General features: G+C 39.2%; 6 protein-coding genes across 7 annotated transcripts; 2 read left to right on the top strand and 4 right to left on the bottom strand.

The window, feature by feature from the left end:
* Positions 1 to 18,034: 18,034 nt before the first annotated feature.
* Positions 18,035 to 22,920, bottom strand: arrdc2 (arrestin domain containing 2). Its single transcript, XM_079244808.1, has 7 exons — positions 22,529 to 22,920; positions 21,008 to 21,225; positions 20,811 to 20,913; positions 20,456 to 20,712; positions 20,182 to 20,344; positions 19,705 to 19,865; positions 18,035 to 19,474 (listed from the first exon to the last, which is right to left on the bottom strand). The coding sequence occupies exons 1-7, from the start codon at positions 22,800 to 22,802 to the stop codon at positions 19,421 to 19,423; spliced, it is 1,230 nt and encodes a 409-aa protein (XP_079100934.1). The 5' UTR covers positions 22,803 to 22,920; the 3' UTR covers positions 18,035 to 19,420.
* Positions 22,921 to 31,757: 8,837 nt separating this feature from the next.
* Positions 31,758 to 33,580, top strand: uba52 (ubiquitin A-52 residue ribosomal protein fusion product 1). Its single transcript, XM_079244888.1, has 5 exons — positions 31,758 to 31,801; positions 32,269 to 32,380; positions 32,880 to 32,966; positions 33,200 to 33,302; positions 33,427 to 33,580. The coding sequence occupies exons 2-5, from the start codon at positions 32,278 to 32,280 to the stop codon at positions 33,518 to 33,520; spliced, it is 387 nt and encodes a 128-aa protein (XP_079101014.1). The 5' UTR covers positions 31,758 to 31,801; positions 32,269 to 32,277; the 3' UTR covers positions 33,521 to 33,580.
* Positions 33,581 to 34,171: 591 nt separating this feature from the next.
* LOC306759762 (homer protein homolog 3-like) lies at positions 34,172 to 91,819 on the bottom strand. 2 transcript variants are annotated; one of them, XM_079245488.1, is made up of 10 exons: positions 91,472 to 91,819; positions 89,127 to 89,172; positions 68,510 to 68,666; positions 66,992 to 67,123; positions 65,852 to 65,959; positions 54,685 to 54,821; positions 48,627 to 48,783; positions 40,665 to 40,775; positions 39,344 to 39,424; positions 34,172 to 37,552 (listed from the first exon to the last, which is right to left on the bottom strand). In XM_079245488.1, the coding sequence occupies exons 2-10, from the start codon at positions 89,147 to 89,149 to the stop codon at positions 37,367 to 37,369; spliced, it is 1,092 nt and encodes a 363-aa protein (XP_079101614.1). In that variant the 5' UTR covers positions 89,150 to 89,172; positions 91,472 to 91,819; the 3' UTR covers positions 34,172 to 37,366. The 2 variants fall into 2 exon arrangements, with proteins under 2 accessions (XP_079101614.1, XP_079101615.1); XM_079245489.1 differs by lacking the exon at positions 89,127 to 89,172.
* Positions 91,820 to 99,821: 8,002 nt separating this feature from the next.
* Positions 99,822 to 106,933, top strand: ddx49 (DEAD (Asp-Glu-Ala-Asp) box polypeptide 49). Its single transcript, XM_079245333.1, has 13 exons — positions 99,822 to 100,050; positions 100,337 to 100,460; positions 101,213 to 101,298; positions 101,559 to 101,680; positions 103,042 to 103,229; positions 103,669 to 103,809; positions 104,085 to 104,160; positions 104,427 to 104,503; positions 104,594 to 104,691; positions 104,775 to 104,849; positions 105,937 to 106,025; positions 106,181 to 106,252; positions 106,752 to 106,933. Exons 1-13 carry the CDS (start codon positions 99,936 to 99,938, stop codon positions 106,926 to 106,928), a joined length of 1,440 nt encoding a protein of 479 aa, XP_079101459.1. The 5' UTR covers positions 99,822 to 99,935; the 3' UTR covers positions 106,929 to 106,933.
* Positions 106,934 to 107,021: 88 nt separating this feature from the next.
* Positions 107,022 to 123,090, bottom strand: LOC306759747 (regulator of nonsense transcripts 1-like). Its single transcript, XM_079245472.1, has 24 exons — positions 122,749 to 123,090; positions 122,253 to 122,395; positions 121,555 to 121,644; positions 121,036 to 121,203; positions 119,946 to 120,126; positions 119,641 to 119,802; positions 118,532 to 118,616; positions 118,201 to 118,299; positions 117,230 to 117,338; positions 116,903 to 117,062; positions 116,383 to 116,501; positions 116,098 to 116,262; positions 115,528 to 115,642; positions 114,662 to 114,805; positions 113,504 to 113,717; positions 113,262 to 113,379; positions 112,750 to 112,906; positions 112,416 to 112,558; positions 111,973 to 112,147; positions 111,311 to 111,392; positions 111,067 to 111,231; positions 110,614 to 110,822; positions 110,291 to 110,413; positions 107,022 to 109,719 (listed from the first exon to the last, which is right to left on the bottom strand). The coding sequence occupies exons 1-23, from the start codon at positions 122,917 to 122,919 to the stop codon at positions 110,294 to 110,296; spliced, it is 3,294 nt and encodes a 1,097-aa protein (XP_079101598.1). The 5' UTR covers positions 122,920 to 123,090; the 3' UTR covers positions 107,022 to 109,719; positions 110,291 to 110,293.
* Positions 123,091 to 124,829: 1,739 nt separating this feature from the next.
* Positions 124,830 to 133,503, bottom strand: LOC306760019 (pyroglutamyl-peptidase 1-like). Its single transcript, XM_079245773.1, has 5 exons — positions 133,370 to 133,503; positions 131,588 to 131,640; positions 130,432 to 130,548; positions 129,769 to 130,001; positions 124,830 to 127,551 (listed from the first exon to the last, which is right to left on the bottom strand). The coding sequence occupies exons 1-5, from the start codon at positions 133,401 to 133,403 to the stop codon at positions 127,356 to 127,358; spliced, it is 633 nt and encodes a 210-aa protein (XP_079101899.1). The 5' UTR covers positions 133,404 to 133,503; the 3' UTR covers positions 124,830 to 127,355.
* Positions 133,504 to 134,998: the final 1,495 nt, after the last annotated feature.

The raw sequence follows: 134,998 nt of genomic DNA, 5'->3' as shown, positions 1-134,998 counted from the left end.
CAACTTTATTAATTTTATGAAATGTGTATTACATACAAATGTAACCCAAGTTCTTTACAATAAAACATGACTTAGACTCACAAGCATTTATAAAAGCAATAAAAGCAACAACTTTCAGATTAAAAAATCTGATAATGAACAATTTAAAAGAACTTAAAAGGCATCTTAAGAGTCTTTCAAAAAGTTCTCATTTTAAATTTGTCCCAAAAACATACTGAATCAGCAGTTTCAATGTGTTTTGATGTTATGATAACATGCCATATTTCTATCACGTAAATCAAAATATTACTGCATCATTTTCTTTTCTTGTTTATCAGGCAAACTGAGCAATTACCATGTATGTCTTTTTTTTTTTATAAATTAAAAACATAAAGAACATAAAGGGGTGAAGTGTTTTCAGTGAGTTGTTCAGGCAAAATGACATTACACTAATCAAGCCTCAATGTGACAAATGCAGAGACCAGATTTTAGATGTTTGTTATGGGAAAGGCTAATCTTAAAATTAGATTCTTCATAGAAAAGAAACCCGTGTAATATGTGAATTAAACAACTATCCCAGCAAAAAATGACTCCAAGGTTCCTTACAGAGGCAAGTCTCCAAGGTTATTAGGAACAAAAACAACCTCAGTATGGTCTAAATTCAAAGTGGAAAATTAAAAGGTCATCCAGACATTAAAATCTGCAAAACAAGCCTGTAACTGATTATTTTCCTCAGATTTTTATAATAAGAAGTTGTGATGTCAAATGCAATACTAAGGTCCAACAGGACTAAAACAGACAAGAACATTGACAGAGACAACAAGAAGGTCATTCTTAACTCTAACTAATGAAGCAAATATGAAAAAATTGATGGATGATATTAGTAATAAAATGAAAGTTAGATATGGGTCTGTAGAACACTGGGATCAAATGTGACCTTTTGGGGAGGAGTTGAACGACAATTAAAGACCTATAGTGCAAAGATAATAAAGATTCATCCAAATAATCAGTGTAAAAAAATGTAGTAAAGCACACTAAAAGTAGTTTGTTAGCTGATCTTCATTGCAGGTTCATCTATGTGATGATTTCTTAAACAATCCCTAGCATCATGCTGATTACTGACCTACTAAGTTATAACAAAAATTCCAAGATGAGCTTTGTTTCTCCACCAATCAAACAGTTTAACCATTTTTTTTCAATCAACTGCTGCTTTTGTTCTGCTTTGTTCTGCTCAGCGCTTGTTTACTACAGTAAGAACAGTTGAAACCTTAATGTTTTAACCATCCACAACACATTTTCAACCCCTGCTGGGAATAAACTTCGCTCCATCAGATCAGATCTCTCCGAACAAAGAAACTCTCATGGCAGTGCAATAAGAGGTCCTGCACAGAGGGAGTCAAATTACTCTCACGATAACATTTTGTTTTCACATGCTTAGCTGACACCCTTATCCCAAGTTTTTTTGGATGCGTGCAGGAGTGCACGTCCTGTTGCAACTCAGCATAACAGGAAACAAGACCTACTGACGACAGTGAGCTGTCAGCACTAACGTGAGAAGAAGACTCTAGGAAAAGATATAAAACAGCACTAGAGGAAGTAGAACACATAGTGGCCTTTAATATAAACTTCCTATGAGTTCACATCAACTCATTGTACAGTAAGTGTACATGTGTGGCCATCAGAAATGTTCCTTTCCTTTGTTCAAAGAAATCAGTCAGATTTTATAAGTGTGAAAAACATCCTATGCAGTGTTAATATAAATCTAATGTGAGTTGTTTTTAAAATGAATTATTTACCAGTATTAGTCGTCAAGACTTGACATTTAGGATTTCAATTTCACTGCTCTTGATATCTGTTTTTGCACAAAATCTCATGTAACATTTGACATTTTACTCCTGACTGTCAGGAAACCTGCAAGTCTGATATCACAAATATTTTGTCATATCACATTTGGCAAATTTCACTGCTGATGGTGATCACTTTAGAAACATGCAGAGGTGTCATGGCTAAAAATCATAAAGATTAGATAAAGATCCTGTCTTTCCTGTCTTGTCCTCCTTTATAGGATTTTCCAATTTTGCTTCTGTGCATTAGGAAAATTAATTATAAGAACTTGAGTTTGATTGATTAGAAATATCTCATCTGTTGTATTGCCACAGTCTTTTCTTTTCCAGCTCTTAGCTGAGCTTGTGTGAGTAGAGTCGTTCCCACATAACGTTGTGCTGTGGTCTACCGGAGGCTAAAATACAGTAAGAACTCAATAAAATACTTTTATGATTTTTGGCTGTCCAGAGTATAACCATGTTCCTATAGTCTGCCGTGTGCTGTCCTGATAAGCCTGTGGCAAAGGAGTTTTTAGATTTTATTGACTTTGTGTCTGAACCTAAACATGAACACAAACATATTCTTGATCTGGTTTTATCACATGAACTCCCAGTTCTTAAATTAGACATTTGTGACGCAGTGTTTTCTGATCATATGCCTGTATCATTTGAGGTCACTCTTTGCTGTAAAACAGACAAACTGTTGCTCCATAAAAATCCAGGAACGGTGAAACTATTCTAGTCTACAGTAATTTAGCAGACACTTTTATCCAAAGCGACTTACACACACACTCATATCCCGATAGGCACATTTAGGGTCAACTTGGGGGTTTTAGTGTCTTGCCCAGGGACACTTTGGCACATAGTCAGGGGAAGCCTGGAATCGATCTCCCAACTTTCCAGTTGGAAGACGACTGCTAAATCTCAACTCCTGGTTAAATGACAGGACTTGTACTGCCAAACTGAAGTGTCACAACGCAAAGCATGAGTGGAAAAAGGACAAGCTGCAGACATCATTCCAGATGTTAAGAGACAGCTGGCGCCATTGACATTATTGTGTCCTACTGTCACAATCCTTGTGTTCTGTTTAAAGCAGGCATGTCCAGCTGCAGTCCTGAAGGCTACAGTCCTGCAGGTTTTAGATGTTTTTCTGAACCATCATACCTGATTCTAATTAAATGAGTCTCCACAACAGCTTATTAAATTCTGTTCAATCAAATGTGTTCCAACCAGAATCATCCAAAATCTCCAGGACAGCCGACTTTGGTTTAAAACTATTAACTCTTGTCTTACTGCTCCACACAATGTTTGTACGGAGATCTCACGTGCTGCCTGTCAGGATTTTCTTTACTCTTTTACTGATAAAGTTAATTCTTCAGGTGTTTTAATTTCAATTAAATTCAGCTTTACTTGTATAGCGCCACTTCACAACAATGTTGTCACAGGGCACTTTACATACACGAATCAACATACACATTATTTCGAGCCAATCCATACATGTCCTATAATAGAAACCAACTGATTGCATCGAGTCATGACTTCGATCCAATCCCCCATCCTGAGCATGCACGCGGTGATAGTGGGAAGGAAAAAACTCCCCTTTAACAGGTAGAAAACCTCCGGCAGAACCCGGCTCAGGGAGGGCAGCCATCTGCCTCGACTTGTTGGGGTGGAGACACAGGAAAGACAGATAAACATGTACAATTGCACTTATTCAGGAAGCCCTGCGGAAAAAAGGAGAAATAAGTTAGAGATGGCAATATTGGCATATATTTATACATTAATACATTGGAGAAATAGAGCGAGGTACTTCTCAGTGCATAAGGTAACATCCCCTACATAAGTAATGGTTGGCTATACTACCCATAACTATAAGAGCAACGGGCATAACCTGGATAGTTGGGTCCCATACATGCAGACTCCAACTCAGGAGATGCTCATATCCTAACTATAAGAATCATGGAAAAGGAAGGTTTTCAGCTCGATCGTAATTGTGTGGAGGGAGTCTGCCTCCCGAACCCAAAGTGGGAGCTGGTTCCAGAAGAGAGGAGCCTGACAGCTAAAGGCTCTTCCTCCCATAGTACTCTTTGAGACTCTAGGAACCGCCAGTAAACCTGCGATCTGAGAGTGAGGTGCTCTATTTGGAATATATGGAACTTTAAGATCTTTTATGTACGATGGAGCTTGGTCATGGAGAGCTTTATATGTGAGGAGAAGAATTTTAAACTTTATCCTGGATTTAACAGGGAGCCTGTGTAGAGAGGCTAAAACTGGTGAAATATGATCTCTCCTGCTAGTCCTCATCAGAACCCTCGCTGCAGCATTTTGGATCAGCTGGAGACTTTTCAGGGCATATTTGGGACAACCCATAAATAAGGAATTGCAGTAAACCAGTCTGGAAGTAACAAAGGCATGGATTAATTTTTCTGCATCTTTCTGAGACAAGATGCTCCAATTTTTGCAATATTACGCAGGTGGAAGAAGGCGGTTCTAGAAACCTGTTTTAAATGTGAGCTAAAAGACAAGTCCTGGTCAATAATGACTCCAAGATTTCTCACAGTGGTACTGGAGGCCAGATTAATGCCATCCAGATTAATTACATAACTGGATCATTTTGTTCTAAGTTTTTCAGGCCCAAAGATAACGATCTCTGCCTTGTATAAGTTTTGAAGGAGAAAATTCAGAGTCATCCAGGTCTTGATGTCTGCAAGACATCTTTGTAATCTAAAAAACTAAGATTGGTTTCATTTGGCTTCATGGAAAGGTAGATCTGAGTGTCATCTCATTTCACCTCCTGCATGTAATCTTTCAGTCCCTTTCTCCTGCTCTGCTGACTTAGGACAGTTTGTCTTTTCTATGGAAGACTGTTGGGCTTTTAAAGCTCTCAGGTTCTCCTTATGATGCTTCATCTTCATCATCATCTTCAGCCGCTTTTCCGGGGTCGGGTCCCGGGGGCAGCAGCCTAAGCAGGGAAGCCCAGACTTCCCTCTCCCCAGCCACATTTGCCAACTCTGCGGGGGGGATCCCGAGGCGTTCCCAGGCCAGCCGAGAGATATAATCCCTCCAGCGTGTCCTGGGTCTTCCCCGGGGTCTCCTCCCAGAAGGACGTGCCTGGAACACCTCACCAGGGAGGCGTCCAGGAGGCATCCTGACCAGTAGCCACCTCAACTGGTTCCTCTCGATGCGGAGGAGCAGCGGCTCTACTCTGAGCCCCTCCCGGATGACCGAGCTCCTCACCCTATCTCTAAGGGAGAGCCCAGCCACCCTGCGGAGGAAACCCATGTCAGCCGCCTGTATACGAGATCTCGTTCTTTCGGTCACGACCCACAGCTCATGACCATAGGTGAGGGTAGGAACGTAGATCGACTGGTAAAGAAGAAGGCCAAGAAGGCCTGATAGGACTCCTTCTTCAGCTTGACGGCATCCCTCACTGCTGGTGTCCACCAACAAGTCCTGGGATTACCGCCACGACAGGCACCAACGACCTTACAGCCACAGCTCCGGCTGGCCGCCTCAGCAATAGAGGCACGGAACACAGCCCATTCGGACTCAATGTCCCCCGCCTCACTCGGGACATGTTCGAATCTCTGCTGAAGGTGGGAGTTGAAGCTCACTCTGACAGGGGACTCAGTCAGACGTTCCCAGCAGACCCTCACAACACGTTTGGGCCTGCCAGCTCTGACCAGCTTCCTCCCCCACCATCTGAGCCAACTCACCACCAGGTGGTGATCAGTTGACAGCTCCGCCCCCCTCTTCACCCGAGTGTCCAAGGCATGTGGCCGCAGGTCCGGCAATACGACTACAAAATCGATCATCGAACTGCGGCCCAGGGAATCCTGATGCCAGGTGTACATATGGACACTCTTATGTTGGAACATGGTGTTCGTTATGGACAATCCATGACGAGCACAGAAGTCCAATAACAAAACACCATTTGGGTTCAGAGGGGGGGGACCATGCCTCCCAATCACTCCCCTCCAGGTCTCGCTGTCATTGCCCACGTGAGCATTGGAGTCCCCCAGCAGAACAATGGAGTCCCCAGAAGGAGCACCCTCCAGCACTCCCTCCAAGGACTCCAGAAAGGGTGGGTAATCTGAACTGCTGTTCGGCGCATAAGCACAGACAACAGTCAGGACCCGTCCCCCCACCCGGAGGCGGAGGGAAACTACCCTTTCATCCACCGGGGTAAACCCCAAAGTGCAGGCACCAAGCTGGGGGCTGATGAGAATGCCCACACCTGCTCGGCGCCTCTCACCATGAGCAACTCCAGAGTGGAAGAAAGTCCAGCCCCTTTCGAGGGTACTGGTTCCAGAGCCCAAGCCATGCGTCGAGGTGAGTCCAACTATATCTAGCCGGAACCGCTCAACCTCGCACACAAGCTCAGACTCCTTCCTTACCAGAGAGGTGACGTTCCACGTCCCTAGAGCCAGCTTCTGCAGCCGGGGATCGGACCGCCAGGGTCCCTGCCTCTTGCTGCCGCCCAGCTCACATTGCACCCGACCCCTACGGCTCCTCCCACAGATGGTGAGCCCACGGGAGGTGGGGCCCATGTAACCCTTTCGGGCTGAGCCCGACCGGGCCCCATGGGCGAAGGCCCGGCCACCAGACGCTCGCTCTCGTACCCCACCTCCAGGCCTGGCTCCAGAGGGGGGTCCCGGTAACCCGCGTCCGGGCAAGGGAACATTCATGCCCAGGTTGGTCGTCATCATAGAGGTCTATGAGCTGTGCTTGGTCTGGTCCCTCCCCTAGACACCTGTTTGGCATGGGTGACCCTACCAGGGGCATAAAGCCCCCGACAACATAGCTGCTAGGATCTTCGGGACGCACAAACCCCTCCACCACGATAAGGTGACGGCTCAGGGAGGGGCCTTATGATGCTGTCCCACTTTAACTTTTAAAGGAGCTTTTTCCCATTGTAGGCCTGTTTGCTCTTGCAGTTATTAGTAGCAACCTGGTCCAATTTATAGTCCCAAAATAAATATGCCACAGTACAACTTCTGATTAGAAAACCTGGTTTCAATCCTACAGTTCTTGCCAGCTTAGGACACATTTCTTAACTGCCTTGCTTTTAAAAAATCCTAGATAAGATAGCACACACTCACCCATTGCATTTTTTTTAAGTATACTACCTGAACTGGTTTTAAAACCCTGCACAGCACAAATCAGCTCTTTTAATACTTTTAGCTAATGACTCATTTAGGATTAACTAAGTTTTGACACAGTGGACCAAAGCAATTTTAATGACTGGTTTAGATTAGTAGATTTATTTCAGACAGGTAAAAAAAAAACTATACAATCATATATATGTCTCCATATATAAATACATACACCTATCTACATATACATACTTACATAGACATTTAACAATACCCATGAACTAAGTCTACAAATCCAAAAAGAGGTAGGAAGAAGTATTACTTATTAATTCCAACCGCTTCTCCAATGATTAATGATTACCCTTAACAATCATCCTGTTTCCCTATCCCAGTGTTTTCAATAGAGCATATACGCATACAGACACATACACAACAGTGAAACAGTGGGGAGGCACCAGGAGGTGAGCTCTGGAGTGGTTCAGATCTCACCTGGCAGACAGAAATTTTCCAAATCTGCTCAACTCATGTGGGGTCCCACAAGGTTCAGTTTTGGACCCCATCTCTTCTTCCCCCATGTCCTCCCACTCAGTTCTACTTTTAGGAAATTTGACATTTCTTTTTCTGTTTTGCTGATGACTGTGAGATGTAAAGTATGCGCCCCTGAAGAAAAGTGATCCATACTCTAATGTCTCTTTAAGACATTAAAACCTGGATGGCTTTTAAATTCTTGATTTTCAATGAGAAAAAGATGAAGGTGATTATTTAAAATGGGACTGCTGGGACACCTGTGGACCTAAGTCTACTGGCCTGATACGTCATGCTAACCATCACAATCCTGGTGGTAAAAATAGACGATGATTCACAGTTTTACAGTCAGGGACTAACTTTAAGGCTACACACTAGGCGACATGTGTGAAAACATGCACAGAGGGAGGTCAGAGAAATTCAAATATATCTTGTGTGTGTGAGCCACAATCAATCATGAAGGTCAAGTTGCACATCATCAGTTGAATCAGGGTCCTATGTTTGCAGACTCTCAGCTACTCTGGAGAGTCCCCAAGACAAAGAGGAAACTTAGAGGGGACTGTGCCTTTACTGGTTTTGCCTTTAAGCTGCGGAACAACCTGCCACTACACGTAAGACAAACCTGTTGCTGTTTGACTTCAAGTCTCTTCCAAAAGCCCATCTCATATTTTTGGCCTTTGACATCTCTCAAGACTTTGATTTTATTCATTTATCTATTTATTTTACTGTGGATGTTTTTGCACTTTTCTGTTTCTTTTGACTATATTTCGTCTTATCTTTTTTTTTTTTTTAAGTGCTAACAAATAAAGCTGGGGAGGATTGTATTGGATTGTGTCCTCCAGTGTGGATATAATGGCCAAAAGAAAGTAGAACTGAAAAAAATACTACATAAGTCAAGACATATCTCATCTCCTACTTTATTAAGTTCACCTTGGTGGTGGGTTGACCCCCTTTTTTCTTTCAGAACTGTCTTAATTCTTCATGGCATGGATTCAACAAGATGTTGAAAGCATAACTGAGATGTTGGTCCGTGTAGACATGCATGATGATCGGCTGCAGATCCCAAAGTTGCTCTTTCTCAGAGGTGTATAAAGTGGAAGTAAAAGTAAAGTGAAGTAAAGTAAAGAAATCCTGCCATGTTTTGGATCTGCCTGTGCATTTAGAACAGGTGTTTTCACTAACAGGCTCATCTATTTTGCAGTGGAGCTAGTTCACCTTGTTTGGTGACTGGTTGGAACAGCTGTTGGACACGTCGAACTTTGTGGCACCTTGATTATACATTCAATCATTCATTTTCCGAACCGCTTAATCCAATTAAGGGTTGCGGGCAAGCTGGAGCCTAATCCAGCCTTTGGGCGAAAGGCAGGGTACACCCTGGACAGCTCGCCAGTCCATCGCAGGGCCACACAGGGAAAAAGCAACTCATGCTCACACTCATTCCTATGGGCAATTTAGAGAAACTAATTAACCGGACAGTGGGAGGCGTCTGGAGTACCCGGAGAGAACCTACGCATACATGCAAACTCCACACAGAAAGGCCACTGTCCAAACCTTGCCCCAGCCGAGGATCTAACCAGCGACCTTCTTGCTGTGAAGAAGGTGGCACAGTGCTAACCACTATGCCGCCGTGCACCCCCCTGGATTATACACCTCTGCTCTTTTACTCTACCATCTGAATGTCCCAGCTGAGATCAAGACTGATCAGACAAGGTGATGTCTGTCCAATCTTCAGCAAGCCATCTTACCATCTTACCATCTAAACTAAATGAATTTAATTGTCACCACGTGATTAACTGGATAACTATTTGTGTTCTCAAACAACTGAACAGGTGTATAACAAGTAAGTGTAGGGTTGGTTTCTATTTCAGAGGTTTCCTTTCACTTTTAAAAGAATAGCTTTAGTATCTATTTTGATGCATATCTTAGACTATATCAGTTTCATGTGTGTGTGTCTGGCTCATGATCTTCTTTTGTTCTATTCTACACAATCCTACAAAGTGGCATCGTCTGGCAAACATTCAGGTGTGTTTTCTTTTTAACATATAATTATTATATTCTTACACTGTATTTTTAAAAAAAAAAAAAAAAAAAGCTCACAATGAATATAATATTAAGAAAAATCAGGTTTATAAGCGACAACAGTGCACAGCAGCAGCTAGCGTTCTTGTTTTTTTCCATTTTATTCAATTTGAACACACTCACGCTGTCATTATGATATGAAAGCTGATTTAATTTAATAATCTTCAATTCACATGCCTGAGATGGCACAGCAAGCGGGTGGTGTGTTAAACAAACCCCTTCCCTCCTCCTTGAAGGGAGGCCAGCTTGCTACAGGAGTGTAAATTAGATTAAGTGCTGTGCAGAGCGTTTCAGCTGCTGTTTAATATCAGAAGATTGAACTGTTTACTCTGATAGGATTAGAAATACTGTCCAGCCAAAAGTCCTTATCTGTTAGCCTCCTTTTCAAGGCATGCAGGAACACAAACAATGACTGAAAGTTGGAGAAAAGAAAAAATAAGAATTGTGAGTATTAACTTAAATGTGTAGTTTTAAAGTGTGTAATGCCGGAGAAGAAACTGCAAAACAGTCATTCCCATTGGAGGCCTGAGATTGTGTAATGTCTCCTCCTCCTCTGTCTATACATTTCATCATTATCCAGGATATCTGAGCTATAGAACACCCCCTTTCTCTTCATAAATGGCATTTACATCAGACTTGTTTTGCTTTCGTTGAACATCGTGTTCTTTTGGCTGCGGAAAGCGAGACGATTGGGCAATGCATTCAGTCAAAACTTACTTGTCTCATCAGCTTACCCCCACCATTGTTTTCCTCCTCTGCAGCTCTGAGAGAGCAACACTATGTGCTAATCTTGTGCTCACTCCAAGAAAAATACATTCCTGAGCACTACTTTCATGTTTGTCACATTATGGAGGAGAAAGTTTCTCCTTGTAAATCTGGCTGGAAGCCAGGTCTCCCAACCAAACAGCTCAACTCGTGCACTGCTGCGTATATGCAGGCATATGCATAACTTGCATATGCCTGCATATACGCACATAACACAGAGGGAATACATTTACACCATATGACTAATACTGGTTTCAACCTGAGCTGACTGACTTCGCACTTGACTTTCATGTGCACTCAGAGGTACACACAACTTAGGCCAGACCAATGATGCAGAGTTTTACTTTTTTTCTGTATTGTAAATTGAAATCCTCTATATTTGTCACTGTCCAGTAAAAGTGTAAACATGTTCTTTTGATAAATACATTCTGACATGGCTTAAAACCATGGAGCTATTCTTAGCTCTAACTAATACTTATTCTAAAGGCAAAGCAAGTCTGTTTGTATAGCACAATTAAATGACAGGGTGATTTACAGAGACACTAAATCATCAGAAAATAAGAATAATTTCAAATTAAACACAGAAAAGAGTAAAGAAAAAGAAAGAATATCAGATAAAAACTGTTTTAAAAACATGATCAAGTTAAAAAGAGAGCTTGAAATAAATAAACAGTTTTCTCAGAACATTGTGATGCATTTGTGGCAACTTAACATAATTTAAATCTGATGAGGCGCAGGCCTGAAGCAGAGTTCATGTTTACATGTATCCGTTCTACCTTTTGACTACTAAGAACCAAAGTGTATTAATGGATCCCCTCAAGTGGCACTCTGCAAAGCTGTAAATCACTTTCAAGACAATCTAAAATAAATTGTGTGGCTCACTTGGTGTATGATCATAAACGATGGAACAATACCTGCTTCAAATGTTTTATTTATTGAATTCAGAGATTTTAGTTTGTTATATCATTATATTTTTCTATGTTTTATCACATCCAGTTTTATGGCCCTTTGGGACATGGAAGACTGATTCATTTTTCAGATTTCACATCACACATTTTGGACTCCGTGTGGAGCCTCCATTGTATTCAAGAAGATTCACCAAACAAAGAGCATCGCACAGCGCTGAAGCAAAGAGAGATAGATCATAAGCACCACAAAGTAGATTTCAGGGAACTCCGGGTTACAGCTGGAGGCGGAGCGGACATAAACAAAGCTGCTCTTATTGCATGTTGTTTGAGGATGCTGTTTGTTCATGCATGGCGGTTTTTCAATTCCAGAATATTTTGGGGAGCTGCTTGTTGTGCAGCTCTCTGCTGTCTGCACTGTGACCCCTCTGAAGTTACACTGCTTTCCATGAAGCATTAAAAGGGGAGGGGACAGCAAACTGATATGCCTTCTTCCCTTTCGAGTCAACAGGACGCTGATCCGAACCAGCACTGACATCCTGACATGCATGTCAAACAAAGTGGTATATTGGACCCAGCAGTAAGATTTATACAGCGTATTGATATGCCATTGATTACAGATAGTTACAAATGGTAAAATGAGTTTTCAAGTAGGAGGAAATGTGACACTCCAACAAGTTTATTTTTGTTTCCTGAAAAATAAGTTATTCAAGTACATTTGTAATTAAAGTCGTTATATAAGATATCTATAGTTTTATTTATAGTTTGTTCTGATTTTGTCTTTTTTCTACAGCTGGATTCCTAATAACCGATCCTGACTCGCCCTGGTCAGAGAGACAGGTGGTAAATCTCTATGTTCTATAGTGTTTTTTTTCTTTTTTTGCCAGGAAGACTTTTAAGTTTTACTTGTGGATAATTGCAGTGATTTCCACTTAACTACATCTGTTTTAATGCAGTGCTGCCTTCAAGGCATGAAAATGACAGTGATTTAATATTTTTGTCTTGTCACCTGCAAACACATATTTCTCTGAATGATCAGAGCTCATGGATATTACACGTGGACATAATGTGTTGTTTATGATTAAAATCTTTCTTTCTTTTTTTTTTTTTTTTTTTAGCAATTTATCATTTGCCCATTTTGCCCAAATACTTTATTAAATTTTTTTATTTCAGCATTTTACAACCTTTTAAGTCTTTTGATGTCCAATCTCAGCTTTTTCAAAACATTCTCCATTAAATTAAAATGACCATGTTAACAATGAAACAATACATAAAGGAAAAATGGACACATTAATAAAATTCAGGTTTCTTACTTTGAACACTTAGTCCCCTTACTGTTTCAGTTGAATACAGGGTTTAAAACATTTACAAATAACTGCATTGTTTTTAATTTACACTTATACAAGGGGCACAGTGGATGCAATTGTTCACTGAGATCTTCTGTACCAATATCATTGTGTTTCCAGACTGTATTACAGTGGTAGATAAAAACAAAAAATATGAACACCACCAACAGGATCAAACCTTGGGTTTCCATATCTTGATAATTCTGAGTGTGGCGAGTGAAGAGAGGACGACAAGACAACACCAGCTAGGGGTGACTCCCTAGCAATTGGCCAACATGGCCACAAGTTTGAGAAAAGCCCGGACAGTGATTGTGGGTTTCACAATAAAAGCAAAGTTTATTTAATACAACAAATGGTTAAAAGTTAAATTTAAAAAACCATCTATAAAACCCTGTGAATCCACAGCCTGGGGATGAGCACAGGGGTGGGCCTGCAGAAGAGAGCAACCTGCCAACTGAAATAAACATGCAGAACAGCAAAACAAAATAAATCAAAATCAAATATGAAAACTTAAACCATACAAAATGTTGAAGGCAGGTTGATGAGTCCCAACCGTGCCCAACAACACCCAGATATGGGAGGGCCGAAATGGTTTGTCTTCAGAAACCACAGCCGCTAGGAGAGGTCTCTCCTCAGGGTGAAGCGGGTCCACACCAATGGTTGTTGTGAGCCAGACAAGATAGCAGTGTCCAAGGAACCTGGAGCAATGGCATGTGGTGCACACCTCCCCAGTATGCCTAAAGAGAAGGTTGTTTACTTTCCGTATTGAGCAAAACCCTGTGGACATGTAGATATCCTACCTGGAAGGCAAGTGCAGCCTACCCACAGAGAGATTTATGGCCAACTGATGCTGGAGAAGTAGATGGTTCAGCTCACCCGGCAGCCACAGCTGGCAAACTCCCACGCTACAGGAAATCACGGTGAGTAACCCAGAGACAAAATTGCGAACAGTCATGAACAGATTTACTTACAATTTGTCAATGGGTAGAACTGACCACGCTCGCTGCTATGCTGCAGCAGGGTAGAACCAGGAGACAGACTGAAGAGCTGCACACCTGCCCATCTATAAGGCCCCCTTATAGGCTTGCACCTGAGCAGTGCAGATTGGTGTGGGAAGGGGAAGCCTTCCTCACCACATGAGTAACAGTTTTATCTTGTGCTAATTATTACTAACCGGACTTGGCATATTATAGTCAAGAAAACTGGACTATTAATTCCTGAAAGAACAAAAACCCGCCCACCATGCAAGACAGACGACTAGCCAGAAGTTAGCTCTAAAGTCAGCTCATGCTTCTTCATAGATGAATCTCCAAACCAAAACTCCCCTGACAACTTCATTTACTCTTCCTCTCATCATAACAGATTTCATAATTTAAAATTGTCCTCAAGGGGAAAAAAGAGAAAAACTGGCTCTGTTTCCTCCCACTCAAGTGCCAGGAACTGGAGCTGAAGCACCTTGGGCTTGTTTTGGTTTGTCTGCCATCGTTCTCTCTCTACTATCTGTTTGGGAAAAGCCTGAAAAAAATATTTCCAATCTGCAAAGAAAGAAAAATCTAGAGTACTCAGTTCCTCTTTGCAACCTTGATGGCTGGATTTTGCTCAGACATGCGCCAGTTGCTTACTTTTTGCATTCGGTTTTATCTAAGCCTCTGGAAAAACAGTTAACATCGACGCCAAATATGTCCTGATAAGACTGAATGATGCTGTTTCAACATACAACAGATACAAAAACGACTCGAAACAGTTTCAAGAAGGCCTGAAAGAGGAAGTTTGTTATCAGGAGTCCTTGGTCTGCCATGGTTTGCCACACATGTGACATAGAACAATTTCAATTCTAAGCACTATAAAGTGCATGACAGGAATATTTTAAATAAATGAACGTGTATGACTGAAAAAGTGGCAAAACAGTTAATTTAACATAAATGAAACAACAAAAAAGCAATATGTGAGCCAAAGTAATTAATAAACTACAGTGTAATTGTCACAACAGTGTTGTCAAGAGAGCGGTCTAGAACCATGGGAAGCCTTTCCACAAAACAGTAAGTCCAAAGCCACAAAGAAACTATAGCCAACATGTGAAAAATGACTCTGGAAGGCTACAAAAATGATCTAAATGTTAAAAATTTAATCTTTCTCATCATCTAAAGCAAGTTCTTGTGATAAATGGGTTCATTCATATCTATTTTTACAGATGATGGTTCCACAATAAACACTATGGCTGTGACGATATGTTTTTGTCCCGATTCGATCCGATTCCGATTTTTTGGGTGACGATTCGATTTAAATTGCGATTCTCAAAATTCTTCAATATTGATGATTTTTGTAAATTTAAAACTTTTTTTTTAAATTTTATTTTATTTTTTTTATTAAACTTCTTTTTGCTCATAATTTTCGTGATTTCAATTAGGAAGAAACAACACAGTAGCCAGATCATCATTCTGCTGCTATAATGCCCAAGAAGACAAGTAAACAGTTCAATAAAAACAAAGAAAATGACAAAAAAATTTATAGTGGATTAATTTTATTTATTTAAAAGAAAAATAAATTTTAACAAAAAAAAAAAAAAAAAAAAAATCGATTTTAAAATTGTGAAGAAAAAAATCCTGATTTCCGATTTTTTGATTCGATTTTCCCACCCCTAATAAACAGTATTATCTCTCCAGAGTAAGAAGACTTTTGTAACTGGATCTAGACTATGGAGGATGGGTGTACAGTATATGGATTAATGGATCTTTACAAAGGATTGAACTGATGTACCTTAAATTCATTTTTGATCATACAACATTTCCTTATTCTTCTATCTTCCTCTGATATTTGTTTTACACACAAGGACAAAAGTCAGTTGCTGGATAAGATGAGATAAGACTTTATTGATCCCTCAATGGGGAAGTGTACATACCACAGCGACAGGAATGAAAAGGGCATTTCCAGAGAAAAACAAGGATTGGACACACCCAAACAAGACACAATAACAAAAGCAGCAATAATAACTGTGCATATTCTAAGATATAGGAAGAAAGCATACAGCTGTGTTTAATGGCCAACAAGACCAATTTCCCTTCTGTTCTGTAATGATATCCTATCAGTATTATTAATGGAAACATAACAGTACAACAAATGGGGCTTATTGGGCTGCTGTACCAGTTGGAGAGGGCATGTTAGTACTCTACTGTGCTCCTACACAAGGTGGCAAGGCTGTAGGTGGAGAAAAAGGCTTGTTAGGGAGTTTTCAGGTAAAACCGTCTCTTATGGGATATTTCACCTGTGGTGTTTGATCAGAGAAGGCCCTGTTTCATGTTTACTCTCAGGAATGTGATTTTCTCTCCTCATTCCATTGAATTTTACAGCTTTTACTTTTTGAAGGTTAATTTTTTTTTTTTTTGCCTGATTGCTTTTTGAAAGATGCTTACTGTTGTCCAAAATATTTCTGTAAGGTATGTGGAACCAAAGAAAGATCATGTTTCTCTCCTGAAACTGAAACTGAAGGCCCTTCCTTGATTTATGTCATCTTTAGCCTCAGATAAATTGCTTTTAAACATGCCTCACCAAACACATCCACTGGTTTGTTTATCTACCACTTGCATTGTTAACTGTTGCTACATAGAAATTAGAAATGTAATTAGTGGTTGAATGTGATTTGGAGTGTACGTGTAATCGACTCGGTTACAAGATGTCCAGGACTTTTTGTCAAGGAAAATCTTTGTTTCCATTTGACTTTGTTAACCAACATTAACCCAATTTGGAGCTGAACAAAGGAATGAGAGGAAATGATTGGTGGTCAAAGGCTGTTTTGTCAAGTCCTTTTCCCCAATGAATGAGCACGAGGGGAAGTCACAAACAGCATGAACAGATGTGCCTCACTGACCAAATTACTTCTCAAACTTTCCCAGATTTGAGCCACTTTATGCAAATGCTGAATCAAAACAATCACATGCTTAGACTGACAACAACAAAAAAAAATCATTGCTTGAATTTCTCCTGTACTTACTTTTGAAGGCATTTATTAAATTATTTTTCTGTTTAATATTTTGCTTCTTAAAAGTACAAGATTAAAACTATGTAATTCTTTTAGTCAAAAAACAGCTTTAGAGTTTTAACTTAGACAAAAGTGTTGACCAGATCAGGCCAGGGAAGCAGGCGTTCCTAGAGATTTGTTGTGCGTGTCTGCCTTAAATGTTTGGGCACAATTTGAGCCTTGCAAGTTATAATTTCAGTTTCCTACCAAAACAGATGTGACATCTAACCCGCTTGTTTGAACATCCTGACAACATGCTTTTGTGTCATTTCAATGTAATCTTAACATTAAAATATTGTCATTGTAGCACTGAAGATGCTCAGCAGGATAAATTTCAATCAGTGCATATGGAGTACTTTGTGGTTTAATTGGTGAAAGTTTTTTTTTTCCTTTTAAAAAGAATGAAAGCACTACAGATTTGGATGATGCTACTTTGGGTTATAATAAATGTAACTCAGTAAAACGTCTGACACAAAGACAGACTAATAAAGAAAAAATAGAAACTTCATGTGTGAGTACTTTTAGGAAGTAAATAAAAGGAGATAAAAGAGTACATTTTAAAACAGCATATGTCTGTGGTGAAAGAATTAATAATTTAATCTTTATCTTAATCTTGTCTAAAATCCTTGGAAGTAAAATAAATCATCCAAAACTTAAAATCTGTTCCTGGAAAGCAACAGCTACATGAGGAACCAATACACTTTTAATAATCCAATCAGATGAATAATTGGATGAATAGATTTTAGTTCAAAGTGTATTATATTAGGAAAAATAAAACAAAAGCAAAACAACAAAAAAATGCATGAAAAACAAGTAAATTGTATTGTATTTAGAAGAGATGGTAGGAAAAGGTAGAAAAGAAGACATGTTTGTTTTTGCAATTATCTGCAATGTGCTGCTCCACCACTTGTTTTCATTAAGATGCAACTGTTTCGCGTTGCATTTAAATGTAAATAGCAGAATATAGATAGAAATTAAACAAAAATGCAGTTTACATTGTTCTGAAAGAACCACAGTTGAACCTTTTCCCATTCTCTCCAGCGTCCATGTTGCGCTGAGCGGCTTTCTCCCTCCTTCCGCTTGGTTTAAATCTTAATTTCCTCTGCAGTGTTTATAGCTTTCTCTGACACTTTGCATACTATATTTCACCAAGTTGCTTGTTTGTTCCCATGTGTTTACATGTGGGAAAAATAACTGAGATAGTTGTTGAATATTCATGTAAACAAAGTACAAACTGTGCAGGAGGTTGCTGGATGAAATCCAAGTATTAGCTGAATGTTGTTTCCAAGGAACAACATTGCACAAGACTTAGTCAAGGACAAAACTTTGATCTGTATTAATAATTTCCATCCACTTGTTGCAGCTTGTTTCTCTAGAAAACCCTACCATGTTGAACAAGATGTGCCAGGCCACAGTACTAATCATAGTTCTTCTATTATTTGTCTCATCAGTGCGCCGTTTACAGACCTGTCAAGAATTAAAGATACGCTGAAGACAAACGTCGATTTAATCTTTTTATTAGGAAAAACAATTACAAAACTTTGGCATGATTCACAATAAACAACTGCATTGGTAAAAAAATATGTTTCTTATTCATCTTAATCTTCAGTGTGCGCCACTGAACTTGCACAGCTGACCCTGAACTGATGCTCCTGACAGTTTTTTTTTTTTTTTTGGAAGCTGAGGAGAAAAAAAATCCTCAAGTCAGTCATTTGGAATGTTCTTCATCATTGCATTTCAGTGGCAACTCCAGCTTAAGGCTCAACATCACGGCACAGAGGCTTCTGGATCCCATCAAGAGTTTTAGTCCACATGGCTCAGAGGTCTCCATCTTCTCCTCTTCCTCTTGTTTAGCAGCTGGGACAGCCCCTCTGCAAAGCCCCGTGCAGCTTTCTGAAGCCAGCCGCTGCATCCTATTTTATCACTCGGCCAAACTGAACTACCACAGCTCTACTAACACTTCAGTGCTTAAAGACGTGCACTGCGTTTGGAATTCAACCACTTACAATGCGACCGTTTTTGTTCTAAGATCTTTCAGTATACATTCAGCTGTATCCAGCTCTCCGAGAGGGCAGCGCCCTCCAACTCTCATGCAATCTTCTACTGCAGATTATTAAGGCATACATTTTTTTTTTTTTCCCTTTGACATATTTTTACCTGCATGCATAAAATACATCAACATCTCCTTATCTGACATGTCTGCTCCAACGTCACACTTTTACATACAGTATGTGCTTAACAGTAGAATTCATCACAGGCATACTGCTGTTGAGTCAAACTATGCATAGCAAGTTGGGTGGTTAACATCGACCCTGATGCCAAGCATGGGCAAGTTATAAACTGAGGAAGATAATTGCACTTCTCTTGTAACGCCACTCAAAGAGGACAATGTGCTTCAAAACAAGTCAACGTATCAAAAACACTTCTTTTCATTTGAACATTTGACTACCAGCTACAACACCGACTGATAAATAGCAAGTGATCTTAACTGCAACCCCTCCTCAATGTGTCCCAAAACTCCTTAAGTCTCAAAAATTCTCTTATCGTGAGGGAATCGTCGACTGGGGGGGCATTTTGTGGCTCACTTCTCTGGGAGTCAAAAATCACTTGTGGAGAACAGGAACTGATGCAGAGAAGTTGCTTTCCTTTCAGAAGAACCCGAAAACGTCCGCTTTCACTGGACCGAAAACAAAGTGGCAGCTGCTCTGCAAACATTCAGTTCCTGTGAGCTCCGTCTCCTGAACTCTCCGTGGCGCAGCACTCCCATCTCCACCACGCAGGCCGGGAATAGGTGCTCTTCACCAGGGAGGCATAATCCGGGAGAAGACAAATCTTTTAGATTTGTTTCAATCGTTAAGTTGCATGTCGCTCAAGCAGGGCTCATGGTTCAACATGTCATGCAGCGAGGCCTCATGTTAGTAGGCTGAGGGTTGGGATCAATCTGTAGGCAGAGAAAGACAAAAAAAAAAAATTAAGTATGAGTAAACAGGAAATGCAGTCAATCTCTGAGTTATTCAGCCTACACCTCCAGATTTTGCTATATGTTGTTGCTGTTATACAACTCAGTAGAGATCATTTACATGTAAAAACAGAAAATTCATGTTGGTATGCTTCTGTCAGTCAAACTAAGCAGCAATTGAGGTGCGTCCCATTTGCAGTGCAGTGACTCACCTCGCTGTACACCGGCGGAGGTCGGAAACGGAACTCCTGGACAAACGCCATGAGGGGTCGCTCCAGGATCCCACTCAGGTCTTCAGCCGGCTGCTGGACCACAGCGTTGTTGCGCTGCTCGGCCTCCTCCTCCGTCACCACAGAGCTGTAATCTGGAGGAGCTGCGGGGAGAGAGGCACAGTAAATCTACTGGTCTGACTCAAAAGAACAGAACAGATCCAAACATGAAGCAGCTGACTCACTGCTGGAGTTCAAAACTCTTCAAACCCACATAACTTGTGCCTTTCGGACAAATACTGATCTGATCCAACGTTTATCTCAGCTGAATCTAAACTTAGTTTTAACACTCTTGCTGTCTCAGTGTGAAGAATTAGTCTACTTGGAAACTATTATGGAGGATGTTCCAGTCTTAAAACACTCCTACAGTACGTACAATCAGTCACTTCAAATATCTTTCAGTCAGTGTAGGACACTTACGCTCAGGCTGCTCTGGGATGGCCATGCGCAGCCACTCCAGGTTGACGCTGTACTGGCTGCTGACACTGGACGTCCGGCTGCCGAAGGGATGGAGAGGGATGGTGCCAATGACTAGTGGCAGCTCCAGACACAGCTTGGACGTCCCAGGAACATCAACACAAACCTGAAGAAGGAAAAAAAAAAAAAGAAAGGGATATTTAGTTCCATCTGTACAAAGTGCATCCCTAAAAAGAATGAACAGTAAATAAAGCCGGCGGCTGCTGGCTAAGCTCACCTTGAGTGTGTACTCCACTTTGATGATGCGACACTGCAGGATGGACGGACCAACAGGCGGGATCTTGATGGCGCGGCCATGCCAGGTCTCGCGGCATTTGGCGCTCACGATGTCGCCACACAACGTGGCCACCACCGAGCGCTTCTGCTTCATGGTGCCCCGGGCGATGAACGTCTGTGTCTGAGTGATGAAAGCTTTGGGCACAATTGATCTGGAGGTGGAGTTGTCAAATTCCGCAAACACAGGGATCACTTCGCCTGCAGAAAAGATAAAAACAAGAGAGTGTGGTCAGACATGCAGACTCTTCTCACCAAGCTAAATACTGCTTGTGGAAGAGTCAAAGTAAGACTCTTACCTGGTGTGTAGCCTTTGCGGTCAATCTTTGCAGTGACAGACACTTGTCCGAAGTTGCGGTACCACGCACGCGCCATCTTATCCTTTGTGCCAGCTTGTGGTGCCTAAAAACACCAAATAAAAACAAATTAAAATATACCAATCTTAGTCAAATGTTGTGTTAGCACAATCATTTAATTTAAGAGATGAGCTGCTCACCAGTAGGGTTGGAGTGTTGATGTCGATGGGCTCAATAACTGTAAACTCTTTCTTGATCTTCCTGACAGTGGTCCACGGCCTGTGTAGCTTCACCTTGACCCAGTAACGAATGCTGCCATGTTTCCCCTCAAACGACGTGACCAGTGTCTCTTCTGGAAGTTGGAAGCTGAATGCAAACTCATGCCTGCCAGCAGGAAGGACGGTCACTTCACCATTATCTGAACCAGAGAGGGAGAGAGAAAAAAAAAAACAAGTCATGTAAGTTGCAAGTATTAATATTCCATTTGGTTAATTCTTATCTAATTTTATCTTTTAAATGATGAGGAATATTTTACAATTGATTCCTAATCTGCCCTTTTCTGGTGGTATTGTGGTTATATGGAAGATGAACATTGAGTTTTTAAAAAACAACTGCGCAATCAGGAGTCACGCCACATTAAACAGTGACTTAATACACCTTAAGAGGAAAGAATTCCTGACAAAACTGAGGTATCAATGCCATAACCTCAAGTATTCTTTAGAATTCTCAATAAATAAGACATGCTTTGTTTAACTCTTGCTGAAATCTCTCTGTGTTTCTCTGCAATCACATGGTTTCTGTTTTTGCTCAGAGAGGAGGCACCTCCTCCATTGTGCTGACTGGGAACATGTTTTCCTCGAGCTATATTATACAGCCCTTCTCAACCGCTCTGTTTTTTTCACTCTTGCTGAACAGGTCCAGGAACACGTGTTTGCATTTAGCAGGCTCCATTTGTTTAGAGTTCATTTTGTTAGCCGATTGCTTCTTTTGAACAATTCTGGAAAGAACATAACGTTTTTGAGCTTATCTGCAAAAAGACAAAACTAAGCAGGGTAGGAAAAAACAACATAAAATTGACAAAGCCCCGGCTGTGCGTTTCCTGCCTGCCCTTTAAACCAAAACAGCTTTGTGCCCAGTGAATGAAGGCAGAAACCTGAGGCTCCCCCACTGCAGAGAAAAACAAGCCAGGATCTGCTCTGAATGGGGGAGAAGTCTGGTGTCAGTGCCTACTCCTTCAACAGATGTTTTCACAATGAGAAGACAGCTGCTTGAGTGTTTTTTATTCTCCTATTAAAAGTTAAAACAAATCCTGCTATTGCAACTTAAAGAAGCTTTTCAATGCACCTTCAAAATGACTTAAATTTTAGCCTTTTGTTGAATTCAGAAAGTTTTACATTATTGTTATTTGTGACAAAAAATGTTCTTTCAACATCAAATAAGATTTTAAAATAAACAACTGGGCACTTTTAAAAGCAGAAAAACCAACTCGGCTTCATCAGTTCTTTCCACAAAAACATCCTCTCATCAGCCATTTATCTTGCACACCATGCCCCGTCTGCAGACAAACAACTGGCTCAGTGTTCCCAGACAAATGAACCACTTGCATTCTAGTTTCAAGGCTTGCCATTTGGTCAATGAGAGAGTTAAACTTTTGCAGCTTTGGCTGAAGTTTAAAGTCAGCTGCACCCTCTTGCATCACTGCGGCTGCACAGCGGACTGACCTGCCTGCAGCAGCACCTCTCTGCGGTTCAGGTACTCCACTTCGTCGCTGTAGTTCTGGGTGTACGCGGTGCTGGAGCCGGCGGACCGGGACTCGGTCCAGTGCACTTTGGCAAATCCCTCGGCGTGAAGTTTCAAGGAATCCACGCGAGTCTCCCCGGACAGCTCCAGCACTACCCGTCCGGACACAACGTCCCCGCTGCTGTAAACAGGAGGACAGTCCATCTCCGGGGAGTCGAAGACGATGTCAAACTTTTTCAACTTGTCGAAAATCATGTTTTAGCTAATTATGCAATGCTTCAAGAGCGAAAGAGCGTCTCTTTTCAATTTGACCCGCAGAGTGTCTGAATGTTCTGGTCTCTGGTATCTCTACGCTGCGGCGGTGTGTCTTTAACATGTGGAAAGCTCTAAGTGTCGAGCATTGTCAGCCAGCAGTCCTATTTGGAGGTTGAGAAAGTGGGCGTGGCCTTTGAATTTATTACGTAAGGCCTCAGGAGAGAGTTGAAGGCTGAGCGATGCTGCGTTCACGGACGCTTCCCTGGCAGTGCACTCTGCAGGAGTGAAGTTGTAAACAAGATCTACTTTAATTCAAGTTGTAAACAACTTTAATGACTGGATGACTGACCAAAGCACTGATTAGCGATGTTTGGAGAAAAAAAAAGATTTAGTTATTCTCATCTTAAAAACTTAAAAAATAAAAACATAGAAATTATTGAAACTCGCATATAAGAAGAAAGTTAGACCACTTCAATGTCGAAGTTACAGCCTCAGACATGTCCGGACAAATGCTCAGATCATGACATGAAGTCTTTAGTGAAAATAAGCCAGCATGAAAAAGAAAAAAAACAAAACAAAACACCTGCACGTGTGATAATCACACTTATGCTTGCACATTACATTCCCACTTCCTCAGCTTTGTCTACCAGTTTATTTAGCTTTAAAATATGCTTCTCCTTTTTTTTTTTTTTTTTAAACTGTTGTAATGTCCCTGTTAAGCATTTTGAATCACCCTGTTGTTGAATTGCGGTATATAAATAAACTTGCTTTGCTGTTGCTCACTTTAATGGAAAACTCAAAACTCCTGTTTCCAGACCAAGCCCTGAAGGCAGCACAATAAACACGCAGACTGGGTGTGGAGGCAGCAGAGGAAAGCAGGGCCTGGTGATGATTGATGGTTACAGGTTCTTAGAAGAAAACAGGCTTACTGAGCATGCCTCAGTCTGGCAAAGCTCAGAGAAAATGTTTCACTGCGGACCAAAGCTGTTTACACCACAGCTTCCATGTCACTTTGAACATACTGGTACATATTTCCAGCTCCCTTACACACAAAAACACTCAGCTAAGCACAAAGGTATTCCAACAAATCCCCTTATGAAACTGCCATTTGACATTCCAGAGTAAAGCAAATAGAAAAGCAAAGAGATATTGTTGAAAAAGTGCAGGTTTATTGGACAAGAAAAAAAAACTCTGCAGCACCTAGTTTACAGCATGACTTATATAAGCAATGCAGACTTACTTTAAATGCAATTAAAATATTTCCAAACAAAGTTATTACTCAGTAAAAACTGTTGTTGTAGTCAACAGACTGACTATCTTTAAAATTCTAAGCTCATCTCTAAACTCCATACAATGCAAAAGCTTTCGGACAAAAATCAAGGCTGCTCTGTGAAAAACAAAGTTGTTTACTCCTTTGTTCCCTCGGATGGGAACTCAGCACTCCATCGCCACCAACTGGCCAACTACACTAACTGGTGAAGGCTGGGAAACACAAACGGCATCCTCACACAATCTGCATTAAGGTAGTTTTTATAAACAAGGAAAAATAGTAAAGATTTAGGTCAGTGATCCTTTTATAACACGGCAAAAGGGTTCTGCCAAATAAATTTCCCAAAACATTCAATCCCAGCGGTTAAAGTGGTTGAAAATGACAGTACCAAGCACACAGCACCATTTTTTATTCAATAAATTCAGTGAAACATTTCTAATATTGGAGATCTTTAACTCAGTAGCTACCAGCCATTGGTATATATTTGGCAGCCAGTGTGTTAAGAATATGCAAGGTAGGTAAACGGCTTTGAAATCATTCTGATACAAATACCACTACGCCATCTGCTGGTTGCAATAAACAGCAGCTTAGGTCTCCAGTACCAGAACTTCCTGGTACAACACTGATAAGAAGTTATCTTAAAAGAACATGCCAGATAATCACCCCCAGACTCCGTATGATTGCTCCAACTGTAGCTAAATACACGACTGGAAACTAAACTAAAGGTACAACAACAGTTCCTCTTAGTTTAGCAAAGAGCTGCTGGCTCTATAGTCTTGTAAAGCAATTACTATGGGATGGGTTGGAAAATGATTTTGGAGGGAATACTATTTTTCTTAAAGGGTTTACATATGAAATGAAATTAAATGAAAAATACTTTATTAATCCCCAAAAGGGAAATTCAATATTGTAGTATATAATTAACTTATCTTAAGACACATTTAAACCTAACTCCTTAGTTTTCATCTGATAATACATTTTTAGGGGTGACTGAAAATTGCATCTTTCAACTGTAAAGTGAAAAAAAACAAACATAATAAGAATTTAAAAGAAAATGTGCAGAAGCTAGAAAGAAGCACAACAATGCAAAATGTATGGAGTGCAGCAGCTGCATGGTGAGAGGCCAAGCAGTGGCACATGTTTTCCTTGTTGCCATGGTGACACAGGGTGCATTTTTAAAATCACCCCTCGCAACCCTTTCCTCCTCCTTCCATTTGCCATCCATTCTCCACTTTCATTCACCGCTGTCTGATGCTTGCTTGTCCAGCAGTTGATACATGTATATGTGAAAACAAGTATTTTCACTCGGCCTTGCTGATAGCAGATAACCAACAGAAACAATACAAGAGTAATTTACAACTAGCATCTCCCAACAGCAGCACAGCATTTCTACCAGAACATGTACCAACCTCACTAAAAGCTTACAACAAATAGTGTCCTTAAGAATACTTTTTAATACATTTGCCATTGCATCACATCAAAAATATGATTTTATAGCAAGTGTTCCGCTGTGAAGTGCATTAAAACCATGTAATGAACTGATCAGAGTTCTTTAATTTGCTTATACCATCGTCCCCATATAGTAAACATTTTGTAACAAATGATTTTTTTTTTTTTTTTTTTAAACAATACCTGCTTAATGTGCAAAAGAAATGGGAAGTATTTTATGTTGGCCTTAATGTACTTTTTATGCTAAACAACCACTAAAGAAGCAACAGCGCGTTTCTCACATTCACCTGTCAAACGCAGCTGATCTGAACAGCTGATCAAGTGTTGCTATGGTGGTGCCCATTATGGAGTAATATAACGGAGAAGTTGCTGAACTACGGGTGTGTATATACAAAAATAATGCACACCAGTTGGCATTTGAATTATCACACATCTTTATAATACCCAAAAGTCCGCTGACTTTTTGGCACTTGGACATTAGAATATCTTGAATATATCCAAAAATATTTTGGATTTATTGAATTCTTTTACATTTTCATTTATAAGAGTCTAAACTGTGGAGAAATCATATATCTTTTATATTGTATTCACAGTTTAAATTAATTAAATCCTTTACAGCAGAGCATGTGATTTTAGAATAATAAATATTTTATGGCACATAAAAACTTATTTCCTGTAAATGGCCACATTTAAATATGTTATATAGGATCATTCAGATTTAACACATATAGAATTAAATGCTAATAAAAAATAGATTGAAACAGTACACACAGTTATTAGATGAAAATATCCAAGAAGAATAAGGGAGAGAACTACCAGCATAGAAATTTTCTTGGAAAAAAAATCTCTGACTGCAGAATAATTATTCTCTTAAAGTGTATAACCACCTATTTGCTGTTCTTCCAAAACACAATACAAAATATGCAGGGCTGATGTTGACAGAAATAAAAAAAATAACTAAATGTTCTCTTTTTATGTGTCAGCTTAAGCTTTCAGTCACATCGGGTGTAAGCAGGTTCCCCATCAGGACTACACTAAAAACTGTTATTATTGTTATCATTATTATTATTATTATTATTATTATTATTATAAACAGGATGCTGCCACTTGAAGATTGATTCAGATGCTAAGTGGTTGATTTTGAGTAACTGTAATTAACACCAAAATTTGTCTACTTCTCTTTAATATCTTCCTTTTTAATATAAAAAATAAAGTTTTTGTGTGACTGTTAAAAAATATTAACCAGTTCTTGCAACTCAAAATAAGATTTTCAATATTTTAAAGTCCATGATGAATAAATGAACTAATGGATAATCACTAATTCAAATATTAGCCTTTTAGGAGACCCTACTTCTTCTAAGATGATTTGTCAAACCAACTACAAAACAGCTGATGAAACATTAACTACCGTCTACAGTTTATTTACTCATCTACCATCACCTATATTCTACATTGCTCTGATTTTAAGTTGTCTGGCCAGTGCCCCGTGGAGGAATTTCTCTTTTTTGTACTCGATAAACCAGTTTGTGGTTTCTGGACTCTGCACTAATGGATTTGTGTTTAATGTCAAAGATTATGTTATCTGGCTGGTGTATCTGGACTCTCTCCCAGGTTTCCATGCAACACATTTTGGCTCAAGTGGCTACATTTTGCATACTGCAGAGACAACAAAGTGGCGCCAGCTTGGCACACAACAGAGTAGATCAGCAGTTTTGCACCTCATTTTTTAGAGATGCGAGAACATGTTTTCATGCATCAGCTGCATCCTGAAATAAAACTACTGTACTATAATTATATATCTCAAGTAAAGCTCTGCGGATTACACAGCAATACTCCACAAACACAGTGGGAAATAAAGAAATATCAAGAAAGCCAATGGTCTGGACATTTCTTGTACATTTCTTTCTAAATACAACGTGGAAGTTATTTAAAATTTATCTAAGACAAAATAAAAATGCACCTCTGTGATTCTTACAGTGCAATGCGTGTCTTCTTTCTATTCACAACTCACCTCGAATCAAATGTTGTCTCTTCCTGAAGTAGGTGAGTTTGGAAGTGTAGTCATTATAAACAGAGTTCATTCCACGGTTTTCCAGCCAGTGCGCAGTTGCCACCCCCCTCCCTTGCACCTTCATGGAGTGCACTCTGGTGTCCCTGCGGAGCTCCAGGACCACCTGGCCGGCCACCACCTCCCCACTGATGAATGCTGCATCAGCGGGACCATCCAGCTCCAGGCTGAAAGACTTAATGGAGCTCAGCGTCATTCCTGCATGTGGAGACAAAGAAATGGCATATTTTGAACAGGTTTGAGAGGTAAACTTTGCAAAGATAAACACAGTTTAAGAGTGGTATGTCAAGAGTGTGTAGAGATCTAATGCTGCTTTTTAAAAAACACCAAAGGACGAATAATACGTCTTCTGAACATTTATTTACTTTTCAATAAACACAAACTATTCTAATATTAACATTTTATTTAATACAATGTTGAAGTAAATATAGCTAGTTTGTTTTTTTGTTGTTGTTGTTTTCTTGGAATGTTTTCATGTACAGGGTGGGGTTGGGTGGAGCTACTAGGGGTATCTGTCCAGTCACTATCTACAGCCGTCTAGACTGTTTTAGACACTTTTTTCAAAGTCCTTATTAATCATGTAAAAATAATCCTCTTTATGCTGTTTAACACAACTGAATAAGGTTTATTATAGGAACAGCAGAGCTGCACATGAAATACTCATTCAGCTGCAGTTTAATGAACTATAATGTAATTCTCTGTTTAAGATTTTTACGCAAATTCATTGAATTTGGTGAATATTGGTTTTATTTTTATAACTGGAAAATAAAACTAATAAAGGAGCTTATTTTCAAAGAGTAAAACACATAGTCTAAGTGATTTAACCAGGGACAAGAGCTTTGTTTACATTAGCTCTCCTGATGGTTTCCGTGGATCTTTCAGCAGAATTTGGTCCCTGTGTGCCAAAATGAACGTGGACGTGTCTCAGCCAATCACGGTGTGAAATCACAGCTACCTTTTAATTAGTGACGCTCGCGAGGCTTTGAGCTGTTTGATTAAAAAATAAAATGTCCCAACTCACCGACAGGACGAGGGCTACGTGATGGTCGCGACGTTTCCACGCAGGGACTTTTCGCTGTCCTCTCTTCAAGCGTGTGTTCAATGGCAGCCTGCTCCTTATGAAGTGGACCAGGTTTCACCGCCCAGAGAAAACACTCACAGTCTGGTTTAAACCAATGAAAGCGAGCGCATGCTCGTCATGCCCGCCCACTTAGTCACGGAGGAGGGAGACCGCGTGGAAAGGGCTGACTGTAGATCACGCAACTTGAAAACAGTTCATACCCACGCTTTGGTGTATCACGCTTCAGTCGCTTTTGTATTTTTTTAATGTAAAGAAGAGATTAAAAAAAAAAAAAAAAGTGTGAACATGACTCGACTGAAGCTTTGCTGTGCTGGAAAACTGTGAATAATTCTTATTTCATTGAGGTTTTTCCACAGTTTTGGTATTTTTTAATAAGTAAAAATAAGTACAACACATTTGTTGTGTAAAAAGGTTTCACAAGAATATCGGGGGAAAAAAATTATAAGAAAGCATTTTATTTGTTAATCTTATTGGGCTATTTGCTTCTACACATAGCAGTTACATAGATCTGACCATCATGGAGTCTGTTTAAGGTTTAGATGCACAACACTTAGGATAAAACAGCCAAACTGTGCTTAATAAAATTGGATGTTTTCATGGAGCCCTGGTGGGATATCTTGTTTGGATAAAGGTCATCCGTGTTCTGCTGGAGCATGCCCTTCTCCTGTTTCCTCTTTACTATGGATGAAATTGTGTATAATTAAGCCTATGAAGACAATGATTGAACATGTTTGCTGGACTTGTCTTGCTTCTGGAAGCAATGGACTATTTTGTGCTTGTGTTGTGTTTTTCTTTTACCCCAGAGATTGAACTTTGTGTTTAGACCTTGGACCCTTGGTTTATTGTCCAGCTCTCATTCTAGCCAATACCTAGACTGCTGCCTTTTCACCAGGTTTTCTTTGACACCACATTTAGTTACATATATGCTTGCCTGTTTGCCAACTTTAAAAGAAATGTATTCCTTTATTCAAACTTATCAAGGACAACCTGCATTATTGTCATAACATGGGGGCTTTATGCAGTGTTGTGAGCAGTCATGCTTGAAGGAGGGAATGAAAAATGTTTCTGCAAAACAGACACTGAGCAGTTAGCATTGACAGTGTAAACAGGGTGAAATTTGATCAGTAGGGGATATGAATCATTGTCCAAAACACATAACAGTTAGCAATCAGCTTTGACCATCACAGGGGAAGTAGGTCAGTAAAATTCAGTTACTTTGCCCACCTAAATATGGCACGTGAAGCTAAAGGTTTATGTTACCTAACTGCTAGATCCAGTTACACTCTGCTTCAACATTTCACACTGCTCTGTACCAGGAAAAAAGTTGATTTTTCAGCCCTAGAAGATTATGAGAATTCCTCTTCAGTTTGTTGAGGCAAGGGAACGAGTGCATAGAGCTGAATATATCATTTGAATTGTAAGAATGAATAGTTTCTATAATGCTGAGAGATCAGTGTTAGAAGTTCAGCAGTGAATTAAAGTCATGGATTACTTCCTTGACATGGATTTCAAAGATCTCAGACTTAACACCTTTTGTCATGATGGATAACCAGCCTTGAGAAATCTTTGCATGAGATTGAAAATGTGTGCATGGTGGAGCAGTTATGTTAAGATGCTATTTGAGCACAACTGTAGTATGAATGTGTTATCCAGTCCTGCTCAACCATTATGATCAAAAGTTTTGTTGCAAATGATTATGGTATAGTTTATTTCATGGTACGTGTCTCTAAAAGTCAAGTGTTATTTGATTGTTTTATGCAAAACCACAAATTCATAAAATTTCAGAGCATTTCAAATGCAGCATATAGCTTATTGATACATGCTTATGGTTTTATATATATATATATATATATATATATATATATATATATATATATATATATATATATATATATATATATATATATATGTACATATATATATATACATACATATATATATATATACATATATATATATATACATATATATACATATATATATATATACATATATATATACATATACATATATATATACATATACATATATATATATATATACACATATATATATATATATATATATATATATATACATATATATATATATATATACATATATATATACATATACATATATATATACATACATATATATATATATGCATATATACATATATATATATATACATATATATATACATATATATATATATACACATATATATATATATATATATATATATATATATATATATATATATATATACATATATATATATATGTATATATATATATATATATATACATACATATATATATATATATATATATATATATATATATATATATATATATATATATATATATATATATGTATATATATAAATATATATATATGTATATATATGTATATATATATATATGTATATATATGTATGTATATATATATATATATATGTATATATATGTATATATATATATGTATATGTATATATATATATATATATATATATATATATATATATATATATATATATATATATATATATATATATATATATATATATAATCAATGCTCACCTTTATATAATTCTGTCATTCTTTGCTAGAATATTCCACTGTTAAATTACATTATATTGTAGCATGCATAACTTAGTATTACTTCTTTAATTTATTGATTAATTCATAAACGATGTACTCACCCACTCCAATCCAGAGCGTGGTACTTCAATTATGTGGGAAAAAACAGTTCCGTCATACAACAGCAGGTGTCAGTCACATTTTAGATGACTCAGTTGTTTGAAGGCTTTCAAACATGTAGCTCAACTTTTCCATAGTTGCAATATTGGGTTGACAACATTGACTGATAAACGAATTTATCTTTATTAGTGAATAGTTGAAAAGTAGATCAAACAAATAGGAGTAAATATCCATTACCGGATTGACGACACTGTTCTTTTCTTTTACTTGACTGTTGTTTCAGTTTGCTTATTATGTCCAATGAAATATTTAAATAAATACAATTTTACTGTATATCCATATTGAAACAAAACGTTTTATTGTGATGGAGCTTACCAAACAGGAAGTGACGTACTTTAGCGGAAGCTTTTTCCGGTCTCTTTTCGTTGAGGCTCCGCGATCGGCCGGGTGTGTACACGTTTTATCCCGAATATATTCAGCTAACTTTTGCCCCCTTGTTCCAGTTGATTAATAATAATTTTAAACACGGCATCCGTTTTGAACCCAGTTACTCACTTTGAAAGGTTATGGTAAAGTTAGGAAGAGTAAAAAGCGATATTTGTTCGTTAGTTTCAATAAAGTCGCGGGCATGTGGCAAGGCCCCGCAACGAGTCCTGCTATGCTAACAGCTAATGCATAATTTCTTACCTACCTCCAATCACAGTTTAAGTACTGCGGTATAAATAATTCTAAGTATTATAATAAAGTTAATATAGTTTGTATCAAACACGGGTACATGTTTCTATTTATGTATGTTCGACCTGAAGTCCTGTCATTTGTCTTGAAGTGAACAAGCTAGCTAGCTACACTTCGCGGTATGGAGACAACTTACTTTTTCTTGTTCCAGGAGATAACTTATTTTTTTATTGTTCCAGCCTGCAAGTATGCAGATCTTTGTGAAGACTTTGACGGGGAAAACCATCACCCTTGAGGTTGAGCCCAGTGACACTATTGAAAATGTCAAAGCAAAGATTCAAGACAAGGAAGGTAAGGCAGCGTTGATGATTGCTTTATATTTTAATCTCCCTTTGGGATCAATTAAAGTAATTTTCATTTAATTTTATTTTGGGTTTGTTGACAGATAGTTGTCTTCTGAAAATTAATCTGTTTGAACCCTGGCAGATTCTAATACAGCACGCTTTTAAATCACAAACATAGACCTAATTGCAGAACAAATAAATAAAACTATTTAAATACTCAACTTTAGTGTGATTTGATTTAACTCTGCCAGGTGTTTTTCTAACTTCAGTTGGTTGGCTTGAACTAAAAGGAGATTGGATTTCTGGTCCATGAAGCAGTTTTGCTTTATTAGCAGTGCTGTTAGAAACAAAACTGAAAATTGAGTCGTGTTAAATGGCCGTCACAACATAAATGTTTAGCTTAAATAACTGGCACCTTTATTGGCCATAATGGTTAGTGATTATTTATTTTATTTGAGTTGGAGAGGATGAAATGCATGTTGGGTTATAACTGTTTTGTTTTGCAGGAATTCCTCCTGATCAGCAGCGTCTGATCTTCGCTGGAAAGCAGCTGGAGGATGGACGTACACTGTCAGACTACAACATTCAGAAAGGTAGGTGCTCAATTACACAAAATGCATATAACAAAACGGCAGCAGTAAACCATCTAAATTGATTTTGAATTTTGTTTTAAGAGAAAAACAATACATTGTGGTCTGAAGCCTTTACAGCAATTTTGGGCCGTTACCTATATTTTATGTGCTAATGCACTGTTTGCCTAATGTCAGCATTATCATACATTTGACATGCTTAGCAGTATAAAGGCTAATATTTACCTGTACACCAGAGTCAACCCTCCATCTGGTTCTTCGTCTGCGTGGTGGAATCATCGAGCCTTCTCTTAGACAGCTGGCCCAGAAATACAACTGCGACAAGATGATCTGCCGCAAGTAAGTCCAACCCTGACCTTAACCATGGCTGGTTATTTTTCCAATAATCTAGCCAGTATGTGACAGATAAGACTTCTTTAGATTAGCTAAAACTGGTTATTTTCAACACTGCTTTGTTCTTCAGGTGCTATGCCCGTCTGCACCCTCGTGCTGTTAACTGTCGCAAGAAGAAGTGCGGACACACCAACAACCTTCGCCCTAAGAAGAAGCTGAAGTAAACATATTGGTTAAATTGGCATGGTTTGCCATTTTGTGTTAAAATAAATATAAGAAAATGATGCTGCCTGTGTGGTTCTTTTTATTCAGTTGCAGGAGAAAGTTGTGAATGTTTTCAGAGTCATGCAGCTACCATACAAAGTAATAATACTAAGAAGAAGCTACTTATGTGATTAACTCCCAATACTGCCAGCTAAATGTAAACAATTTAAGAGAAAAATTACTGATAATAGTCTGGAAATGTGTTTATATTAAAATCAAAAGGCTTACTTGTGGAATTGTTCAGTAAAACTTGATCTTGGTTGGAAGCTGATGTGCTACTTGATCATTTTGCTGCTTAGTGCAGGTATAGTATTTCATTTCTAGCCAAGGTTTTGTCAGACAATGGAAAACCGTCATTTATAAAAAAAAAAATTGTTGCAAACTTTGAGGAAATCTGGTGGTGGCTGCATGCAGATGAGTGAAGTATGGTTTTATCAATAGTGTCGGCAACAGTGTTCACTATGCTGACAAGTAATTTTATCAGATGACTAACGTCAAGGCTTTCTCAGATGAGCTGAAATGAAAGGGTGAAAATTTCAGGGAAAACAGTCTTTCATCACAACTTACAACTGACTTTGCATGACACAATTTTAATGTTTAAATCAGTTCAATACAAATATAAGGAAATAATGTCACATAGTCAAATCCCATACCAGTACTTCCCCTCGGATTCAGAAACTTGTGCCAGGCAAAACTTGAAAAGAGACAACCTGAAATAACCAAGCGTTCTGAGGTATTTGGAGTTGTACTTAAAGGTCAAATGTTTTCAATAACAGAAATTAAATTGATCATTTGATGGACATCATGATCAGTATCCATTGTTAATTTTTTTTTTTTTTTTTTTTACCAGCGATCAAAGGAGGAATCCACCAGATAGTTCAGAAAATTGTGAGGAAAATGTCTTTACTGTTTAAGATTTTCTACACTTCCAAGATCATGTAACAAAAATGGAGTTGAAAAGTTTTTTTTCTGCTCTTAGGTGTGATTACTTCATTTGTAGCTACAAAATTACACTGCAAATTCTACTTTCTATTATGAAAGTAAAATACTTTTGTGCTTTACAACAAATCGATTGATCCTGAAAGTTAATGGACCCCCTTTCATTCTCAGCATATATAGGAACAACTCAAAATGTCTTTGCAGTGTTATTTTGCAGTTGTCGAGCACTGGCTGCTGTGAGGTGCCTCTGACATCAGTTGACAGGCTTGTGGAGAGAAACTGATAGTCTCTCTACATGATACAGAATAAATGGTAGAAACCGGTTATCTGTTGACATGGCAAAAACACCAACCAAACAGACTTTGCCGAGGTCTCATTCTCCCCAAGTGACCCATTTAATCTATTAACAGATGACTAAGCTTGAAATGTTACTAATTCAGCAATACTTGCATGAAGCAGCTGATTGAGGAACTCCCAGATAAAAGTCAGAACTTCTCAAAGTGGTTAAATGTCTGGTGTTAATGTGATCCCCAACATCATAATGCATCCTGACTGTTCTGAGATCATAAGAGCTGCTGAGGCGATTATTCTGATTATAATTGAGATTTAAAACAAGCCAGCCCTAAACTATAAGCCAAATAATACACACACTATCAGCAGAACATGTTATAAGGCAATAAATGCACGTTTATGTAATAATAGGTGCTACTACATTATATTGCAGTTTATTACATAAACAGATTTCACATCGACATGTTATGATTCTGGCAGTCACTGCATCATCAGCTGCAAAGAACTGCACCTTATTTGTACCTATATTATGTCATATGAAGAAATCAATAACTCATCCAGGGCTGAGAAGCAAAGATCAATAGATTTTGTGCATCTGAGGTTCACATCTAACTCCGACAGACAAGTCAGGTAAGTACCGATCTACTACAACTACTGCAGTTGTGCTGCTAAACTCAAGCAGTCTGAGGCGCTGCACACACACACACACATCCATACAGCTTCACATTACTTGGCAGGTATGGAGTTTCTGCAGAGCTCATGCAGTGCTCTCATAGTGATCTATGCTCTGCAGCTCTACCGAGCTTCTGTCTAGGACTACTTTTATCATTATAGTGTTTAGCAACAGAGAAAAAGTAAATAAAGTCAAGCTGGATATTCTCGTGAACACTGACAAATGTAAACAAAATCTAATTTGGCACAAACATGATCAAGTGCAATCACAGGCTCAGCTCTACATCATGGAGGGGAAGCAGCTTCTCAGACATATCAGGACTTTATCCTGATATGCTGAGTGTTTTTTTTTTTTTTTGTCTTTTTCTTTTCTTTTCTTTTTTTTTTTTGCTGACTTCCCATCCTGTTTGAGATCAAACCGTTGATGAATGTGAATAATAGAATAAGTGGTGAGGAAGGGGCAATCCTTATAAAACATGGAGAGAAACCGTTTTATGCTGGCGATCCTCAGTAGACGAAGCATGAGCAGGTTGTTGCATCTCTGAGTTTGCTGATGTTCTGGCAGGTCTGATTTCAGTCCCTGCTGATGATGGCGAACCAGAGCTGACTTTTCTCAGGGTGATTTAATGCGTCCTCACCCCGATCACACTCTTGCAGGGTGCATTTCCACAGTGGCTTGTTATTGTTAAAGCAGATGTTTTACATATATATGTGGACTTTTTTAAAAATTCTTGCAAGCAATAAATAACATGGAAAAAAAGATCTATTCATAATTTATTTAAGGACTTTTGACTTTCATTTGAATTTAAACAAGATTAATGCCTTAAATAAACCGTAAAAAGGATTTACTGAGCAGCATCTTTGAAACATATCTTGAACTCAGATAAAGCCTTTTCTGGATTTATTTCTTGCTTTTTATAACAAGGATTTCACTATCTGCCCATCCAACCCAACCCTGACACTTGATTATTTCATAGTTCAACTTGAACACTTGTTTAAGAAAGAGAAGAAGTTAACGCACAAAGATATTTTTTGCTCGGCAGAAAAAAATGTTTTAAAAACTACTAAAATTCATTAAATGCCTCTTGTAAGTTGGCACCTGCACACCATCGCAACCTTATTTTGAAGTCTAAACGTCTTGTTGCAAGATGTTAGGGAAAAATTAGCTATGACTTTAGCATCAACTCATTTCTTGTGGGACATGACAATGATAACTGTGGCAGCAGCTTCTGCTTGCTGAAACCCACCAGAGGCCTCTTTCATAAAACTGACCTTTGATTACGTTATTGTAAATATGACTTAAGCATAAACTGACATCTAGGTTTTTATTTATGAAAGCTGTTCTCCATTAGATTTACAAACCACTGGTTAGTAACTTACAAGTGATTTTTTTTTTTATAGCAAATTAGTAACTTTTACAAACTTGACGAGTAGAATGCAGTCATAAACACTTTAATTAATAAGATCAAGTTTAAGTATAAATCTAATAACTTGCTTTTACAAGAGGCTTCTGGATAGATTTTTCAGAATTAGTCGAAATAGCTAGCACAATAAAGCTAAAGTGCCTGATTTTCCAAAGCAAATAAATTTAACACTTTGTGGTTCGCAAATGATGAAAAATGATTAAAAAAAACAAAACAAAAACAAACAAAAAAATAATAATTTGGAAGGAATGATAGAGAAGGCAAGTGATTTATTTTGCACATAGCACCTTTAAGAGGTTCCTGACAGCTGCTTTTTACCTGCATTGACATTAAAAATGAACAAATAAAGGTAAACTCCAGTATGACTTCCACCATATTGCTTTGATCATGGCTCTGCTGTTGCACCAGTTAAACACTAATCAGAGTCGCATGGAGGAAGCAAGTGCCAACCGTGGAGATGCACCCCAGCTCAAGCTGTGGCTACTTATCGACCAGGTTTGCCAGACTCTGTCTCAGGCCTTTCAGGTCACAGATTTTGATGTCCAGAACGTCGATGATTCGTTGGACTTCAACCACTGCTTGCTCCTGCTCCTCCTGGCTGGAAGCAAGTGTCTTTTCTGCAGTTTGAACACGATTCTCCAGCTCAGTGTTTCGTCTCTCCATCTCCTGCAGACACATTGACAGCTGTGTCATCATGTATATTTACTGGATGCTTTCTGCAAGTCTTGGCATCTTTTTATTTTAGCATGAATACACAAGGTGTTTGTAGCACCTTGATTTTCATTTATTTTAAATGAATTTATTTTTATTATCATGCACATCTTAATTACAGATCATGCAGCTTTGCAGAACTTGCAAGTGAGACATGATGCATAACGTCAGATACAATTTATGGAGTCCTGCAGGTTTGGAAAGGAAACTGCTTTACTTGAAATATGAATTTCTCATAATTGTTTTAACGTTTGACTTCAAAAGAATTAAGAAAATCTTCTAAAATTATTTGGAACAACTGTAATATTCAATATGTAGTTTTGTGTTTTATAAGGTCTGTGAAGCAAGCACCACAGAATGGACATGGAATGAGCACAAGAACAGCAGAGGTCAAAAATGGTTATGCATAATTCATGACTGACACCACTGGTAAGAATGATAGAGAACCTAATAAAGCCTATGCAATATGCATCAGATACAATCTCCCACATTAATGAGGACATTTAGAATAATTTGTTTTCTCCTTGAAACTCTCAGTTCACCTGTTCTGATTCAAGTCAGTCTGAATAGAATTAGAAAAAGGAATAGACAAAGAACCCTTAAAAAAACTGCCTTTCTATCAGTGTAGATACTAAGTAATATGCTACAAAGTGATATATTTCTGTAATATCAGTCTAGCTAGGAATAAACTTATTGAGTTGTGGGTTTTTCGTTTGGCTTTGCTGGGTGAAAATTTAGCCAGCAGTGCATGGACCAGCCAATCAGATTGCATGACTAACCTTTTGACAGATCTTTATCGTTTTCTCTGTTTCAAACATCAAATATATTCAACATCTAGCTTTAACCCATCTTGTCGCTGCCTCAGTCACATCATGCAAAAGAACTCTAGAAAAGTTTCAGCTCTGTGACTTTCAGCTGCAGATAAAGATTAAAGTTGGGCAAACATAAAACACCTTCCCATTTAAAAGAGAAATGTATCTGGTGAATAATGAAATGTGCAATCCACTGAAGCCAGAACCAGCACAGCAGACATGTTGAAGGTCTAATGACATCTGAAAGAAAAGAGCACTGTATGATCTGGAAACAACAGCAACACAGAGATTGAGTAGCGGCTGTAGCTCAGGAGGAAGAACAGTAGTTCTTCAACTGGAAAGTTGGGAGATCCATTCCAGGCTTCCCCAACTATGTGCTCAAGTGTCCACTTAACCCCAAGTTGCTATACGATGTACCGACCGGGGTATGCAAGTCGCTTTGGATAAAAGCATAAGCTAATATAATTCTAGAACAGAGTAGAAATGTCCTCAATCTCTTTGTCAGGAGTGTCACGTGGTGTAAATAATCATGTGGCAGAATCAAGTACCTCTCAGAAATGTTTACAAATGAAATAACTGAATGAATGAAAGAATAATGATTTTTAACTGAAACACTCCAAAATTACATAACAATGCACTTGTAATACAGTATATGTATGCAATATTGCTCTCAGTATTCCCAATATAATGGTTACTTAATCATTCTATTAAATGTTACAGAACAGTGGAACGCTCTTATCAATATTTTCTATTAATATTTCAATGGGAAAGATCGAGAAAAGCAGTAAATGCTTACATTTGTTGAATAAAAAAGTTTAAAAAAATCTAAATGCTCACTGATCATCAGTATAGTTGCCTATTCATCAGGAAAGAAGAGCAGTTTTATAAGTGATCTGAAGTACTCACATGCTGCAGATTTAACTTGACTGCTTACCTTAAGTCTCTGCATTGCCTCTTCTTTTCCCTTCTCCAGCTCACCCACATCTGTTTTCTTGCTTTGTAGGCTTTGAATTTCCTGAAAACACTCCAAATAGTTAGGCGACTGCTTCCCTATTTTCTCCACAGCCACCTTCCCTGTTTTTAGCATGTGAACATTTCATCCCTTCGTTGAACAGAAATGTTTTAGTCCAATGCCAAGATGTGGTTAAAATTGAAAATTTAACAGAGCACCATGGGTCAGTTGGGAAACTTTGATGTTCTGAGGAAAGGAAAAAGTTCTGCATCCATGGAAATGTATACCAGGCTTGTTTAAATGACAGGACAGGCATTGTGCTCCTGAGGCTAGAGGTCACCAACAACATGCTTTTAACCCTTTAAAGCTCAGCCTTTGAACCACTGGTCAGAAAAGTCCAATGTTTTAAATCTGAAGTCTTTAATAAAATCTGAAAAAAAAAAAAAAAGTAATTTATTTTTAGGTATTTTCACCATTTATTACCCTGCCGCAAGAGGTCAAAATTATTGTAGTGGAAAGTTCTGCTTTCTGGTGCCCACCAGGGGGCAATAGACCAGTGTCATATGGAGTACAACAGAGTAAAGTTTCTATCATAAAGTGACGCAAAATGTCTCAGAAACTGTATGTGTCATGTATGATATGTTTGACTTTATAGGGTTAAGGAATATTTTCATTTAGGCAACATTATGTCTCATCGCTGAGCACAGAGATGGCAACTAGTCATATAAATAGCACTTAAATCCCGAGGGAAGTCTTTGCCATTAATGTGATATTTTGTTTGTAAAGCTCTACACTTGATTTGATTTGAGAACTACTGATAAAGAAAAACTGAAGCAGTGCTAAGAGAACTAAACACAGCAATTTAAAAAAATCTCAGCTGGATGATGAAACCAGATCTCACTTAAAACCAGAAGATTCTTTTATGCCTTTTTGTTTATGTCCACTTGCACTTTTGATAGTTTTGCAAAGTCATTACCTTTTGGACAAGACAGAAACAAGATCACTGAACCAAAAAGATTTAATTAAAAACCTAAAGATGATTTAGAGGAAAAATATTCAGGCTGACAGTTGCACTGTCCCCCCGGCTGTATACACAAATCACTGATTTATTTTATGTTCCTCAAGATTTTCTTGTAGTAACTTGAATATATTACAGAGATTAAATGTAACACATCCAACTGACTGCTAGAAATATATGTATTATGCATGTTTGTATTCTGGGTGAGCTCGCTACTCTAATTTTGATTAGGTGGCAAATGGATTCAGACAGCATGCAGTGCAGGAAGAGAACGTAGTGTCTTGCCTGGTCTTTGGCACTCAGCAAGGCTTCCAGCTCATCTAGCGACCGTCTCAGCTCCTCTTTGCCAGGCTGACCAGCAGTAGGATGCCCCAGCTGGGTCTCCAGCTCTGCCACCTGGAACACAAATCCACAGGAAGTACTTATGTAAAAATCGGGTGACAACAGATTAGGTAGTTAGTGAGAGCTTGGAATGTGTGAAAGGTGAGAGTTTTAAATGTCTGATGATAGTCAGATATATATGCCTCTTCAAAAGAAAAACACCTTCTCCATTGGTCCTCTTTTAGCATGTCTGGAAGACATCAAAGCCTGGTTGGCTCTAAACTTCCTACATCTTAATGAAGAAAAAACTGAAGTAATGGTGTTTTGGTCCCAGTGGAGCTCATGAACCCCTGCCTGTTGATTTTGGCCCGTTGGCAGGTTTTTTAAAGTCAACAGTATTTAACTTGGGTTTTAAGATGGACAATGATTTTAAATTGGATCAGCAAATCAGTTCTGTAGTAAAGTCAAGTTTTTCCCACATCAGACAGCTGGCTAAAGTAAAACCTTTTCTTGCACAACAGCACTTAGAAACAGTAATCCACGTCTTTGTTGCATCTTAGCTGGATTACTGTAACGCCCTTTATTTTGGGGTCCTGCCTCGCACATCTCCAGTTGGTGCAAAACGCAGCTGCACGCCTCCTAACTGGAGTACGTAAGAGGGAGCACATAACACCTATTCTGGCCTCCCTCCACTGGCTGCCAGTGCTCTACAGGATTCATTTTAAGATTCTTTTATTTGTTTTTAAATCTTTAAATGGTCTGGCCCCTCCTTACCTCTCTGAGCTCCTCCACCCCCACACTCCTGCCCGGTGCCTCAGGTCAGCTGACCTGCTGCTTCTGGACGTACCGAGGTCCAAACGGAAGCTCAGGGAGGACAGAGCTTTTTCCGTTTCTGGTCCAAAATTGTGGAATGAGCTTCCCCTCCACATTAGACAAGCCTCCTCCCTGTCCATTTTTAAAACTCATCTTAAAACCCATTTTTATTCCTTGGCTTTTAACCCAACGTAAGACAGCTTCCGGTAAGTGTGCCTTATTTTTATTATTTGTTTTTACTTACTATTTATTTAGCTTGTTTTATTGTTTTAATTCCATATTCCTTGTATGACCTATTGTTTTTATGTTATTTATTTGCATTTGAACTGTTTTGTTCTGTTTTTATTTTTCCCGATTATGTACAGCACTTTGTTTCAACTCTGGTTGTTTTAAAGGGCTTTATAAATGAAGTTGAGTTGAGTTGAGTTGATACTGAAATACGGAGCAGAATTGTCTCACTACAGGTTAGGCATCTCTTGTGTTTTGACAGATACCTGTATTGGATGCAGCGTGAGTAAACTGAATCCATCTTTAAGGGTTTTTGAATGAAGGAGCAGGACAAGAGGAGATCATAGAGGGGATGTATTGATGTTTTGTTTTTTTTCTACAATTTGCAGGTTTTTCCTCAAATTTCTGCACAGAGATGGGTGCAGCAAAAGTAAAGCAAAGTTTATGAAAGGTATAAAGGTAGAGGTATAATTACACAGAGTTCTGCAACATGACACATTATCATTTAATGCCTGCACACAGTGACAGATCTTACTGGCTGATAGTAGAAAAAGGAAAATGGTGCAGAATCAAACACCACAGTCTTACTATGGAGAAGCTAGGTAGATGTGTGAAGCTGAAAAGAGACAGTTTCACAAAGAACCATTTTTAATGTCTTGTTTGTCGTCAACCTGACAGCTCTGGAGAGCAAAGCTTCATGATTTTATTTCCCATAAAGAGCATGGAAGTTTCATCAGTAGGGGTAACTCGATATCTGGAGATGCAGATGGAGTTATGAACAAAGAAACAGAAGTCTACTTATGTTCAGATCAGCCAAGATCACCTTTTATTAAACAAGGTGGAGCCAAATTTTGAACCACACAGGAAAGGTTTATGCACCAAAGTACATACTCATGTTCGGAGCAAAATGAACAGGAACAGACCAGACCAACAAAACCCCAAACGTTTCCAGAAAGTCTTCCATTTTTCTGTAATATTAATTTCATGGGGGTCTGTCTGAAACTCTAAACACTATTCAGTCTGAAGTTAATCAGTCCAGAAAACAGATATGCAAAACCTGTGTTCATTAACAAAAGCAGAAGAGTGCATTATACACATTCCCTTAATCATATAAGACATGTTTGTATAGTTTCCTCTTTTAAATCTCTAGCCAAGTTAAACTTTCCGCATGTGCACAAACCAGCCAATCGCTCATGTTTTTATTATCAGATGCAGATTTGTCTTATTAGTCCCCAAAACTAAGAGACACAATGGTTAAAGCAACAGTAAAGAAGAGTAATCATAACTGAATGTGAGACCAAGATCCCCACAAACATGAAATAATGAAGTGTGTTTTATTTGTGGACATAATCACGGTCAAATAAAAACTACTGAAAAGGAAACGGTTTCAGACGCAGTGAACTAAAATGAAACAGAAGGGACGTTGCAGAGGGGAAAAATAAGAGGTCAGATTACAAACAGGCAAAGATATGCTTCAGCACGTACAAAGATCATATTAGAGCAAGGGGTAAATTCTGCTGTATTTGTACACAATGAGCACAGAGCTTGTACAGGAGACAGCCTTGTGTTTAAATGACAAGGAAGAAAACCCAGAAACAGATGGATCATGGTATGTTGACTGTTTTGTCTTAAACAGGAACCCCGAGGTGAGGAAACCAATCTTAGATCAGAAAATCACTTATCTGAAATAGACGAATCTTTTCCCTTTCAATATCACATTAACAAGGTCTTTTACTGTTATTATGCATGACAATGCATGGCTCCAGTCATTTATGGAAAAGAGAAAAATCCAATAAAAAAAAATCCATTCATTCAACATAGTTTTCTACTTGTGTCCACGTCACCATATAAAGTCCGCTGTTTTCAAGAGCATGTGTATAAATGGTCCACAGAGCATGAGGTGAACAGTCTCACCACATTTTTCTTTTATGAATACTAGTCTGTGTGCATGAAAAGATGTACAGGTCTTTTTTGTTACTGCATCCTTTATGCATCTGGTCCCGGGTCTCACGGCAAAATGATTTGTAGTTTTTGCATTAAGCAGCAAAAAGAGAAATAAGAAATGATTTGTCTGATAGGTAACGAGTAAAAAACACAGCAAATCTTTTTCATGAAGAGAACAATGCTGGAGTTTAGTGGGTTAGCTTAGCTGGATTCTTTATAAACCTCATATCTAGTGAAACAGGAGCAACAAAGAACCTTTTAACTGAAGCAAAATGTGCAAAATTATAAGAAAAAGGCTTTAACATGAATTCAAATGCAATACTACAGTCAGGTACAAACATACGCATTAGATGGCCATTTAGGATTATCAAGGAAACCAAGACAGGGTGATCTACCCACACATCCATTCATACACACACACACTAACACACACACAATTAATGAAGTGATTTTAACAACTGATAAAAGTCCATTTAGTCAGGGCTCTTTCAGAAACATCCATCAGGCATCACTCTGCTGTGCAGTCTGCAAATGAATCATTGACATCTCTTTCATTCACCCCGTCTCTGATCTTGTCTCTCCTGTTGATGCACTCCACCACACACACACACACACACACACACACACACACACACACACACACACACACACACACACACACACACACACACACACACACACACTGACTGTAAGCTTCTGTGGAAAAAGACTTTTATTGCCAACGGGTACAGAAATGACACCTCCTGCCTTGGAGGCATAATTGAGGGATGTGACCTGGCAAAAAGCTTTTGAGGAAAATTGATTGAGAAAAATTCCCAATCTGACCCACTTCCCTGAGTTTAACACATTAATGGAAAAGTTGCAGATTTTGAGCGACAAGCTTGACAAAACAAGGGCAAACTGTTCAGAATGTGGGGTCTGAATATGATATTGGATCACGATGCATCTATTCAGACATATTTCAAGACTCTGCAGTTCTACAGTAAGAGCAAACCACACACACACACACACACACACACACACACGCACACACACACACACACACACACACACGCACACACACACGCACACACATACACGGTTTAGTTCCCTTTAGGTTTTACTTACCTCAAATGAAAGCAGTATATACCGTTTTTCACCCAGTTGCAATAATCTGCTTAAAACATTTAATTAATTGGTTCCCAAGTGTTTCAACAAGTTAAAGCTGCAGCATTTGATAAGGAGACACTTCAACTTTAAAGCTGATAAGGCTCTCACTGCAGCACATGGCTCTGTAAACCTAACCCTGGCTCCACAACCTTTGATTTGCAGTTTTTAATCATGGTTTTGTGCCACCAAATCAAAGAACCTGTACTGCATTAAATCAAATTGAATATGTGCGAGTCAGAAGGTCGGATGGTGCACACAAAACACGACATTAAACCTTATGTCTTGAATTAAAAGTAGCTCAGATATATAAAATTCCTCATATACCTGAGAAATAATCTGCTGTGAGGTGTGAAAGGGTTTTTATTACTTAAAGCAATTAACCTGCTTAATCCATTTGCGATTAAACAGATAATCTAAGTGTACTATTTTCAATCATTTCAATTAGCTAAATAAGCCATAAATACAAAGAAAGACTGCTGTCCTCAAGCTGACATCATGATGGATGAGCAATTCAAATCAATATTAAAAAAGAGACTTTCGCTGACCTTTTTACTTCTGATTTATTGCAATGTTGCTGTGGAAGGAACCATTACAGCCTTTGTTACTGCCAATTTCTCACATTTCAGTTCACCCTGAATGACTGCATCAGCTATTGTGTAAAATGTAAATGTGTGTGAGAGGATGGAGAGGCTTTCCTGCCAGCATGGTCACAATTTTCTTTTCTCTCTTTTCAAGTTGCCCTATGCATTTTCACAGACAATTTCAAAGTGGCAGTTTATGGATTCCTCGCTATGCTATGTTGCACAGCGTCCAAAGCGAGCCGGAGAAAAACCAAAGCAAGTTGAAAAGGGGAATTGTCCACACAGTCCCAGTGGCTTTAGCCTCTTTGTATTATCCACTCAATGTGTGTGTTTGTGACAGCCACGGCCCCCAGAGGCATGGGCTACATCTCTGAACCTCACACAAATATTCATGAAGAGACAAAGCCTGGGAGAACTGAGACATCTCTCTAAATTACTGTTGCAAGGAACAATTTAATCTTTACAGCCTTATAGGACACTGAAAACCAAGTAGTGTTTATACAGAATGATGGTGCAGAAAAAACACAGAAAGCCTTGAAACTTTTTCAATCTTACAGGTCACATTGTAAACTTAGATTGTTCTCATAAAACTAAATAATGGAAAAAAAAAGTTAGAAATAATGGGGAGACAGTGTCACAGATATGTTATTTATGAACCTAAGCAAAATAAAATGTCTTTAGATTTATGAAAAGATCAAATTCAGCATGAAAATCTGTAAAAAAAAAAAAAAAAAAAAAAAAAGTTCTAGTCATATTCAGAGCAAATCTATTGGTCAGATAAGAAGTATGAATATGTATAGAGAATGATGGGATTAAATGTATTTGGCAAAAGGAAGTTTGGAAGGAAGACATGTTTTAAATCATAATCATAAATGCTGTATAAATATACTAATACATATTAACCTCTGCTTATAGCTACTTTAAACTCTCCTGTAAATTAAATTGATACAATTTTGATGAGTTGTGCATTAAATTTGATTAAACAGATACGCCTGTATTGTTGTGTCTATTTTATGCTACCTTTGTATTGCTATTTTATTTTTAAAGAAACACTATTAAGAAATACTTTGATATTTTCCTAAGTTCGTTGAGCAAAGGGAAGAACAACACAAAACACAAGTACATCTAAATGTTAAAATGTCTCTCATTTAAAAGCAATGTAACACCTCGCTCCGTAGTGTCAATTCTTATTAAACCCAAACAGAGGTCAGACTCAACCCAGAAACCCAGAAAATGGAGCCAGAGCCTTTCTGCAGTGGATGAACACAAACATGGCAGGAGCTGAGAGTGTGACGAGGGAGAAAAATCCAGCCAGCCTCTCTCCTTCTGCTCCTCCGGTGATTTATCTTCTTCCTCTAACTGGGACAGCAGGGGGAGGAGGTGGACAGTATAGGGTGTCCTGTCCCACAAAATTGGAAAAAAAAAAAGAAAAAAAAAGAAACTCCTACCCCCCACCCCATAAGATATCCCACTGCCAAACCCTGGAGGCCTGCTCTACTTCCAGCCACCTGGGTGACTTTGCTGCAGCTCTGTGTGTGTGTGTGGTTCTACAGGAGTGTGTGCGTGTGTGTATTTGGGGAAGTAACCTTCACCTGGACTTGTTGAGATGGATGAAACTGATGAAACTACAGATTGATTAAAAGGGTCAGTTTTCCATTACTAACAGCAATGTTTTCACTTCAGACTATGGAGGGCAGCAGCACGTAATTCCAACCCATTAAAGAAGCTTTGTTAAGCTTGACCAGGGGCATCATTTCCTCTCTCTATATCAAAGATGAAATGTCTGCATTCTGGTCCTGCAATTATCATGGGAGCCTGTCAACAGGAGGAGGGGGGCAGGATGAAAAATGAATCTGCATTTTGAAGCAGGCTGCAGGGGGAATTCAGTGTGCTGCTTGCATACTGCATGTATGGGCCGAACAAGCAATCAGCATCACATCCACTTAATGTCTAGGAGGTCATATAGAACAGGAAGACCAAGGAGATGTGTGTAGATGCAGATTTTCTGTCACTATGTCAGTAAAGGTTTATTTCTTTACTGGATTTTGTCATCTACACAATTTAAAACTTTATTCAAATTGAAGCTTAATTTATGTTTACATTGTGGTATGTTGTATGCAGTATGCAGAACACTGGCATAAAACTCAGTGCATTCAGGCTTATTAATGCATGTTACTGATTATCTGATTTTATATAAATTATTACATCCAAGTTTCTAAAAGTCACTTACTTGGGATGTTAAAGTTGCATCACATAATTAGCTCTGTCTATCATTGGAAGTCACATGAATGCAATATTATACCGATTAGTCGGAAGATTGCTGTGAGTAGAGTATGCTGCTTTTCTCACCATTTCCTGATTATTATGATGCTTTGAAACTTAACGCGATAACTGTTGGACCTCTGCAACAAGAGAAACTAAAAGAGTCTGATTAACTTAATGGTAAATAAAACTGTACGATGGAAAGATTTTCTAATGTTTCACTCTGAAGCAGCTTATAACATTTAGTCACTCATAAAGCACTAGATTACAGAACAACAGGAAGTCAAACTCTTGGGCCTTAGAGGCCATCTGGGATTAGATAAAAAGAAAGAAGATAGCAGAAACAGCCAGAGTTTGTAAAAGAGCTGTTTGAAGTCCTTCAAGCGTTTTTCACTGTCTCAATCTCCCTTATGTGTAAAAAAAAAAAAAAAAACTTCAGGCAAATTATTCAAGAGATAATTCAGCCACACCAATTATTTGGTTTATATATTATATTTTTGATATATATCTACTTAGTTTATCTTGAAGAAAAAAAATTACGTTTTGTATTTATCTTAAGCTATTAACATAAAAAAATTTTTAAAAAAAATAAAAAAATCATGCAACGGTCTCGTTTTATTAACCATACCAGAACTCCTCCATCAGATTACAGACATGCAAATAAACAAGTAACCATAGCAACAACACAAATGCAGCACCATCCTCTCCCATATCAGGCAACAATCAAAATTGATTAGAAACAAACATCTATAAACAACCTCTTTTTCCCCTTTGACACATGGAAATGGTGAGCGCTGGTACAGTTGCTCAGCTATTTCTTGCAAACATACAAAGTATTTCACTAATCACGCCTCAAGCATTGAGCAAAAAAGATCAGTTTAACCATGTACCAGATGCTACTGCAGGGCTGCTGTACTGCTTGTTCTCTGCACCCTCTGCATGTGCTCACCTGCTCTCGGAGGCGATCGGTCTCCTCCTGATATTCAGCCAGCTGTTTTTTCCACTGCTCCACGCTGCTGTTGGCTTCCTGCAGTGCTGCGACTAACTTGGCATTGCTGTCCTGCAGAGTAAATAGTTCAGCTTCCAAGTTTATGTCACACATGGACCTGAGGAGAAGTTACAGGGAAAAAAAAGTGTGAAATGAAAGTTTGCATTTATATTTCTAATCTTTTTCTTTCTGTTTCAACCTGCTCCAAAGACAATTATCTCTATGTTTACCCCAACAAATGTGCCACAAATCACCAAAACCTGCAATGAGCTGAGAGTTACCGTTAAACATTTATTCAACATTTATTTCAACAATTAATTATTGTTCCACACAATTTAAATTAATTCCTGTCAGTAAGATACGTTGCTGGTGCGACAGAAGAAGCTGATAATTAGGTAATGAAGTGAAACATTTCTATTATGCTGCACAAGCAGCTTGATGGACATTTAATGAGTTTAATGAGTCGTAAATCTGGATGGTTTCATACTTTAGATTAGTTTCAAACTTTGAAATACATCATTTTATATTCTTTTAATTTTTATTTAAATATATTTCATTGTTCATGCCTTGCTCTGTTGTGAGCCTTCCATGTTCCAGATTGATCATATTCTGCTGCAATATTACAGTAATTCAGTAGGTTTACTTTAATATTAGGGAAAACGGCATTCAACATGAGTCAGAGCAGATGTTTTCTTGTTGACTTTATCTGGTCGACAAGATGCACCAGAGCAGAGCAGTATTCACCTTCAACTGTGGAAAGTTACACAACTGGGCCACATACAAAATCCAACAAGACAGGTAATGTGTTCTCCTTTATTAAGATGTGGGAAAGATGTGCTGTGTGCCGGTAAAGGTCAGGATTCAGGGGGGATATTTAATAAAGCACAGAGCTTTCAGCTGGAAGATGGAGTTTAGGAAGTAGTGTTTGCCATGGGACTATACTAAGCTTGGCAACCATAAAACCGCTCACCATAGCAACAGGACAGAAAGGCCTGTGTGGGTTTATAAAAATCATAAATAAAACCACTGGAATAACAGGCTGTAAATCAGGTTATGACTTCTGTTTCCTGCTGTCATGTGGAACGTACAGTGGTCTACAAAGACCACCATGATGAAGACTGTACCTCTTCACTGAGCGGCATTAATACCCTAATGGTCTTTAGTTAGGGACACACAAAGATTTAACATGGAACATAAGGCATTATATTATCATTATATTAGGTAATGTTATCTAACAATATTAGATCTCCTGTGTTCTGTTTTTTATAAACACACAAAGTACTGCAGAAACAGGGTAGTATGCTTGTGGTTCCCAGGCACAGCACTCGTCATTCTGTGGTTAGATGCTTTCAGTTCGGTTGACTGTTGCTTTTCTAGTCCACTGATTTATTTCTTATGATGGGAAAGTAAATCCTACTTCATTGCAGCCAAACGAGTCTGTAATATGGTCCAAAAAAACCAAAGCAAAATCTTCCACACTGATAGTGTCATTACTGACTCCAGTTAAACTCACGCTCCAAACATTGTGTATGTGTGTTTAGTGCTGATATTTGCAATTATTGTAATGCTTTCATCATTCATTATTCTTTTAACACCATTCTGCCATTTTATGGAGATTACGCCCATGTTACGCATCTGTTCCATGCTAGCCTCTTTGGAGTTGTATGTCTGTTTCTTTCCAAAGCATATGGACTGTTTTATGCTGAACAGATTTTTTTATGCTGAACAGATTTTAAGGACCTTACAGGTAAAACTGTACTTTTGGGTCGTATATATAAAAGTGATTACTCTTGACTGAGTAATCTTTTGACTGAGCACACAAGTGATTCAGTTAGTGGGGTGAATTTAATCCAAAGACAAAGTGAAAATATGATCTGATGGAGCCTTTATGACTAGACTGGATCACAGCCTACCGTAGTTTGATCCTACCTCTTCAGTAATGCATCTCTGTGTTACAGCTTCAGCGGTATTCTTTTTGCATGTTGGTTAACTACATGTTGGTTAACTACACCAGAGTTAATGCTCAGTTGTAACTGCAGGGGATTTGGGGCATGCAGCACTAAAAAAAAAAAAAAAAAAAAAAAAAAAAAAAAGTTCTGTGTTTAACTTCCTGAGTGAAGCTCGTACTTCTGACAATAGAAGTTTGCAGGCATTTATTTATTCACAGCTGTCTTTTGCCACAAGATTTTGATCAGCTTAGTGTCTGGATTTTGACTGAGCCACTGCAACACCTTGATTGTTTTATTTTTTATCCATTCTGACGTTGATTTGCTCCTGCGCTGGGAATAATTCCTATGTTCTGTTTGCATGTAACAATTTTGGCCAAGCTTTCAGACAGTTGGTATCACGTCTGATACCACAGATGAGTTTGTGGTGAACTCAGTCACTGCAAGATGTCCAGGTCCTGTGGCTGCAAAACCAGCCTGACCCATCAATCCTCCAGCACTGTGCTAAAGGGCTCGTATAAAGTGTTTGTGCTGCTATGCAGTGTGTGATCTTCAGCAAATGTGGTTCTGCACATTAATATCCAAGCTCTCCAGTTTGGTCCCATCTGTCCAAAGGACACTGTTGCAGACGTCTAAGCCATCTGTATTTAGTCAAGTTAATTTTAGTGCTTTGTCTTGGCAACCCTTTCAAACCAGTATTATATTTATTTAATTCACACAGTTATGTAGCATTAACAATGTAACATCCTTATTTAAGCCTGAAGAGTCTACAATGTAGCTGAGCAATGCACAACCGGACCATGCAGACTTTCTAGGACATCCACTCCTGGGAAGATTAGCAGCTGTCTTGAATATTTTCCACTTGTAAATAATTAACCTTAGTAAATAATAATCAGCTTTAAATTACCTAGAAATTACCCTAATAACCCTTCCCAGACTGATGATCAACAACTATTGCTTTTCTAAGACCAAAACCCCACCGCCAAAGAGAGTAAGAAGCAATCTGATCCAATATGTAACTGTTCTTACTATTTATTTAGCATTTAGAATGAGTTTATTTAGCGAGTGAAGACACAACAGGATTTTTATTTATGACAATTATCTGAAGATAAGTCTGGACAATAAAATTGAGAAAGGTAAGCAGTCATGAGAGAAGGAAGAGTTTAAATAGAAAGAAAATGGGCTCCAAAAGCAGACATTCCCAGGCATGCCTCTAAATCTCATACTCCAGTTTTGGGGTACTGCTATCCGGCAGGTTTCTGTTGTTTCCCAGGTCCAACACACCTGATAAAATCAAATGGCTTCTTGTCAACTTCTTTGCAATGACCCACTCATTTCAGTCAGATATGCTGGAGCATGGAAACTATGAAAACATGCTTGAAAGCAGCCTGGAGTTTGAGACCCCTGCTTGTCTGAGTTTGATCAAGTCCAACATCCTTGCACTGTCATGGTGAGGCCAGTAGGGGGAGCAGGGGGGCATGACAGCTGGTGCAGGGAAACAGAAATATGAATGTGAAAGGGTTTTTAGTTTTTCTTTTATAATTTTTTTTTGTTGTTGGTAATATGTAGCACTTATAAAAACAAAAGAAAAATCTTGGAATTCTTGAGTTGCATTGTGGGCATAATGTACAGATGACAGCAGGCGTTGTTTGCAGTCTAAATATTCATTGCAGTCTCTACAAAATCTTTGCCATGTGCTGAAAAATCCTTTTCTGGTTTACTCTCGAACTAAAAGATCTTGAAAAGTTAGTATGTTGGGTTGAATTTAATGTGTTGTTCACCATAAGAAGACTTTTCTGCTCTTAATGTTTGCATGCCTGACTGGAGCAGCTGTCAAAAAAGCACTGAGGTTTAGATTAAATTAGCAGGTGTCTCTCCATGATTTCATCGCTTCATAGGGTAATGCCTTAAAATTGATATTCTCTTTCCATCTCAAGTTGAGCATAAACATCTGCAGATAACATCATAATTTAAAATCTGCCCAATTAGACATACTGGGACTCCCAGTATGTCTAAATGGGCAGTCTCCACCTCCCAGTCTGGGAGGTGGAGACATGAGTAGTAACCTTCAAAACTCTCAGAGATATTTCCATTCATGTGAGCACGTTGGCTTCTCTCACTGTAGTTTCATTTTACTGTGCATCATGTTATGGGTTATGGTTTGAAGTTATTATTTTTGTTTTGGTTGTCTGCAAATGTAAATTACAGTTCAATAAATGTAGTTATGAAATATTTACAATAACTTGCTATCATGAAAAATAAACCTGAGCCTGCTCTAATCACAGAGCTTGAAATAACAGGGTCTATATGTTCCAACCGGATGACTTAGACACAGCACTTTGCTGTCTGTATGAACATGCACTAAAAAAGATAAAGTTATTCTGTGCGATGATGACATATGTCTTTTCCATGAACAGGAACTTTGGGAAGGGGTTTATTAAGGTTTTAGTTCATTTAAAACTGGGATATATAAGTGGTGATCTTGCAAATGCAGAATGAATCTTTATTTGGACATAAATATTACGGTTGTCACAATATGCTTTTGTCCCGATTCAATTCGATTCAGATTTTTTGGGAGCTGATTCCATTTAAATTGCAATTCTCACGATTCTTTGATATTGCTGATTTTTGTAGACTAAAAAACAAACAACAAAAAAAAGTACAAAACTTTTTTTGCTCGTCATTTTTCCTAATTTCAATTAGAAAAAAAAAAAAAACCAACAGTTGCCAGACCATCATTCAGAAATGGTAAAAAGATAAATAAATCTATACATCCTAATGTACCTCTGTTCTTATCTGTTGTAAGGCGGCGCCAGTAAAACCGGCTAACTGTTTATCTTTGTCATTAATGTTCACTGTCTGTTTGTCAAATCTTGGACGAGCTATCTTGAACTTTGAATTTCCCCTTGAGGATGAATAAAGTATCACTGAATTGAATTGAATTGAAAAATTGCAAAAAAAAAAATATATATATAATGGATTATTTGTATTTATTCGAAAAAAAGATTTTTTAACAAAAGAAATTGATTTTAAAATTGTGAAGAGAAAAATCCAGATATTCGATTTTTTCTATTTGATTTCCCACAACCTAATAAACATAACACAAAAAGTGGGAAAATTTATGTTTGGTTGATAATTTGCTTTCTGTTGTATTATAGTTGGAAAACCTGACAAGTCAACTTTTCAGTGAGGTATAACTTGTAAAGATTGTGCTTCTCTGTAATGCATAACACGTGCAGATGTGGGTAGAGCCCTCTAACAATGTGTAAAATCCCCGCTATGCTCTCCTGTTGGTCCATACTTTTGTGTATACTCTTGCCCAAATGGATGTTTCCTAAAGAAAAGTAACCCATACTGTCTGTTTTTTCACTTTCTTAATTCTTAATTGCACAACCTGCAGTTGCTGCAGGTCATCCAGTGTGTTTGTGAAGCACTGTAACGCATTCAACACAACCATGCTGATGCTCAAGTGCTCATATGGGTTAAGGTCTAAACACAGAGCAGCCTGTTCCACCCTCTCCATTCTGTTCTGGAGGGGCTCTGTGAGGATCCTGGCTCTTTGGAGGAATTTTGTCATCTTGGAGGATGCAGTTAGGTCCCACATTGTGGAGTTATAGGATCGCCATAGGCTCCAGAAACTCATGTGTTTATTAATTTGGTGCCCATTAGGTCATATCTCTGTGACCAGCACACACTTTGCAACACCTGAGGCTAAAACACTAAAGTGAATGTCAACAAGATAATACGGGGGATGTTGGCCTTTGGGTTTTGAGAGTAGCCTACTACTCAAACCATTAGTTGTGTGCACAATCCTTACAGGTCACACCTCGTTATAATGGTGACTAATCCAGCTGTTTAAAAACGTGTCTTACAACCACTGCTGGTATTACTATTTGCGAGAAAAAATTAACAAAACGCAAATTTACTTAGTTTGTGGTAAGTTTATAATGACATATTAGCGTTTTAGAAGTTGGAAATGAGGGGATTTTGTTTGCTTAACAGATAATCTAAGTGTTTTCTTCACTCCTTGTTTTACTGTGTCTGCAAAGGAGACAAATAAAATCTATCATTACCCTTCAGACAGCATCTTCTTGACCCTTTCCTTCTCAGCCGTCAGTGCCACTTCAGTGCTCTTACTGCGAAACAGCTTTTCCTCCCCGGGCCCATTGACTGTCAGCAGCGGTGGAGAATGACGCTCCTCGGACAGCTCCTGCAGCACAGCAAGGGATGGAAATACAGATTTTCTTATAACATGATCTCCATTGTAGAGTTAAAAACCAGCGACAGGTCTGTAATATAACACAAATTTCATTCAGTACAAGTGCTTCTAGTAAAACTCTGAAAAGAAAAGGATAAATGCACCAGCAGCATTTGTGCATGTGACAAAATGGCTAAACAAAAAGAATGTTTCTTGCTGGTGTTTGGGATAATCCCTGAGAAAAGAGGTTCTGGTTTTGTATCAGATAAAATGTGTCCTCTGACACAAGAATATATTGACAGGGTAAAACTATATATTGTATCTGGACTGATTAGCTGCAACCTTCCAGCATATTCACATACAACAAGTACTGACGCGGGATTATGTATAAAATTATAAAGTAATTGAATCTTTCCTGGTATTTTTGGTTTGTTTGTTTTTTTTTTAATCTCCTGCGGACCAGTTCATTATTATCTCCATGCCCATGCACATCATTAGAGAACACACCAGACACGACACAGCAGCAACACCGGACAGACCTCAACCTGTAAGTGCTTGATGTGTCCCATCTGGGCTCCTGTAAACGAGCTTGGGGCATAGTGAGCAGCCATGTGTGCAGCACAGCTGTTTTGTCTTCACACAGCCTAACAGATCTAAGTGGACTCAACAGGAAGTGACTGATGTGCAGAATCTCATTCCAGGGGGTCATCTGGTGTTAGTGAGTGCATAAAAAATCATGCACTTGCTGCTTTCAGACTGGATTGTAGATGTCTGATGAAAAACAGTATATACTACACATCTTGCAGGAATCTTGCATGAATGTGCTGAAAGAAGACAGTAAGACAGTTCACTGTTCGTGAACTTGCAGGGCCTCATTTAGAAGACAATGATGTGTCTGAACTGTTTGAGCTATTCTTCCACAGAGAGATCATCGCTCTGTTCGTCCCTGAGACTAATCGGTATGCGGACCAAGTAAAAGATGCAAAGGGGGACAGAGCAGGACGATCGAGTCGTGTTGCTCACTTTGAATTTCAAGGTAGAATGCACCCCTGATCTTCACCAGTGAAAAGTTCCAAAGAAAAACTGCAAATAAATTTTTGTTTGTGTGAGTTTGTTTTTTTTTTAAACGAAATATATGCAAAAGACAATGAAAAAGACACTGTGAACTTATATTGTTCTTTATTACAATAAACAAGAAAGATATGTGCTTTTGATATAGGTGGGCATGATTTTTTTTTTTCTGTCTGTGAAAAAGAATGCAGTTTAAGGAAAATATTTTTTATGCAGTGTGATGAAGGTTAAGTAGATGTATGAAATGCTATATTGTTTTGTTTTTTCACAGTGAACAAATCATAGCCATAACAAACCAATAACTAACTCTGTAATGCCATCTAACTGTCAATTTTATGGAAGTTGACTGGGCAAATCTACAGCCAGACATTGTTTTGATGAAAGATGCTTTATTGAAGTGTAAATGTTATCAGGTTTGGTTAAAAAAACAAGCCCTTTAACCGGACTAAACATCCTGCATTGTATTATTTGCTCTTCCTCTTAGATCTTGAGCTGGAAGCAGCAAATCAAATCAAATGCTGGACTGTGAACAGATGCATAAACACAGACATGAAGACAAGTTAACCAGCAAAAGAATACGCCTGTATATTAATGCTTGATGAATACATGGCGATCATTAAAATTTTGAAAGCCAAACTAATTCTGACAACTATCTATTAAAGGGTCTTCTTTGTTATCATGAATACTGCAATCAAGGAGAGAAAGAAGGTAGGTGATGCAACCTGGCTGAATCTAGGTTGCAAGCAGCTACACTGCAATCTGGATGCAAACCAGCTCCAAGAGAAAAAGTCCCTCTGCTGGAAATGCTGCTTGTGTTCAGGAAATCCTTTATTATCTGCAGTATGATTCAGTTTAATTCTTAACCTTCCTGCTGTGTAGCAATTTATTGCTAATTAATCATTCTTTATCTTTGTCAAGTTGTTATCAGTGTTTCAAGAAATAACCATGACAGAAAGTCTTGGAAAAAACTATCTTGAGGATACATCAATGATAAAACATATTTAGACAAATAAATGTAACCACAATGTTCTTTTTTGTTGTTGTTTTTTTTTAAAGAAAGATGAATAATAATAATAATAATAATAATAATAATAATAATAATAATAATAAATTTGACATATTTGTTAAGGTGTCTTTGTGATCACTCAGATAACTGATATGTTTTATTCAAACAGAGTTAACTGAATAATTTGATCTGTAGACGGATCCCTGACTCACAATCAAGGTTTTTTAGGGGAGAGTTTCAAGTCAAGCTTTAAATGAACTATAGTAGACAACAACTGCAGCGAATGCTCAGCAGTTTTTCTTAGCTTTTTTTTCCTAAGGAGTGACCTTCTGTGTCATGTAAGGCTTTGATAAACTGAACGGCATATCAGAGAATTCATCTTCCACACCAAGAGACTTTTAGATACAACATGACACAGATGGCTCAGCTCCAGCTTGTTCTAACCAGTCTGCTTCGATATTTTCATTCCAGCCCTGCTTTTGCTTTTAAATAAAAAGTGCACATAAATGACTGCAGCTCATGCACATTTCTGCACCCTTTGCTTTTCCTCTTCCTGGAGAAATAAAACACTCCACTTGAACTTGTCAACAACCAAGCTGCTCACTGAAGGTTACAACCCGACACTTACTGTAGAAAGAGCTTTTATTATTAATTTGAGCAAGCCCGACTTTAACCCCTTGTGGATAACAGTTTATTATCTATGGCTCAGCAGCTCTCACTCTCTCCTTACGGACAGGTGAAGAATTAAAACGCACAGCCGACTCATGGCGATGAGCTCGTTGTCCACAGGAATGTAAACCAAAAGGTGAGAAAAAAAATCAGAACTATAATTACTCATATCCGGTCAAAAAGCCAGCAGATAGCTTTGTATAATATAAATGACATATGTTCTTCCTATCAGACTCTTGTGGAAACATAAGAGCAACATCATGCAGCAAACCAGTAAATTTTTAACCAACTAGTTGGAGAAAAATGTACCAATTCTAAGGAGCCTATCAATACTTTTACTCCTCTCAGGAGATGTAGCAGATCAATTCATTCCATTTCAGAAAATAAATAAATTTAGCAATATTTTTCCGTATTATGTACGTCTTTAATAAATATACAAGTACAGTTAACATTCTGCATTGTTGCATCCTCAAAGCACCCCCCTTGGTGCAGCTGTGTTTGGAAGCTGAAGCTACATATGCTCTGAACTCAGCTATGATCACAGTACCGATAAATTATTGAGCTTGATAGGCCATGAAACATTAAGAAGGTGAACGTTGTCCTTACCCAGATAAGACTAAAATGAAAAAGGTTCCTTTCTCTGTTTTGTTTTTTGATCATTTCAGGAAATGAGTGTTTTCACGCACCTGAGAGAGCTGAGATGGATCAGCAGGTCCCATGATGCATCGGGGGGGAAAAACAGATGAGAAAAATGTGTTAATAGATAATTGAGACAATTCCAGTTACTTTTACCATTTCATTCCCATGTTTTGTACTGGTTATCTCATCCACACACTGTTCACTATAAGATCTTTGTACACAGAACTTCAGATATTTGGTTTACTTGCAGTGAAAAGAGGAGTACTGGTTTCATCTGAAGCATGAACAGCCAAACAAAAACCAAGATAACTTTTCCACCTTCACTGTTTTCACTCACAGCAGACAGATTAGCAACACAATGCATGTTTTTATATTCCTAATTAACAATGCGACATAAATAGGAATTTAAGGATTTAATTGGCAATAAATATGAAAGCAGCGTATTAACAATATGTCAACCCCCACAAAAAGCTGCTAAAAACTTAGAGAAACTGTGCTGTATAATCAATCACATCTCTGATACATTAATTATTAAGCAGTTTTGCTGAGAGCATCATGACGTCTCTGCGTCGCTGTTTGTCTTAAGTATATCCACACTGATTACTTATTTATCTGAGCACGGGTCCATTTTCTCCCTTAGCTTCATTCCCCGTTTTTTTGTTTTTTTTTGACCCACTTTACTTATTCATGTCTCTATGCATTCACACACACTTCTCCTGACTCACCTGTCCCATAAACTAAACGCAGTCACACACATACATTGACTTTTTTTTTTTTTTTTTTCTCAATGCCAGTTCTGTAGTTTCAAATATTAATGGTTGGCTTCCCCGTTTGTGTTTTTGTCATCCTCTGCGTAAAGTCCATCTTGTACAGATGGAGATGCAGGGAGGGAAAAAGCTCCAATCAGCATGCACAAACAACAACTTTCCTCCTTTTAACATCTGTTACAAGGAGAACAGGCGTTTCTGCTTCCTGCTGTGCATGCACAGCTTATTTACACACACTGCACAGTTCAGTGGGGTTTCCAGGCTCTTGTCATCTCCCGAATCTCAGAGTGTACTGGAAATGGATATTTACTGTATAAATGTTGGTCTTATATTATCTACATAGATATATAGGTTTATACTCATGAGAAAGACTGAGCGATAACGATCTATTTAGGTACACTGACAGAATCTACCATTATAAATTACATAAATTCCCTCAATAAAATTATCCTTGAAAAAAATAATAAATAAATAATAATAATAATAATAATAATAATGATAGCATCTGGCATGTAATAACCCTCATCATTGAAGCTGCACTGTACTACATAGTACATGATGAATTCATGGCTAAGAACTTAATTCTTTCCAAGGCGACGGGTAATAAAGTAATTTCTTGAAAAGATTTTAACAAGTGTGACTGGTTCCAGTAATCTATTCAATTATCCTTGTACTTGTTAGTTCTGTAGTGCCATTTATCATTCTTCCTTCTCATCTCACTAACTCCACCATCTCCTCCCCCATCTCAACTTGGAGCTCTGTAAATAAGGCTGAAAGCTGAAGCTTCACTGCATGCAGATCCCCTGCCGCCACTCGCATATCAGAGGCAGAACATGCACTCTGTAAAGCCCGGGGCTGCAAAGATACACCTCTGCAACATTGTAGACTGGAACTGACCAGGATTGTTACTGAGCAGCTGATGATGATGATGATGCAAAACTTGCAGAGACACTTAAAGAAAAACAACACGAGACAGAATATACCAACATCATCTATTGGTCTGTAAATGCATCGTGCTTCTCCTGGAACATTTTGCAGCTTGAAATATTTGCTCTTCAGCTTCAGTGGCTTCAAGCACAGCAAGCGTTTCAGTAAATATTTGTACACTCTGAGCATCATTCTTCACAAGAATTATTTGCCTCCACACAGAATATGTCTCTGTGTTTGTAGAACATTTCAAGTGTTCACACATATTGGCAACTGCATATAAAGGTTAACAACCTTAATGGAGCTCTTAACAGGCAATACTGACACACTGAAGTGACCATCAATATTTGGCACTGTAGCTCAGACATTCCTCACCCTCATGATATCGTAGTCCAAAACAGTATTGATTGGTTATTATGTCTTTATCACACGGCAGTGTGGTGTTTTATAAGGAAAAGAAGTGCACCAAAGGTGAAACGTTTTATGCCTCTTTTTCCTACAGAATCTGAAATCTTTATTTATTCATTGCACTTCATTCCATTTAGGGACATTGTTGTGTTTTGTATGTGCCTGTTTGCATGGTGGAGCTCAGAGGCAACATCCTGCAGCAATTTTTTCCTGCCAACAAGGAAACTTGCAGAGGCAAGAAATCCATTTTGCACATATGAAGCTGCTAAAATTACAGTATCAACACTAACCACATGTGGAAAAGAGGATAAACCTTTTTTTGGTTCCTTTTTGCATTGACAAGTTTTATTTTCCTGTCCTCTCCACATGGTTTTTCCTTTATTTGTCTGTATGGTTACATTTCCTTTACATTTAGCCTTTTTAACTGGTTCTTTCACATAACTAAATGGCTAAGCCACATCCACTGTGCCTCTTCCAAACATGCTCTAAAAAGCAGGAGATTTTACACAAAGATGAGTTCTCAGCTGGAAATATTCTGCAGTGGTGCATAGGTAGAGGATGTGGTGCGAGAAGAAAGCAGAAGTCTTTTAAACAGTATATCAAAGACAGAAATGCCATCTAATGCATAGTGATGACTGTTCTTTTCAGGTTATTAATACTAGATATTGAAGACATTTCCACAACATCAGTGAGAAAAAGGAACGAGTCGGAATAAAATATGTACCAGCATACGTCATCAGCACACACATTCACTCAGCGGATTCACTAGAGACTTACTTGCTCTACACACACATTGGCTCCTTTCCAAACTTAATAGCAGGGGGCTTGCTATGTGGTGAAAGTCCTCACAAAATCCAGTCTGTCTCCTTCACATGGTTGCATATGACTTGAACTTATCAGGATAGGTTCGGTATTTGCTTTCCCTGATAATTGGAAATCATCCAGTTGGACATTGTCAAAGTATCCACAAACTGAGTCATTCAGTGTTGATATAAATGGAAAATATGACAAGTTGTTTATTTTTATGTTTGCTCACTGAGTAAAAAAAAGTGTGTCCTTATCACACAGAGTGACGGAATGCAAATTATATCCGAGACAGTGAGTAAAGAATCCATGAATGTGGTTTTAACACAGCTCTGTAGCTCATAGCTTAATATCTGAGCTGGACAGAGAGCTTCTGAGCGTCGTGATGTGTGTTTTGTGATGTTTCTTTAGTTTCTGGTTTCCTGTTTTATTTTGTAGTTTGTTCCTGTTTTGCCTTTGTCTGTGTTCATTAGTTCACCTGGGTTCGCTTAGTTCATTTGTTTCACCCGTGTCCTGTTGTGTTCTGTGTATTTATACCCCTCAGTTAGGGCTGTGACGATATGCTTTTGTCCCGATTCGATTTGATTCCGATTTTTTGGGTGCCGATTCGATTTAAATTGCGATTCTCAAAATTCTTCAATATTGATGATTTTTGTAATTAAAAACAAAAATTTTTTCATAAAACTTTTTTTTTTGCTAGTAATTTTTCTTGATTTCAGTTAGGAAAAAAACAACATAGTAGCCAGGTCATCATTCTGCTGCTATAATGTAAAGTAAAAAGATCAATAAAACCAATGAAAATGACTTTTTTTTTTTTTTTTATAGTGGATTAAGTTTTTTTTTTTTTTTAAATCGTTTTTTTTAACAAAAAAAAATTGTTTTAAAATTGTGAAGAAAAAAATCCCGATTTCCGATTTTTCGATTCGATTTTCCCACCCCTACCCTCAGTTTCTGTCTCGAGTTGCCTGTCCATTGTAGTTGCTGTTCATGCTTGAGTTTAGTCCCCTGCCTTTTGTTAAATAAACAAGGTTTGTACAACCTTCTCAGCTTTCTGCCTCCATTCTCTGCATTTGGGTCCCCACCACCACCTCTCCGTGACAGTAGGTAAGGTTACCAGGACGACATGGCATCCCCGCCATCTTTCCCTGCAGCTTGCAGACCTACCTGTTACTGATAATATTTGGAGTTGGATTAACTCCTTCAGTCAAGTCAAAGTAAGTAGTTTTCCTTTCTCAAATCTGAGAGGAAACTCATAAAATGTTACATGTGTGGACATCCAGGATTAAACCTGATCAAGGCAATGTTGCATGCTGAGCTGACTTTTGACCCTCTAATCTAAGATCCCCTTCAGTTCAGCACCAGTCCACCGAGAAAAGCCTCCAGGCTTTGTTGAAAACAATATTGCTTTGCCATTAAATGTCACATAAAATGATAATATATATTTCTCGTTCCTGCTCTGGCCTTCTCGTGCCGTTGACCTTCTCGGTATTGATGCTCTGTGTTGTCGTATCCAGGAGTGTTTTCTCCCAGCCTTGTAAAATAAATAGCCGAGATGTACCATCAGCTCTTATCTGAGTGTCTCAGAGCTGAGCTAAGGTTGCTGCTGGCAGTGTGACTCGGCAGTCTCTCAGACCTGTTCTTTGTGAAAGCTAGAACAGCGCACAAACACAAGATCATACACTCTATTTTGAAACTATGTTGCTTCACCAACCAAACACTAACACTTGGCAGAAGTAACTAATGAACCAGATTAGTAGAATAGCTTCATTTTTGTACAGTTAAATCACAGCGTACCAAACAGGGTGTGTACTAGTTGTGTCACTGAAGCTGAAACTGCTCCACAAAAACAGAATCCTGTTGTCTGTGAACTGATTTATAATGTCACCACAGAGCAGCATGTTGTTTTTCCTGAGAAGATAAAATGTTCAACTGCGATCAAACTATTATTCCTCCACTCGAACCTTATCAAGTTCACCAAGAAGCCACTGACACAGGCGGGATGAAACCGATGCTAGCCATTGTACCTTTAGCAGCAGCCAGATCCCCTTCAATTATAGATGATTCAGCTCCCTTTCCTGTTCTCCTCTCTTTATTCTCCGTTCCCCAGTCCCTCATTCTTCTCTCTCTTTCAATCTCCGTCATCACAGCCCCTATACACACCTTTGGTACCAGCTTTTCTTCCTGCTTCTATCTCCATTTGTCATGCATGAAATCCTATAATGGAGTTAACCAATGAGAGAATAATGGAGCTGCCAGATGTGGATCCATTTAATCCCCCATGTCTATAGATATCTTTAAAATAGAAACAAATGCTCTAGATATTACTGCTCTCCTGTCACAATGACCCCGATGTTCCAGAGACCACTGTGTCTTTTTGTAAGGCCACTGGGTTGGTTGTTATAACCTGAACTGGTTTTCCAGGCTTACCCAAAGTCATGTCCACACATGTAATCACTTTTCCTCTCACTGAGGGATTTTAAGAAATCTAGTTAGACCTGATTTATTTATTGGGAAAACACCCATTTATTGCTATCATGTTTAAAAGATATACAATGATTATTGTGCCCTTATATGTCGTGCGTCCCACTCCTGCCACAAAAAGAGCCCTCCGGGATCAAGGTTTAGACAAACAAGTAAAATAAGAAATACCTAAAGATGTCCTCGATTGACTGGCTTTCCGGCAAAACATTAAATTGTAACAAGATAAGCTGAGGTACTCACTATATCTGTCAGTGGTTTTAATGGTGGGAGTGCGGTTCCTGTAAAATGGGTCCAACATTTCCCTAAGAAAGGGTTCACAATTTAATTTCACCTGGTTACCTGATGCAAGTCGCTGCCTGGCATGAGCAAGCACTTTCCATAGGATGACACAGAAACAGGAAATGTAGAGCTTTTACTGCCTGATAGATACTGGTGTTAAAATAATTATAAAATCTTTTTTACAGACATTTAAAACTGAGGACTTGGACTTGTGGAGGATTTGATAAATATGTAGTCATGCAGATTGTTGCACAGTTTTATAAGGATTGAGTTAATATTAATACAACTGAAAAACAAAAGGAAATCTAGCCTAATAAGTTATGCACTGGCATCTGCTTAATAATAATGTTAGGAACATGTTTATAGCAACCGGAAATAAACCCTGTTGCTTGATTAATGTAAAATGTGATGCTAGTATTCTTCCATTTCTCTGCTTTTACTTGGGTGTACAATGATGAAACATTGTTGATTTAAAAAGAAAAAAAAAGCCCAAATTTAACTAAGCAAATATGTGAAAGCCTCCCATTGGATAACTGATACATGGATGATTTTCTTTCAGCTGGATGCAATGAGTTTCTCATTCAATAAACAACCATGTTGGAAGACACATCCTATGGTCATGGAAAACTTGTTCATCTGCTCAGAACGGTCACATTATTGGTCTCAAGCAAAAAAATAAAATAAAATAAAACCATTTAGGAAGAAGCAGAAACTACTAAATTAGGTTAAGAACCCTCTAATGCATTATTAAAAGTGTGGTCAGAAAAAAAATCTTAAATAATTACTTTCGGTGATAGTTTAAGGGTTTGGTGAAATCAAGCCCTGATAAAACAAAAATATTCATGGTTACGTCTAATAGTGGAAGGAAAAGCATTTCCACAAGCAAGATGCAAAGGAAACTCGTGTGATTGGGACTAAACAGCTGTGAAGCCATAAAAAAAAAACACTAATCAGTGAAGCTAATTGAGAAAAAGGCTGGAGAGCATAAAGATTGGAGTCTGGAGAAAAGGAAGAAGGTAATTTATCTGATGAGTTTAGATTTAGCCCATTGTAAAATGATGGACACATCGGGGTTAGAGGAGTAGCAGATGAAGTGGTGCACCCAACAAGTCTTAAGCCCTACAAGCCATGGAGGCAGGGCTATGATCTGGGGTTGCTGCAGTTGGTCAGCAGCAGCATTTGCCAAAACAAAGGCGTGATGTAATCAGTGCTCAAGAAGGGCCAACAAAATATTAGTGTTAAACTTTTTTTAAAGGCCAGAGTGATTTGGTAGAAAAACTAGAGTTTATTCATTTTTATCCAAATGCACGCCTAGCACACTCCATAAAATTGCAAAAAGTAGCATTGAAACATGTTATTTACATCATGCAATGACTGCCATCTGTTAATGACGTCAGAAGAGATGCAGAAATCAAGAGGTCTCTCTGTCTATGCAGAGTGATTGTTGGAGGACGGATAATTAGCCATCTTACAGCCTGTGCATGTGGCCTCTCCCATCAGGCACCGACTTTCATCAGGAAGCTTCCATGACAAAGTTACAATACATCCTTTTTGTCCAAGTGCAAAATTGCTTGTTGACCTGTCCATTTCTCCTACATAACAAAAAAAAAAAAGAATGCTTGTGGGTAAGAAATACGAGCACTATGAAGATACTTTCCAGATACATGTAGACACACTGATGCAGTTAAAATAAAAGCAAAATCACAGAAGACTCCAGTAATGTCTCAGTGCATTTATATATGAATTATTTTCTAGCTCCTGGTTTCGGGAAAGCTTTCAGACGGGCAAATTAACATGTGATCTTTGTCTGGTTCTGATATGGCAATGTGAATGTTCTAGTTATTCTGGCTTTACAGTCTGATATGTGTGTTGGGATGGTTATAATCACAGCAATAAGACTGGCTTTGATTTGTTTTCCATTTGTTCCCCTCTTATTCTTGTTGCCTGGAGCAAGATAACCTGCAGATAATTTGTTTGCTTTAATGTTTCACCTGTGGAGCAGCAATGCTGAGTCCTGGGTTGGCCAGTTCAAACCTCTCCTGGGATTTCTCTCTGGCCAGACGAGCTGCTTCCTTCACTTCTTTAAAATGTTCTGCAAACTGAAGGTGGAGGAAGAAAAGAGACAGAAGTCAAAATAAATTATATCATAGAAATTCCAGTTACATTTCGCCCCTTTCAAATAGGTTTAAGCAGTCCAAAACGACATGTACTTGGGAACCGCCTGTGAGTCACAGTTAAAACTTGAGAAGAACATAATCTGTGGTTAAAGGAGTGTCAAAAAGGCTACCTGCTGAGGAAAGTCAATACCTTTTTACATAACTTCTACCAGTGCTTCACTGAAAGTTTATTAACTTTTTCATCTTTATGCAGGTTTAAAGGTTTTAAGGAGATGAAATAAATTGCATGGCACCATTCAGGTCTGCTCTAAGATTACTGGAGCCAAGCAGGAAGACCTACTGGGAGAAAAGAGCAGTCCAGAAGGCAAGTCATATTATTAACCAACCTGACCATGTACTGGCATGGGAATTCTCCCCCAAGCCCTCTGCTCCACAACACCATGGTCCACCTCGAAGAACACATAGATACACTGATTCCTTTATTCCCTCAGCTATCAAGCCACTTAATGCTGTTGGCAATTTGTGATGATCCCTTTCAGAATTTTCTTTGTATTTTCATTTTAATTATATTATGGTGCTTTTGGTGCATTAATTTACATTTCATTTAGATTCTGTCACCACCGTAATGTTGTTAGTTTACTGATGTCTGAATGTACTTTGATATAGGATCGTCTAGTTACTTATTATCTTTTAATGAATGGACCTGACGCCAAATGAATTACCCTTCTTAATAAATAATTTATAGTTTCCAGATAGTTATAAAGAGATGAAACTCCAGACTCGGGTCATGGCAGAAAAGTTAATATGGATTTCTGAATCTGATTTCAGGTTTTTTTTTTTTTTTTTTTGTAATAATGTCATATCTGACCATTTTCTAGCCTTTTTGATAGGGATGAAATCTTGTAGATAAATTAGTCGCTAAAAGAACCTGCATAGTGGTGAAAATACAAGTTCTATGTGTTCTGGACAATAATATGAGTAGCCTTCAGCACTATTTAAATTCATCATGTTTACCTGCTGCAGCTGCTGCTCAGTGGAGAATCCCAGGCCGTAGACAGTGTTGGCCCGGCTGTCCGCCCATTGACCAAACTTCTGAGAGGTTTTAGTGAAAGTCATGTTTGGGGTAATGGTGCTGTTGATGATGGCCTGACAAAACAGAGAATACCAGTGATTACACCTCATGAAGTAAGAGAAAAGAACCCCTGTCAGAGGGTTGAGAGAGATGTTTTTTCTTTTGTTTGTCCCCCACAGAAGTACAGTATAGGAATAGGAATAATGCAAAGGGTCATGTTTAATGTTCTTTATTTTAGATGCACACTGTATGGTATTTAAATGATCTACACAGGATAAACTGGAAGATAATCCCTCCCAAAAACAGACTGAGATACTGCCACTGCTTCCCATCAGATGACTGTTCAAGTTGTAACTCCAACAGCAGCAATGAGACACAAGGTGCATTGCCTTTCTGTTGAGATGTATTTGCATTTGCAAACACCTACTTCACATAATTCAAAAGCTGGATTTCAAAAGACATTTTTTCCAAGGACAAGGAACAGAAAGAGCTAGCAGGAATATGAATAATTACAGTCACCTTCAAATGTCAAACTCATTTAAGGCGATTGTTATTCTTCATAAGACCTTTCTTGACCAGCTAATATGCTGACTGAACTCCATGACGCAGCTATTCAATGTGCAGCACTGCTCCACAATAAATGGTGTAGAAGCACTGTGCTTTCTAGGATGCAAATGAGCATCCTAAACAAAAACAACAATGGAACAGCAAGGTTATGATCACTGCTCACATTAAAAAGTGCAGTCCTTTGAGTTGGGAGAGACTATTTGGTTACTTAGGGATATATGGAAGTCTGATGGAGAGCAAATCAAGACAAAATACCCAAAAACCAGGACTCCAAAAGAAAGCTTAGAGCAAAAGCTTGTTGTGATGCCTGACAAGCTGTTCAGCAATATTCTCAAGTGAACAGCCTGATCAGGTAGTTTTGTTGCCAAATGATTTCTTTGGTCTCTTTTCCAAAAGCTTCCAGTCTCAAGGGGGAAAACTGGCAAGAGTGGCTGCATTTTCACCAAGTTTCAATTGCTAACAAGATATCCCGTTAAAGTTGAGACTCCCGGGTGTTTTAACATCACAGCGGATGCTGCATTACCCATGTTGGTGTGTTATAAATATTCTGCTGACAATGTGTAGATCTGACTAATGCATCCTCACCCATGACAGCCACATCTGAGCAGCACATAGTTCCATTTATGTGAGGAATCTCCAGACACGCTGAATAAAGTAGGCTAAATAGACTATCATCTCTGCATCTTTTGTACCCATTGCTGACAAACAGAAAGCTAACTAAATGCTGTGACGCCACCCGTCTCAAAACCTCACAGACTGAATGTTTCCCAGCAACCTTGTGCAATGTGTTTTTACTGAAAGGAACATGTAAAACAGATTTTATAAACAAATCTGTGAGGGAACAGCTGCACCTTATTAGATGATATGTATTTAAATGTGTGTTTGACTCCTACCTTAGTCCCACCCACGCTGATGATGCGGTACACGCTGCGGTTGGCATCGTAAAAGAAGGACACGGTGACGGCATGTTTGCTGGCAGGCAGCCAGTTTCGTTTGGTGGCCGGGTCGATCTGGAAGACATGAGCTCTGGCGCTGAAGATGGGCTGCTCCCTTTAAAGCACAAGACAGGAAAACAAAGTTAAATGACATCAAATTACTGGTGATTTAAAGCCATTCACAGTCCATTTCTGAGGAAGCTGGAGCCGATTCCAGCAATCAGCAGGTGAGATGCAAGGTACACCATGCACAGGTCGCCAGTTCATTGTAGGGTCAACACAGAGAGACAAACAACTACTCACACTCACAATGAAACCAAATGAAAATTTAGACCAGTTAAATGAGTATGCATATCTTTGGATGGTGGGAGGAAGTCGGAGTACGCGGAGAGAATCAAAACATACACAACAGAAAATTCCGAACATGGAAACTCCACACAGAAAGACCACTGTTTGAACCTCCTCCAGCCAAGGCTTAAACAGGAAAATAATGAACAGACAAGAATCATGTGTTCACACAAAAGCTTTTGGCTATCTGCTGCTCTACTGAAGGCATTCATTAGCATGTTTATGTCTCGTGGTAATCAACACATTTTAATCATGATCATTTAAATAATGACTTTGGTCAGAAGTATTAATGGAACAAACATACAGTCGATAACTATGTTTAAATGTAGAGTACAGGACTCTTCTGATGTCTGATATGTCTGATGTCTCTTGTTCATGGTTTTTTTTAAATCAAAGTTTTTTTTAAACACACTTCAAAAATGAAGTCACAAAGTCAATGAACAAACACAAACACAGAGAAGGAAGCTTCCAATAGGGAGCTCAATAATTACAAAATGATGGGCAATTTAAAAAAAAAAAAAAAAAAAAATTCTATATATATATATATCTATATATATATAGATATATCTATATCTATATATATCTATATCTATATCTATATATATATCTATATCTATATCTATCTATATATATATATATATATATATATATGTTTCTTTTTTTTTTTACATAAACATGTCCATTCATCCATCAATCCACTTGATCTATATCTATATCTATATCTATATCTATATATATATATATATATATATATATATATATATATATATATATATATATATATATATACATATATATATATATATATATATATATATATATATATGTATATATATATATATGTTTCTTTTCTTTTTTTTACATAAACATGTCCATTCATCCATCAATCCACTTTATATATCCACTTATTCCAATGTAGGGTTGCTTTCAACACAGAGTCAAAAAAAAACACATGTTTACACCTAGGCTGAATCTAAAAATGCCAATCAACCTAAATGTATGTAGGTGGACTGTCTGAGGAAACTGGAGAACCCAGTGAGAACTACGAGATGAATAGGAAAAACCTTCACCTGTGAGGTAAAGGTGTAAACCAGCACACCACCATGCAGCCCTTTGTGCTCATCAAATGTTAACATTTGCCTTAGTGGTGCCAATTTAATTTGGACTCTGGTTTGAAAAGTTTATGTGCTTTGTTTTTTTATTGGCACATTACATTTTGTTGTGCATTTCTCATCTTTACCCTGAAGTATCTGCACTCTCTTTTGGAGAAGTAGTCCCCCAACTTATGATTTCTCTGTGGGAATACTTTCCCTTTTATTGAAACTTATTACAGCAACAATTTCTCTGCAAACCTAATTACTCAATTCATTTTGTAGATGAAGCCTAAAATAAAGAACATTTGCAGCTGGAAAGTAACCCACAGTGTGCATCTTCTGCAAGGATCAATTCCTTGTTTAAAGACAGCAAACTGGATCAGCACCAGATTTTAAAGGCTTTGCTTTCCCTTTAGGCCATTCTCCACCTCTGATACAAATAGTCTAGAAACTGTAGACGAGTTGCTGAGGAACGAGTTTAAGTTGATGATACGTTCAACTTTTATAAAACAGAAAAGACACTTAATGCAACATACGAAAGCAAATAAAAGATCACAGGGAGGACTGTTTACTTGAGTACACCTTTTTTTGACATTTTGTCTAACAATCATTCTGTGACTAAATATGTCACTTTCAAAGAGCAGGTAAATATGTTACCCACAGTGTGAACCCTTCCTCTGACATCTCACTCCATCATAAAAAGAAAGGTGAGCCTGAGGTCAGGCCTTACATGTCTGACTTTGTCGAAAATAAATTTGCTTGTATGCAACACTCCTTGCTGAGCCAGTTTCTCTGAGATGCTCAACCTTGAAGTGTTAGAAGAACATGTCAAACTGTGACTTTTGCTCTTGACTTGAAACACAATTTGAGTGAAAAGAGTGAATTATCCAATACCATATAAGACATTTTCATTTTTAAATGTTGAAACAGAATTCTTTAATTTACACATTAAAAACAAAACAAAAAATGAGAAACTTGTTTAATTATTAAAGCAACAATGTTTTCTAGTTATTTATTGATGGACTTATCAGGCTCTTTTTGCCAACATATGCTGCTCCAAGTCCACTCAATGATGTGCAAATTACACATATCCATCATACATCCACCCATCCCACCCTCCATCCAACCAACATCTATCCATCCATCCCTCCATCTATAATACAGCCATTCCTCCCACCAACCACCATCTATTCATCCATCCATCTGTCCCTCCATCCATCCCTTCAACCACCATCTATTCATCCATTCATCCACCATCCATCCAATCCATCCCTCCACCCAACCAACATCTATCCATCCATCCCTCAATCCAACCAACATCTATCCATCCACCCCTCCATCTATAAGTCATCCATTCATCCCTCCAACCACCATCTATCTATATATCCATCCCTTCATCTGTAATCCATCCATCCATCCGTCCCTCCATCCATCCCTTCAACCACCATCTATTCATCCATTCATCCACCATCCATCCAATCCATCCCTCCACCCAACCAGCATCTATCTATCCATCCCTCCAACCACCATCTATTTATCCATCCATCCATCTATCCATCCCACCATCCATCAAACTACCCCTTCCCTCCAACCACCATCTATCCATTGATCCCTCCATCCATCCATAATCCATCCATCCACCAAGCCATCCATCTATCTATCTATCATCCCTCCATCCATCCATCCATCCATCTGCTCTGGTCCAATAAAAGCAGCTGTGTTTCTGGTCATGTTTAGTTTTGTCGTATGTTTGTTTTTCCTTTGCATGGAAGAGTTTTAAATTGCAATTTGTCAATGATTTTCCATATGGTGTTCTGGTGTTCCCTGACAGGTTTTCAGAAGTATTACATGCATGCATTCATTCATTATCCTAACCGCTTAGTACGAGGAAGGGTTGCGGGGAAGCTGGAGCCTATCCCAGCTGGCTTTGGGCAAAAGGCAGGGTACACCCTGAACAGCTCGCCAGTCCATCACAGGGCCACACAGAGACAAACAACCACTCACGCTCACACTCACTCCTAGGGGCAATTTAGAGAACCGGTAATCAATTAACCTAACATGCATGTCTTTGGATGGTGGGAGGAAGCTGGAGTACCCGTAGAGAACCCACACATACACATGCAAACTCCATATAGAAGGCAAGGATCGAACCAGCGACCTTCTTGCTGTGAGGCCACAGTGCTGCCCGTATTACATGCATTAATGTCTAATTAGAAAAATTTCTACAAGAGAATACTAACTTGTAATATTGCAGTGCTGAGAGCTCAAAGATCACAGCCAGATTTTCAGTGGCGTCCCGTGTGTACAGATATATCTTCAGTTTTTCTTTTAATATTAATATTTAGTAAGGATGATGACAATCCCAAATGATAAGCAAATTCCCATTGAGAAACAGTGTGAGTAGTCTTTCACAGAGAAATAATCCATCTTTACTTCTGAAAGACATGTATCTCTGGGAAGTTCTGTTTAACGCATCAACTTAAATTCCTGTGTCTTTTATGTAAAACAAATATAAAGTTATACTTAAATATTGTTCATACATTGTGAGAGATTTGTCAAACAAATAATTTAGTGTCTGATTAGAAGAGTAATTTGCTGGTTTATAAAAAAAAATTAGATCAAATGTGATGCAAATATATTCACAGCAATTCCTCTGAACCGTGCAATACTTAAAAGCCAAAATTATAACACTTCAAATCACAAAGATCAAAGCTTGTAGTGGGTTGCACATGAAAGCTTATCATCAAAGATGAAGATACTAGCGTTATTGTTTTCCCAAAGACCACAGGGGTCATTGAAGCTCTCCAGATGTAATGATGTTATTGGTGCATAGACATAGATTTGCTAAATGCTAGCGGTCTAATTGGCTGTCCTGTTCTCTTTGAAAACAAACGATACACTCACTGTGGGAAGAAACTGTGAAGAGGAGGTCGCAGGACAATGAGGGACCACAGAGGCCCTATGGTGAATTCATGCAACATTACACAGTTAATAGAGTTTGCACAATGTTAATGTATGCAATGAGCCTTTTCTTCTCAAGTCAATTATGTACCAACATTAATGAGGATAATGTGTGCTGGGAGGGGGCTCTGGTCTTTTTGTGTAAGGTAGAGGAACATCCATTTATATGGGTCAGGCTTGGATATATGAAGAGTTATTCCAACTAGATTTGGTAGAAATACTGGGCATTTGCATACAAACAATAGTCATTATTGTTTCTGCACAGAATGCTGAGACTGCATTTGACAATAAACAATGGCGGCAGCTTTAGACGGTGTCATTCCAGTTCAGGATAGCTACAACCAGAGTTCAGATGCATGTTCAGATGTACTTTAAGTGTATATAACTTCTCATCATAAGTTGAGTGAACTAAAAAGCCTGGAAGCAGCCTTATCACATGCAGCGATCTCAAACTCTGGTCCACAAGTGGAGCATTACTGCAGGTTTTAGGCCTTTCCCAGCTCCAACAGACAGAATATGTGTATATACATACATTATATAAATATATCCTTCTCTCACTTATCTAAGGAGGGCTGTCTTTAAAACTGGAAAAAAAGAAAACAACAAAATAAATTGCTTCAATATATCCTGACATGTTGAGCAATATTCATCCATCCATCCATCCATCCATCTTCTGCCGCTTATCCGGAGTCGGGTCGCGGGGGCAGCAGCCTAAGCAGGGAAGCCCAGACTTCCCTCTCCCCAGCCACATTTGCCAACTCTGCGGGGGGGATCCTGAGGCGTTCCCAGGCCAGCCGAGAGATATAATCCCTCCAGCGTGTCCTGGGTCTTCCCCGGGGTCTCCTCCCAGAGGGACGTGCCTGGAACACCTCACCAGGGAGGCGTCCAGGAGGCATCCTGACCAGATGCCCGAGCCACCTCAACTGGTTCCTCTTGATGCGGAGGAGCAGCGGCTCTACTCTGAGCCCCTCCCGGATGACCGAGCTCCTCACCCTATCTCTAAGGGTGAGCCCGGCCACCCTGCGGAGGAAACCCATTTCAGCCGCCTGTATACGAGATCTCGTTCTTTCGGTCACGACCCACAGCTCATGACCATAGGTGAGGGTAGGAACGTAGATCGACTGGTAAATCGAGAGTTTCGCCTTCTGGCTCAGCTCCTTCTTCACCACGACAGACCGGCGCAGAGCCCACATTACTGCAGACGCCGCACCGATCCGTCTGTCGATCTCGCGCTCCATCTTTCCCTCACTCGTGAACAAGAGCCCAAGATATTTAAACTCCTCCACTTGAGGCAGGACCTCACTCCCGACCCGGAGAGGGCAATCCACCCTATTCCGGCTTAGGACCATGGTCTCAGATTTGGAGGTGCTGATTCCCATCCCAGCCGCTTCACACTCGGCCGCGAATCGCTCAAGCGAGAGCTGGAGATCACGACCAGATGAAGCCAACAGGACCACGTCATCCGCAAAAAGCAGGGACCCAATCCTGAGGCCACCAAGTCGGATCCCCTCAACACCTCGGCTGCGCCTAGAAATTCTGTCCATATAAGTTATGAACAGAATCGGTGATAAAAGGGCAGCCTTGGCGGAGTCCAACCCTCACCGGAAACGAATCCGACTTTCTACCAGCAATGCGAACCAAGCTCTGACACCTGTCGTACAGGGACCGGACAGCCCTTACAAGGGGGTCCGGTACCCCATACTCCCGGAGTACCCCCCACAGGAGCCCCCGGGGGACACGGTCGAATGCCTTCTCCGGGTCCACAAAACACATGTAGACTGGTTGGGCAAACTCCCATGCCCTCTCCAGGACCCCAGAGAGGGTATAGAGCTGGTCCACTGTTCCGCGACCAGGACGAAAACCACACTGCTCCTCCTCAATCCGGGATTCGACTATCCGGCGGACCCTCCTCTCCAGGACCCCTGAATAGACCTTACCAGGGAGGCTGAGGAGTGTGATTCCCCTGGAATTGGAACACACCCTCCGGTCCCCCTTCTTAAAAAGGGGGACCACCACCCCAGTCTGCCAATCCAGCGGTACTGCCCCTGATGTCCACGCAATGCTGCAGAGGCGTGTCAGCCAGGACAGCCCCACAGCATCCAGAGCCTTAAGGAACTCCGGGCGGATCTCATCCACCCCCGGGGCCTTGCCGCCAAGGAGCTTTTTGACCACCTCAGCGACTTCAGCCCCAGAGATAGGAGAGTCCACCCCTGAGTCCGCCAGCTCTGCTTCCTCATTGGAAGACGTGTTGGTAGGATTGAGGAGGTCTTCGAAGTATTCCTTCCACCAACCCACTACGTCCCGAGTTGAGGTCAGCAGCTCCCCATCTCCACTGTACACAGTATTGATGGAGCACTGCTTCCCCCTCCTGAGCCGCCGGATGGTGGACCAGAATCTCCTCGAAGCCGTCCGGAAGTCTTTCTCCATGGCCTCGCCGAACTCCTCCCATGCCCGAGTTTTTGCCTCGGCAACAGCCGAAGCCGCATGCCGCTTAGCCCGCCGGTACCCATCAGCTGCCTCCAGAGTCCCACAGGCCAAGAAGGCCCGATAGGACTCCTTCTTCAGCTTGACGGCATCCCTCACTGTTGGTGTCCACCAACGAGTCCTGGGATTACCACCACGACAGGCACCAACGACCTTACAGCCACAGCTCCGGCCGGCCGCCTCAGCAATAGAGGCACGGAACACAGCCCATTCGGACTCAATGTCCCCCGCCTCACTCGGGACATGGTTGAAGCTCTACTGAAGGTGGGAGTTGAAGCTCGCTCTGACAGGGGACTCAGCCAGGCGTTCCCAGCAGACCCTCACAACACATTTGGGCCTGCCAGATCTGACCGGCCTCCTCCCCCACCACCTGAGCCAACTCACCACCAGGTGGTGATCAGTTGACAGCTCCGCCCCCCTCTTCACCCGAGTGTCCAAGGCATGTGGCCGCAGGTCCGACGATACGACTACAAAATTGATCATCGAACTGCGGCCCAGGGAATCCTGATGCCAGGTGTACATATGGACACTCTTATGTTGGAACATGGTGTTCGTTATGGACAATCCATGATGAGCACAGAAGTCCAATAACAAAACACCATTTGGGTTCAGAGGAGGGGGACCATGCCTCCCAATCACTCCCCTCCAGGTCTCACTGTCATTGCCCACGTGAGCATTGAAGTCCCCCAGCAGAACAATGGAGTCCCCAGAAGGAGCACCCTCCAGCACTCCCTCCAAGGACTCCAGAAAGGGTGGGTACTCTGAACTGCTGTTCAGTGCATAAGCACAGACAACAGTCAGGACCCGTCCCCCCACCCGGAGGCGGAGGGAAACTACCCTTTCATCCACCGGGGTAAACCCCAACGTGCAGGCACCAAGCTGGGGGCTGATGAGAATGCCCACACCTGCTCGGCGCCTCTCACCATGAGCAACTCCAGAGTGGAAGAAAGTCCAGCCCCTTTCGAGGGTACTGGTTCCAGAGCCCAAGCCATGCGTCGAGGTGAGTCCAACTATATCTAGCCGGAACTGCTCAACCTCGCGCACAAGCTCAGGCTCCTTCCCCACCAGAGAGGTGACGTTCCACGTCCCCAGAGCCAGCTTCTGCAGCCGGGGATCGGACCGCCAGGGTCCCCGCCCCTTGCTGCCGCCCAGCTCACACTGCACCCAACCCCTACGGCTCCTCCCGCAGATGGTGAGCCCACGGGAGGTGGGGCCCATGTAACCCTTTCGGGCTGAGCCAGTCCGGGCCCCATGGGCGAAGGCCCGGCCACCAGACGCTCGCTCTCGTACCCCACCTCCAGGCCTGGCTCCAGAGGGGGGTCCCGGTAACCCGCGTCCGGGCAAGGGAACATTCATGCCCAGGTTGGTCGTCATCGTAGAGGTCGATGAGCCGTGCTTGGTCTGCAATATTCTGTTTCAGAAACTTCTATCCGCCGCTTCAAATTGCAATAACATTGCATTACATTTGGCACAGCAGCATATTTGGCACCAGCACATCCTTTTATTGGCTGTGAATTCTTATAAAAACAAACAAAATAAAACAACAACTAAGGAATTGAGATTAGTTCTGCTTGAAATATTAGCTTCACAACTAATTTCTTTTTATTTAATGACAATAAGAACAAAAAGAACATTTTTCAGCCAACATGAGTTTTACTTTCAACCCCTCTTATCAATGCAGAACATTTCTTAAACTATATATTTACATGAGCCTGCGATAATAAAGGCGGCAAAGCCAGTCCTCATAGCAAACATAAATGTTGAGGGTATCCTCCACCACCCTTCCAGGTGGGACAGTTTGAGCCTCAACATCAACCTCAAAGTCAGAAGGTACAGCTCTGGTTTAAAACAGCAGTAATGAGACATATTACAGCGCTATTAGTTAGACTCCACTGAGCTATTTATCAAGTTGAATAGCGAATAACCTGGAAATGAATGCTATAAGCTGATAAGTCAAAATAAACAAAAGAAATAATAATGAACATCAAAGCTAAATAGGCTCTGTCAGGATTTCCCTTCTATCACGTTCAAATCTTAATGAGAAATGATGACTGTTTGTCAGCTCTCCGACATCACAGCTGATCCCACAGAAATTAAAGTCCCGTCACTCATTTGGCTCCTTTCTGCCGCTGCTGTGCAAAACCCATCAAGCTAATCGGTTCAGACAGGAATCATCATGTTGATGTTTGACGGAATGAGCCGAATTAAAGCGGATTAAAGCGCTCCTGAGGTTAACACAAATGCAGCACAGCGCCATATCAGAGGTCTTGTCTATATCTAAGCAACACACGAAAGAAGAGCGGACTCCACAGATGCTACACAGTCTTCTACACACACACACACACACCTCAATTTGTGAAACTTTTAATTAAATCAGGTGGTCTGAGAAATGTTGCATGACCGTGTAAAAAGAGACAGCTGTTCTGACATGACAGCCAGTCAACGACATACATTTAATAACAACAGCGCAATGAGCACAAATAAGTGCATATTAATAAGAAAAAAGTGTATTTATTTCTTCGATCCGTTACAAAACGCAAAGGATTTACAGCTACAGTCATTTTGTCTAAATGAAGGAAATAAACGTGTTAAATAAATGAAGCTATTGTTTATTTGTGATTGGGCTGCAATGTATCGATGACCTAATTCCTGCTTTAAGCATGAGGCTGCGATACAGACAAAGGGTCGTGCAAATCAATTATTGTTTCTGCATTACAGTCAAACATATATGGCTGGCAGTTGAACATCCCCCGCTCTTCTACGCATGACTGAACTGTATTCAATTACACTTCAGTAATTAAAGAGGTCATAAACTTGTTTCAAGCATTGTGCCACAGTTTTACCAAAACACCTGCGTCCGTCCGTCACGCAGAACTCTGCAGCACGTAACCGAAATCAGAGATATCTCCTGAAAAAGTGAGTCCCTATGGAAGCATAGAGCTATCCAAAAAACTACGTACTGTATTGCTCATTACTGTCCCACATTCCTACTGTGTGTACAGCATTAAACCAGAGTACAATAATTAATATTTGACAAAAAGACTTGAAATATTTCTGCTAAACAAGAATAAATATGGTGAAATGTAATTTGCTCCAATGTTTATCCAGTGACATCCGCTTCATGTTTCCTGTTCTAACAATAAAAACATGTGATGTTCTATTTGGATTGCAGCTCTATGCTTCTATAAGCTACATGCAATGATGCAGTTTTAACTACTTCATTAATGTTTAAATGCTGTGTTTAGATTTTAATTCATCCCTAAATCACAGCCTAGTATGTTGCAGATCTGTGGGTGCACCAAGGGAGAACATGTCTCTATTGTGTTCTGCTTAACCAGCGATTGAAAATCCGCTGCAGAACCAGTCATTTGCACGGTGGTGTGGTCACTGTCGCCTCACAGCAAGAAAGGCAGAGGTCCTTTCTTGTGCTCAAGCTTCCTTTAAGTGAAAAACATGTGTGCTAGGTTAACTGACCCCAAGATTGAGTGTGAGCAGAAATGACTGTCTAATTTGTCTCATTATTTAATCTGTAATGAGCTGGCACATTGCCAGGCAGGGTTACCCCACCTCTGGCTTCGTGTCAGACAGGATAAGCTCTAGTGAGTTCAAAACTATGGCTCAAACTCAAACGGGCACAATGCCATTTAACTTATTCCTTAACTTTTCCCCCTCACTTCTCTGTTACTTTGTGCTCATTTTCTGCTCTAGTTTGTAGCAGCATCTTATCTCTGGATCATTTAGATGTGGTAACTAGGGCTAGGTATCAATTAAAATGTCAAGAATCGAAAATTTAGAGTTGATTATCACAATTGGATCTGATTTGTTCTGATCGAATATGGTTTTAGGTAGGTATTATTTTATGTATTTTTTTTTTCTTTTATTTACATGACTGTTTTTTTTATATGCAACATATTAATACTAGTATTATATTGACATTCAACAACAAATTAATGAAGTATGGGAAGTTAAAGGTGGCTGTAAGGAGCAGTCCCCTTCCCAGAATGACTGCAGCTTAATTTTCACATTTTCTTACTTCTTCGGAGAGATGTTTGCGAGACACCATAATGTAGCGCGGTTTCCCATACTTTCATTAGCTGCCGGAAGCCCTCATTTCCAACAACAAAATACGGGTGCATATCCTTGCAAATGAACCCCACAGAACATGTAAAATTGGCTGGTAGATGTAAAGTTTTCTTGAGTTTCATGTGGTGCGGCCCAGTGGACGGCTTAGACATGAGATCTTGGTAATGTCGTAACATGTGGTTCCTCAGGTTTGTCGTATTTCCACAAAACTTCACCACCATTTGTCATGTCTTGCAAATCGCTATACTTTTGTCGAGTTTGTCCTTCTGTTTGTCTTTTCTGAGTCTGAAATGTTTCCAGATCTCAGCCTTAAAGGTTTTGGGTGTTTTCAAAGCTGATTGCTTGGCTAACAATGCTAGTACCTGACGCAATGTTAAGTCACCATTTTAAAGTCCTCACATGAAGCGTACATGAGTAATTCAATGACGTGGCGAAAAGGTTAAATTTCACCGAGGTAAAAATTTCTTTGACAAAAAAAAAAAAAAAATCAGTCTTTGGACTTATGGATCGATCTTTAGGAATTCATATGAAAATCGATTCAGAATAGCTGAATTGATCTTTTCAACACACCTCTAGTGGTAACAATAACTGGCTTAAAAGCTTTACCTTTCCTTGATAAAACTTTCAACACTTTTTGGCCTAAATAAACTCTAGTTTTTATTCTGCCATTGTTGGACCAGATAGTAGCATAGCTGAGTTTGAGCTCTTGACTGAAGTTTTGAGTTTCCTTTAATCCACAGACTTTGCTCTACATAACTGTTAAAAGCACAGCAATGATGGCAGATAGAGCAGGAGGCACGCAGCCCTGAGGCAATCGGCTACATTCCACCCTCATCATAAATTGATTGCCATGAAGCATTCAGATGACGTTTGAGGGCATGGCCTTGCATACAGAATGAAAGATCAGATGAAATGTCCGTCTCTGGCAAACAAACAGGCCTCCTCCTACAGTCTGTGTCCTGGGGAGGCTTCGGCTGAGCACACGAGCTCTCTCTCAGCTTCGCATTCACACAAATGATATTTCACTAAGAATCAGGGAAATGTTACAAGAGTATTTGGCTACAGCCTGCAGCAAAGGCCAGAAACAGGGGCCCTTGTATGAATGCTCCATCTGGACAAGCTGGACTGCAGACAGTAGGAGGGCTGAGCTTTCTACAGGGAGCACTCAGAAACAGAAGACTTTCATACACTTCCTCAGACCTCCATGGCTCCATTTGCTCTGCAAGACCTTTGTGCATCATTTCAACTTACAGTTCATACACCCCTGATACCGACTCATTGCCTCCCAAGGGATAAAATACCATCTCATGAAGATCTAAACTGACAGTAATGTCTTAAAAAAAATTACTTGAATGAAAATAATCATCATTTAATCTTCATCCCCTTTCAGATGCTCCTAACATACTTCTAATCCAAGGCTTTCTACAGTACGAATGTAAAATATTTATCTTAATTTCTGCCATCTTCAGTTTTTTCCTATTCAGCTTTAAGTTATTATTTGATGACTAAAATATCTGTATAATAAAAATAACATGATTTCCTGTTTATCCGCCTTCATTTCAGTGGTGCATCTCTACTTTAATGGCCTTTTAATGACATAGATGAGGCACTTTCTGAGGTCTTCCAGTGAGTCATGTCCTAAAACACTCTACATGAAAGCCTAAAAAAAGTCAATCATAGAGTTGAAAATTAATTTGGACAAGCTAGAGTAAGTAAGAATACTTCCAGCTAATTGACTCCCATGGTTGTCTCAAAGTGAGAGCTGCTTTTGCATGATAAGATGCCTTGTGATGTGGATTTAAAGGATTTTACACGTTGAGAAAGAACAGAGATGAGATGTTTTCATCCTCCCAAAAAATTTCTGGTCTTATGTTAATTACTGATTTTTTTTTTTTTAGCTACAGTTGACCTTGCACAGCCACATCATGACATTTAAATAGTGTAAAACACCAAAACTGTTTAAGGAGTTATGTTGTGCCAGTGTACTTCGGGTGGAAATCTTTTGGTAATGTTACTGTTGTGCAATAAGATGAAGCAAAACCGAGCTTCACAGAAAGTATTAAAAAAAGAAATGGGGGATGGGACTGAAAGCAGAAATCTTGGCACATATAATTTACAAACAAACTAGAGCCAAGATAAAACACTCATGGAGGTTTGTGGCCTTGTGTGCGCCCGACTTCATGCCGTACAATACTGAGGCTGGTCCCTCATCCACTGAATAAATGCAACTCTTTAAAACGAGAACATTTCACAGCACTAAATAAAAGAATTCAGATTAATTTCACTCTTTGTGTTTGTTAATGAAGCAGCAATATGCAGTTATTTATAATCAGTCCCTGCAGATTTTTGCAGCATTTTTCTACCTAAAATGCTTATTTATTTTGCTGCAGCTGTTGTGTGATTTGTGTTTTTCCCCCATTGTAAAATTTCATAAATTTGCATTGTTTCAAATGTTATTTATTGAGCTCATTATAATAATATTAATTCCCTGAGCATATCGTCACAGTCCTAGAAATAAGCAAACTGGGAGCATATTGTATTTCACATTTCTGCATAAAAGCAAAAAAGAGGAAGGAAAAAATTACAACTGTGATGCCATAAACTCCATTATAATCATTCGCCTTGCTTGCTCACTCATTTCAGACGCTCTTTCTCCATGTTTTGTGGTACAAAACTGTTTTGTCAAATGACAACTTTTGTTCCACCACAATGTTTCACATTGTATACACACATCTTACTTCCACTTCCATGCCGAACGCTGGGAAAGCGTCATGAACGATGCTTGGCAGTGATTTTAGACTACAAATGTGATATTTTTCTCACACATCTGGATGTTGATAATATGAAACATGGAGCTAAAGCTGATGACATGTGGATATTGATTAACAGGGAGGAATGGTGCATTTGTCAAACTTGCTTTAATGCGTAGTGGTTCGACAAAATTGCAAGAATTAGTTAAATCTTTGTTACAAATTGTGATTTTGACATTGTATATTCCTGGAGTTTGTTGTTACAGAGCTGTCAAACAAGATGTACATATTCATCTGAAGTTGTGTTAAAATGAAAAAAAAATCTTGTCTGAGTAAAATCACACATAAAATGCAGATTGTGTATTATGTTTGTGAGGACAAGATTTTAAAAAGTGACTAAAAAATGACAAATACAAAATGAATTCTCAATTTTTGTTTCATTATTTCTGAAATGATGAACCAGCAGCGGTGAGGTAACTGGCAAAAAGTTAAAAGCATATTTATGGGCAATTATTTATTTTATTCCATTTAAATGTTGAGATAACTAGGATTACTGGGTCGGCATAGTTGAATAATTTCACTACAAAACAACACACTTAATGTGGCGTCCTGTCTAACAAACTTAGACAGAACATCAGATACACCATTCAACTGCACCTCTGATGGGATATTTTTCCTCAGAAATAAGAAAACCACTAAGTCTGCTACATTATGGTAGCCCTTGTGGGACATTCATCCTATTCAAAATCTCAATACATTTATCGAGAGGGTCTGTTAATATGAAACTGCGATCTATCACAACAGACTTCCTTGAAACATTAAATGTGGTGGTCTATAGTGGGTAAGGGTTAAATATACAATTAAATCAGTGATGAGTTGCTATGTAAAACTCTGCGAATAGTTCAGTCTATGCCAAACATTTTTAAGATGGTTGAGCCCGCAAAAAGCATTTACAGTAACTGAGATGCATCTTGCGCTATTACATATGTTGTTATCAGGCCTCAAGACTGGCATTCAGCTGTCACATGCTTACAATTCTGGAGCCACAAGTTTCTTTTTCCTCTTCATTAAATCAATAAATCATGCGTGGAGATATGTGTAATGACGTTACATTTGTACAAAGTTTTTTTTTTAATTCTAGCGCCAAAGATGAGTCAGCAACCAGTTGAACATTCAGGTATTTCTGCATGGAGGTGTCCATCATTTTTATAGTCTGTCATGTAAGGAATAGAGGAAAGAGCAGCCAGAGGAGGGCTATCCTTTCAAAGTATAACTAGAGCCACAATTCTACCTTTTTAAGCTTTAAACATATTTTTTTAAGTTTAACTTGCAAACAAGAATTTTTTTTTAAAAATTGCTCAGATGATTTTTATGAAGAATTTTCTTTTTCAGTGACTAGTTGCTTCAGCACACACACACACACACACACAAACACACACATCTGATCTTCAGCTCCAGTCATCTCTTTCTAATCCTCTTTCACTGCTCTCTTCATCCCTCCTCTTAATCTTGATACCCCCATCACTAGCCCACATCTCTGCTATGTTAAACAGGGCGCTGCACAGTCCTGTCTGGCCCTGTGGTCAGACACAACCATCCGGTCATCGGGAAAATACATCTCACAGTGACAGTGGTTTAAGTCTTAAAGTTGTGTGGGCTGTAAATAGCCGGGAGGGAGGGAGGGAGGGAGATGCTGCTGAAGTCACAACCACAAATTGAGTTGGTTATACTTCAAACCAGAGGTAAACAAACTGAAAGCTTGCAGGAGGTCTGATCAATGGAGAGGGGGTGGCTTCAAGCTTTAGATCAGGTCAGAAAGGGACAGCTGAACATCCTTAGGAAAAGGGTAAAATAATATCACTTGTGTTACAGCTCAAACTTTAGCAGTGATGTGCATGTGGTGAATGAAAGCATGAAGCATTTTCAATCTCCAGATAATCAGGTCTGGACCTAACCTGCATGTGTAGAACTGGCACCACAGGTAGAATCTGAGAGCGATGTTTGTTCTTACAACTGGAAACTGGAAAAGCCACACATGAGGCAGAACATGATGCCAAACCTAAATGAATTTGCAGATGTGTTCATTATGATGACAGTCTCTGTGCAAAAATCTACATGATGCACGCTGTCCTGGCCAAAAGAAACAAAAAACTACAAAGTAAATGATGACAGAGCAAATTGTGTGCATGTTCTTTAGTTATTGAAAACTCCTCGTTTCTATGTGGAGTATCTGTTGCCACCACCAGCAAATCTGATGCATGGATTTATACATATCACCCACCAGCAAGAAAACACCAACATGAATGGAAACTTTTTTCCCCCAGGACGATGCTTTCCTCCTGAGCTCTCCATGCAATCTGCAAACTGCACCATAGAGTTCAGAGATAATAATCACAGACTATCAGCCCTTCCTCTATTTTACCTCTGGTGCATGGCTGGCTGCCTTGTGTTTATTAGCTGTGCAGGCTTTCATCAAGCCCATCAAGCTACTTGGCGTGTGTAAGCTTTCTCAATAGAGCAGCAGACTATCAGCGCACGGCACAAGCAACTGAAAATAATGACTTTCATAAAGCAGTGTGGAAGCAGCTGAATTCTGTATGAAAAGAATAAAACAACTCAACATTTATACTAGTGAATATGTGAAATTAAAGTGTTAACTTTTCCTTTAATCAAATCGATAGCTTGCAAAATTGCTGTTGCCTGGAAACATAATACTGTGTAGTCGTACAGATTGTCAAACATGACTCTTTTGTTCCCCTTTGCTTTGCTTTTCAGTCACCTCATTGACAAAGTAAAACTTACTATTTGATCCACATTAGGACTGTCTAAGTGAGGGAAGCCAAACGTGTAGTTCGGAAGATGTGAAGCTTCTGTGAAACGGGGTCGTCCAGTTTTTTAATGTCTAGTCACCCAGCAGGTCTTTACTACTTTCTGAAACCACCTGCACAGAGATCAAATCTGTCTAACCAGATACAGCTGGGCATTATGTTGTGGCCATCTGTGTGTTAAAATGTTGCACCCTTACAGGAGCCTGCAGGTTTTCCAAAGCTGTTTAGTGTTCTTGCTTTTCTTTTTTTCTGCCGTTTCCCTTTGTTCCTCTGACAGCACTTCTTCTTTAAGGGTCTACTTCTTCTCACCTCTGAGAGTCTCTGAGCCTCGTGTCCACCTTCTGGCACAGTCAGGCAACATGACACGCTACAACTACATACCAAAATAGCTCAGCGAAGGGAAACGCCAACTCATACTGCTCCTCAACAAGCCACCATATCTGCAACGCACACCACAACCCAATACAAGCCATGATTCCTGCTCGGGCTCAAAAGAAGACCTGGTTTAAAGACTTAAAGTTGCAATCTTTTTCTTTGTTAAAATTTTTTTTTTTAAAACTTACAAAGCAGCTCTTTGCTTTTTTTAAATTCAAGTTTAAAAAGCACAGCAGAAAAATAAAACACCCCACAAAGTTAGCACTGGTTGCTCTTAACAAGAGGAGCGCTACGTTTGTCTGAAGGTCAGCTCCTCTTCCAGGAGTTAGACTGATAACTTGCAGCTGTCAGGAATTGTGACGGTGAGCCAAAGGCAAAGCGTTCAGTGAATACAGGATGAAGGTCAGTGAGACGGACAGAAACAAAGGCTGATCTCTCTGATGCTAGATACTTTCATTTCAAATAAATAAGCTGAAATGAAAAGGACGACAGAAAGAGCCTTGATGACTGGTTAGTCATACTACTCTGCATGTTTCCTAAACAGCAATTAAAAAGCTCCTCTGCTCAGAGCAGCTGGTTTCTCCTTGGCCTGTGGGAGGACACAGACACTCCACAGTTTTTAACGTATAATGATGCAGATTAAGTGATTACATGCACGTTGAAAGCCAAGTTTCAATGCCCTCTGTGCTGTAGACTCAGCTAGAAATGACATACTGATAGAATAATACAAGTTCAACTTAATAATGATGAGTGCTACGCCTGCTGCAAAACAAGCGACTTAACAGCAACCAGATGTGCATTTCTCAGTTAAGGAGATTAGTTTACAATTTGGGTAATAGGCATATTCTGTGTTTTTCTGAGAGTTACAAGAGAACGTCACTGCCCGATGTAGTCCTGACACACCCACACGTCTGAACCCAAAACAGGCTCCAGCTGCTTATTGAATAAAGACTTCTGAGAATTTGGCTCCACAACAGACTGAACTGCAGATGTAAAACTCAACTGCACAAAAATACTTGGTCTAGATATTTTGTTTTTCTTATTAAAGAAAAAACAGAAAATGAATGCTTGATATGACTGGTTTTTAAATCTGTGTGAGCTGCTGCTGTTTCCAATTCTGAGCTTTAAAGAATTTCATGTTTCGCTGTTTCTCTGGTTCTTCTGAGCTGAGATCAGCCGTCAACTTGTTCTCCTCGAATGCATCTTTTTTGACAGTTGTCCATATGGTCCAGTATGTTGCTGATAACAAACATTACAACCATAAATTGTTTATTTTAATGCTGAGAAAACAGCTGCGTTTAATTGGGCAAATATTTAATGTGAGATAAATCTGATCAGAGTTTCAAGCTGACACGTTTACATGGATGACATCATCAATAACGCTTACAGTTTCCAACAAAGACGTGTTTGCCACAGTCCAACTCTGTTTCAAATCTTTCCTGAAACCCATCACGCTGCCTCACCACCACATGGTTTAAGCATGCACAGAAACAACATCCACTACAGAAATGATCAGAATGAACGTAAACACACTTACATTTTCCTGCTGGTCCCATCGTGAAAATGTTTAAACCTCCTCGATTGCAATGAGAGATTTTTCTGATCGTATTAGCCGAGGTGTGTACATGACACATTTTCATAAATGGAAATTCAATCAGATCGAAAGTGTTCAATGTAAGCTTAGTTACTGAAAACCATATTTATACTGCATATTAGTACTGTGACGATATGCTTTTTGTCCTGATTCGATTTAATTCAGATTTTTTTGGGTGCCGATTTGATTTAAATTGTGATTCTCACAATTTTTCGATATGGCTGATTTTTGTAGATTAAAAACAAAAAAATAATTGTATAAAACTTTTTTTTTTGTTAGTCTTTTTTTTATTTATTTCAATTTGGAAAAAACATCACAGTAGCCAAACCATCATTCTGCTGCTATAATGCCCAAGCAGACAAGTAAAAAGATCAATAAAAACAATAAAAATGGCAATTTTATATTAGATTAATTTTATTCATTTGAAAAAAAATGCATTTTTTAACAAAAAAATTCATTTTAAAACTGTGATTCTATTTTTCCATTCTATTTTCCCACCCTACTGCATATGCATGCCAGTTTAAAGCCAAAAAAGCGGTTTCAGTTTTGTTCTCTTCTACAGCAAGCAGAAGTAAATTTCCTGGGAAAGTGCTTAAACTGAGCACTTTGATGGGATCATACTGAGGTTAAATAAACAGTGAGTTTAGGTTGAAAATATCTTATTTAACCTGACAAAGCAACCACAGTTTTACCAAGTGTGAGTGATACATTACTTCTTTAATGCGTCAGTTTATTTATAAAATATCAGGAAAAAACTTAAAGATGCTCAGTTTGCAATCTTCCATGTCAAAAAGATGCTATAAACATTCCACTGCCACCCACACTTTGCATTTTCATTTAGCAGATTATTCAGTGGATTATGAGAAGAAGTGGTTAATATCCTGTTGATTGACAGATCGTTGCAGCTCTAAACTGACTCTGAGGGGCAGATCTGAAGTGAGCTCGGTATTTGTCAGTAATCCTCTGGTGAGTCTGCGGGTTTCTGCAGTGCAAACTGTGTTCAGTGAGCAAACAGAGCTGTGTTTGGTCACCTGATCCGCTGCCAGAAATGGACACATGGAATATTTAGTATTTTCCTCACTTAATGAGAACATCTGGTATCAAACCCTGAACCACTAAAAGTTGCGTTTCACAGTGAGCATCGTCTGAGGCTGGAACGGCTTCACTTCAGTCAACTCATGCACATATGGATTGATGTTTACACAGTGTATTCACCTCACAGCATATCAGAAGGAAACACTACATTTGCACAGCACATCATATGTGAGACAGCTTTAGTTATTCTAAACATCAAGGTTTGACATGCAAAACAAGCAGAGAGCTTGTAGATCATGATGCACTGATAAACACTTTAAACAGTCAAGCGGTATATGGAGCAGCCGAGCTGCAGTGGAGTGAGTGACAGCAGGACGATATGATAAAAAAAGGACACCAGGCGATGACAGCAGGAGCTGCACAACGTGCTGACAACAATCTGCACACCATGACAAGCATGAAGCCTCCAGTCTGTAGAACAACAACTCGATGCAGTTTGCACAGATACTCAGAGAGGGATTAACATCACAGCACAGGGATGAAAAAAATGGTGGATTCTGTTCAAAGAGGAATGAATATTTCATAAAGTAGGGATGGGCAGATTATTTCTCATGTATCAATACCTTACGTTTGAATTCCAGAAAAATCAAGCAAAGACCAAATGCATTCATATATAGAAGTTCTTCTCAGTTTCACCATCATATTTCCACTAATCGATGTTGCATTTTTAATTTATTTCAGCAATCTCTGTAATATTATTAAGTTATTTCTACAGTTGCCTCTTTTTTTTTGGAAGGGTTGGGGTGGATAATGTCTAAATTTGTCACACTTATTAATAAATCATGAATAATTACCTCAGTGATGAGAATGTTTTTTTTTTGTTTTTTTTTTGCTGAGGGAGGATTGAAAATGCCAGTTACGGTTAATTAAAGCTGAGAAATATTTCCTGAGATACTAAAACGTGTCATATCGCCCATCCCTGACATGCACAACCACAACACAAAGACGATGGTGTGTTTGTACCTCTCACGGTGTAGCGGGTACATTTTACAGCTCGCAGACAACTCCTCTGCAGCAGAACCAGAAGAAAGAAGATCCAAGTTACAAGGTGAAACAGTGCATCTGCAGAACGTTTCAGGTGTTGCAGTCAAGTTATTCCTCATGATGCAAGTTTTCTGGGGTTCAGTACTATTCCTGCCACCAAGCCAAAACTTTTCCACACAAAGCAGTTGCACGGCACACACTTTAAGTAGTATAAAGTTGGTAAAAACCAATCGGATTAAGTTCTGATGCACTTAAGAAACTGAAAAACCCTGAAGGGAGAAAGAATACATTCGGTTTTGCTTTGAAGTGTTTGAAGAGAATATTTAGTCAGCGTAATGCAGAAAATCACAGGTTTTGAGTGCTGCCTCGAAATACTTGCCTCATGAATTCCACATAACAGACTCAGTGACTGCACGTAATCACGTCTCTCAGTCCGAACAGACTGGTGAATCATCGGGTGCCCCAAACTTCCAAACTCAGCTGCAGATGCGTTCAGGTACTCCTCTTAACTCACATTAGACCAACATGTTGTTTTAAACAGGTTGCAAATAACAGATGCCAGGCTGCTTTTGCATCAAATCAAATATTTCGGTTGTAAAAGGGTAACTTGATGAGGGTGAGGGTTTTAAAATAATCTGCACCTATAACACAAGCATCTGTGTGTGAGTGAAACCTGTGTGTTTATGTCATTAAGCAGTTCTAAATCAAGACTTACTTTGTTCTATAAGGTGGATTACAACAACCAGAAATCTGACAAAACAAGGGCCGACTTTCCCACTGTGGTGCACTGAAACAGATTAATGGCTCAGCATGCTTGGACACAACTTGATAACAAGCTGTTGAGGAGACATTTCATTTTAATCAGGTGTGTTGGAGCAGGGAATCATCTGAATCTGCAGATTGTGGCCTCTGAGGAGCAGAACTGGACAGCTCTGATCTTGAGCAGAATGTGACTGACTGGAGCTTAAAGGGACTGCAAAGAAGTTCTTCTCCTCAAAGCTCTTCCGATACAGATGACAGAATCCTAAAGTTATTAGTTTTTATTTTGGCATTAATGGTCAGGGGGAAGGGTTGGGTTTGTGTGCATGTGTGGGTAACGTGTGTGTGTGTGTGTGTGTGTGTGTGTGTGTGTGTGTGTGTGTGTGTGTGTGTTTTTAAGTGTGAAACTGTTTTTAATTTTTTAATGTTAAGCACTTTGGTATGCTTTTGTATTAAAAGCGCGATACAAATAAAGTTTGATTTGACCCATTCAGAATAAAAATGTAATTTACTAGAGAAGTGTACGCATTATTAGTTCCTGTGTGACTCAACTGAGGCCTTCAAACAGCTCTTCTCTAAAACTGGCCCTTGTGGGGTCCCGTGACTGGAAAACTAGGAAGCAAACTGGCAAACCTACTGCAGGTTAAGAATTTACACACCAAATCCTCCAACAGTGTCACCTCAAGACTTGTATATATAGAATATAAGACCAGAATGGGGTTTAAATTAAAGCTAATAGTACATTTTAATATGTTAAATGAGTCAAATCTCATTACTGGTGGCAATGGTGTTGGACAGAGTATCTCAATTAAAGTGTCAAAACTGGCCCTGAGGTCGGAGACTGACAGCTCAACTCAAGTGTGTTTCAACCAAGGTGGAGGCGATGTAACTTCACACACAAGCAAACAAATGCAGTGAAAATTACACTGAGTGCAGTGTCACCAAGAAAGTCCAAACAAAAACCCACGCAGAATCCCCTCCCTGCACAACAACCAGCCTGGAAGTGGTGGAAGCTGAATTTATCTCACAGGATGTAGGAGCTCGTGTGTGTGTGTGTGTGTGTGTGTGTGTGTGTGTGTGTGTGTGTGTGTATGAAAAGCAAAAGAGAAAATAGCAGCGATTCTGTTTACTGTAACATGCGTGAGTGGACTGTGCGTTTGATCACATTAAACACCGCTTAACAGCTGAATCAGCTGATTCCCGTTGATCACCCAAATATCCAGCAGATTTCAACATCTGACTTCGACCTTCCTGCGGTCATGTCTGTCATTAAAGCTTTAAACGAGCACGAGACTTGAGGGAACTGGGTCAGGCTCTGTGGTTCGCACATGGAGGGTCTCGCTATCGGGAATCTCTATATAAACAAAGAAAACAGAACAGTGTCACGTGCAAACTTCTTATCTATTGCTCCACCATGCAGCAGCCCAACCGGACCAAACATGCCTAACATGCTCAGAAGAAGCAGAAGTCCCCACAAAGTTCACTTTTAACCCACCGTGGCTTCCCCAACCCGAGTCCACACTTCCAGACAGCAGACGCATTTAAAGCGAAAATGTCTAACTTACCCCATGCTCCGAGGATCTGGATGCTGATTTTGGGACAAATTCCACTCACGAACTCTTTCAGTCCTTTTCTATCCTTCCGTGTAAAACGCTTCGTTTCCTGACTGAAACGCTGAATGTTGCGTTACATTTCTGGGGAAGAAAAAACGACAAATCACTTCCGACTCCAGATTCCCCCCGTTTCCCCTCCAACGGTACTCCTCTCCACTGAAGTCAGTTGTTGTACTCCAGCCAGCCTGCCCGTCCTTTGTCCGCGGGTTTCCACGGTTAGTGCACCGCGTCGTCGACCCCGTGCGTAATTACGCACCGTGAACGTTTGGCTAAGCTCTGCGAACCGGACACTCGAGTTAATGTCGATGTAAGTCGGACAGCAGACCGCTTCTGGCATAAACCACCTCCAGAACTTGTGTGTTATGCTCCCCTCCCACCGCTGTGCCAGATCACGCTGGGATCCCATTCAACAATCTCAGAGGGGCCAAGAAAGCCTCTTCGGCGCCATCTAACGGACTCGATGCAGTACTGATCACCACCTCCTCATGTCCACTTTCGAAAACGTCAGACTGAAATACAATATGTGACAACTGCCTGCGGACATCGTTAAGCATCCCCACTGCGCGAATTTATGAGGTGCGGCGTAATACGAGCCCGAAGCGGTTAGAAATACTGGAGGAGGAGCAGAAGATTTACTGCAAAAGTTTCAGTAAACAAACAACTCTCACATGCACTCAGTCATCTTACTGTAAACCATTCTGTATTAAGCTGATTGCTGTAAATCTGTCAAGTATTTGCATTAAAATGACACAAAATGTTTATGTATTCAAATTTCATTCAAGTGATGATGATGGATACGGTTGAGGTTGTTAAAAGTCGGCTCAAGACCCATCTGTTTAATCAGGCTTTTAATTAGTTATATTTTTAGACTTTTCTTTTATGATTTTCATTTGAATTATTTACTTTTTTTTAGTGTGCCAATGTGGATCACTAAGATTGGTTAGATTAGAGTGTTTTATGTGTTTTATCTATGTGAGTGTGTGTGAAAAGTGAGTATATGTGTTAGACTTTGAGCAAATGCTATATTTTTGTATGTGAATGCGGGTTTTTAACCTTGTTTTATTCTTGCTTTTTATTTTGTGAAGCACTTTGTGCTACTTTTGTATGAAAAGTGCTATATAAATAAAATTTGGTTGATTAAGAGCTGATAACTGATTATTAAAGTAATCTAATAATCTGATAATTGTGATATACTAATAGAAAAAGCAAATACATATTTTAAGTCACATTTAAGTGGCATTCTACACAAATGTGCCAGCAGAATATCAGACCAAACCACGAAGCAGAAAGTTGTCCTCACACTAAAACGCACATTTTACTGCCTATTTTCTGTGGAGCCCACAGGAGATTCCAGAGATGGGAAAACTATCCATTTCTAATGGATTAGATTAGTTCTTGAATTGCTGGACCGTATCATCTCATTGATTTGGACTGCTTTTTAAAAGAAGCCTTTCTTTTTAAACCTGAATTTATTTCAAATCCCTGGGAATGTGGCTCAGTCTGACTTGTTTAGAAAAGAAAGGAGATGGAATTATTCATTTAGCTGCTTATTAAAAAAGAGTAGAGACATGCAATCTATTTCAATCCCTTAATAGGCTTGCTGAAACTTCACAGTTGTCCCTACAAAACTGCTTCACATTTCTTTGTGTTTAAAAAACTGCTCCTTACACCATTTGTTCCACACACAGGCTTTGGTTAGGAGTCACCACTGATTTCAAATGTATCATTTAGTTATATGAATACTGGCTGAGCATAAGAGAGAAGAGCCTCAAATGTAGTGGAAGAGCAATGGAAGCACTAATCGTGCTGCTCAGTGGCCTGTTACCGAGATACAGCTGACTGCTCCTCTTCACTGCATGGAGGCAGCAGGGAACATCAGATCTCTGTGTAAACGTGCAAACAGCCTCTGTGCACGTTTAGGGAGACACTTCTCGGCTGTTCTGAGGCAGTTTGCAGCACAGCTGGATGCTCCAGGCAAGACCAGGCTGATTCTCCGGGCATACGCCTTGAGCACACAGGGCGTTAATCACCTGCAGCAGTTTGGTTTACAGACACAGATGAGTCCTCCTGGTGAAGATCCCAGTAGAAATTGTGGAATCTTTTTAATATTCATTGGCCGGAGGGATGGACCAATTGACCTGCATTATATTTCAGTTTTATATCCAAATTGAGTAAAAGGCTTAGAAGTTACAACCATTTTAAGAGCTGCTTTCACTACATATTGACAAAATAATAAGCAGATAATATTTCTCTGAAGTATGGATTGTTTTGCTTTATCTTTCTTGGGTGGTATTACAGAATATATATGTATATATATTTATTTAATTAATTATTTATTTATGTGTGTGTGTGTGTGTGTGTGTGTGTGTGTGTGTGTGTGTGTGTGTGTGTGTGTGTGTGTGTGTGTGTGTTGTTTGTTCAGCTTTGTTGCATGTGGCTACATCTGAGCAGACAGTTTATCCCTGCACACTTCAAAATCCACTTGGTTGCATTTGTCTCCTGTCCCATCATCAATAGCGACACTGGTGACCCAGTAGCTAACACTAGAATCTGCCCATGACCATGCCAGCCCACTATCTCCACATGTTTTACACACGCTACAGATCACAAGCCTTTCCTTCTCAATGTTTTTCTCTGCTTGACATGTTTGTGCAGGTTAATATTAATTTAATATGTGCAAGTGTTTTTATTTTAGCCTTTCTTAACATCTGGACTTCACTCTGGAAAGCAGCTGGACAGAAACTGCTGCAAATTTAATGTATTTCACAACATTTATATTTTAATTTAGATAGTCGTACCAGCTTTGCCACACCAACTTTTACTTCAAAAAGCAATAATCTCAACATTGGGATATTTAACTAATGCATAAATACCGAATCTAAAATAGGTGTTATCAGCTGTTGGGCCAGTTGAATGATAAGAGCTTTATGTTGAAACACTGTTATATTTTACACTGTTAATATAAAGCAATAAAATAACAATGAAATAAATAGAAGTTAAGATAAATGGATATCTTATAAACAATAAGCATGATGTGGCTAATGCTTTCAATCATTTCTTTCATACAATTATATAAACGTTTCTCCATTAAATACTTTAAAGCCAGCTTTCTGCACAAGGAGAGTCACAGAACAGGAAAATTCACAAACAATAACATTTCTCAAACCATTCAGAACAAAGGATTATTTTTAATATAGATACTTTAATGCTGAAATAATTTAGTCACATATTAATAACTCCAGTAAGCAACAATCTTAATAATTCAATTTCCCAGGCAACATTTTCTAAAGTCTAGAAATCAGCAGGTGTCATTCCATTTCTTAGGAGCGATCCCGTGTCAGCTGCTAATTACAGACATCAGTATTCTTCCTACAGTGCTTAATGTTGCAGAGAAACTCTTTGCTCAACAAATAATTGCACATTCGAACACCACATCATTTACTCTTCATCCAATGCAGTTTAGCTTTAAAGTTAAACACTTTACAGAGACCGCCAGCTGTTTCTTTAGAGAAAATGACCAACGTTTACTGGAAATAGACGGATGGTGTGATGTTCTTGATCTTAAGAAGGTCTCATCACCATCTTCTTGTGTCATAATAAAATTGTGTTGAATACTTTTAAGTGTTTTTCCCCATTGTAGATTAATATATTTTCGACTTTGCATTGTACATAGTATTTTGTATTTACATTTATCTTCATTGTTGTTTGTATTTGTGTGAAATTATATCTTGCTATTAGTTTTATTGTTTTTCTCCTTGCCTAGGGACAGCAGAAGTAATTTAACATTTGGTTAACTAAGGTAAATTTATGATTATGTCTATTAATGTACAATGTTCCTGTCAAATAAACCAAAAAATATGTTTTTACAAGGCTACAATGCTGGTGGAGTCCCTCCTTTCATGAACATGTTATCACCAGCAAACATTGACGTGTCAGTGGCCTTTAGCAGGGAACTTCAGTGTGTGACAGAGGTAGATGACAGGAGAGGATGAAACCAGCCTTCATCTGACAGCCTTGGGTCTTGGAAATGCATCTGCAGAGTGTAAAGAAGATCAGATGAATCCTTGTTGAAAAAGGTGACAAACAGACAAACCCTTTGATTTACTTGTGACACGCAACGAAAACCTGAAGTCTGCGCTGAGATGTCAGTCCATCTGTTCCCACAGATTTGGCTTTCTGTGTTGTTCTGGTCAATCAAAGCTGTCGGCTTGATCCAGAAAACACCGAATGTCATCCGGGATCATTCAGTCTGTAATATGACAGCAACTCAAGAGCAACAGAGCATCAAGTCAAAAGGAAATATGGTTGTTTGATGTCACATGATACACACACATATACACACAGATATTTGAAAAAAGAAAAAAAAAAGAAAAAGAAAATAGAATAAATAAATGAATTATTTATTTTTCTCAGTTGATTAATTGTGTTTTTGAAAATAAACATGAGTCCAACCCGTTTCTTGGCTTGATATGTTATATCAGCATCCTTGCTCAGTGTGTCGCAGACTGTATCTGACTGTGTTTATCTTTACTGTCACATATAAAATGTTGGATAACACTTTTCCTCACATCAAATCAGAAGGGCCTTGAGGTCCTTTTTATACATATCTGTCTGGATAAAGTCATTGAGTCAAAAAGGCAAAGAGAGCCAGTGAAAACTAAAGCTTTAAATCCACACAGAGCAGCTGGGGATGATCAGAGAGATACAAATCCACAACAACACACATCAATCGTGCTCTAAATATTTCAATTCAATTCAGCTTTATTTGTATAGCGCCACTTCACAACAACGTTGTCTCAGTGCACTTTACAGACACATCAGTTTAAGCCAATTCATAAATAGCCTAGCTAATAGAAACCAACTGATTGCATCAAATCTAGACTTTGCTCCAATTCCCCATCCTGAGCATGCATGATGTGACAGTGGGAAGGAAAAATCTCCCGCTTTAACAGGAAGAAAACCTCCGACAGAACCCGGCTCAGGGAGGGCAGCCATCTGCCTCGACTGGTTGGGTTGGAGAGGACAGGAAAGACTGATCCACATGTACAGACTCTTTTATTCAGAAAGACCTGCAGAAACAGGAAATGTCATACATTTATACATTAGGGAAAAAAAGCAAGGTACTACTCAGTGCATCAGGTGACGTCCCTGTGGCTGCATCAGTAATGGATGGCCAGACTACCCCTTACTGTAAGAGCAAAACCTGGACAGTTGGGCCCCATACACACAGAGTCCAACCTCAGGAGATGCTCGTCTCCTAACTATAAGATTCATTAAAAGGGAAGGTTTTTCAGCTTGATCTTAAAGATAGAGAGGGAGTCTGCCTCTCAAACCCACAGTGGGAGCTGGTTCCATAAGAGAGGACCCTGATAGCAGAAGGCTCTTCCTCACATCGTACTCTTAGAGACTCTGGGAACCAAAAGTAAACCTGCACTCTGAGAGCAAAGTGCTCTTTTTGGAATATATGGAACTATGAGATCTTTTATGTACAATGGAGCTTGGTCATGGGACTGAACCAAAAAAGCCCAGAGAGGCACAAGAAATTTTAGAAAAATAAGATGTCTACATTTATTTCTACAAAAAATATCAAAATAAATCTTTTAGTGACAATAACTTTGGGCCCATAAAAGAGGTCAAAGAAACAAACTTCAACATAGCCGTTAACATAAGTAACTGAAACACTAATTTACCTAACAAGCTGACACACGAGGGACACATATACACACTGGCTGATCAGGCCATTTCAACACACAAGGGGAACAATACAATGCTCTAACCAAACTACAACATAAATTTAACTAATCAGTGTAGTGCAGGGGTGTCAAACTCCAGTCCTCGAGGGCCGGTACCCGGCAGGTTTTTGTTGTTTTGCTCCACCAACACAGCTGATTCGAATCAAATGCATCCAGTAGCTTCTTGTCAACCTGTTTTTAAGCTTTGGTCAGGTGTGTTGGAGAATGGAGACAACAAAAACCTTCAGGATACAGGCCTTCCAGGACTGGAGTTCGACACCTGTGGTGTAGTGTTAAAGGTAACCTACTAAGAAAGTAATCTAAACTGTCTGAAAACTCCAAATAATGCAAAAAACAATAAATAGAAAAACCTAAACCCATCCTACACTTCCCTTCTAAACAAATGGCTGAGCCCTGTTGGGCCTTGGCCTGATTTAAGGAACTCCAGTGCAGCTGGGACTTTTTTCTTTGGCAGGCTGGACAACTCCAACACAGGAACTGGGATCTCAAAGGGAAGGTATATTAACTAAAAGCAAACCAAATCAACAAGGTGACAATGTAAGTTAACTAAATGTGTGCACCCAGTCAGTTAACCCCCTGTCAACCCAGTTAATGAAAATATGAAATCTAAAAAAATGAACGTGTCTATTTAAAGATGTTTGTATAACTGAAAAAACAAGAAAGTTGCCAGACCTTTACTGGTGTGGCAGTTCATGCTGCCATCACAGTCATGGTGAGCTTTATATGTGAGGAGAAGTATGAAATGACACACTAAGGACGATGCAAAATATGAAATGACAAATGAATGCTGCTAACACTTTGTGTGGCCTGGGGTGCATTTTTACAGGGCTAGAAGGGTATTGTGAAGAACAAAAATGCTGTTTATGATGTATGACATTTTGGCACCTTAATGGTTATTTATCACACGGTGAAACAGACCATGAAATAAACAACCTGACACGATCTGATTTCTCTGCCACAGGGAGAGAAAAAGGGTTTTTATTGATCTCAAACTCGACGTCACTTCATCATTCAGCTGTGAAAGGTGAACCTTTACAAAAGATGATCTCTATTAAATGACTGAAAGGTAATTTTGTGGTTAAACAACAGCCTTAGGTACAAGATGTTATCTTATGTGTATTGCTATAAACGCTATGGATGAACAGAAAAATAACATTTAAAGCAAGGTGTCAGATATAAAAACATTTTGTCCTGAGTCCAGAGAAGCTGTATGGCTTGGAAACAAACCATAGTCATGTTTGAGTAGCTGATTAGTCTTTTCTGAGCCCATGATCCTCTGTACACTGAATGGATTTAGTGCTTTTGGCCATTAATAAAATGAAAATACCCTCTTTCACAGCAGTGGTCACTCTTACCCAGTAAAAGCAGAGCCAGACCACAACTGACATGATGTAATGTCAGAGAAAGTGTTGACTTCCTGACTGACAATCCTGAAATGTGCAGCAGGTCTCAATAAAGTCACAGGAAATAAAGAACAATAGAGGAGAGTGATCTGAGTGTTGAGGACTTAATTTGAATGGAAAGATTAAAAAAAAAAAAAAAACTTAACTAACAAATTAGAAATAAATAACCCAATATAAAGAGACACATCTCTGGGATTTAGTGGGACCATTGAGGATTATCTGGGAGCTTTGCGATACACCAAAATCTGTTTGCCAGATTTTGTAATGCAAAACTCACAGCTGTTCAAAACTCTACATGTCACCAAAGCACAAAGCGGTCAGCAAATGATAAAGACTAGCTTTAAAAACCTGCGTCATAAATTAATCATACTCGCAAAAATATGGCATCATTGATCAGAGTGATTGATCATGTTGATCAGTGTATAAGACATGGATATTTCTGAAAGTATAGTAGATTGTAAGTAAAGTGGAGCCAAAAGCTCCCTGAACAAAAATGAAATTTTAGAAATGTCTGTTCTGATAATACATCCCAAGTTAAAAAAGAGGTGCATATCAGTCTGTTTATCTTTGTGTTTTATAATCCAAAGCCTGCTTAAGTGTTAAACTGTCTTTGAACAGTCCTTTAACTTTTCTGATACATCCCAACGATAAATTTGAACAGATTTACAGTTACAGAAAATGCTGGATGCAATGAATCCCTCACATGATTGTTCAACAAAATATTAGTTCATGAGTGATATATGTATATTCATTCATTCATTCATTCATTCATTCATTTTCTGAACCGCTTAATCCACTGTGCCACCGTGCATATATATATATATATATATAGAGAGAGAGAGAGAGAGAGAGAGAGAGAGAGAGAGAGAGAGAGAGAGAGAGAGAGAGAGAGAGAGAGAGAGAGAGAGAGAGAGAGAGAGAGAGAGGGACATATGAAAGTGATGTAATATTGTTTACATCACTCATGAACTAATAGGTATTCACTATATCTATCTGTCTGTCTGTCTATCTATCTATCTATCTGTCTGTCTGTCTGTCTGTCTGTAGATGTGACTACCATTGCAACCGTGTCCAGCAGGGGGCGACAAATAGTGCTTCCGCAGTCTTAAGACGTCACAATATTACGTAATCACCCTGCGACGTTGGGGTAAACACGAGGATGTGTTACTGTTTGTCGACGTTAAGTATTTAATTTATCATTTAGTCACGACACGTCCAGAACAGTTGGCATTGATCCTCATAAACCGGTATTAAGTGAAAATGGGGGATTTGTCGTCGTTGGGCCTCTCAGACTGGCTGGTTAAACAGTGTCAACAGCTGGGAATCAACAAACCCACTCCTGTCCAGGAAAACTGCTTACCAGCCATCCTTGCAGGTAGGACGTGAACATTGTCGTCCTAAAAACAATTCCCCTGTCGGTATAGCTGTTCTGTGTTTTAAATAAGGAACCCCCAGTAAGTTCATACTTACAGGTGTACACCCACCAAACTTATGTGACTGTCTTCAACAAGGTAAACAAAAGTATGAACATCAGGGACTCCGCATTTAGTATTTATTATTTATGAGAAAATGATAATGTTGGTCAGCGTAAATGCAATAATTGTTTAGTGTTGGGCTGATTAATATGGGTTGGACACGTGCGTTTGTGTTTTCTGTCACAGGTCGGGATTGTATGGGCTGTGCCAAAACTGGAAGTGGAAAGACTGCAGCGTTTGTGTTGCCGGTGCTTCAGAAGCTGTCAGAGGACCCGTATGGCATCTTCTGCCTGGTGCTGACTCCTACCAGGTCTGTAGACATAGAAACCCTTTATGTTCAAGGCATTTATATGAAGTGACTGGACATGATGCCCTTTTTTATTTGTAAATATTCTAGGGCTGTGACGATATGCTTTTGTCCCGAATCGATTCGATTCCAATTTTTTGGGTGCTGATTCGATTTAAATTGCGATTCTCATAATTCGTTGATATTGCTGATTTTTGTAGATTAAAAACCAAAAAAAAATTGTTTTTTTTTTTGTTCGTCATTTATCTTGATTTCAACTAAGAAAAAACAACTCAGCATCCAGACCATCATTCTGCTGCTATAATGCCCAAGAAGACAAGTAAAAATGTTATATATATATTTTTTTTTTTGTGATGGATTATTTTTATTTCAATTTAAAAAAAAAAAAAAAAAAAAAAAAGATTGTTTTATTTAAAAAAAAAAAAATTATAATCGATTTTAAAATTGTGAAGCAAAACCATCCCGGTTTTCAATTTTTCAATTTGATTTTCCCACCCCTAAAATATTCATAGAAATGAAATGTATTTTTTGATTGATTTGAAAACGTGATTTACAACTGATGGAGTTGTTTTAAGGTTATTGGATGATGTTAAAACCACAACATCTGATGATACCCCAATGTTGAATCTAACCACAAGTATAAAAACCAACTTCCAAGCCTTAAAAAAGGGAAATGTCTGATATACAATCTGAACAATTATGTTTAGATAACTGATTCTTTTACTGTCCACGTATTGTAATGTGTTGTCAAACAGGGAGCTGGCCTATCAGATTGCAGAACAATTCCGAGTTCTGGGAAAGCCTCTGGGCCTGAGAGACTGCATCATAGTCGGAGGAATGGGTAACTAATATGAATCATGCACATGTTTATTAATGCCATTAGACTATTTAGTCTGGCATCTCTTACATTAACTTTAGGTCTGTGTGAACATTTTCAGCAGCACAAATTGTTTTACAGTAATAAATATATATTCTGGCGTCATGGTCTGCATGTGATCAACAATGCATCGCTGGCTTTGTTCTAAACTAAAAGAGAAGATTGTTCCTAGCTGGCATGAACTTTACAGTTCTTCATGCTCCTCTGTGGCCTGTTGTGGACAGACATGGTGAGCCAAGCCCTGGAGCTGTCCAACCAGCCTCATGTGGTGGTGGCAACGCCGGGCCGACTGGCTGATCACATCCGCAGCTCCAACACATTCAACATGAGCAAGATCCAGTTCCTGGTGAGTTCTGAAAGCGTTTTCTGTTTACATGTTGGAGATTAATTTAACAACTAGAGGCTGAGGGGCTTTGCTCTTACAGCCCTCCACTCTTTGGTCCGTGTTATTTCCAGAACCCCTTCCTTCAGTCATATTGCACCTGTTCTGCAGCAGCTCACCTGGTTTCCATTAAATTCAGCATCATCCGTATATCTTATTTCTAACCTTCAACACCATCAACAACCTCTGTATCTCAATGAACTCCTCCTACATTAACATACCAAACCAGGTTCTCAGATCCTCCTCTCCCATCTCCCATCTTGCTCTCTACTGCATGCCATGGGGTCGAGAACCTTCTGCTGCTTGGCTATAGTTTATTAGATGTTTCTGGGTTTTTACATCTTTCCCTGTATTCTGTTATCTCCCTTTTTGTATGGTGAGCTTACCTTAAAACTACCTATAAATAAAATTTATTATTATTATAATTATGTTATTATAGAAGCCCAGAAGAGACCAACCAAACACTCGGTGTGTTTTATGCGTTGGAAGCTGCAGTTTATACAACTAGATTTTACGCTGCCTGTGCTTTCTTCAAACATACTGAGGGGGGGGTGATGTTGCGGTTCATGAGATGTTTGAACTTCATGCAAGATTGGACTCTGCATCGTTGAGCACAATTGTGTCGTTACAGTGTGTAAAGTTGAGGCGTGGAACAGGATGCTGGGGTCATGTAGCTGGTAGATGGGAGAATATATTTTCCTGCATGTTTGTTAACCAGGTGGTACGAAAACAAACTGAAATGAATACTTTCATAGTTTTGTTTCACCACGTCCACTGCTGCCCCTTTGCTGTCTGTGTGTTACATATAATAGGACAAGAAAAAGTCCTAACTGGTTAGTAAATGATGTGAAACTAGATTTTAAAATGCTGAATCCATATTAAACAGTATGAAAATATAATAATTAAATATATTGTGGATGAGCTTATTAAAAAAAAAAAAAAAAAAAGAGTACAACATTAATAAATGTTTAGAAGGTATCTTCCAATCATTATAGTCAGAAACTTGCTTTATAAATGATTAATTCAGGAATTTTGAACTCCTAAGCAGCTTATCAATAATGAGTAAAACATCTACAACTGTTCTTATAAACCATAAATTAGTTTTACTGTCAGAAATATGCTTTGTAAAAGATTAATTCAGTATTTACTAATGATTAACAAATGCTTCAGAGTGTGTACTTATTATAAAGTTTTCCCAAGACTTTTTCTTTTTTTTTCAAAATATTTGGATTTGTTTTACAAAGAAATAACTGAGTCATTTGTTAGAAGTTAGAAAATAATAAAATCTTTTTTTTCTACCTTTTTTTTTTGTTTGTTTGTTTTAGATTTTGGATGAGGCAGACCGTCTGCTGGAACAGGGTTGTACCGACTTCACCAAAGACCTGGAGGTGATTATGGGGATCTTGCCGACCAAACGTCAGACGTTGCTGTTCAGCGCCACGCTGACAGACACCCTGCAGGAGCTGAAGAACATCGCTATGAACAAACCTTTCTTCTGGGAGAGCACATCAGAGTGAGTAGCCTGCGTCTGCCTTCCTGAGGCAACTTCCAACACTGTTCAGCTTCATTTATTTATTTGTTCCCTACATCTGCTGCATGCTGCTGTCTTAAATGTGCGTGAAGGCAGTAAGCATTCTTCACCGTGTTTATTTCGATATTTCTGCCTCATGCCAACTTGAGGAGCAAATAAAATGCATTTCTTATACAAATCTTGTGATTAAATGAGCATATGTTTGTGTAAAAGGTTATCAGGGAAAATAAAAGTTTAAATAAATGCATTAGTAGCAGAACTTATTTATCATCAGTTTGATTCTCTCCTGATGTCTGCTCAGATTTCTATTCTTCATTTGGTTAAAATAAAAACTTTTTTTTTTTTAAAGAAACTTCCAAGCCTCATTTTCATTTTCATCTTCATATGATTGTGATTTTTTTTTTCACACTCTTCTTGCCAGAACACGGACTGTGGAGGAACTGGACCAGAGATACATCCTCACAGCAGAGAAGGTGAAGGACGCTTACCTCGTCCACCTGATCCAGACGTTTACCGATGAGCATGACGACTGGTCCATCATCATCTTTACCAACACGTGCAAGTGAGAAACCGCTGGAGATTTAAACACACGTTTAGGATCCAGATTACAAAGATCCTGCAATTAAAACGGAAGTTTGTCCGATTTTGAGTCTGGACTGAGATCGATCTGGAGTCAACAAATAACAATGAGCTTTTAAGATACTTTTTTTTTTTAAAAATTAATTTGAACTAATATTTTGTCATTAATATAAATAATTAGCTTTCATTAACAATTCAATAACTAATAATAAAATGTATTTATCCATTTAGATGAATAATTCTATAATTTTTTTCCAGAAACTGCCAGATTCTCACCATGATGCTGCGAGAATTTAACTTTCCAACAATCTCCCTGCACTCCATGATGAAACAGGTGAGATTTATTTAAATAGCATCCCTGCTTACAAAGTTTTATCTTACAGCTCCGAACATAGTCCGTTACCATGGCAGCAGCTGCCAGACGTTCAGCTGAAAGACTAACTGCATCCAGTTCTGCGTTGCTGATCCGTCATGCTTGAACTCAATGAGAATGTGGGAATTATGCGTTCTGAAAAGAGTTGGAGACACACAACCGGATGGAAATGTAGGAACCATATGAGGTGAAAGCAGATGAAACCAGCTGTTTTTGTTTCCCTCCAGAAACAACGATTTGCAAACCTCGCCAAGTTCAAAGCCAGCGTCTATAAAATCCTGATCGCGACCGACGTGGCCGCCAGGTAAGTTGCTGTGAGGAGCAGCCAAGCCTCCTGCCAGTGTGCACGCACCACAGCTGTGTTGCTCTGATACTGTTCTGCTCCTTATCTCAGGGGTTTGGATATTCCAACTGTTCAGGTTGTCATTAACCACAACACACCCGGCCTTCCCAAAATCTACATCCACAGAGTTGGGCGAACAGCCAGAGCAGGTGCTGCCAACCGTCAGCAGCTTTGCATGGAATATTACCAGGAAGCGTAGAAAAAGAAAACTCAACATTATGTTCCTCTGCAGGGCGGAACGGAGTGTCCATCACACTGGTGACGCAGTACGACATCCACCTGGTTCATGCCATTGAGGAGCAGACAAGTAGGTCACCTGGGGAAGTAGTAGAAAGTCGGAACGGCGGGTTTAGTGGCGTCTGTCTGACTCTGACCTGAAGAAGGCAGTTGTGATGTCGCGCTCGACTCTGTTTCACCCTTCTGAAGCAGAAGTGATGCCAGCTCTGTGTTGACATGCTGCAGCTGAGCTTGTCAATGTCTCAGCGCTATAAAAGGGGTTTATAATAAATACAATTTAACTGATTTAGCAAGAAAAGCTTCTGTCAGTTACTTTGATTTAAGCTACATTATAATATTATGTTCCCTAAACCAAAGCTGCTTAGTTATAACAATAACAAGAAAACAAACACGTGGGTAAGGACATATCTGTAAGACAGGTAGCCATGACATAATGAAACCCCACTTCCTACTGGGAGTGTGCTTGACTTCAAGCTTCTCACATTAACCTACAGGAAAGAAATGACAATGCTCTATATTTCATTACAAAACTGACACCAGTGCTCAGGAAACCAGATGCATGATGAGCTCATGCCTAGGGATCAGGCCTCGTCTTGGCAGCTAAAATTTTCCGTTTTAATTATTGGATCTGTATGGGCTCAGTACCATATGTGTGTGTACTCGTAGTTGGTATCAATGAAAGTGTTTCGATACCACACTAGTCAAGCCAGCGCAGATGTGTTTGATGACATGCTTCGGCCGTGTTTTATAAGAAATAAACGCTTTGAATGTTAAAATGTGACATTTTTTTGCTACACTAAAATTAGATCTTTGTGTAAAATGTGCCAAATCAAAATGAAACTGGACATTATTAGATCTGTGATGTTATTATATTTGTATTGTTGAGGTAACTTCAGAAAGGATGGGTAATTTATTACAACTTAATGAAATCTTACACAGTTATAACAGCAATAATAACCATAGTCAGAATGATGTTCACATGAACAGATTTGGTATCGGCAAATATCGGTATCAGCAGATATTCAAATTTCGGATATTGATATTGGATTGGAACTCCCAAAAAGTGGATCGGTGCATCCCTAGTTTTAACCCTTTTGGTCTGCGGTTCAGGTTTATTTGGGCTTTTTTGTAACACAATCTGGTTTATGTTTCCACAGAGACAAAGTTAAAGGAATATCCTGTAGAAGAAAAAGAAGTCTTAAAAATCCTCACACAAGTCAACGTGACCCGACGGGAGTGTGAAATAGTATGAATATTTTCCTCTTATTCCGTTATTACCCCATCATGTCATTCTAGTGCTACAAGAATGTGTTAAAATGGTAGAATGTGACTAAAATATAAACTTTAAGTAAAAACTTAAAGCATAATAGATCATTCTGAGTGTAAACGTTTGTGTTGCAGAAACTTGAATCAACAGACTTTGATGAGAAGAAAGAAATCAACAAAAGGAAACAGCTGATCCTGGAGGGGAAGGCAAGTACACTTCTTTTTCACAGCAGAAACGTTCATCTGTCTGCTTTGAAATACAAAGGTTACTTTCATCTGTAAACCTGAAGAGACACAAGTTGTGTGAAGTTTTATTTCACAGCACCGAGTAAGGAACAGAAACATCAACCATGGTACCTCGGCTCGGCTGCCTCATGTGCAGAGAAACCTAGAAACTGAGCCTTACTGGAGAAGACTCCATCCAGATCTTTACCAGTAATTAATATTGTGCCACTTCAGCATAGGTTTACCACAATCAAAGCTAAGAGTGTTCCAGCACAATATAAGGTACAAGTGTAAACAAAGTGGCACCTGAGATTTTGTCTTAATTTGGGAAATTTGAGCCAGAAATTAGGAATAAATTGGACATTCAGACATATTGTGGCCCATGGCATCAAACATTGTGGAGTTTTTAACTTGAGATATTACCTGTGAGACAGACAGAACTAATAGCCATGGCTGATTTGTGACCCTAATGCTGTTCCAGGATCCGGATCTGGAGGCCAAGAGGAAGGCCGAGCTGGAGAAGATCAAGAGCCAGAAGAAAAAATTTAAAGCGAAAATCCAGGAGAGCCTTGAGAGACAGAAACGTGGACAGCTGAAAAAGAAAGTGATGAAGACTAAACACACTAAAAAGAAAAAGGCAGAGATGGCAGCATCATGAAAACAGTCCTGTGTGTTCAGAGTTTTATTTCTGTATGTGTTGAACCAGAAAATAAACTTCATACCATTAAAAAATGGCTCAAACTGACGACCTTTATTGATTCAGTATAAGGGAACCACCATCCTGTGATGAAAAATCACTGCAAATGAGACTCATCACTTCAAATGTGTATCTACATCACACTGAATCTCTGCCTCGGAATCAACAATTTGGATGCAAACGTTTTAACAACGAAATGATCACTGCACGTTGCAACTGATTGTGGCTCAGAAAAATGGAAAAACATCAAAGCAATTGTACCAGGGCAGCAGTTTCCTATTAAAGCTATAACATGTTAAGAGTTCAGTGGAGCGGGTTGATATGTTAAAAATGATGCACGGCACAAACAAGATTTGTACAATGTCAACAAAAGCGGACTATTTTTAAGTCAACATGGCAACATCTACTTGGAGCGTGATTGTCACACGTCTGCAGAACTGAAAAGCAGGTGAGAAACAGATGTGGACTACATTCTTGCTGTGTTCAGAAAGTGTCTCTCCTCGAAGACTTAAATAACTACAACCCCTCGAACAGTTTCAGGTAAAAAAAAGAAAAAAAAAGCTGGTCTTAATGAAGAAAAGCAGCTTATGCCTCATTCCTGTAGTCAGCCAGTTGCTACAAAAGACAGATTTTTTTTTTTCACTAAAACTACACAAAATCGCCAATTAACACCCAACTGAACATCGTAACGGTGCGCACAGCAGCAAATCATTTGACAAAAGCAAAGTTCTAGATCAACTCGGGCTTCTGGTTCACACAGTTCTTCAGGAAGGTTTAATATAATAGAAATCTCAGGAGGAACTCTACTAAAAACTACATAATGGAGGCAAAACGGCTTCACACAACTCAAAACGTCCACTAAGGTAAAAATGATTTCTACCAGCCTAGTTTCGCTCCACAGAGAAGGAAGGTGGCTTTGTGTTAACACACCCCAGCTGTTGCGTTCACTGACCACATCGTTGCCTGATTAATCCAAGTAAAAAAAACCAGAAAAATCCTTTTCTGTGGGTTTCTCGAGCCCTCTGCTGTTTGGAAGGTTTTCGTATGCTGGTAGTCTAGTTGAACTACATTCATACTTGTGCTGCAGCTGTTTGATCTGAAGGTTGACTGGTTATAGGCACTGATTCTGGTTTCTCATTCCGTTTTCATTTCACCTCCTCCTCATCTGGTCAGTGCAGATTTCACTTGATTTTAACTCTACAGGAACCAAAAGTCTTGTTTTCAACCCAATTATCTTTGTTTCTTTCCCTATAACTGTAACATTTTGAGCAATACGGCCTGACTTGTCTGGACTGATGCAGTTGCTTCCTGTGTAAAAAGGCCAGTTTTACAAGGACAACTCGTGTAACCATCAGTTTGGACTGTAAAGTCCAAGAGAACCGCATTTCCCTCTCGGTTTTCGTCTGTGGCAATGACCTGAACTTGTTTCTTTCGCGTCTTCAGCCACCTTCCTTTTCTACTTTTTGGTGGATTGATTGCCACGACCGCCTGAAAGCCTCGTCTACCATCATCCCTCCTTTGTTTGCTTTCTTTCACCTCAAGCAGGGATTTGTTTTATGATGTGGATCTTCCACAATCCCCTGAGGAATCCCTCCGTGCAAAGCATTCAAGCTTTTGCCAATCTAAGCGTACAGAGTGCTGTTATAAAACAACAAAAAAAAACAACAACAAGCATCTGGTCCTGAAGCACAGCGAGACGTCAACAACCCGTGCTTTCAAAAGATTACAATAAGAAAAACGCTTTAGCTGAAACATCAACTGACACTGAGCTGAATATCCGATGCTGGTCGTGTTGGAGTTTCGCTGACTTCATTCTCAATTTTGTGCTCTGTGATAAGAAAGGTACTTCAGAAAAACTGTCCCATGACGACTGCGATACCGGCGGGATTCGCGTCTCATGTCCTAAAAAAAAAAAAAAAAACACAAAACAGTCCAGAATTCATTCCACCGCTGACGTGGCTGAAACCACCCCATTAAAGACCTTGTGAAGGAGCCAGTAGTTCTCAAGGCAAATGAAAGGTGTTTCAGACTCAAGCCCAGAAATCAGAGTTTTTATTTCCTCCCGGAGAGGGTGTGTCGATTCCTGCTTCCTTCTGAGGCTGCCGAGGTGTTTGGGCCCAGTTGAAGATTTTCCTCCCGTCATTAATCCAATTTGAAAAAGTCTGGGGCATAATCCAGGTTGTCTTGCAACCGATATCCAACGTGGGGATTTTCTTTGTGTATGTGCTGCCCGTTTGAAAGCTTTCTGCAACCATTTCTGTCCAGGCTAGACAATTATTTCTTCAAATTCCACTGAAAGCTTTGGTCCTCATCAGAAGACTAACGAAAAACTTCAATGGCTTTCCCGGAGGCTGTGGGTGGTTAGCTGGATTTCTTTTTGTTAGGGGGAGCTGAACCTCGTTTGGATTTGCTTGAGACCGTCGGTCTCTCCTCTGTTTCCCTCAGCAGCCCGACCAGACGCTGCCATCTCCTCGACTTCCCTCCTGGACTTTTCACGGGCATCGATTCCTGCCTCTCGCTTGTTCACGCGGCCTCTCTTTCCATCTCCCTGCCCATCTGTTGGTGCCGTCTCCTACGATCTTACTTCGCTCGCTGGTCATTGGTTTGGTTTTGCTATCCCGTAGCCTTCACAAGGTGGTGCTTCGGATGTAGCAGAGGAAAACAGGTATCCATTTTATGTTTTTATTATTTCCCAGATTAAAAAGCAGATGAACTAAGCTCAGCTCAAGCCTAGCTCCCTTCTTCAGGCAACCTAGAAAACAAAAAGGGTTTTAAAATAATTTCTTCCCACCCTTAATCATTTGCAGAAAGTTTTGGACAAGTTTTCCTAAATATCTGAGCCTTTTTACACAAAACAACATTTAGTAAAACAGCTTTCTGTCTTACTTTTCTCATTAAACATTAATATTAATGTGATTTAAATTAATGACAGGAATAACTCCTTCACATGCAATGAATAAAGGCTTCAGGTTCATTTTCTGCGTATGTGCGCCTAACTTTTTAACAACCCAGGCCCACCCAGCGGCGACAGCCGTCCAAATTTCATCTCGATTTTCTTGTTCACTTGGCTTCGACACAAAAAAATTCTGAAATTGGTCGAGATAAGAGATTTGCTCTGCGCTTTTCGCATTCGCAAGCTTCAGGGCCTTACCGAGACATGGACAGTGGGACTTGTTACAGACTTATCTTTACAAAAACACTTTCAGTAAGTCACTTTGTTTTTCCATCCTGACTCGCCTCACTTGTGCAATCACATTTTTAAACCAGAACACAGTTTGCTGTACCGCTGTGGATCAGAACCACAGCTGACGACGTGTACTTACACTTTAGTACTGTGACAGTCCAGTCACTCCGCCATGCTGGTAGGCGCGCTCACCCTGGTACGTGGAGTCCTGGGACAAAGCCACATCGATTTGGGACTTGAACTCGTCGCCCAGATAACTGTCCTAAAAAGTACGACAGAAAACGCAGCTTTAGTCATTCTTAAGCTTTGAGTTTTTGAAGGCAAAACATTCTGATAGCACAATAAAATATAGTGTATTGGACAAAGCAGCCCCAAAATTCACCTCAATAACTTAAAGGCTTCATCTACGTAAAAATCCACAGTACATAAATTATAATAAGCTGTATCTCCTCTCTTTGTTACCTGGGACAACTCGGGCTGGGAGAGGCCCGGTTGGCTCATCTGTGAGGGCTGGCTCATAGAGATATAACCCTGTGTCAGTGGCCCCTGAGAGAAAGGCTGGGAGGCCCCGTCCTGGCTTGCTTGGCTATTTGGTCCATTACCCTGGCTTGTAGCACCACGGACTCTCTGTCGGCCACTACGGCCAAGCTTACCCTTCATTGCACCACGACCTTGATGCGAGAAGAGAAAAGAAACAAAAAGAAAAGGCGATCACCAATATAACCAGCCGCCAGATAAAAAAAAAAAAACCCACAAAAACATTGTTAGAATTAAAAACAAATAAGAATAGTAAGGGAAATGGGATGAGCTAAGATAGGATGTGAAACTACACGACTTTACATTAGGAAGTCTCTCCTTACTGAAATAAACCTTTCTGCTTGCACTCCGTTCATGTCATGGTTTTAGTTACTGTACCTGCAGCAGGGCCGTTGGTCTGACCCAAGTAGCTAGGTGGAGGCATCGGAGGCATCACAAGGTTGAAGGGTATGGGAATATTCATAGCAGCCATGTGACCAGGCCCGGCCCCAATCATTCCGATCTGGTCGTGCGTTTGAAAGTACATGTTGGATGGACGTGCAGCTGAAGCAGGATATAAAGGCATTAAAAACAAAACAAAGCCTGAAAAACAGGCCTAGTAAACACAACGGTAAATATATACCAGCAGTGCTGCGATCGTAGGCAGAGCCAGGGATGAGGGCCTCGCGGGCATCGTACATCGCAGTACTCATAAAACGTCCACCCTGAAAGACACCAGTCACCATTACAAACATCTAGATCCTAAACAGATTATAAGCAATAACTAAGTATGAACTATTTAACCAGCAAACGCTGAAATTTGACAGAATGGAGTCAATATAGGATAGATCAAAGGTTTCAGTAGAGCTCATGTGATTTGATGTTCTGTAACCAGAAACTATTTGATAAGTATGTCAATGACACATCAACCTGAAGTACAATACATGGACTCTGAACCTCTGGACAGGGGAAGTGGCCAGAGGCATCACCTTTCCTGCACCTACGATGCAGTCTTTACTCTCCTCCCCAGGACGTTTTACAACCAGTCACATATAAACCTTGTGACTAAAACAATTCTGGCCACACAGGTTAACTTGAGCGACCAACAGAATGTCAGGTGAGTCGGTGACACCATGCAGCATTTATAAGCTCCACTAACTGGTTTAAACTGAAGAAACCTTTTAGATGAGAGATAAAACATCAGTAGAACCATGAACAAATCCAGCTGCATTTATTCAAGCTTTTTCGAGTACCGTGACCTGAATGACTTGAGATCTACACCAGCCTAGACAGTGTCATACTCACAGGATTGATGGTGTTGACCAGTTTGCGGGGCTTGCTGAACTGCATGAGGCTCTCTCTCAGGTTATTCAGGGGTCCTTCCACGAGGACTTTCTGCTCCTTGTAGTTGTTCAGCAGGTTATTCCACAAGGGCTGCTTGGAGAGGGCTTTGGGATTCCCCACAATGATCACACCATACCTTTGTGCATAACAGACATGTATTCAGATTAGTGGCTTGGGTAAGGATTTTTCAGGGTAATATTCACAAAATAATTGATATGATGCAACTTGTGAAGAGTGGAGCAACAGTAATTTACTACATTGAAGCAGCAACATTAAGGATCCTAATCCTAATCTGGTGTAGTGTAGCTGGGATTTACATGAAAAGATCATCATTAATAAACAAGATGACAGTTTGATGTTTTGACTCTATGCTTTGATTCCTTAAAGTGTTCTGAGATTGTTACTTGGCTCTGGTCAGCGCCACATTGAGACGACGAGGGTCATTCAGGAAACCGATGCCTTGGTGCTCGTTGGCACGAACACAAGACAGGATGATGAAGTCCTTCTCTCTGCCCTGGAACGCATCCACACTGGCTATTTCCACTTGCTGTGGTGGGACACAGAACAATGAAAAACTGCATTGTAAGAACAGAATTAATTTTGTTTGTTCTCATAGAATAAATGATGAACCGGGATAAGATGATATGGTGAAATTATGTTTGCTTTCACTAACTACTTTGTTTTGAAACATTTCCACAGAGTAAATCTCATCATTGAGCATAATCAGGTGTCTAGTACCTGATAGAGTTTGGTGTGAAGGGAGCCACTGAACTGCATGTACTGGACCAGGTAGGAGCGCTGACCCTCATAGGGAGTGATGATGCCGATCTGATCAGGTTTGGCTCCTGCCTTCAGCAACCTGGTGGTGATTTTCTCTACATTGGCTGCCTCAGTCCTGAAAACAGAACCATTATTTAAAAGTCTGCACTGCTTGATGAGGGAAAAGCAACTAAAAACAAAGGAAGACTGGTTTTCTAAGATTATGTAATAACTCAATAATAAACAGAAACATGCTGCAGTCCATGGTTACTCCTCTGCAACATAATGCTTTGTTCTTTATGTTTGTACATAACATTCCTGCTCAAACTCATTGATAAAGTCTTTTTACACCAATGCTGTGCACCTGGCAAACTTCCACCCCTGAGTTATCAATTCCCCAAAAGCAGCACTCAGCTCTTTTGTATATTGTGAATTATTTACATCTTTTGGTTAAATAATGCAAAGTAATTCTAGAAAATGTGTGATGTTACCTGTTGAGGTATGAGGTTCCAGAGCTGGCAATTTCCTCCTGACCCTGTGTCACATAGAAGAACATGGGCTTATCTGGCTGAGGCCACTGGAAGTCAAAGCCTTTCTTGATGCGATCAGCTGCAGAAAGATGAAGAATACATGACGTTTTATTTTATTTTGTTTTCTTTTGAAGATCCAGAACCTGCTATGTGAAAACAAGGAAAGTGTGTTTGCTTTTTTTTAGAGGAGATTTTGCACAGACCTGCAGTGACACCATTCTGCAGGGAGCCCTCATAGAAGATGTTGGAGGGAAAGGCACTGAGAGCTGGGTGCATGCGGTACTGGACCTGGAGGCGAATTGGTCGGATTCCCAGTACCACCAATCGCTCAAACAGAGACTGAGAGAGTCCAGCTTTAGCTGCCTTCTTACACATCACAACAGGACCAAGCTGGCAGTGGTCACCCACAAGAATGAGCTGGAAGAAGAGTGAAGGACACATACAGGACAATGAAGCTAGAATAAAGCTGTAAAAGTCATTTCTAAGACGGTATAATGTGATCCTGGGGTGTTGTGGATCCGCTGCGGAGTGGTTCTGCCGGGCTTTCCTCCTGCCACCCTATTCCACCAGAAGCCTTTCATAGTGGAACGTCTCAGTTGGACTCCCAGTATACTTGATTATGCGCATCACAACTGTGTGCTTGTAGGTTATAAAGGCAACAATAAACTAACAAAGAAGTGATGTGGCCAGTCCGAACAGGTCTCACTTGCCTGGGTTGGGATGCACTGTGCCAAAACATTACATAATGGTGCTGCTTTCCATCTCCGAGATAAACACATTGCTGTCCATGGTGTCAGGCGACCTGTCCAGGATGTATACTGCCTCTCGCCCACTCATTGCTGGGATAGGCTCCAGCTTCCCTGTAACCCTTCATTGAACTCCGGTGTGATACAACGATGTAAAGTATAAAGTGAGACGCTCTCTCACCTGCTGCCGTGGTGTCAGCGCTGGCGGTAATGAGGAAATGTTGATCTTTCAGAGTAAAATGCAATTCAAACTCTTTAATTTGTAAAATTTCCTCTTCGCTTTTTACGGACTGACTTCCTGCTTGAACGATCTGTTCTGCTTAAATTCCCACGGTTTCATGGTTTCTCTGAAATGCACCGTGGTAAACCTGCTGGAACCATTCTCATTGTATAGAGTTACTGCAATCTGCCATGAAGGGGCAACACAACTGAGAGGTTAAAGATACAATTAACCTGTTATGAAAACAGGGAAATATAATTTATTAAAGTGGTCGTTGTAGTCGTCTGTGGCAGCATCAGTGATCGGATCAACTTATTTTTGTAATGAAGTTGTTGATCGTTGAGCAGCTTCTAGGATAGAGTTAAGATGTCTGGGCTGTGTACGTATTGCTGTACCTGTTTGGCTCCCAACACGACAGGCACCATACACTCAGGCTCAGTGGCCTGGGTACTTTCATCGATCAGGATGGAACGGAACTGCATCTTGGCGAGACGGGGATCTCCAGCCCCAACACAGGTGCAGCAAATCACATCAGCATTCTGGACAGAGAAGAAAATCACTATCTCTTAGGAATGTCACAAGCTGTGTCAGCAGTCCAAAGGATTGTTACAGGGTGAAATAAAGCAGATCATTATTAGAGTTTTCCTTTATAGTCCTCTGGTGTGTTTTATCAACCCAGCCTCCTGGTGTTGTAAAGCACTGTTTCCTTCACCACATCCAGCCTCTAATGGTTTTTTGCACATGTACCAATCAATGCCTGCATCTACCTGCATATACAGAAATGTCTGAAATGCAAACGAGTTCAAATCATGACGATCACACAAAGAAATAGGAGAGTAAACACTCTTCTGCCACAATGATGTTCTCTAAAGGCTCAACAGGACATTTTAATAATAACATTTTTTGGTGACGATGATGCCAGACTTTTTTTTAGCAGTGTGTTTTCTAGTTTACGCAGCTGAGTTAGCCTGTGTTGCATGAATTGATCTGTAGTTTAATGACGTCATCACCCTGGAAATGTGTTACTTTGATTACATTTCCTATTAGTGTCAGAAAATCTACTGATATTATCATGAATTATGGCACGTCTCTCTACTCTTTAGCAAAATGTCACTGCTGCAAAAACAACTGCGATCATTAGGCAACAACAGCAGCTTTTTCAGTAACAAAGCCATTTATGGATTGATATCAACGGTGAGAAAGACGACACCTGATCAGCCCATCACACTCATTCGCAGTGAAAACTTTGAGCGCTTCTCACCATGAGCAGCTCCCTCTCAGCAGTGCGCTTCAAAGCCCTGTAGCGTTTCTCATCAGCCGATGACAGCTCCCCAGTTTCATCCTTCAGCTGCTGCAGTTTCTGGAGCTCAGGCATGCTATGGAGAGTACAGCAGGTATAATCTGTCACTGACATAACCGAATACCCAAACTTATTCCCACCTAACGGTGGTACCCTGTGATCACACGATGTTCTTTAAAATGTACAAATAGATTGGATTGTAGCAATCTCCATTACAGAAACATCTTTGGGTCTATGACCATTCAGGCTCTAATCCTCACAGAAGGAAAATTAAATAATGCAATACTGCAATTGAATTAAGAACATTTTGTCCAATTTTGTTGACAGTGGTTTTTTTTTTATGCCCCCACCTCCACGGCATACTTTCATCCTGTTTGCAAATGTGTGCCTGTTCTCAGTACCAAAAAAAAACCAAACAGAACATCAAGTTCAAAGTACGGAAAGCTAAAGAATCCTAAAGTCAAAGTCCCACTATAATAATAATGAATCAACAATTTTAATCACTAATTTAGTTATCTACATTCCACTGACCTGTCCATGTTGCTGATCTGATTGTGGAGCGCCAGAAAAGACACTGGTGACTCAATGGCCTCCCGACTCTTAGCACACAGCCTGACAACCTTCAGGCCAGTTTTGTCAATCTTCTCAGTCAACTGGTCCACGGCGATATTACTGGGAGCACACACCAGAACTGGCCTGCAGGAAACATGCATCATAGAGAGAATCAGAACATGAGAAGTTTTGCAAAATAGGAATTATAAAAGATGACATAACATTTCTAAGATTGCAGGATGTTCAATGAATTTTGTGTTTTACCCATTTCCCTGTCGGGACAGATGATATACAATTGTGGCAGATGTGACTGTCTTCCCAGTTCCTGGAGGACCCTGGATTAGACTGAGAGGCCTCTGCAGTACTGTCTTTACAGCATACACCTGTGTACACACACACACACACACACACACACACACACACACACACACACACACACACACACACACACACACACACACACACACACACACACACACACACACACACACACAGACACAAACATACCAGCATAAGAATAAAGTAAAAATTAAGCATGCTGAGGGTTAAATACATTAAAAAGAACAAAAAAAACAAACAGGCACTTGTAACTTAAATGACTATTAGTGGAAGTAAATATTTTTTATTTGAATAAATAATTGAAAAATGCAATGTACACAAAAACAAACAGTTTGTGAAGCAACAATACTACACTGGGTTTATCACACCTGGACACAGCCATTTTGTCTTAATTAATAATAATTGAATAACAACACTAAAAAGGCACTGTGTGTTCAAGTCTGACCTGTGAGTGATTGAGGTCTGGCAGGCCCTGGGCAGTGAAACGCTTTGGCAGCTGGCACTTGATGGTGACATCCTCGACCTCATGCCCCAGGAGTTTGTGGTAAATGTAGCCGGACACAGAGGTCTCATCAACGGCAAACGTTTTCAGGGCACTCTGCATCCTGCAGCAATATTAACAGAAATGTTAGCGGCCATCTCAGTAAATCTGGCTTTACAAAAACGTTTTTTAAAAAAAAGAAAAAAACTTACTGTATTACAATATAGTTAAAAATTAAAATTAAATGCTCTCATCATTTTTTAAATGTAAGTTAATAACATTTTGGACTACCTGTCAAAGGAAGTGGATTTCCATACAAAGTCCACCTGGAAGTTGTGTGGGATTTCCACAGGTGCTCCAACACTGCTCCGCAGCTCAATGGCAATTTCATCACCATAGTCTTTAGACACAAGATGTTAAAGAAAGCCTAACTTATCCTAAAATGATTTCTTGTAGGTATGTGGTAGTGAATGCAAGTGAGCTGGGGTAAACTATACTTATACAACATATTATGTAGCATTAGGGCTGGGCGATATGACCAAAATCTCATATCCCGATATAGCTCATTTAATATCCCCATAACAATATACTTAACGATATAAAGTTGTTTGTGTAATTTTGTGTCAGTCATCAGGTATTTGTCAGATGTGCTTGGCAACGGCAGCAGTGATCTCTTTCCATCTGCAGCAACTATGGCCTTATGGCATTTCACTGGTAAATGCCTGTTGCAGCGTTTGCGTCTGGAGTTTATTATGAGCGGTTTAGCCGCCACTTGACGCTGATTTTGCGGCTTTTGCTTGTTGACTCTATTCTTTATTCTGTATTCTCTGTCCTGATTCTTGCGTAGGTGATAAAAATGACTTAGTTGTGTTGGAGTCCGTTGTTGGGACTGAGAGCTATTTTGTTGTCGGTTCCACGTTGGTCTTTTTATATCCAAACTGCATCCATGCAACAAAAATTTCCCCTCTTTTAGGAACAAGCGCATCATTGGGTTGGCTGGACATCTTTTAGTGAATTATCCTGCTCTGAAATATGTTTGCTACCGTCTTCCTCCATGTTTGTTTATGTATTGCAGTGTGCATGCCGTAAAGCACATCTTGGCATAAAATACTGCAGTATTTTATGGCTTATCATGGCTTAAACAATAGAACCTCATGTGAAACGATGGACATTTTCTATCATCCAAAAGATATATATCATCATATCGCCCAGCACTATGTAGCATACAACCTATATGCAGCTGCAAACATTGGAAAGGATACTGTCAGGGACTTTGATGACATGGCCAATGCCCTTCCACAGTGGTGCCAGGTCTCCCTTGTACCGCAGGCAAATCTCATCCCCTTGCATCAGCCGCATGTCTGGGATTGACAAAAACAAAACAGAAACAAAAACATAACCTGTGAAACAGATTTATACTGAAAATGACAGGAGAAGCTGCACTACCCATAAACCCTTGGTACAAAAGGCTATACAGCACACATGCCACTGCCCGATGAGACCAGGGAGGTTGTGTTAAATTCTCACAAATGATGGAACAAGAAAGGCAACACAGAGTCACTGGAAAGGAAAACAAGCTCAGATATTTACTACCTGAATCTGTCTTGGGCAGTGTGAAATATGCAATCCGCTTTTTGTTCAGCCCAAGGTCCCATCGGACTGTTATATTGTCTTGGGTCTAGAAAAAGGAAGGCAAAGTACATCAGCCATAATAGTACAGATAATATTATTAAATGATCATGATATCAATGCAACTGTGTACAAACAACAACACAAATTAATTTCAACAATAAAAAAAAAAAAAAAAAAAAAAACAAAACCTCAAGTCAGAAAAATAACGTCAGTGACCAAAATGCAAAAATGTCTTCAATTCTGTGGTCTTCATGGGGCGGAACAATGAATCATTTGTAAATCGAAAATTGCATTATGAAATTTTAGAATTGGCAAATCACAAGCAGTGGGATTCATTTTCATGTGCTACGAAGCGCCTGATCCAGGATTTAAACCTGCTGCTGCTATGGTTTTAAAAATCCACTCCTTCAGTCATAAGTCCCGTCCTCGTTCCTGTGCGACAGTTATTTAGGATGACCAGACGCCTTTCACCTGGACACATCCTCTTTATGAAAGTTGAAAAATGCATCTGCCTGAGATTTCAAAATTGTCTGATTTTGCTTTATCTCAGCCTCAAATGTGTTTGTTTGATTTGAGTCTCGTTTCCTTTCCCACACTTGATTTATTTCATTCACTCTCTCACAGCCAGTGTGTGTGTGCAAAAATAGAAATGAGGCGCTGTGATGTAAATAAGAAATAACATCAGGTTGTGTGACTTTTACAAGGTCAACGTATAAGACTGCTGTAAAGGAAACGCAACTTTCGGGCTTTGGTAAGTAAAGTGAAGCCAATCATTGCTCAACTTTGCATCATTGCATTAGAATACAGAGCAGTTCATACTTTGATGTCACGCTATGCATTAATCCTCCATCTAACATAGAAAATATTATTCCACATAACACTGTGTGGAAGCTGCAATTAAAAAAAGATCAAATCACAAATATTTTCCTAAAACTCACAATCAGAATTATTTTCCATTTTGTTCAGGCCTAGCCTTCTGTGGTAACAGCAAAGTTAAATAATAATGATAATGCTCACTGCAGTTTCAGTTTTCTCAAGTCTCCATTACACAAATAGTCTTCGGTTGGTACCTGCGACTCCTTAAGCTTCTTGTCATAATCAGCTTCCAGTTTGACCAAAGGACCGAAGATGTTTTGGTACTGGTAAGCATCCTCGTAGCGCAGCAGCACATGCTGGGGCTCCTCATCCACTCCAGGTTTCTCCAGGTCTTCTAAGGTAGCACCAGGGTTGTCCTGGAAGGACAAAAAATAAGTCAGAACTACGACTCAAACAATGACATCAACTTAAACACCCCATACTACTCACTGACAGCCTTTAATGTTTTAAACACAGCTATGAACAACTAACCCCCCCGAGGACAAGCGACTGTGTATACCTTCCAGAGTTCTTCCAGCTTATTGATCTGCTGGGCGGTGATCTGACGGGCTCGAAGTTGCTCCTGTTCTGATGGGATCTTCACAAGCCAGGACAGAAAACAGCGGTCCTGGATCAGTGGCTGCCACTGCGAGCTGTCCCAGTTAATGTCTTTTAGGCTGCTCTGGCTGGCACAGGGCTGCCTACATGGACAGACGAAGTTCACACAGAAAGAGAAACTTTGTTGAGGTGGAAAAAAACTAATTTTCCAGGACTGAGCAGGTGACTCAGTGTGATCTTTGGTGAGTGTAACACAGTATATAAGACCAACCACAGGCTACCTGGCTGGACTCACTGCTGTTCTGCTCCATCACTGTCAAACACACTAAACTTTCAGAACTGCCCTGAATTATGGTATAAATTGTGTTTCCACCTGCTCAACACATGTCCATCTGCAGCTTTAGCTACCTTAGAACCAAAGTTTGATCTGTTTGTTTAACTAGATCAGTGAAAAAAGGGCTTCTGCTGCTCCCACTCTTCGGCAACTGTTATGGACAAAGATCTCTCTTTTATGAGCTGAAAAAAGCCTGGAAATAACATTCCCCATCAAATCAGGACTATAAAATCACTCACAACCACCATTTGGCACATATTTACAGCCGTGGCCATTGATGTGGCCTCCTCCAACCACAGCTTTCTCCTTTTGTACAACTGTGTGATTGTCTTTTGATAACTATGTTTCTGCAGAGCAGGAACCTGTTAGAAATCAGTTTTTGCTGACTCGGGCCTGATTGTTTTTAATCCTTTCCTGCGTAAAATAATGTTTGGGGCCTTTGAAAAGAGGATATATTTATTGCTACCAAGGACTGATTGCGATTACATGCAAGTTCCACAGACAAGAATATAACAGCATTATCACAGCTTTATAATAAACCAGGAAGGCACTAAAAAGTTGTACCAACTTTTCATTTCATAAGCAACATTTTTCGTCAGGTACTAAAAACATGGATCAACTGCAAAATTTCAACTTTCATCAGCTATTTAAGAGTATAAATAGTTATGGTAACATAACAATATTTTACAATACAAACACAACACCTCCTGCAACTTACCTGCACAGAAGCACCACCACAGAATCGGCTTTGGCTGGAATAAAGCCCAGGAGAAAGACGTTGCGGCAGCCACAGTTGTAACACTCAAGCACTGTTTCGCCCAGCGGTCCATCTTTATGCAGCGTCACCTCTTTGCACTTGGCCCTCACCATGTGGTTCACAATGTGGCTGGAAGTAAAAAAGTAGGAGAGAAACCACTAAGAAAACAGTCAGAAGTTCACAAAGCTATTGACTGCTAAATTGATTATTTTCTATAGATCAGATGGAGAAACAGAACAAAAACAGGAATGTGAGACTGTGTTATAGTGGTGAACAAATTGTATCCATGCGATTAGCATGGATTTACAGTTGTTTGGTTCTTCATAATGCAAACAGTAAATACGCTTGAAGGGTGTTAAAACAACATCTAGCTCTTACACCACACATATTTTTCCAATTTGATCATTGCTGTTTCAGTTCAATATTTTGTCTACCTGAGTTATGTTAAGATGTGAGATTAAGGATGAGGAGACTACATACCTCCCAGATGTGTTGCCACGTCCATTACAGAACCACTTCTTGCTGGTATTACAGTACACCACACATGCTGGATCATGGATACCACAATAGCTGCAATACCAAACAACATTTGAGAGTTTTCAGCACTTCATAAGAATAAAAAATAGATCAATCACACTGATTACAGGCTGAAGACCACAAAATGTCAAATTTGATAAGCAACTCTATGTCCTAGATCATTTATGCTCAATGGATTCAGTACCACATAGTCTGTTTCATTTACAAATGTTGTTACTTTAAACACAACTCTTTCCTTTGCACTTTAAAAATAATAAGTTTCTCTATAATCAATTTAAAAATCCTTCATGCATCTAGAACTGTTTAGAAACAACCAGTAAAATAAGTACAGGTGTTATGTTTAAGCACCACTCCTCTTCTTGTGTACATAAGCTTTATTTGAATTACTTACTACTTTCTCTATATGTTTAACATACTTAAAAATGTTTCTGCTTAAATGACAAGTTATAAGATGTAATAGGCGTTCAATTACCAGCTACACTGGTTTGAAAACTTGTGAGGACAGTTCATTAGCCCTTTTTATCAACAAGAGATGCTGTAGAGTGCACTGATCTGTGTGTAAGTTAGGGAAAAACAAAATAAATGTAATGAGATGATGACTTCCTCTGTTATGTACTTGTGGCTGTTTCCTGTCACAGTACCTGCAAGCATGCACAGGGAGATCTTTGGTATAGTATGCATCTTCCTCGTCCTCCTCAAAGTTGAGCTCGCCCAACAAATGGCTTGTTTTGGCCACCGAGTCATCCAGTCCACCGTTGAGCAGACCCTCATCTGGACCATTTACCTGCAGTACAGACACGGACTGTGTGAGCAGAGAAATAACAAACAACCTCCATGCTAACGAAGAGCGGTAAAAGCGCAGAGGCGCACAGTGCGATGAAGCCAGTTTAATTACAACTTTACAGATTATCAGTGTTTACAAATCCCGTATCTGTTAGTGGAAGAAGTTTCCGCTGTCTAGTCTGCATTTATCAGTTAAAATAAACATGACAACACAACTAGCCCTACTTAGGGAGTTTAGTTTATTGTGTTGCTAAGTGCTAAGCTAACAGAGCTAGCAGCGGCTAGCAGAAAACACTGGCGAGCTAGCTAACGTCAGTACAAGTGTGCACTTCCGTGGAAATGAAAGCTTCAAACCTGGTTGTCAAGCTGGCTCTGGGTCTGGCCTTGTGTTTGCGTCTGGCTAGGGAGCGTAAAGTCGGTGAAGTCGTACTCGGAGCCCTGGGTGTCCGCTCCAATCAACTCCGTTTCCTCGGTGTCCAGGAAGGTGAGGGTCTGGGAGCTCGGCCCGTACGCCTCCACACTCATCTCTACCCGTAACTTTCGCTTTACTCAACGATTTCCGGGTTTATGGGAAGATCGCTAAAAATCCAAGCAGTCTAGAGTTTGTCGGTATTTGTTTTGAAGAACGTCACTTGGAGCTTGAATTTGAACCCAAATAAAAATGGGACTGATCAGAACCTCGAGAGCTTCTGCAGGTCCAACAGTCGGCGGCAGTGACGGACTTTCCTGCGCCGCGCAACGTGTGACGTTCACTGGGGGCTGGAGAGAAGATCGTCCATAACGCAAGAGTTCTCACTCTGACTGTTTTTACTCATTTCAAATACCACGACTGTTTGCTAGAAACAAACTCGCACCACATTACTGTCCATGTAGTTAATATTTTTCAATTAAGGGTCGTGTTGAGACTGAAGGCAAGGCAAGTTTATTTTTATAGCACCTATCATGTACAAGACAATTCAAAGTGCTTTACATGAATCATTAAAAGCATCACAGAAAAAAAAGCATAAAAGAAAAGACAAATAACAAAATCAAGGTAAAATCATAAATCATGTTAAAATAATTTAAAGTAGAATTAATTAAAAGTTACTGTGCAGATGTCATGCATAAGTGCATGAGAAAAGAAATGTTTTTTACCTGGGTTTAAAGGTTTCCACATTTGGTGAACGTTTTATCTCCACTGGCAATTTGTTCCATTTGTTTGCAGCGTAACAGTGAAATGCTGCTTCTCCAGGTTTAGTCTGGACTCTGGTCTGGACTAGTTGTCTTTGGATCGGGGAGCTCTGCTTGGTTTATATTCTCTGAACATATCACAGATGTATTCTGGTCCTAAACCATTCTGGGATTTGTAAACAATCAGCAGGATGTTGAAATCTGTCCTGTGATTGACTGGAAGCCAGTGTAAAGATTTTAAAACTGGTGTGATGTGTTCAGACCTCTTATTCCCAGTTAAAGCTCTAGCAGCAGCATCTGGATGAGCAGCAGATGTTTAAAGCTCTTTTCAGGAAGTCCTGTTAAAAGACCATTCCAGTGATCCAGTCTACTGGAGATAAATGCGTGGATGAGTTTCTCCTAATCTTTCTGGGAGACTAAACTTTTAATTCTGTTGACGTTTGTCAGTTGGTAAAAAGCTGTCTTAATGACAGCTTTTATGTGGCTGCTGAAAGTCAGATCTGAGTCTATCAACAATCCAAGGTTTACAGACTTGATTGCTGGTTTTGAGAGCTTGAGTCTCCAGGTGTTTACCAACGCTGACCCTCTTCTATTAAGCTTATCCCAGGGTGGTTTTTTACATATTGGATTGTAAATATAATTGAAATGATAAATAAATGATAAATTTTATTACTATAGGTGCAAATGTAATTTTGTTCAGTTGGTCAACAAAACATTTAACATGAACTGATGTAAAGCAAGCCTGAACACGTGTAAATGTAAGTTATTTTTGCAGGATTGCAAGTCCAGATGAAGACTAAATATACTTTGTTTCAATTCTTCTGTTCGTTTCAGCAGGCAGTCAAATAAGCATTTATCGTATTCACTATCAATTTTACAAAACATGGCAAAGCGAAGAAGTCCTTAGTTTCCACAGCAGAGTGGTGCCTCTTAACATTCTGCATTTCATGGTGGTTTTTAATGTTTGTTTTGCCATCTTCACACAACTGCCACGCAAATTACCTGTTTTCAGGTAAAATGATTACAAGGTGGGGCATATAAATTCAGACGTACAATAATATAGAAATGCATGTCTTCTTTAGTTTTCTTTATTTCAAAGCCTCTTTTACAAAGCAATATTACCAATGATACGGTGCTTAATGACACAGAAGAAACCATTGAGAGGATACTCCTAAACACAGGAACTCATGATAAATTACAAAGCCATGTTAGTGTACAACAGAGCACACACTGAAATCCTTTCTTTTTTTTTTTTTTTAAAAAAAAAAAAAAAGTAGTTTTGAGGTAGCCACATATCTGACTGGACACAGCATTAGTAATACATCTTTGAACTGACCCACTGAGAGTAAGTAAGGCCTTTTCAGGATACACATTAATGACAGCAAGGCACAGGAGAGACTTGGAAGTCAGGGGTCACCTCAAAGGTAAACTTGAGGCAAAAATTGTGCAGACAGCTTCTTCACAACCCTTTCACAACTTAGCACTCACAAAGTTACACAGTGAAATGTCAACACTGAAACAGAACTTAAATTATTTTTTAACTCCGACGGTTTTAAAGCCATATAGCCAATAGCATGTGTTGAAATGTAAAGAATATGACAAAATTTAGGTTGGGTAAGAGTTCAGTTGAGAGCTACAGGATCCTACAGTACTTTTTATGAAACACTTAAGTCTAGAACAGCAATAAAATGACTCAAACTTGCATAAAACTTCATGTGAACAGGTTTAGTATTATAAGCCTAGCTATATCAGTAAAAACCTACATCTGTGTCTTTCTCACAGTTCTGCTGGACTACAGAGATTGCTGACGGAGTAAATAGACTTTATGATCATAAAGTTTCCACTAAGTAAAATCAAGCTGAAGTAGTGTGAGGTGGCAAAGGCAGTCCTGTCTGCTCAGAAGTCAGGGAAACTCTGGCCAATATGTTGTAAAACAGACATAAAACCCAGTAATAATGCCATAAAACAGCTAATATACACCCGAAAAGTTACTATCCCAGACACAATGATGGAACCTTCAGCTACTGGTGTATTAATTCAGCACAAAGCAAAGCTCAGAAATAATAGAATAATTAAAATGACTAATAAAGCATTTCTTACATAGATCTCCATCATCATTGGGAGAAACAAGGTAAAAAATAGGATGAGTTTGTTTAAAAAGCTACAGGTTTCAAGTTAAAGTGACAGAAAACAAAAATACATTTTTAAAAAAAAAAAAAAAAAAAAAAAAAAAAGCAACCTTTCACAGTGTTTGAGAAATTCCAGGTTAAGTAAACTGTTGTACAAAAGCAGATAGTGCAACAGAAATAAAAATCAAGGCCCAGTTTTGACTGAACTTGCTGAATGTAGAGTCCAACTTCCATCAAATCAACTTTTGACACAACTTAAGTAACTACATGTGACTCATAGAAGAGGACATCAGGACGCTTTGATCGAGAAGCAATAATTTTGGCCGCACAACTATAAAAAGAAAAACAAATTTGGCCTTGATTTGCATATTTCTTGCATTTTTGAGCAGTTTTTCTTGTAACATCTTTATGATACAGATTATTAGACATCTTCACACACTGACAAATGCAAATAGAAAAAACTCAAGGCATTCCACTGCCTGATATTTGAGCATCTGTTTGAAGTTTGACAGACTTCCCTGGTGTAGGTCTAACAAACAACACTCCTACAGTATATAAAGTTTAGATTGTACAAAACATTTGTTTACTGCAGTTTTGCAAACATTTGAAACTGAAATTTCCTTCAAATTCTCTTTTCATGCAGCCAAAGAAAAAAAAAAAGCCCATTGTTAAAACTTAAAAGCCAAAACTATCCTCAACAGTTGTGCGGCAATAATAAAACCATCACGCATTCGGTGAAGGAGATCTGGAAAATAACATTGCACAGCCCAGGGCCAGATCTCAGTGGCAGACAAGTCTTTTTGTTTTCTGTCAGAATTGGGCCGAAAAAAAAACTGGGGAAGTATGAGCTGGAACCAACCCGTTCCCTGATTTAAATAACCTTTGTAAATGAAGGCAAATATACAACTTCTTATAAAGAAAAAGAACTCAAGAAACAATTCAACATCAAACAGGCAACAGGACAGGTAGGCTCAGGACAGCTGGGAAAGAAAAAGCATGTGAACAAAAATGAAATTAGCAAATAGTTTACTGCCAAACATTTCCACTTCTATCATAAAGTATTATGTACATTAAAAATTTAAAATATTTATGTGTGAATACCTGCTAAATGAAACATATTCTGGTGGAACAACGTTCAAATCATGAATGAAAAAAGGAGGGAAAGAAGCATTCTGATTTTACACGTCCCCAGATGTGTCCTCTATAACATCGGAATAACCCTAACTCTATAAGGTGCATTAATAAAAGTCACATTTGGGGCTAATCATTGTAATAGATCAATCATCTCTAGATCCAGTTGTGACTGCATATGAACACATGCAAGCAGCTCTTTGCTCCCGTGTTCTCATTTTCTCTCTTTAAACTGGAAAAATCAGAATGCTTCTTGTTCCTTGGAAGTTAGAGAAAAGCTCACATTTCAGTGTGACCAAGGGTTGTCTGTAGACTCCCATTTTATCTGCTCAGCACTGCGAGACTCAAAGACACAACTGGACGAGGTGTAACAACACGGACAGACGCTATACAACCTGGTCTGAAAAAGTCAATATGCCAAATTAAAGACAACAGTTAAAAAACAAAACAAGAAGTTTGGCTACTTGTGGTCAAGTGCAATTTCTCTTATGCAGTAAGGGTTGGAGAAGCTGGTTGGCATTTGGAGGACACTTAGTGAATGACTTGCTGGCAGTGGATCGTCTCCTCGGCCTGTTCCAGAAGCTGCAGCATTTCCTGAATGATGGCCTGCAGTGCGCGTCCCAGGTCTTCCCCGCTGTAAGGCTTTCCAATCGGAGGCACGTGAATGAAGGCAGAGCGGCCGTGGCTCATGTACAGAGATGTGTAGTAGGTGAAATCGCAAAGATACCTGTTAAAAAAGGAGATCATGAGTGAAGGAGCGAAATGACTTACTTACAAAAACAGAAATGCATGTCTTTACTGGACACAGCAGTGTTCCTTCTACCATTATTATAGGGGGGTGCCGTGTACCTCCTAGTTACGTTATTTAAGGTTAGCCTTCCAACTTTGTCCTGTTTAAAAATAAAAAAAGATTTTAATGACAGCAAGTCATTTCTCCTCTACTCCATTACACTTGGTGGTCTTCCATCCCAATGAACACACAAGGGGTGCCGCTGTACAGGGTGAAAATACTGTACTGTGACAGCTTTTGAGTCCTACAAAATGTATAATTCAGCAGGTCTTTGTAAAGGTTTTACAGATTGTAAATTCTAAAGAGCTGTTTTCTCCAACCAGAAAGCAAACTTCAGGTTTAGAGGAGGAAATTAAACTAATTTTAAAACAGTGTTCAATACAGAACAAGCTGAAAATATATTCACCTCTGTGGCTATAATCACATCAAATATCATTTAATTCAGATGATCATGCATTAGTTGCAGGTGCCGAATGTGTACAAGGAGTATGTACAATATTATCTAGATGGATGGCAGTTAACTAATAATACTCTGTATCATGAGGGGTCTTGAATTTAATTGTTTCTACGATGTACTGCAAAATGCATGTGTTCGATTCTTCTTTGATGCACCAATAAAACATAATCGATTATAAAGTGATGTAATCAACAGTAACAATGTGTCTTGATTTTTTAAATAGAAGAACAATAAAGTTCAAGAGTTGAAAACATAACTGTCGCTACATGTTCATGATAAATGTCATATTAAGGGCATTCAGTTTGATTGACAAAATATTTCTAATTAAAAATGAAGTTTTAAATATCTCACTGCTTGTATTAATTTATTTAAAAAAATAGTACCAATATGCAGTAGTTAAGGAAAAGATTATGCAACATGGAATCAAATCATTAATAAGATAATCATAATCGAATCGTAACCAGTGAAGATGTACAACCCCAACTATTACCTCTGTTTTTGGCCGCGTCAGTTTGTCTACCTGTTTGCAACACACCTTAAAAATGTATGGACAGATTTAGATTACATTTTCCAGAAATCTTTAGAAGTAGAATAAGGAACAGGTGATTAGAGTTTAGGGGAATCCAGGTTGCAAACATTTACCGCTACCAAATTTACCGCTACTTCACAAGGGCAAAATTAAAAGTTTACAAGTTGTTCCAGGCATATGAATGTTTTGTGGCAGGATGGGCATCAGACCTTCAGCTGTGGAAAGCCCCAAACTAAGTAAGTCCAGACTAAACAACTAAACATGGAGAAGCAGCGTTTAGCTGTTACGCTGCAAACAAGTGGATCAAACTGCCAGTGGAGATTAAACTCTCACCAAATGTAGACACTTTTAAATCCACATTAAAAACATTTCTTTTCTGATGCACCTATGCATGAAATCTGCACAGCAGCTTTGAATTAATTTTGCATTTAATTACTTTAATATAATTTATTATCTTATTGTGATTTCGCTATTTGTGTCGTCTTTTATGCTTTTTTTCCCACCATCTGTGACGCTTTTCATGTGTCATGTAAAGCACTTTAAATTGTCTTGTACATGAAAGGTGATATACATATAAACTTGCCCTGCCTTACATGTCAAAGGTGAGTTAAAAAAGAAAAACAACATTGGCAGATGACATCAATGCAATGTGAAAGTTTCGGTATGTATGGATGTTATATTCAGGCGTCAACATAACAATTACTTTTGTATCAGTAATTGTTATGTTAAAAAAATGAAAGTTCTTAAGGTGAAGTTGTCGTCATGATAGATCGCTGTGACACCATGGAGAAAGTTACATTTAATGAACATCCAACCAACTTCACTACAGCTGCATTTACACTGTGAGAAACTTAATTTGTTCATTTGCTGCTTGACACAAACGTGCTCACTGCACAACCAAGAGCTCTTCAACAATTTCCAGTTTTAAGGCAGCAACCTTTTATGCCCGTTGTTTGGAAAATGAAATCCCATCACTGGGATGTCGACTGGAAGCTTAGTTTATCCACGAATGTCACCGATGGGCAAGTCACATGATCAGTGATAAAAGCTGAGGTGTGCATCTAGCATGGTAATGTGAATATTTTATCCTTTGAGAGGATAAGCATTGAGATGAACAAAAAATCCTATAAAAGGGGAAAAAAAGGAAAAATAAACATATTAATATCACCTTCCAGCATCCTTGGAGACTGAAACAGCTACTCCAAGCCCTGATGCAGTCACTCTCTTGCAGACTGACTCCATGTCAATAACTGAGTTGATACAGTCTGGGCCTCCCACAATGCAACACTGTGAATCGGGACAGAAGCTGCTGTTGTCCAGACCCTTGTAGCCATGATTTCTCCCACACTTCTCAAGTGTGACAGTGGTGGCCATACCCGAAACGCCAACATGAACTACCAGCTGCACAGGAAAGAAAATAATAAAGAGAGAGAAAGTCAAAACTACTTGAATACCATTCACCTCTCTGCTAACACTCCTTTCAGCCCCTGAAGGGTTTATGAGGTAAAAAAAAATCCCCTGTAAGAAACAAAACCTGAGAAATCTACTTTCACATCATTCAACACGCAAATGTAACTACAAGAGAAACCAAAGCTAAATTTGACCTTCGCGTGGTTTCTGTTAAAGGTACATTCAAGCTCATAACTAGTCGTATTATAAGTGCTTGTAATTCAATGCAGTGTGTTATGCATACTTATGTATCACATTCTAGTTTTCTTATGGTCTCTCAAACTCAGTTAAACAACATTTAACAACAAACCCACAGAAGAAAAAATCTGAATCAACCTGACATTAAGGAGGACATATGTGGTAATATGCAGAAGTCTCTTACCTGTGGATGATACTGCTTCCATAATGAGGGAACCAAACTCTGGACTGTCTGGTACTCTACAGGTACCTCATATACATGCAATTCCACATGATTGCCCAGCCCGAGCTTCTTCAGCTCCTGTCAACATAAACAAAAACATACAAACTGAACATCTCTTAAGCTGTGCTAAAATGCAACATTATCCATAATTTTTCTAAGATGAAAATGTATTTGTTAATGATACAATAGAAACATAATCAGTTTTAAAGTGTTTTTAATTTTGCCATTTGTAAATTTGTTTAAGGAATTACTGTTTATTCCATCCTCGCCTGCTTTCTTGTCACTCATGCTAACTTCTCTGGAGTTAATTATAGAATGAAAGTGAAAAATATGGGTCAGTTTTGAGCAAGTAGGCTCCAGTCTCGGCCCATTTTTACTTACAGCAGAGATGTCTCATGATTGCCTTTCCATTTCCACATACCACAGTTTAACAATACGCAAAACAAACCAACAAAATAAACTAACAATATGTTAGTCAACTATGCATTAACTCATTCATAAAAGCTCTAAAACAAAAGCAGCAAATAAAATATGTAATCCCTTGTATCAAAAGAAAGAAATCTGTGTCAAATTCACAGGCACTGAACCAACACCTCCCCCTGTCTCCTTGCAGGACATGTAACCCTGGACACCCCCATTCCCAGACACACACACACACACACACACACACACACACACACACACACACACACACACACACACACAGATATTGAAAAGAAGCTAGTTTGACCACGTCTGTGACCCCGCCACAATGCACCCTTTTGTTCGCCTCTAATATCCTTATCAACTCCGTCTAGACACCCTGACAACCACCATCATCCCCCACATAAAGCTTCCAACAAATAACGGTGCATAGTGTGAAGCATCTATCAGAGCATCACATATCTGTCTCATTACAAACAAGTTCAAAAGCTGCCGATAGCATGATATATACAATTTCTTCTCTTTTTTTTTTTTTTTTTTAAATAGAATACACAACTATTTATATGTGCAAAATAAAAAGAAATAAAAAACATAAGAAAAACTTCACATTCACAATGTCAACAAGCCAAACAAAAAAATGTAACTGATAAATATGTTAATTGTGATGATTGTACAGATGAATAAAAGAAAATACCTGAACTGCTACCCAGCTGGCATTGACGGTGTGCTCTCCAAATGGCCCAAAACCTACAAAAGATAACAGTTAATTTGGTTGCTAAACTAATATAGAGAGTATTTTTTATCATAGAATCAGACACAAATAATTTTATTAAATAAAAAATGAACAAATGAAATTTAATGCACTGTGAAGTTTTACTCGTAGTGAAATAATTAGTATGCCAGCTAAATAAAAAAAGAGTGTTAAAAGTGAAATTCTGTAACTTAACTCTACAGAAAGTAGTATATAAACGCACTGCTTTAGAAAGAAACACAGTTGAGAGTTGACGTCAAAGACAAAAACATTAACAATTCAGTTAATTCTCAATAGATATTAAAGAAATATAAAACACTCTCCCTTTCTATTCAACACAAGTTATTATTAGTAAAAACCTCCCTTCATGCAACACTTCAAATAACTTAGACAAAAATATATGAGGAGCAAATGGACATTCACTTGGACTTGTTTATACAGGGATCTATGACTGATCCCCCTCCACTCCTCCTCGTCATTGGGTCAGCAGGTCCCTGGGGGTTGGGTGGAGAAAGGATCAGTCTGTCTGACAGGCTGCTGAAAAGGAGCAGAGCGAGGGGCCAGCAGCTGCCAGCCAGCCTGCTATTGTGAGAGTGAGTTCCCAGGCAATCTACACATCTTCTATGAGAAGAGACTGCGGGTTTCTGCACTCCTTTGTGTCTGAGAACACAAAATCTCTGCCTCTGTTACTTCTGCTAAAATTCCTCCTTAAAGACTCTAGTTTCTGCATTTATAAAACAAATTGATGTGGGTACAAATTAGCTGCACTGAGGGTGCTTTATTGAAAAACAAACCTGAATGTTCAATATTGCACATTATTACAGTATTACACATTATTGCATACAAGAAATTTGTACACATATTAATTTGTATTACTGTAAATATTTTATTCTTTAATGACTGTAGGAATGTTGACAATTAATCTAAGATTGATTGTTTTTTATGGTTAAAAGAAAAAGTACTATTTCTAGGGTTTTAATTTAAATAACATTATTGACAATAAACAAGACAGAAGTACTTTCATACAGAAACCAGGTCAGTCAGATGTAAATATTGGAACATGTAGGTTTATTGATGATTGCTCATGAAGATTTCACACAGATTAAAAAACAACTGAATGTCTGGACACCTGATGTTGACAATGTGCCCCACAGTTTGAATGTGAATTAAACTATTTAAAAACAGCAACTAAACAAAAAAAGGTTAGAAAATCAGATGTTTTGGGTAAAACTAGCTTTTAATGCCAGCTACATTCAATGTATACTTGACATTCCTATTTAATTTGTTGTTTGTATTAACTTAGAAATATAATTTGAGACTTTTTTAACTAAACGTGTTTAGAAACAATGCCACAATCTGCGTATTAAGAAAATTTTATTAAATTGACATAATATACAAATAAATGTTTTTATTTAAATCCAGCTACATTATCACCTTGTTTGCTACACTGATTCGTGTGGCCTTTCAGCAAAAGCCAAAAGAGAGATAATTTTACCTAAAATTATTCAAACAAACAAACAAAAAAAACTAAAAGACAACAGGTCAAAAGACAGGAAAGTTATTAAAGTGGCAAACAAAGCGTTTCCTTTTCCCCACAACTGCAGCACATAGCAGCCTGACGCCATTAAGGACGGAGCAGCTGTCATCTCTCCAACTTTTCCCCACTTCACCCGTTTCTCAAGCGACAATGAAGCACGACAATAGTGGTAAAAAGAAGAAACAAACCTGTTACGACCACAGTCCGTTTGTTGTTATCCATCTCTCAGCTTTTTCAGTAAAATCCGTCGCTCTTTCTCGGTTTCAACGCAGAACTACAATTGCACATAGAGCCGAAGCCTCAAACAGCTGACGACCCTTTCTGCAACCCTTGAAAGGGACCTGCTGTTTTCCTTCATTCTGCAGGCTGCGTGCCTTTTTACGTAATTACGTTAGCAGTGTGACGCAACTCTTCTTCTTCCTGTTTTACCAGGCAATACTGAGGCCTTGCTGCCCCCTTCCGACCAGACAGCCGCTGATTGGCAATCTATATTTTTATTATTTTCACTGATTCTTGCTTCATAATGGATAGAAGATTGAAGATAGTCCCTCGTAGATTTTTACGAATTACAAACAACTCTTCTTGTCTAAATTTAAATTATTTCCATATCAGCAGAGCCAGATTAAAAGTGCACAGGCTTTCTTTTTCCCTTTCCCACCGCAACATTGTGAATATCGTGAATTTCTAACATCTCTAAACCAGTGGTACCAGTAGCAACACACCAAGTGGGCCTGTGCCCACAATGCCCATTGGATAAGCTGGCCTTGCATATCAGGATCACACTTTTATATAAAATCGATAGAATCGCCTAATTTCCCGTACAAGCGTGGGACAGTAACAAAATTACACTTTCAAACTAACTGTGTTGCCTAAAACCCCTTCTTTAAGTTTAGTTTTTTCTGTTCGATCTACCATTTTGTCCTTTCTACTCCTATATTCTGCCACTCACATATGGCCACTATTATTTCCATAAAAAGAAATAAGTCACATCTGGTAATAAAGTTTGCACGACTTAATACCTCTAGAGAAGACATAAAATCCCTTAAGCAAATCATATAACCAGAGGCACCATATGAGGGGGGAAACGTTAAGAAGATTCTCAGGGCCCATAAAGATGACTTGATAGGGGCCCATAAAGATGTACAAACTATATAAGAAAATAATTAAACCTTTATTAAAAATAAGAAATATTATTTTTAAAGGCTGTAATAAAATATAGCAGTAATATAAACTGATAAACCATTTATATAAAAAATAACCTAGTTAGATGTATGCACTGTGATTTAACTCTTTATAGGGCACTCAAAGAAATAACTTCAAATAAGAAATTTTTACCTAAAATTGTCCTTCTGGTATGAACCAAGACCTCCATTCTGTTGTTACATTAACAAAAAAACAAAAACAAAAAAAAAAGAAAGAAAAGTTTCATGCTGAATATGAAAGGAAACAAATTGATCAAAAATAGTCACTTGCCCCATAAAGGGTTAAACACAGCCCTAGATATTTAGTATTCCCATGAAAAGCTTTTTTTTTATCAGCATAAAGCAATTGAAGCAGAAAAAAAATCTAAAATTTGCCGTTGTCTTTCATAGGGCCCAAAATTCATGGCGGCGCCCCTGCTTGCTTAACAATGGATCGAAGATTGAAGACAGTCATTCATACATTTTTACAAATCACAAACAACTCTTCTTCTCTAAATTTAAATTATTTCCCTATTGGGATCACACTTTTATATAAAATCGATAGAATCGCCTAATTTCCCGTACAAGCGTGTGACAATTACAAAATTACACTTTCAAACCAACTGTGTCGCCTTG

This window comes from Telmatherina bonti (genome assembly GCF_933228915.1).
Source record: "Telmatherina bonti genome assembly, chromosome: 8".
NCBI classification, from domain to species: domain Eukaryota; kingdom Metazoa; phylum Chordata; class Actinopteri; order Atheriniformes; family Telmatherinidae; genus Telmatherina; species Telmatherina bonti.
Note: the sequence above shows the minus strand (reverse complement) of the source record. Positions and strands in the feature narration are given on the sequence as shown.

Coding starts and splice junctions, on each gene's coding strand:
- arrdc2 (XM_079244808.1), bottom strand. CDS start 22,802: ATGATTTTCGACAAGTTGAAAAAGTTTGACATCGTCTTCGACTCCCCG. Junction 21,226..22,528: donor AGAGGTGCTGCTGCAGGCAG/GTCAGTCCGCTG, acceptor TCTCTGGTTCAG/ATAATGGTGAAGTGACCGTC. Junction 19,475..19,704: donor CTCCGCCGGTGTACAGCGAG/GTGAGTCACTGC, acceptor CTCTGCCTACAG/ATTGATCCCAACCCTCAGCC.
- uba52 (XM_079244888.1), top strand. CDS start 32,278: ATGCAGATCTTTGTGAAGACTTTGACGGGGAAAACCATCACCCTTGAG. Junction 32,967..33,199: donor AGACTACAACATTCAGAAAG/GTAGGTGCTCAA, acceptor CCTGTACACCAG/AGTCAACCCTCCATCTGGTT. Junction 33,303..33,426: donor GACAAGATGATCTGCCGCAA/GTAAGTCCAACC, acceptor TTTGTTCTTCAG/GTGCTATGCCCGTCTGCACC.
- LOC306759762 (XM_079245488.1), bottom strand. CDS start 89,149: ATGTACCCGCTACACCGTGAGAG. Junction 54,822..65,851: donor TCAGCATTGCTGCTCCACAG/GTGAAACATTAA, acceptor GCTGTGCTGCAG/GAGCTGTCCGAGGAGCGTCA. Junction 48,784..54,684: donor AAGAAGATGCTGTCTGAAGG/GTAATGATAGAT, acceptor ACTTCTCCTCAG/GTCCATGTGTGACATAAACT.
- ddx49 (XM_079245333.1), top strand. CDS start 99,936: ATGGGGGATTTGTCGTCGTTGGGCCTCTCAGACTGGCTGGTTAAACAG. Junction 104,504..104,593: donor GCGACCGACGTGGCCGCCAG/GTAAGTTGCTGT, acceptor TCCTTATCTCAG/GGGTTTGGATATTCCAACTG. Junction 106,026..106,180: donor CCCGACGGGAGTGTGAAATA/GTATGAATATTT, acceptor TTTGTGTTGCAG/AAACTTGAATCAACAGACTT.
- LOC306759747 (XM_079245472.1), bottom strand. CDS start 122,919: ATGAGTGTGGAGGCGTACGGGCCGAGCTCCCAGACCCTCACCTTCCTG. Junction 116,502..116,902: donor CAGACCTCAATCACTCACAG/GTCAGACTTGAA, acceptor GTGTGTACACAG/GTGTATGCTGTAAAGACAGT. Junction 113,718..114,661: donor TCGTGTTGGGAGCCAAACAG/GTACAGCAATAC, acceptor CTCTTCTTCCAG/CTCATTCTTGTGGGTGACCA.
- LOC306760019 (XM_079245773.1), bottom strand. CDS start 133,403: ATGGATAACAACAAACGGACTGTGGTCGTAACAG. Junction 131,641..133,369: donor ACGGACTGTGGTCGTAACAG/GTTTGTTTCTTC, acceptor TATCTTTTGTAG/GTTTTGGGCCATTTGGAGAG. Junction 127,552..129,768: donor GTCTCCAAGGATGCTGGAAG/GTGATATTAATA, acceptor CTTTTTTAACAG/GTATCTTTGCGATTTCACCT.